The sequence below is a fragment of the Phyllostomus discolor genome, chromosome 6, assembly GCF_004126475.2.
Source record: "Phyllostomus discolor isolate MPI-MPIP mPhyDis1 chromosome 6, mPhyDis1.pri.v3, whole genome shotgun sequence".
Classification (NCBI taxonomy): Eukaryota; Metazoa; Chordata; class Mammalia; order Chiroptera; family Phyllostomidae; genus Phyllostomus; species Phyllostomus discolor.
In genome coordinates, this window is record NC_040908.2 from 135,166,528 (window position 1) to 135,281,379 (window position 114,852).

Genomic DNA, 114,852 nt, shown 5'->3' on the forward strand with positions numbered 1-114,852 from the left:
TGGAGAAGAACTTTCCCATCAGACCTGCGTGTGGTGGCTTGTGACTCTGGGGAGGTGCATGGTGAAGGCCCTCTGCCTCCTCACAACACAACTCTCCTCATAACACAACTCTCAGTGTGAGCCAGCCCTCTCTGTGTCAGTGCACAGCAGGCCTTTGAACCACGTGTGGGCTGCATCGCTGTCCTCACACGTGGAAACCACAGCTCAGAGACGGGCATTCCTCCCCCCAGATGCTTGTTTTTGTTAGTAGCTCAAAGGGACAACTTACCACCAGATTTCACCTTTAAACCAAGAATTTCTAACTCTCAGTGGTGTTTCCAAACATGTTTATTCCTAATTGTGGTCCAAATAGCAAATGAAACAGGTCAAGAGACCCAAGAGAACAGTGTAAACGTGTTGGTTAAAATGGTTCTGTTTTTTTTTTTCTTAAGATTTTATGTATTTATTTGTAGAGACAAAGCAAAGGAGGGAGAAAGAGAGGGAGAGAAACATCAATGTGTGATAGAAACCTCAATCAGTTGCCTCCTGCATGCCCCCAGCTGGGGACCGGGCCTGTAACTCAGGCATGTGCCCTGACAGGAATCCACCCAGTAATCTTTTGGTCCACAGGCTGGCGCTTAATCCACAGAGCCACACTAGCCAAGGCTAAAATGGTTCTAGATAATAAAATTGCCCTCAGTTATTTAGGGGCCTGCCAAGGCAGAATCTGTGCAATAGCTAATGCTTCTCATTAGGAAATGCTTTAGGAAAATTAGAATAATTAATTGATTAAGAGAAAAAGTCTCTTTCTTTATGTAAACTTGGCCAATTGATTCTTGGGACATAGTCTCTCCTGATTGGACTTTAGTCAATGTGAAAACTGAATATAAAGTGGTTTTCTAATGTGTTGACATTTGTGAATGTTCTCATGTTCCTTGCCTTCCTCTAGGTTCTGCTGGCCAGGAGCTGTTGACAGAAGAGGACACTTCACAAAGATAGTTAGTGAAGAAGAGACTCCTAAGGCCTTCATTCACCATCGCCCTGGATTCTCAGGTGGTATGAGTGATGGCCCCAGTCACCCACCCCGTGCTATATCCTTGTCCTTTGCTGTGTGACTTTGCAGTGCCCTCCCGTCATGGGCTGCCCCTGGACACTGGGCTCAACCTGGGGACTTGCTCTGACCAACAGAGGGAGACAAGTGAAAGAGGCCTTGTGTATTCCCATTTGCTTTCTTTTGTGCTTCTGACCTTGGTGAGAGGAGGACACGTCCAGGCTGTCCTGCTGGAGGATGACAGACAACGGAGGCTGGAGGGAGCGGTGCTGGAGGAGGCCAGTCTATAGTGAGTCCTCAACAGCGTGTATAGGTTCTGGAACTTTAAACAAGACGGTGTATAATGAAACTAATTTCACTATATGCTAATGAGAGAAACAACAGTCACGTTTGTACGGCATCTCGTCAACAGTATAATGAGAATGTTGACCAAAACCATGTTATTTGAGGACCATCAGCTGTGGATTGGATGGCAGCCGCCCAGCTTCCAGACGTGTGAGCTGAGACCATCAGTGTCAACAGAGCCAACTCTCGAATGTGCCAGAAATATTTTTTTAAAAGATTTTATTTTTATTTATTTTTAGAGAGGGAAGGGAGGGAGATAGAGAGAAACATCAATGTACGGTTGCTGGGGATCTGGCCTAGCAACCCAGGAATGTACCCTGGCTGGGAATCGAACCTGGGACACTTTGGTTCCCAGCCCACACTCAATCCACTGAGCTACGCCAGCCAGGGCCAGAAATATTTTTTAAAAGCCACCGTGTGTTTAGGCTGGCTTGTTACAACCTAGGTTGGCTTGTTGCATAGCAAAAGCTAATCGAGATAGCTACTCAAGAACCCAAATTTTGAACAAAAAAGTGTGGTTGCCACAGATATGTGCTGCGGAGACCCCCTTTGCTATAAAGACTGTAGCAGCCAACACGTTCCAGCTGTGTCATCTCAGGGACCCGCTGCAGTGTTCTAGCCCCGGCTGTGCTCCAGCCAGCAGCTGGACAAAGCAGGCATCTCGGGAGCTCCCTGCCAGAGTGCCTTAGTGTTTCTCAGGGTTGCACTACAGTCTGAAACTCTTGATACCGAATCCTCCCTCCTTCCTCCCTTCCCGGATGTCAGACCTGCTGCAACATCATCTAAAGGCTTTCCTCACCTACTTCTGAGGCCTGTTTCATGGACACTGCTTCTAGTAACTCTCGTACTTCTAATACATCTTGAAAGCTGCTTCTTAGAAGATGCAACCTAATGTTGGGAACTGCCCTGACTGGTATCAGAAGCTGAAACCCCCGCCTAGGCTAAGGCTAAGGGAATGCCCTTGGAACCGTAAGCCAGCAAGGAGACAAGGGCTTATCTCCCTGGCAGGAATGCTGCTTCTGCTGCTGAACCCCAAAAAGCTTGGTTGGTTAGCCCAAGACGGGTAAGATTCCCCAAGGGGGAACGACCTAAGCCAGGCACGATCACTTTGGGAGGCCCCCCAAAAGAAGGACTTGGGGGGCTGCAGCAAAAGAGGGTGACGGACCCTCTCTCCTCAGCTTTGACATAGCCTGAGTTCTCATCGTGTGGGAGAAAATCTCCTTATTGCCTTAGTTCCCGTGCTAAGCCTGAAACAATGACAGGGTGGTACAGCTCTGTGCTAAAAAGGGCACATTCCCTGGGTGATCAGGCCTAAGAAAGAACATGTAAATTACTGTGAAACCTTCTTTGTTTAGAATGCTCTCAATTGAATGAGAGGGGTCCAAGGAGGAAGTTTGTTCCTCAAAGTCTTACAGCTCTTTGACCCCAACTCAATAGACCAGCAGAGTTCCTTGTTTTCTATAGTTCCTTACTTCCCCCTGATAAGTACTGTACTTTACCTGAATTATTTTGCAAAATGAGCCCAATAAAAGCAGGTATGGATGGTAAATTGGGGTGCCCCCCAATAGGGGGAGTGGCCATTCTGTTCCTACTTCCCCACAGAAACTAGTCTTGTCTCTGTGCATGTTTGTTTCTCACGTGTTTTTCGGCGAGCCATCCACAGCATTCCGTGGTCACTGCTGTCCGGTGACCCACGCGCAACAACCTAACACAAGAAGGGACTGAAGAACTATAAGGAGAGGTGCTTTCATTATGGTGCATTCATGGCAGATACAGGTGGAGAGGCCACCAGAACACTGAGGGTTCTCACACAGTGACCGGCAACAGAAACCACAAACTTTCTTTTTTTTTTTTTTTTTACTATTTATAACTCTTTTTTTAAAAATCATTGTTCAAATACAGTTTTCTCCTTTTTACTCCCAATCCAGTCCCCCCTCCCACCCCTCCCCACTTCCCTCCCATTACCACCCTCCCCTTAGTTTATGACCATGTGTCCTTTAAGTTTGTTCCTGTGAACCCTTCCCACTGTCCCCTGAAATTCCCTCTACTCTCCCCTGTGGTCACTGTCAGCCTGTCCTCTATTTCAGTGTCTTTGGTTACATTTTGTTTGTTTCTTTGTTTTGTTATTTTGGTTCCTGTTAAAGGTGAGATCATATGGTATTTGTCTTTCACTGCCTGGCTTGTTTCGCTTAGCATAATGTTTTCCAGCTCCATCCATGCTGTTGCACAGGGTAGGAGCTCCTTTCTTTCTGCTGCATAGAATTCCATTGTGTAAATGTACCATAGTTTTTTGATCCATTCATTTACTGATGGGCATCTTGGTTGCTTCCAGTATCTAGCTATTGTAAATTGTGCTGCTATGAACATTGGGATGCATAGGTTCTTTTGAATTGGTGTTTTAGTATTCTTAGGATAGAGTCCCAGCAGTGGAATTGCTGGGTCAAAAGGCAGATCCATTTTTAGTTTTCTGAGGAAGTTCCATACTGCTTTCCATAGTGGTTGTACCAGTCTGCAGTCCCACCAGCAGTGCACTAGGGTCCCCTTTTCTCCACAACCTCTCCAACACTTGTTGTTTGTTGCTTTGTTTATGATGGCCATTCTGTCTGGTGTGAAGTGGTATCTCATTGTGGTTTTAATTTGCATCTCTCTGATAGCTAGTGATATTGAACATTGTTTCATGTGTCTTTGGATTTTCTGTATGTCCTCCTTGGAGAAGTGTCTGTTCAAGTCCTTTGCCCACTTTTTAATTGGATTCCCTGTCTTCTTAGAGTGCAGCCTTGTAAGTTCTTTATATATTTTGGAGATTAAACCCTTGTCTGAGGTATCATTGGCAAATATGTTTTCCCATACAGTTGGTTCTCTTTTAATTTTGATACTGTTTTCTTTAGCTGTGCACAAGCTTTTAATTTTGATGAGGTCCCATTTGTTTATTCTTTCCTTTATGTCCCTTGCTCTAGGGGACAAGTAAGTAAAAAAGTTTCTTTGTGAAATATCTGAGATTTTCCTATGTTCTCCTCTAGGACTTTAATGGTGTCACGTTTTATATTTCAGTCTTTTATCCACCTTGAATTTATTTTTGTATATGGTGTAAGTTGGTGCTCAAGTTTCATTTTTTTGCACGTGGCTGTCCAGTTCTCCCAACACCATTTGTTGAAGAGGCTATTTTTACTCCATTTTATGTTGCTGCCTCCTTTGTCAAATATTAATTGAGCATAGACACTTGGGCTTATTTCTGGGCTCTTTGTTCTGTTCCATTGGTCTATGTGCCTGTTTTTATGCCAGTACCAGCCTGTTTGATTACAGTGGCCTTGTAGTATAGTTTAGTGTCAGGTATTGTGATCCCTCCTACTTTACTCTTCTTTCTCAAAATTGCAGCAGCTATTTGGGGTCGTTTATAATTCCATATAAATTTTTGAAGTGTTTTTTCTATGTTTGTGAAATATGCCATTGGTACTTTAATAGGAATTGCATTGAATGTGTAAATTGCTTTGGGTAGTATGGATATTTTGATGATATTAATTCTTCCAATCCATGAACACAGTATATGTTTCCATTTGTTTGTGTCTTCCTTGATTTCTTTCCTGAGTGTTATATAGTTATATGAATATAGGTCTTTTACCTCTTTGGCTAGGTTTATTCCTAGATAATTTTATTTTTCTTTTTGCTATTTCAAATGGATTTTTTTCCTTGATCTCTGCTTCTGCTGTTTCATTGTTGGTGTAGAGAAATGCCTTTGATTTCTGGATATTGACTTTGTATCCCGCTGTTTTGCCAAATTCATTTATTAGGTCAAGCAGTTTTTTGGTAGAGTCTATAGGACTTTCTATGTATACTATCATGTCATCTGCAAACAGTGACAGTTTTGTTTTCTCCTTTCCGATTTGGATGCCTTTTATTTCTTTTTCTTGTCTGATTGCTGTGGCTAAAACTTCCAGTACTATGTTGAATAGAAGTGGTGAAAGTGGACAGCCTTGCCTTGTTCCTGATCTTAGTGGAAAAGATTTTAATTTTTGCCCATTGAGTATGATGTTGGCTGTAGGTCTCTCATATATGGCCTTTATTATGTTGAGGAATGCTCCCTCTATTCCCGCTTTGCTGAGTGTTTTTATCATGAATGGGTGCTATACCTTATCAAATGCTTTTTCTGCATCAATTGATATGATCATGTGGTTTTTGTCTTTGCTTTTGTTTATGTGATGTATTACATTTACTGACTTGCGAATATTGAACCATCCTTGTATCCCTGGAATGAATCCTACTTGGTCATGGTGTATGATCTTTTTAATGTATTGTTGGATGCGGGTTGCCAGTATTTTGTTGAGGATTTTAGCGTCAATGTTTATCGGTGATATTGGCCTGAAGTTTTCTTTCTTTGTTGTGTCTTTATCTGGTTTTGGAATTAGGATGATGTTGGCCTCATAAAAAGAGTTTGGGAGACTCCCATCTTTTTGGATTTTTTGGAATAGTCTGTGAAGGATAGGGGTTAGCTCTTCCTTAAATGCTTTGTAGAATTCTCCTGTGAAACCATCTGGTCCTGGGCTTTTGTGTGTTGGGAGTTTTTTGATTACTGCTCCAATTTCTTTTGTTGTTATTGGTCTGTTGAGGCTTTCTGCTTCTTTTTCATTGAGTTTTGGAAGATTATATTTTTCTAGAAATTTGTCCATTTCACCTAGGTTTTCAAATTTCTTGGCATACAGTTCTTTGTAGTAATTTCTTACAATCCTTTGTATTTCTGTGGTATCTGTTGTAATCTCTCCTCTTTCATTTCTAATTGTGTTTATTTGGGTCTTCTCTCTTTTTTCTTGATGAGTCTGCTTAAAGGCTTGTCGATTTTGTTTATCTTTTCAAAGAACCAGCTCTTGGATTCATTGATCCTTAGAATTGTGCTTTTAGTCTCTATGTCATTTAATTCTGCTCTGATCTTGGTTATTTCCTTCCTTCTGCTTGCTCTGGGCTGCCTTTGTTGTTCCTCGAGTTCTTGTAGACATAGGGTTAGGTTGTTTGTTTGGAACGTTTCTAACCTTTATAGGTGGGCCTGTATCGCTATGAACTTCCCTCTCAGGACTGCCATGGCTGTGTGCCATAAGTTTTGGGTTGTTGTGAGTTCATTTTCATTTGTTTCCAGAAACCTTTTGACTTCTTCCCTAATATCATTCTTGACCTGTTCATTGTTTAATAGCATGCTATTTAATCTCCATGATTTTGAGTGTTTTTGGTTTTTTTCCTTGGGGTTAGTTTCTAGCTTCAGTCCCTTGTGGTCTGAGAAAATGCTTGGTATGATTTCAATTTTCTTGAAATTCTTGAGGCTTGTTTTGTGTCCTATCATGTGGTCTATCTTTGAGAATGTCCCGTGTACATTTGAAAAGAATGTATATTTAGCTTCTTTTGGATGGAGGGCTCTGTATATATCAGTAAAGTCCATTTCCTCAAGGGTAATTTTCAATGCCACAATATCTTTGTTGATATTTTGTTTAGGAGATCTGTCCATTTTTGATAGTGGGGTGTTAAAATCTCCCACTGTAATTGTGTTGCTATCCATATCTTTCTTGAAGTCCTCTAAGATTTTTTTTTATGTATTTTGGTGCTCCTATGTTGGGTGCATATATATTTACAATATTTATGTCTTCTTGATGGATTCTTCCCTTGAGTATTATGAAGTGACCTTCTGGGTCTCTCTTTATGGACCTTTTTTGGAAGTCTATTTTGTCTGATATGAGTATTGATACCCTGGCTTTTTTTCCCTGTCCATTTGCTTGGAAGATTTGTTTCCAGCCCTTCACTTTCAGCCTGTGTAGGTCTTTTGTCCTGAGGTGGATCTCTTGTAGACAGCAGATATGTGGGTCATTTTTTCTTATCCATTCAGCTATTCTGTGTGTTTTGATTGGAGCATTTAATCCATTTACATTTAAGGTTATTATTGATAGGTACTTATTCATTTTCTTTTATGTATGTGTGTTCCTCTCTCTCTCTCTCTCTTTTCCTTCCCTTCCTTAAAGCAGTCCCTTTAGGATTTCTTGCAGAGCTGGTTTGGTCAAGGTGTATTCTTTTAGACTTCTTTTGTCTGGGAAGCTTCTTATTTGGCCTTCTATCTTGATTGAGAGCCTTGCTGGATATAGCAGCCTTGGTTGCAGACCTCTGGTTCTCATTACCTGGAGTATTTCTTGCCATTCTCTTGTGGCTTGAAGTGTTTCCATTGAGAAGTCAGCTGTTATCCTTATTGGGGCTCCCTTGTATGTTACTTCCTTTTTCTCCCTTGCTGCCTTTAAGATTCTCTCTTTGTCTTGAAATTTTGCCATTTTAATTATGATGTGTCTGGAGGTGGGCCTCTTTGGGTTCCTCTTGACTGGGACTCTCCATGTTTTCTGGATTTGTGTGACTTGTTCTCTCATCAAATTAGGGAAGTTCTCCTTCATTACTTGTTCAGCTAGGTTTTCGATCCCTTGCTCTTCTTCTTCTCCTTCTGGTATCCCTATTATACGGATATTATTACATTTCATATTGTCTTGCATTTCTCTTAATCCCTCTTCATTCTTTCTGAGCCCCTTTTCCTTTTCTTGCTCTTTCTGGATGTTGTTTTCTACTTTGTACTCCAGCTCGCTAATCCTATCTTCTGCTTCATCGATCCTGCTTTTCATTCCTTCTACTGTGTTCTTCAGTTCAGAAATTGTATTCTTCATTTCCTCTTGACCTTTGTTGAGAGTTTCTATTTCCTTTTTCATGTTTATATAGTTTGCAGTGAGATTGATGTAGTTTCCCTCTAATTTCTGAAAACTCAATGTGAGTTCATTGAACTTCCAGGTAATCATTGTTTTGAACTCACTATCTGATAGTTGAGTTGCCTCTATTTCATTTAGCATTTTTCCTGAGGCTTCCTCATTTCCCTTCAGTTGGGGGTTGTTTCTTTGTTTTCTCATTGTTCGTGGGTTTCTTCTTTTTTCTTCTTGTTTGTTAAATTGATCTGTTCTGATTCCCTGTAATTATGGTGTGAACTTCTGTGGTAGAATATTTGTGAGATTCAGTGGTGCAATCTCCTTCGTGTATCCTGGTGTTCACAGCTTCCCCCTACTTTTTTTTGTGACCTGGCCAGACCAGTTTTTCTGATCTTGCTGGCTTCAGCTGGCTGAGGGACCTTTGAAATGCTTCTCTCTCTCCCAGCCCAAATCTCAGCAAGTCTGTCAGGTACCCTGGGCGCTCCCCAGCACACTGGATCTCTGGATCTCACTTCCATGTTCTGCCAGACTCTGGGGTCATGCAGGATTCCAGCTCTATGATCTCAGGAGGCACCCACGACGTTTTGGGATTCACTGCGCCCTCCCTGGGTATCGTAAAAGGGTGCGCCCCTCCCCAAAACTTTTGAAATTCAGGGGTCTAGGATCACTCTAAGCGCCTCGTCGTGCCTGTTCCGGGTTCACAGCGAGCGCGAGACCAGAAACCACAAACTTTCTGAGGGAATGTGTGAGGAACCAAAATGAGTTTCCTGATGACACACACAGTTTTCTCAAGAGCAGCCTGTTCAAACGGCCCTCTTGGATACCCTCGGGCCAGTCAGCTTTTTCCAAGATAAGGGAAAAAAGCAACACTTTCCAAAGAAATTATACAGATGGCCAACAGGTACATAAAAAGGTGCTCGACATCATTACTCACCAGGAAAATGCAAACCAGAACGATGAGGCATCACCTCACCCGTGTTGGAGTGGCTACTATCAAAAAATAGACAAGAAATGAAAAATAGTGGCCTGGATTCGGAGAAGAGGGAAGATATACTGGTGCACTGGGGGTGGGAATGAACAGTGGTGCAGCCATTATAGAATGTAGTATGGAAGTTCCTCCAAAAAGTCAAAGACAGAACTAACACATAATCCAGACAATCCACCTCTGGGAATTTGCCTGGAGGAAAGACAGACACTGAAGTTAGTGCACCTCTGTGTTCATTATAGCATTACTTACAATAGCCAATACATGTACACAACCTAAGTGTCTATTGAGGGATGAATGGATAAAGAAACTATGATGTGCACACACACACACACACACACACACACACAGTTATGTACCACTTGACAAAGGGGCTACATTCTGCGAGATGTGTTGTTAGGCAATTTCATCGTGTTAACATCACTGAATGCACTTATACAAACCTAGATGGTGTTACAGCCTTCCATACACATAGGCTGTATGGAAGCAATGGTGCTCCTGGGCAACAGGCCTGTACAGCATGTTGCTATCCTGCGTACTGGAGGCGGTTGTGATGCAATGTTCAGTATTTATGTATCTCAGCATAGAAAAAGTACAGTAAACCTATGGTATAAAAGATCAGAAGTAGTACACCTGTACAGGGCACTGACCATGGATGGAGCTTGCAGAACTGGAAGTTGCTCTGGGTGAGCCAGTGAATGTGGAGGCCAGGACGTGGTACTGGCGTAGACTTCACTGCACACTCAGGCTGCACTAAACTTATAAAACAGTATGAGACTGAATGAAGCACATGAGAAAATGATACAATCAAGAGACGCAGTCAACAGGATTTGAGGCTGCTGCTAGTATAATACCACATACTGTTTACAGCAAACTTATTTGCTTTATTTTTAGGTTGAGGGGACTGGAGGGAGGAAGAGAGGGAGAGGAAAATCAATGTGAAAGAGGAGTATCAACCAGTTGCCTATAGTATCTTTCTGACCAGGGACTGGACCTGCAACCCAGGCATGTGCCCTGACCGGCAATCAAACTGGTGACCCTTTGCTTTGCTGGACAAGGCCCAACCAACTGAGTCACTCTATCAGGATGGAAACTCATTTTTATAGCTAGAAAAAGGATACTCTAATATAGCAATACAACTATAGCATAGTAAATCTATGAGCCCGTAACAGTCAGTATCGTTATGAAGTATTATGTACTGTACATAAATACATATACTTTTATACATATATTTATATGACTGGGCAGTAGGTTTGTTTCCACCAGCATCACCACTAACATGAGCATTACACTGCTACGACACTCGGGTGCCTGTGACTTCACTAGGTGATAGGAATTTTTAGCTCCACTGTAAGCTCATGGGAATACCATTGTCAAAATGGACATAGTGAGCAGAATTGTTGATACTGCATGGAATATTTGAAAGTTGCTAAAAGAAAATGTTAAAAGTTATCACAAGAAAAAATTTTGGAACTGTAGAGACATGAATTTTAATTAGACTTATTGTGGTGATCATTTTGTGATATATACAAACATCAAATCTTATGTCATACACGTGAAACTAATATATGCCAGTTATATCTTAATTTAAAAAAGGGGGGGAGGGGAGAGAAAGCAAAAGTTATTGACGTGTTTCCATTTCAAATACTATTTCTTCGTTCATTGAGAACAATCTGTACATGCCGATATACAAATAAAAGTATTGACTTTTAATTTATACCTGACTTATTGTTTGGTAGAAATAAGTGACTTGACCCCACCCTCACCCCCACCTCTGGTCTCATGAGTAGGAAAGGGTGCAACTTAAATCTTTCATCAGTGTCCCATACCATCCAGGAAGGTCCGGGGTGGGGTTGGGCTGGGAATGATGAGCTTGGTCACTAATTCGGTCTAGAGGAGAGGCTGGCTCAGTGCAGTTCCAGTCAGTTCTTAGGGAAGGACCTGTTCGAGGGTGAGCTTGGCCCTTGCCTCATTTTCTGTAAGCGAACCCAGGTGGCTGATGCCATCCCTAGTTGGATGAAAGTCTGGGCGCCTCTGCCAGGACAGGCTGACAGGGCTGCAGAGGGTCTCAGGCCAGGTGTTGGCCATGGGCAACGTACAGAGTGGTTCTGAATGCAATGATCAGGGGCGTGCAGTTGTGTTTGTGGACCTTTGTGGGCCAGCTACCAGAAGCTGGAGTAATGGCTCAGAAACAGTTCTTAGGTCTTATGTCCCTTGGCTTAGAGTAGCGATTTTCAAGCGCTGTGGGGCACACTGGTGTGCTGCAAGAAGTTTTGAAACTTGCAGTACTTGCTAGCCAGAGGCTCTGACCTTTTTTCCCTTAGGCTGTCAAAGAAAAAGATGACAACAGCCAACACAAAAGCCATCTGATAGGAATATTTCAAAATTATACTTATTTTGTGGTCAGAGTGACAAACAGTTTTTGGTGTATCGCAGAATTTTAGTATTTAGTTGATGTGTGCCTTAAGATGAAAAAGGTTGAAGTTCATTTAAAGGGATGAATACAACACTCCCCACTGTTGAGGTTCCCACCAGAGGGTGTTAAGAGTGGCCTCTAGTGGTGGCATGTGGGGATTGCAGCATCCGTGTGTCTGGATCCTATTTCAAGATAATCAGAGGACCCAATACATTTCCAAGTGGGGAGGGTTCAGTAAATCTCCAAGTGGAAGGAGGCAAATGGCAACAGTGGGACTAAGGAAGAAAGGGAGCAGTCCAAGCTGTTTACTGTGGCTGAAAGGGAATGACACTCTTTGGAAAAAGTAGTAAAGCAGATGTGATTTTATAAATTTAGTAAAAGACATTATAATTTTGTAGAGAATCTGATAGAACAGTAAAGTGATACAAGGGAAAAATACAAGTAAATGGGGAAATCACAGATGAGGTATCATTAGAGGAAAATGAAAATATCAGATGTGAAATGTAGGGAATGGTAAATGGACAGCGCTGACTGGAAGGGAATCCATGCTGTAGAAAAAAGGCATCAAAGAGTCCCTAAACAGAGGAACAAGTATGCTGGTCAGACCAGAGGAGAGGCTCAAAAGAGGCAGGATCATGGGATGATTTTCCTTCTTCCCCTTCCAAGATGGATGGGAAACCAAGGACCCAGGAGTTTAACAAAAGAGTCTTAGTCAGAACTGAGCATTTACTTGTCTCTGGGTTACTCCGGAGTGATTCCAGTTCCCCAATAATAATGGCCTTATGAGAAAATCTGGACTTGATGAAATAAAGAAAATACAGAGGCAGGGCCCCCCAAAGTCTGGCTTGCTCCACTTGGGTGCTGGTGGTCGGTGGAGGGGTAGTTTCGGGTGTATTTGTGCTGTGAGGAATGTCACCCCTTCAGGAAGGGGAGATGTGTGGCTGAAGGAAGCTCCCAGGTACCGCCGACCCGGCCCACACTGGGTACACCCTTGCTTCTGCCAGGGGAGGGCCTACATCTGTGTAGTCGCATAGGCCCTTTGCATTAGTTTCCCACTCATTGGCATCCTGTGCCCAAGCAGGCCAGCCTGAGTGGCCTGTCTTTCACGTCACTGCAGAGGTGGGCCTGCCCAGAGCGGAAATAGAGTAGGTGTAGGTAGCACCTGCTGCCCTTGCCATGAAGATACACCATGCCCCAGGCAGGGGGACCTGGAAGAGAAGGTGCCAATAATTTAGATTCCAGAGCAATAAACCCACTCTCTGGAATGCAGTTCTGATCTGAGTGCCTCTGTTCTGTCTTTCCCCAGCTTCTCTGAAGCTGGAACAAACCACAGATTTGTCGTTCTTCACGCCTGCCCTAGTCTGGAGGCAACATGACTTTGGCATGCAAAATTCACCCCATCCCCAAAGTCTTCTGCATGTCTTGGTACAAGATAAGGTGACTGACACCTGGACCTGGGGGAAACCTCAGAGATGAGCCCAGAGACATGCAGGGAGCCACGACTCCTCTACTCCCAGTGGAAAGCTCCTTAGGAAAGTTCTCCCTAAGAAAAACTGTGAGGTAGAGCTCACCTGCAGGGTGGAGCTGGGAGGGCACCATCTGTGGAGAGTGGGTTCTGTAGAAGCTGGGTGAGACCCCTCTGTGGCATGGCCATATGTGGGCCTCGAGATGACTGGCTGGAGATGCCAAATCCAAAGGTGTTACCACAGCTGAGCCTGTCATCAGCCTCAAATCAGGGACTCAGGGAGGTCAGGGTCTTCCTGAGTTATATTGTCCCTCTTGCTCTTGATCTAGAGGCCACTGTCTGTGGTGGATTTGACACTTTGGAAAGGTGGTACTCTGAGTAAAAGCTGCAGATCATGTCACTGGGACTGTGCAGTAGTGTGAGACAGACTCGGGACCAAATCTTGGGGCTGCCACATCAAAAGCTGTGAGACTTTGGGAACTTAATGTCACTTCTGATCTTGTTTCCTCATCTACAAACTTGGAGAACAGGGTCTGCATCAGCACTGGACCAGAGTGACCTGAGGTGCCGCCCTCCCCTCTCCAGGGGCCTGGGGGACAGCCGAGTCTGCAAGCAGGTTGTGGACTCGCGTGGACTGCTCTGTCTGCTCTTGTGTGATGTCCAATGCTGTGCGGGGGCAGAATATCGGACACCAAACTCTCACAGAAGTTGCTGCTGGGCTCTGTGGAGCTCAGGGGAGCTTCCTTGGGTTAGTCCAGTGCTTTCAAGCAAGGGTGCCCCTGGATGAAAGGGGCACTATCAGTGGGCAAGAACATTCACAAGGGGCAGGAAAGGCTTGGTCCACATTCCCTTCCATGCCTGACACTTTCCAGCTCTTCCCTGAGCTAAACCTTAAGCCTAGGATCAGAGCCCTGATATTCTGGGATCAAGTAGGTCTTCTCTGTGGCCAGCAGGTGGCGCCAAGCCCTCAGTTCTGCCAGTTCACTGTCAGCAGCTTAAGGTTTGAGGGGCTGGAGGAAGGTTACTATGGATGGGATCCCAAGGATGGTGTTGCCAAAGGGTTTCACAGGGAGTCTGGCCCTTCCTCTGGCCTCCAGAACAGCCAGTCTAAGTCCCAGAAAGTCTGGGCTGACTCTGAGTAGCTTTTCATTTTTTCCCTTTCAGTCAGAAATGGGTCAGCTGAGGAAGGAAGGGAACCAATGCTGGGGGACTGTGTGGTGCAGGGAGAGGGCAGCTCAGAGCTTGGAACAGAAGCAGCAGCTTCCTGGCTCTCAGCCCTGCCTCTGGAGTCTCCAGGGACAAACTATCACTTGTCCAGCAAAAAGCCTTCTGGAGGCCTCAAAGTGTAGCAATAATCCTGGATTGTTGTTCTGCACACCATCCACCCATCCCTCCACCCACCCATCCACCCATCATTCATTGATTCAGGAGTAACTTAGTGCCAGGCACATGCTAAATCAGGCATAGTCCCTCTCCTCAAGGAGCCACGGGCTTGAAGATGGGGAGACAAATGCACAAACGTAGGCCAAAGTAGAATGCGCACACACACAGAAAAGGAGGGGGGGCATGTCTTTCCAGAACAATCAGGGAAGGCTTTGAAAAGGTGTCCTTTGGTCTGGACTTTTAAGGATTTCAGCAGGCAGAGATGACACCTGGGCAGTCCAGGGAAAGGGAGTAACCCAGGCAAAGGCTTGGAGGTTGGAGGTCAATGTTATATGCAAAGAGGGCACAGGAAGGCAGCCAGAGGAGGGCGAGGGGGCACTGGAAGGCTGGAAAGCAGGCAAAGCCTGAAATGGCTGGCTACAGGTGTGGCCTTGACCCAGAAGGTGATGGGGAACCACTGCTGGTAGTTGACGTGGGACAGGATGGTCACAAGCCTTTCCAAAAGAGCCCTGGTGGCGGCATTGCAGATGGGCTGAGGGGTGAGATGGAGACAAGAAGACCAGGTAACAGGCCCTGCCACAGCCCCTGGGATTAGCTCAGACAGGACACAGGGAAGAGACAGGACCAGGCCCAGACACTCATCGCCCTCTCTCTCAACGTCTGCTTGGTCGGTCGTCTCATCGTGTGGCTGATACATCCACAGTCATGACAGTTAGCATTTCCTGAGCACTTACTGTGGACCAGGCACTTCAGCATTTTACATGCATTTTTTACTTACTCCCACAAGAGTTCTATGACGTAGGCATGATTAATAGCCCCACATTTTAGATGAGGCAACTGAGGCAAAGAGATGTGAAGTTACTTGACCAAGGTCGTATCATAGAGCGAGGGCCAGGATCTGAACCCAGTCAGCTAGCCTGACAGCTTATGCTCCAGTCAGTTGGCTAATGCATATCATGTCCCCGTCTCTCTCCCTGAGCACCCCAGCTTTCCAGCAGATTCCTCAGTGGAGGCAGGGCTATAAGCCGAGTGGGTGTCCAAAGTTGCAATGGCCAGACAGGCTGATAGGGCTGGGCTGCCTGAGGCGAACAGGGAAATGTCTCCTTGAACTGGGGAAGACCACCATCCTCAGGGGTCTTCGAGGGCCTCTGGACTGAGGTCCATGGCACCTCTGGAATGAGAGGTGGCTGTTCTAGCTCCTGCCCTCCCTGCCCACCAGCATATCTCCTAGCTCCCTAGCAAGAACAGTCCAGAGTTTAGGCCATGAAGGAGGGAGGCTTTATTGACAAGGGAGAAGGCAGAATTATGAGCAGGTACACGCAACACTGCTCAAGAGTCCAGGCTTGGGGTCAGGCCCATGAGGGCCAATGCCTTCTTTGCCTCAGGGACCTTGTTCACCCCCACCCTGACCTTTCCAACATCTCCTTTTCTAGCAACCCATGGACCCTCCACAGTCACCCTCTGGACAAAGTGAGTGGCAGCCACTGGTGGGGAACCAACACCAGAGTTTGGTCTGAGGCCCGTTGAGTGTGGTGGGCCCACAACACCCCTCTCCTCATCTTTCTGTCTGGCATGCCAGTGCCTGCCCCAGCCCACCCCAGCCCACCCCAGCCTCTGAGGGTGAAGGACAGAATGGGAACAGGCAGGCTCAGCAGCCCCAGCCCATGGAGCCCTCATAGCAGGAGGCTTGGTGTTGAGGCAAAGGGCAGGGGCAGAGGGCCCATCTCCCTGTCCCTGTGCCTGAGCAGGACTCAGTAAAGCTGAGCATCCTCATGCCTTTTCCTCCCTGCTGGAGCCCGCCCCGTGGAGGGGGCTCCTGTCCACCTCAGCCTGTCCCTGCCCATGCAGGCCCCACACCCCCAATCTCTCATCTGGAACGTGCTCCCTCACTGACTGCCTCCCCAGCTGGCTGGGCCCACTCTGTAGCTCATGGCATTTTCAGGGACCAAGAGTGGCTGAGGCCTGACCAGAGGCGTGTCTTGGGGCCACAGAAACACAGCAGCAGGCCCCCAACCTAGGGACTGTTCTTCCCCAGTCATCTGCCCAGCTTGTGACCGGTTGACCACAGGACCCCAAAAGTAGCTGGAGTCCCAGCTGTAGGGCCTAACACGTCCCACAAGTTCTCCAGCCTTGGGTCCAGGGAGGAAGACCAACCAGTCCTGAGTTGGGGCTGGGAGGAACGGGAACAAAAATAACCCAGTATGGGCTCCAGCTGAAGCCATAAATAGGTAGTGACAATGCCTTGCAACACCCTGGGTGAGCAGCAGCAGGGAGGCTGAACTGCGGAGGGCCCAGCCTTGCACCAGGTCCTGGCTTGGCCGAGAGGGCCACGCCACGTCCACTCTACATACCATACCACACTGCCCATGTGCACACATGTGGGGTGGGAGCTCAGGGGACCATGGCTCAGGACAGGGAATCCGGAGAGATGCTAAACCTGGGCTTGGCCTTGGCCATGGCCACACTGCGCTTACGCAGTGGTCCACGGGCCGAAGCGAGGGTCAAGGCGTCCAGTAGGCTGCGGTCCTCATCAAGCTGATGGGCTGTGCAGAGCGGTGTGGGCACTTTGATGGTGTTGCCAAACTTGGAGTAGTCCACGGCATAGCGGCCATCCTCTTCGGTCACAATGGGTACAAAGCGCTGACCCCACAGGATCTCGTCGGCCAGGTAGGAGGTGCGGGCTTGGGTGGTGATGCCCGTGGTTTCCACCACACCTTCCAGGATGACAATGATCTCGAGGTCCTGATGGTGGTGCAGGTCACTGGGGGCCAGGTCGTAGAGTGGGCTGTTGGCGTCAATGATGTGGTAGATGACGAGGGGAGCCACCAGGAAGATGCTGTTGCCCCCCACACCGTTCTCCATGGGGATGTCCACCTGGTGGAGGGGCACCACCTCGCCCTCGGGGCTGGTGGTCTTTCGCACCACCTGCATGCGGATGGTGGCGCTGATGATCATGCTCTTGCGGAGGTCGCCCACGCGCAGCATGAAGCACAGGCGGCCATGGCGCAAGGCGATGACTGCATGCTTGCTGAAGATGAGGGTCTCAGCCCGCCGGTGGGCCTGGGCGGTCTTCATGAAGATGCAGCCCAGCATGATGGCGTTGATCATGAGCCCCACGATGTTCTGCACAATGAGGATCAGGATGGCCAGCGGGCACTCCTCGGTCACCATGCGCCCGCCGAAGCCAATGGTCACTTGGACCTCAATGGAGAAAAGGAAGGCAGATGAAAAAGAGTTGATGCTGGTGACACAGGGCACAGTGGCGCCCTCTCCGTTGGCCAGGTCACCATGGGCAAAGGCGATGAGCCACCAGACCATGGCAAAGAGCAGCCAGCTGCACAGGAAGGACATGGTGAAGATCAGCAGTGTGTGCGGCCACTTGAGGTCCACTAGAGTGGTGAACACGTCCTGCAGGAAGCGGCCCTGCTCCCGGATGTTCTTGTGGGCCACGTTGCAGTTGCCCTTCTTGGACACGAAGCGGGCCTTCCGCTCCCGGGCCCGGTACCGGGGCTCTGCAGGGTCCTCCGCTAGCCGTGTCAGCACATACTCCTCAGGGATGATGCCCTTGCGGGACAGCATGGCTCCGGCGACCACCAGGGAGAGGCTTCACTCATGGGAGGGGAGAGTGCCCTCTGAGCAGCCTCTGGCCTCACTGTGGGGTTCCCTCCCTGGGTACCCTTCCACTCTGGGTCCGCCCTCAGTCTATGCTGGTCTCATTTCTGAGGTGCCTCCCCAACCAGTCTCATCCTCACCTCCATCTGGCCCCTGCTTCACTTTTTATACTAGCCTCACACCCTAGCCCACCTGCCCATTGCCTAGAGAGCTCCCACTCTGCCAGTTCCCCACCTGGACCTGGACCTCAGCTCCAGCTCAACACTCCTCTCCTGCTGACTACCCCTGGACGCCCCCCTGTCTAAGATCCCTTTTCTCCACCAGCATTCCTTCTTAACCCACCTCTTCTGTCTTGGAACTTAACACCTCCGGTTATTATCACAACTGACCAGACCTCACACAACTCCCACCGTATCTTCCACCTCACCCATTCCTGCTCCTGAGCCCTCTCCGCGCTAGTTTCATATCCTGACCACTCCCCAGTCTCACCTCCAGGTATGCCCACTCTTCCCTACCCCACCCCCCGTAGCGCTCTCGCCGCTCTTTGGATCCCTCCTCCAGCTTTCGTCCTCTCTGTCTCCTTGGGGTCCTGCGCCCTCGAGAGTCGCCACCCCACCCGGCCCAACTCCAGATCCCCTCGCCCCAGCGTGACCTGACCGGGATCACTCCCAAGTCGGGTCCTCCTGTCCCCGCGCCGGCCGCACGCACGCCGGCGCCGCGCCCCCGCCCCGCGCTCCGTCCCGGCCCCGCCTGCTCGTCTCCGAGGCACCTGCTCCTGCTCCTCAAGCCGCAGCCATCGCCTCCCCGCCTCTTCCTGACGTTGGGCTTGGGGCGGGCTGTCCTCCCGTGTGTCTGTCAGTCCGCGGAGACCGACCCGTGCTAAGTCGGGGTGGAAGATTGAGGGCAAGGGCCGCGGGGAGCCGAGTGGGGGCAGGGGCCGCCAGGGGGAGCCCGACCTACTCCTGAGCCCAGATTCAAGCCCCGCCTCTCGCCGTCCACCTCCTACTGCCTGCTTTCTCCAGACTCAGTCTGGCCTTGAGGGTTTGCCCAATCAGGTGGACCAAAAGAGGTCGCTTCTGCCCACGGTCTATGAAATTAGGGCGGGATGGAAGTGAAGGAAGTCGTGACTTGCCCTCCCACTCGGATCGGCGACCCCTGTCGCCCTGGCTCCCTTCTGCAATTCTCCTATCCTCAGTTTGGGCGCAGAGAAAGGGGGCGCGCGAGGAGGGGCTGCATAACCAACCCTGTGACACGGGGAGATTAGGTAGTCCGATGACTTCTTATCTGCCTGCTTCTTCTTTTTGGAGAATGCTCTTAATCTTTTCTGAGTCATGGATCCTTTGGGAATCTGATGTAATCCACGGCCTCCCTTCCCCAGGGGGGGAGAAAGTACCTTAGAAGGTGTAGGAACACAATTGAATACAGGGGATGCTGAATACAACAGCCCAGAAGCCTGGGTGGTTGCATCTTCTCAACCAACTGCCCCCTCCCCCAACACCACCCCTGCGCTTTAAAGAGGGTTTGAGCTACCGGCACTTGCTTTTCACCTCTTTACACCCATGGCCTGACTTCTTCAGCCTTAGGTCATGAGATGCACTTGGGTCAGTGGGGCTGTATTAGGGCCGGCTTGGGCACTGGGGCACCCAGGCTCTGAGTGCTGTTTCTACTGCAGGCATTAGTCTAGCGTTGACCTGTGGTTTAGGCCCCAGGTGGGAGGTCCCCAGTTCTCATCTGAAAGGGAAAGCCTGCTAGCTCTCCGTTGTGGCAGTAACGGTCCCACTCCCTCTCTGGGGCTCAGGTCCTTATGGAGGGACCCCTGACCCATGTGTGTTCATTTGTTGGAGTGGCGGCTTGAGGCAGGGGCTGGAAATTTAGGGACAGTGGGTTTACGGGCCTCTGGGGGGCCAGGTATGACTTTCATATTGAGTTTTCCTCTTTTTCTCCCTTACCCACCTGAAGGCAGGACACTGCTGCTCAGAGTGAGCATGATCTTGGGCTATATTACCAGAGTGCAGTGCTTTGGGTGGGGAGGGGAAAACAGGGGGAGCAGAGTGGGGAGCTCAAGGAGCTAGGGTTACATGGGAAAATTTTGGGGAAACTACAGCTGTTTAGCCATCAGAAAAAGGAGGCTTGAAGAGCTCCCCAGGGAGTTTGGGCACTGGTACAGAAACTCTTGGGCCCCAAGTGTAGACCCAGTATACACACTGAGTGGAAGAGAGACAGGCTTTGATTTTGCATATGGAAGAGTCCGTTCTAATAACCAGGGATGACCCACGTCTGCAGGGTATCCAAGTCAAGGTGGGCAGACCATCAGGGATGCTCTAGAGGGGTGTGTGCCAGGATTGCATTGGGTATGCCTGCAAGACTTGAGTGTGGGCCCTGCTCCTGGAATTCCTTGCAGAGGGCGGGGCATAGGATCATGCGGGAATCCTCTTGGCTCTGCTCCTGGGAGGCCCCACGCTGGAGAGAGCTGATGGGCCCCCAGAGGCATCTCAGAACCCTGCCTCTCAGCATAGCCCTGAGGCCTCAGCTATTCCCTGCTCTGCCCTTTCCAGGAGCACCAGTCCACTACCCAAAGGGCTCAGTCTCCTCCCCTGATCCATCCTGCACCTCCTCCAACTCATCTCCTTCAAACACTGCTCTTGTCAAGCCCTGTTCTCACTCAGAAAACTTCTCCACGTCCCTTTTGTCCATAGGCTTATCCTAGACTTCTTGTCCTAGCATTCAAGGCTCTCTGATCTTATGACCCCCACCCACCATCTACAGGCCCTTTTCTCTAACTCTGCTCCTCTCATGCCCAACTCAAATCCTGTCTCCCCAAGCAGCCTTACAGGTCTGGCTCCGAGAACATTCAGAAGGGTTTGTGCTGCACCTGTCTCCAATGACTGGTGGGTTTTACTTATGTTGTAGGTTTCTTACCTGCTGCAGACAAGGGGAATGCAGGCCCAAGACTCCTGGGTCTGTACCCCAGAGCCTGGTACAGCCTCTACTATAGGCAACATGTAAATGTAATAAAATGATGTGTAAATGAGCACCTGTCATTTCTTGGCTGAGGGCAGGTGTGCAGATGGAGTCTGGGGACAGCTGTTGTTTGGGTCTCCCGTGTCTGGGCCCCAGCATCTCCCAGCCACCACCTGGCTGACTTGTGGTGTGCACTGTGCTTTCCCTCTGAGGGGCCACCTTCTCCTGCTTCTGAATGCCCCACATGAAGCATGGAGATGGGGACATGTGATCGAGGCCTAGCCAGTCAGCTTGTTCCAGCCCTCTGACCACAGTGATTGGAGGTGAGGATATGACCCAAGTTGGTCAATTGAGATTGGCTCCCAAGATTTTTGCTGGAACTATTAGGAAAGAACATCTCTGTTTCAAAGGATAGGGAGCTAGTTGGAGCTGCTAGTGGCCATCTGTCATTGGAAGAGGGAACCCAGAAATGGAGACACATCCCTGGTGTCAAACGCCTGGACCAGCCGTGCTTGAAGTAGTACACCTCCTGTCCTCAGTCACATATGACAATAAACTCATTTTCATTTAAGCCATGTGGAATTGGGCTCCTGTCACTTGCATGAGAAATGGTGCTAATCCACGGTTCTTGGGGCCCCACAATTGTAAGTCCAGGAATTAAAGTAAGAAGGACAGGGACCAAGCTATAAGGAGATCTGCTACCTTATCTGATGAGATAATCACAAAAGTGTCATATCTCTTGTTATGTATTGCCCCCCAAAATCATATATTGAAGCCCTAAATTCATACACTGGAAAGCTCTACAGTGTGACTGTATTGGAGACAGGTCCTAGGAGGAGGTAATTAAGTTAAGTGAAGTCGTGGGAGGGGAGGCCTAATCCAATATGACTGGTGTCCTAATCAGAAAAGAGAGAGACACCATGGATGTGCATACAGAATCCAGAAAGCCCATGAGGACACAGCTAGACGGTAGCTGTCTGCCATCAAGGAGAGAGGCCTCAGGAGAAACCTAATCTGCAACATCTCGATCTTGGACTTGCAGCCTCCGTAACTGTCAGAAATGCATTTCTGTTGTTTAAGCCACACAGTCCTTGGTGTTTTGTTACAGCAGCCCACGGACACTAATACACCCTCACTTCACAGAAAAGGAAACCCGAGTTTGCCCATGCTTGCACACCTTCTTCAGTCTGCCTGATGCCAAGGTCACGCTGGCTCCTCTGGACCCTCAGTCCACCCTAGCCTCTGCCTACTGGAACCAAGGCCTCTGGTAGGAAAGAACCAATCTCTTTATTTACAAGTGATTTACAGTTAGAAAACCCAGACGGGAGGTGGGGCCAGGATGGGGCATGGGATGGCACTGGGACTCCGACAGGTCACTTGTCTGCACGGACGAAGGAGGCAAAGACGCTGTCCTTCCGGCTGAGCAGCTTCTCTGGCGTGTCGAACTCAAGGATGGCACCCCGCTTCAGGACAATCACCAGGTCTGCACTCAGGATGGTGTGCACGCGGTGCTGGAGGGGTGGGATGGGCTGGTCAGGATGGCAGGGGAAAGGGCAAGGCAACTGAGGGCATCCCCCCTGCAGGGTGAAGGGGAAGGCATTTGGCCAGGATGTCCTGCATCTGTGGTGACTGACCTTTCCCAGGGTGGCTGTGACTCCAAGCCATTCTCCCACTAATGACATCCTCTCTCCTCACCAAGTCTCGCTCTGCCCCAACCGTCAGGCTTCACGTCTCACAGAGCCCCCACCCCCTTTCCTGTGGAGCTGTAACCCTAGCCTAGCTCACAGGGCCTTGGGACAGGGGCAGGTCTTGGAGCTTGGACAATGAGAGGGAAGGTCTGAAGGACAGGTAGGTACAAATCCACCCCACATCAAATCCTGCAACCCAGGGTCCCTGCAAGCCCTCCAGACTCCTTGTCCTGTCCTGCTCCAGGGTCCCTCTTGAGCCCAAAGGTGGCTCTCTCGCTGGGCATACCCCTTGCACCCCATCAGTGAGCCCCTTACCGCAATGGTGACCACCGTACGGTCTGCGAAGGCCGTCATCACCACCTTCTGGAGGATGTTCTCCTGCCAGGTAGGAGCAGCAGCTCTTGGCTCACCTGCCCAGTGCACGTGGTCTGGCCCAGCTTTGGGGGATGTGGGGCCTGACCCCGATCCTAGCCCCACCCCTCCCTCTGTCGGGCCCTTCTCCGCATGGGACCAGCCAGGCTCCCAGCACTCAAGGAGCTCAGCTCTGGGCTTGTCCGTGTGCTGTGAGTGTGTCTGCGGTGTGCTGGGCAGTGTGAGGTCTCTGTGGATCTGTGTGTAGCCTGTGTGTATGCGGGTTATGAACATGCCCCCCAGGACTAGCTGGAGTCAGGGTCCCCAGCCCTTTGCCTTTTCTGCCAGAAATGGTCTTGATGTTCAAGGCAACGGCAATGCCAGGACCACTTTGTGCAAATTTCCCCCTAACGCCCACACCCTCTCCAAACCCCCACCCCATGCGTGTGCCCAGGACCAACCGTGGCCATGTCAATGGAAGCTGTGGCCTCGTCCATGATGAAGATGCTGGTCTTCCTCACAAAGGCCCGTGCCAGGCAGAACAGCTGCCTCTGGCCCTGGCTGAAATTCTCCCCCCCTTCCGTGATGATGGCATCTGAAATCGGCCGCAGGGGGAGGGGCAGGGCTGAGTGAACCCTGCGCTGTGAGTAGAGCAGATAGTGTGGCTTGGGGGTGTTGGGAGATGTCTGCACAGGAGCAAATATGTGGGTGTGTCCTGAGTACAGGCGTGTAGGGTTGCCGTGCCTTACAGGAGAACATGGATGCCACAGATTACAATGAGAAGAGCACCCCCTGGAGTTGTGTGCCGCTGGGGCTCCGGGCAGCTCTGGGAGGGGTGTGTGCACTGAGTGTGTGTGCTGCACGTGTGGGCGTCTTGGTGGGGTGGTTCTCTGGAGGCAAGGCTTGGCCGGCCTCTGCTGTCAAAGGGGCTGCAGCAAGCACACCAAGGCCTGCCGGCCGCTGGGGTGGGGCCAGGGCCTTCCCAGCAGCTTTGAGGAGTGCCCTGTGCTTGGGGTTTCCCAGTCTGTCCTCTCCTTCCTCCTTCTGCCAGAACTGGGCAGGCAGGTGGACAGGGCAGGGCAGGGCAGAATACACCATCGTGGTGCCAGGACCTGCAAGCTCTGTCTCACGGCGACTCCCCCTGTCCCTTCTGTGCTGGACCCTGAACTGGCCAATTGTATGACCTGGGGCCAGTCACTTGACCTCTCGGAGCTCCAGTACAGTGAGAGGGAGGACTGAGTGGTTTCCGGGGTCCTGCCAGACCTTAGACTCCAAGTTCTGGGCACACCCAAGGCATGAGTCCCCCGCCCCCCACCCCCAGCTTTTACAGATGCCCTTTAGCACCGTATCAGCCGCTGAGCCAGCGGCAGTTACCAAGGCCTCCCGGCAGCGCCTTCACCACCAGCTTCAGCTGGGCTATCTCCAGGGCCTCCCACAGAGTGCTGTCGGAGCACTTCTTCTCTGGGTCCAAGTTGAATCTGGAGTGCGACACAGAAAGCCCTGCTAGGAAGGGAGCAGGGTGCTGGCGCCATCCCCAGGGGGCTTGCAGAGGGTGAGGCTGGCGAAGAGAGAATTGACTGACGTAGGGGTCTGGCTGGGAGATGGGCACTAAGGTGGCGGCACCCCAGACCTCAGGGTTGGGGTGCCCCTACCAGTGCCTGCCCAGGCCTAACGGGAAGGAGAAGGGCATGAGGGCAAGACTCCTCTGAAGAACCAGAGCCAGGCCCTTGTGCTCGGGGCCAGAGCAGGGCTGCTTGCCCAGGGAGGTGGGTGTCCAGCCAAGTGCTCCTGGCCCTGCCCACCCCTCCTCTTTACTCTCCAGATTCAATGGGTGAAGCGGAGCCAGGCCTGGGCGGGGAGACGGGGCTCACCGGATGGTGCCACTGAAGAGCACGGGGTCCTGCAGGATGATGGAGAGGCGCGAGCGCAGGGTGTGCAGCGGCAGTTTGGCGATGTCGATGCCGTCGATGATGATGCGCCCTGCGTGGAGACCAGGTGACAGGTGGAGCACCGTGGAGGGGAATGGAGGTGCTGGGGACTGTTTAGCCTGGGATTTGGGGCCCAGGGCGGATGCAGGGGAAGACTGTGATTGCTGGGCCCCTGTGATCATACACCAGGACTGAGGTTTCGTCTAGTGGCTGTGGGTACCTGTGGGGTGCCCACCATACCCCTCACCTTCAAACGTGTCCACCATGCGGAAGAAGGCGAGAGAGAAGGAGGACTTCCCACTGCCTGTGCGACCACAGATCCCAATCTGGAAAGAGAAGCGCGAGTGTGTTGCAGGGGCTCAGGGGCGTGGTATCCAGGTGCTGGCTATGGGGCTGTGCAGGGCAGGGAGGTCACAGCATATCTTCTTGTCCTGGTTTTCTCACCAGCGTTGGTTTAGCCAGGGCTGGGCCCCAGGTTTGGGCTTGTTTCCTGCAGCGGGGGTTCCCATGGGGACCCGCAAGCAAGTGCAGGGGGTACAAGTCCGTTTTGCCTGGACCTGGGTGCAGCCTGGCTGTGCCTGGTACTTGGCTGCAGGGGAGTTGGGGGCACTGGTGTGTCTCTATATGCAAGGGTGTGGCAGGAGGGCAGGGGTGGCTGAGTGTGGTGTGCGGTGGTGTGTCTGTGTGTCCCACCTTAAACTGGAGCCATCTCTGGCCGCATTGCTTCCTGGCCCTTGGATACCAACAGAAATGACAACAAAGAACCAATACAGACACAGAGATAGTGAGAGGTGGAAGGAGGGGGGCAGTGGCAGAGAGCAGAGTGGGAGTGAGGGAGACGGAATCAGTAAGAGAGGCGGGTCAGAGTGCCAGATGGGGACTCCCTCCCCAGGACAAGAGTGGCTTCACACTCTGCCCCTAGGCCCCTGCTGTGAAACTCAGGGGACAGTGCCCTGGCAGAATCTTGACCATTTGCAGTGGGCAGGGAGGTGCTGACAAAGCCCCTTTAACCAGGGGAGCCTGGGGTGTCCTCCTTGGTGGGTGAGTGAGGGCAGCAGGAGGAGGAGGGGAGAGGTGGGCTCAGCCATGTCAGGTGAGGGGCCCAGGGTCAGGAGACTGGGGGCTCCGAATGGGTGTGAGACCCTCGGGGCCTGGAGCGCCACGAGGTGGCTCTGGGAGGCTGCCAGCCCTCTGTGCCCCTACCCCCGCCCTGCCCCTGACCTTCTGTCCCGGGGAGATGAGGGCGTTGACGTGCTTCAGCACGGGCTTCAGGGAGCTGTCGTAGCGCACACTCAGGTTCTGGATCTGGATCTTCCCCTGGTCCGGCCAGTTCTTCGGGATCAGCGACGGTGCTGGGGGCCGGGCTGGGGGTCAGTCGCTAGGCATGGGCCACAGCTGGTGCCCAGCGCTACCACCCTACCCCCGGGCTCCCTCCTCCTGGCCCTCTCCCCAGAGCCCTCCGGCACCCCTCACCCAGCAGCCCCTCGTAGCTCTCTGCCTCCGTTTTCAGGAGCCCGTGGATGCGTTTCACGGCCCCCAGCTGGATCTCCATGTCCGCCAGGTTCCTCACCATCCAGTTGAGGTAGTTAGACACCTATGGGGATTGAGATGGTCACAGTAAGTGACCTGTCCCTGGCCACCAGATGGTCTTCTTAAAGCTGAGGAGGGACCGAGGTCCCCGATATCTTTTGTTGTCCACTGGCTGGTTGTTCAGGGTGGCCCTTCCTAGAGGCATGCAGAGGGTTACGAGGAGTGTGGTTCCTCACCCACCATCCGTCTGGGGCCTGGGCCCTGGGTGCAAGGCAGGGCCATGCAGTCAGCTTTCCTGCCCACATCAGACTCAAAGCAGCCTGGGGTAAGGTCCAGGGGTGTCTCATTAGGAAAAGGTGTCCTGGGATTCCCTGGGTGTGGAGTCTGGCCCCTCCCCGGGCCTGGCCCGCTGTCACTCACCATTAAGGCATAGGTGAGGCCCAGGCCCACCAGGCCGGCCGAGAGCTCCCGGTGCAGGGAGTTGGAGATGGAGGTCACGGCCGCGATGAGGACCACACATGCACCAATGTACTCCTGTGGAGGGACAGGGGCTGGCCTGGGCCCTCGGGGCTGGAAGCCACAGTGTCCTCCCCTCCTGCCCTTCAGGGCAGAGAGTAGCTCAGCTGAGCCGAGACTCAACGCCAGCCCCCACATCACGTAAACATCAGCAGACACACAGCGCACCTGTGAAGGCTGGAGCACCAGGAGACAGTGGGGGCACCCCTACACCCATTCACCTGCACACATGCCTCACTGGCTGGTCCACACAGGTACATAAGTGTCACATGACCCACTCCAGATGCACACTCATCACAGTTAAACACACATCTATTCTCAGTATTCGCACACTCCTCAGGTACACGGTCCACAGGCAGTAATATGGAGCAGAGGGGCCTCAGGGTGGACACCAGGAGGACCGTCAGGGTTGGGAGAGGCAGGGGGGCCTCAGTGCCCACCCTGCGTGCACACACGAGCTGGTATCCCACAGTGCTGCCCCTCTGGTTCGCGTTTGTTTCGCCCTTGCTCTGCAGAGCTCCACACCCCTATCAGACGCCCTGTTCTGGGGTCCGGGGGCAGCAGGTGGGGGGCACTTGCCATGCGGACTTCTAGCCATCTATTGGCGGCCGTGAGGAAGAGGGAGGCAATGTTGTTCGAGTCTGTGTATTCGAGGAGCTTCTGCTGGAACCGGGCCTCATACCTGGAGGGAGGGTGAGGTTGGTCTGAGGAAGTAATCTTGGCCCATGTAGCCTCTGGGAGCCGTCCCTGGCCCTCTAAGGTAGATGAGATCTCTCTGTACCAGGGACTCTGGAAGCTTCTTTCCCGCCCCCATGCCCTCCTCACGTTCTCTTCTGAGCTTAAACACACATGTGGACCTGCCTCCTCCCTCTGACCTGCCCGGGCTCCTGGCATCGCTCTCCTTGGCCGCCCCTCAGACCTGGCCGGCCGGGGCCAAGCCCAGGGGAGGGGCAGGAGCAGTGGTGTGATGATGAAGGACAGGATGAACAAAAGCCATCTCACCACCGGTCCCAGGGACACAACTGAGGGGACTCAGAGGGACTCAAGACAAGCCTTGTTGGGCATTTGCTTTTCATTCCTGGAAGGTGTTTGTTCTGCTTTGATTATTTCTGGGTGGACGGCCTGTGAGTGAACTGTGTGTGAGGACAGTAAAGTGAGTTTCTGAGGTGTGACAGAGCATGCGTTTGCATAGCCACAGGGTGGATGCATGTGTAGGTGCTGTGTGAGAGGCAAGTGTGAAACCATACCGCTGAAGGGCTTCAGGAAGTGTGTGTTGAAGGTGTGTATGTGAGGGTGCACATGTGTGTGACAGGAGAGTTGGAGCACCTGTGACTGCTCTGAGGGGTGAGTGTGCATGAGGGTGTGTGTGAGCTTCTGCAATAGGTGTGCCACGGTGGAAACAGCCCCAGCTTTGGGGCCGTGGGGACCCAGGCTGGAGCCCAGGCCTTTCCTTACTGGCTGTTTGTCGAGACCGAGTCCCAGTTTCCTCACCGGATAGTTATAGTTCCTACGTGGACGGCAACAACCTCTGAGCCCAACACTGAGCCCAGGGCTGGGTGCTCTTGGAAGATTTTGTGGGGGGAAAGTAGGACTCTTAGAAAAGCCAGAAGGTCAGACAGGTCTGGGTTACAAGCCCAGCACCAGCTCTCACTGACTGTGCAGCCTCAGACTGGTTGCTCAGCCTCTCTGGACCCCTTCTCCCCATTTTAGTATGGGGCCACAGCAACTGTGTCCTGGGGCTCTTGTGAGGAGTAGATGCAATAGTGTATGTACAACACTTAGCACAGGGTAGGCTGCTGGGCAGGAGCCAATGAATTAAACACATCCAAGGGATGATAATCAAGTTCTTCATTCACTTAAAAACCATCCACCACATCAGTGTGGGGTGTGGGAGGCCTCGCTGGGCAGCAGTTCCTCTGGGTGACCACAGGCTTGCCCTGGGACTGGTTGCAGGATGCTGGGAACCATGTGTATCCTACTGAGAGGGTCTGACCCCCTCTAGGAAAGTGGCAGGCCCTCTGCCCCAGGTCCAGCCTGAAGACCTCGAGGACACCAGTTATGTATAAGATAGACATCACCAAAACTTAGGGGCGGGGCTAGCCCAGGACGCCCTGGAAGTTGAAGAAACCGGGGAAGTTCAGGCTTGAGAAGGAGGCTGGGAGGAGACCCCAGAGTCTCACGTCGGGCTCCAGGCAGCTTCTATATGGAAGACAGCACAGGCCTGCGGCGGGGCAGGGGCTGTCCTGGGAGCAGAGCCAAGGCCAGGGCAGAACTTGGCTTTCCTTGGTTCTACTAGACAAGACCCTAAGAGGACCACACCAGGGACTGGGTATCTCTCCCAAGGCTGCAGCCAGACTTTGGGGGCTTTGGGGGAAGGATGTAAACTTCCCTGGACCCTCTCAGCTGGTTCTCGGGCCCTAGGGTTACTCTTGGACACAGGCCTTGGTGTCACATGGCTCCTGTCACACCCTGTACAGCTGTGCCATTCTAAAAATAGGCTGGAATCACTCTCTGGTTGAGGCTTAGATACCAGAGCCCAACTACCTGGGTCAGGGGTTTCTGACATGTCTGGCTGGAGGAGAGATGCCCCAATACATCAGACAGAGACTGGGGAGGGGAGTAAGAGCCCCCAAACTCCTCCAGCAGCCTCAGATGCTCCCGTCCAGTCCAGCATCACAAGTCAGAGTAGCAAGAGGATGGCAGGGGCACTGAAGTTTTAGGGGTATTCCTCCAGTCTGGTGAACTTGTATCTACCCTTTGAGTCCTAGCTCCATTGCTACCTCCTCTATGAAGCCTTCCATGACTGCCCTCCCCTTGTGTGCTCCCACAGCTTGTATCCCCCTTTCTTTCAGAGTGCCTGTCACATGGGCTTGTCCTGGTCTGCTCAAAGACTGCAATGTAAATACCTCCAGGACAGGAGCTCATCTGACTCCTATCTTTTCAGTGCCTGGCATGGGGCTTAGCACATGGTGAATGCTCAGTAAAGTTTGTTGAATGAATGAGCAAGTTCAAGTCTGGGCTTGTTCAACTCTGAGCCTCAATTTCCTTATCTGAGCAATAGGAATAATCGTTGACACCAGCTTGGATTGCAGGGCGGGATGAATGAGATTGGCACGGAAAGAGCTCAGCATAGTGTTTGACTCATAGGAGGTTCTCAACAAAAGACCCCTCATGCTTGCCCATATGATTAAGGGCCTTTCTAGCATTGATATATGAAGGCTTGTCCCAGCCTCAGTTCACAGAGGGCCCGGGCCTGGCTGCAGGGCTGAGGCTTCCCGCTCTGGGTCATGCAGTGGAGCCCGCCTGGCCTGACCCCCCTGGGGGACATCATCTGAGCCTGGAGGTTTGAGAAGGGGTCGGGAGACATATGTCCTGGCCCTTCCTAAGTGGAACCCTGAGAATTGAATTTCATGACCCATGACCCCAGCCCCACCCCTGCCCACCCCCATCCTGGGGTGAACCTGGTACCTGAAGGCCCGGATGGTGATGAGGCCTTCCACAGTTTCCGCAAAATGTGAGAGCAGCGGGAGCTGGGTGGTGTCATCCAGCTGCTGCAGGTCCCTGTGGCAGGGGAGCAGAGAGGGATGGTTAGGGGGACAGGCTCAGGGCTCAGCCTGGGTCTGAATCCTACCTCCACCCCTTGGACCACATGGGCAAATGGTTTCACCCCTCTAGATCTCTGCCTTTCACCGGCAGAGCAGGAGGTCAATGGTACCACCCCATCAAGCAGTGTAAGAACTGGACAGCTGGTTTATGTAAGGTGCGTAATCAGCATGCTGGCACAGTTGTGCTATCCTGGGCCTCCCTTTCCTCTCGACTGCAGCTCCGTCCCTGTGCTTGAGCTGCAGGGCCTCGCTCTGCAGCAAGACGGGGCAGGCAGCGTTAGCTCCCTTTCACAGGAGAACAACCTGAACCCTGAGACACTAGTCAAAGGAATAGAAGGGCCAACTGGAAGCTTCCAGTCCCCTCCCCAATGACCACAATAGGTTTCAGCACGTCACAGGTCAGAATCTAAAGAGCACCTTCAGGGGGCAGGCCAGGGGTTTCCATGGAAACAGAATTGCTCCTGCCCTCCACAGCTGTACCTTGCCAAGTGCCTTAGGGCTGGGATGGCCAGGTTGGGATGCAGGAAGCAGCTTTCCCAGACAAACTGCCTCCAAACCCACCAATGTGGGTGCCAGGGGACCAGGGCAGTTTCTCTGGCAGGAGAAGGGAACCTTGTAGAACAGCTTGTACAGTGTTCAAAAGGCCACTGTGGTTCTGTGACTGTCAATGTACTATGTTCCTTGTGCATACCAGGGGATTCCAGGTCATTAAGGCAAAAAACCATTTATAGAAATCTTAGTCCTGTGGTCAAGGTAATTGTGGCCAGGATGTACCTAAATGTAACTATCACAACTGCTGATCAGCAGTTTGACTCCAGTTTTTAGCCAACATTGTGCACTTGGGGAAGGGACTTGGCCTCTCTGACCAGGGCTGTAGTAAGCAAGACACACATTTTGCACCACACATCCGCACACACTCGCCCCTACACCACCCAAACAGAGCTTTCATGGGGCAAAGCTACTGTCACTCTGTGCATATAGTCTGTTATCTGTGCTATTTAATTATTTTATCAATGCTGGTTGTGATCTCTGATACCGATTCCGTGACCCACGGCCAGGTCGTCCTTGGCAGTTTGAGACATGCGGTCCCTGCAACTCTCTGAATCTACGAGCTTAACAGAATCACTCCCAGAAAAAATTTCTAGAGAAGGTTCATAGAAAACTTTGAGTAGGAAAGAGGCATGTGTGGCTCCAAGGCTCAGGAGGGCGAGTGTGATAAGGAGAATCGTGAGAGATTCCCTCGTGACAGGTGGCTGGGAGGTGGGGTTGCCGTAACACCCCTCGCGTCAGGTGTCCTCGGCCTGCATGCCCAGCTCTCAGCTGGCCGGACTCACACAACCCTGCTGAGAAGCAGTTTGGGGAAGAGAGTGCAGGGCATAAACACGCACACTCGCCCTGACCTGGAGTCCCGTTCCTGCACAGCTCCCACAGAAACAGTCCGGATGTTACCCTCAGCGTGGGTGCTGCTGACACTCGATTATTTATGTTAGTGTAGTGGGATGCAAACATTTCATCTCCTTTACGTCTGTTTGCCTTTTCATGGGGAACCCGACTCTACCAGTGAGGGCTCCAACCAGAGTACCAAACTGCCCATGGCAAAGCACCTCCCATCCTCCCCCCTCCAACCCCACCTTGGGACCCTGGCAAGTGACTCCCTCACCTGGACGCCACCCGGAAGTACTTCTGGATGAAGTAGCACACGACGGCCAGGGGCAAGAGGGCCACGAGGAACACAGGTGTGACGTAGGAGATGACAGCCAGGGCGGAGACGCAGAGCAGGGTGGAGCGGCTCAGGCACTCCAGGGTGGAAGGGATGTGCTGAGGGAGGGGAGGGTGGGAGCGGGAGGTGAGTTTTGGCGTTTGATGACGTTTGGTGTGCTGTCCCTGCCAGGCTCTGTTCCCCCACGTTGTTGCTGCCAGCGTATTGTCTCCACAGCTACACCGCAGGCTCCCTGAGGGCAGGGGCTGGGGCTGTCTTTTCTCACTATCTAGCACGGTGGTAGAGAAAAAAACAGGGGCTCAGTGAAAACAAACGTTATCCACAGAATCGGTCACCTTGGTTCAGAATATGCCGGAACCTTACTGGAGTGAGCCAGGGGGCTCTTGGATGGAAGGCAAGGGCATGCGGTTTCTCTCAGCCTTGTTCTGAAGGCCTACCAGGAGGGCCTTATAACCAGATTGGGGCCCTCTGGGTCCCTCCTCCAGGGCCCCGGTCACGGGTTCTGGGGAAGCCAGCAACTGACAGGGGCCGGGCCTCTCTCTGAGCTGGAGAAACGGGTCGAGGCCTGTGTACCTGGTCGATGGTATTACAATCAGAAGAGAATCTGTTCAGGATGCTTCCAAGGGGTGTGGTCTCAAAAAACCTAAGAGGCAACCAGAAGACATGATTCGTTTGTTGACTGAATAATGAACAAACTGTTCATTGAATGAGGTAGTTACTTCTTTCATTTCGGTGTCTCTGGAGTCACCCCTGTGTCTAACTCCCCATGGGAGGTGGCCTTTGAAGGTCTGTAGACCCCTGACCTGAGTCCCCGAAAATTCTCACAGCAGCCCAGTAGGGTGCTGGCCCCTCACTAGCCTCTCTTACTACCAAGCCCATGCGTGACCACTGCCACCTTTCTCGGCTGCTCGCCAGGCCTGACTCACCCGGCAGCTGTTGTCCTTCCTGGGACATAGAGTCCTCTCCAGAGGGACAACCAGTCAGAGGGACAACCAGTCAGGGGACAGGGCCCCGGGTACAGCCTGTCAGCTGACTGACCCTGCAAGGCTACTCTGGCTGTCATCACTGCAGCTGTGACAAAGAGGCAGCCTACCCCCAACCAGAGTATCCAGAACTACAGTTCTGGGACAAATGGAGGGTGAGTAAACTTTGAGGCCATGTCTCTGAGCTGCAGAGAGCTGAGGAGGCTGGAAAGTAAATATTGTAGTCAGGCGGTGAGGTCTGGCACAGATGAGGGTGGGGCCAGGTAACCCGTTCATTCGCCTGCTGTGTTGTTAAGCCAAACTGACCAGCCAGTTGGGCAGTGACTTCTTTCACACCAAGCGGTCTTTGAGGTTTTTAACCAGGCCATTACAGAAGATTAGAACAGCTACACCATGTCCCCAGTGTCAGCACCTGTGGGCTGGCTGAGGAAGGACAGAGAGGAGTGGGGAGCTGAGCCCATGGGTGGAGACAGGCAGACGGTACCTGCCCAGGGAAGAGAAACTAACGTTGTCACAGAGCCTGCAGGTGCTCCCTTTGAAAGACTGCTGTGACAATTGGATGAGTTAGCCCCGTAAAATGCCTAGCACTGTGTCTAGCTGAGTAAATGCCAGTTTCCCTCTGCTTTCTGCATCAAGGAGGGCACTTTTACACACACTTGAGGCTCCTTGAGTCATGCCCAACAGCCTGTGACAGAGGTTCAGATGGGACAACTGAGGCCCCAGTAGTAGTGAGTTGCCCGCAACCCCAGCGTGGCGGGGGAGAGGGATACCTCATGGGAGCCAGGATGATCTGGTTCAGCAGGCTGCGGTGCAACCTCTTGGCCACCTTCAGCCCCGTCCACTCCACTGTGACAGATGTGACCAGGCACAGCACGATGCCCAGGCTGCAGAGCACTGTGAATACCATGGCATAGACGTCCTTGTCGAGGGAGCATTCCTGGGCCAGGCAGAGAATGAGGCAGGGTCCTGGGGGTGTCCATGGCTCAGCCTTCTCTGCCCCACCCCCAACCGCTGCCCCAGGGCTGTGGGCCCCACCTGGCTGAAGGAGCAGTTCCTGGCCATGGGGCTCACAGTCAGGGCACTGTCAGTCCACTTGGCCAGCCAGTAATCAATGGCCACCAGGACCATGTGCTTGAGCAGCTGGGAGAAGACGAGCAGCGACAAGAGCAGGACGCCAGCAGACGACAGATACTTGGCGCAGGCTCGCCACGGGATCTTGGCGCGCTGGTGCAGCAGCGACGACAGGTTGTCCTCCTCCTCGCTCTCGGCGGCCTCCTCTGTGGGCCGAAAGAACCCACCTTGTGGCTTCACATTTCATGACCCCTGAGGGTGAACCAGCACTGACCACTGACAGAAGGGAAGACCGAGGGACTGAGACACACAGAGGGAAGAGTGTAATCAAAGGCATACTATCTTACCACCCTCCGAACCTCAGACCTTATTAGTCTCCCAGGGAATAATCAGACCTCAGGCCGTGACTTCACTCCCAGTCCCATTGTCTGTACCTTCCTCCTCTTCCTCATCCTGTAGGAGGCCATCTCTTGAGGACATGGCCCGGGGCAGGCCCTGGGATGGCTCTGGGACTTTTCTCTCCATGACCGTCTCCTGAAAGCCAAATGGGGCTTGGCTAATGTCTTATTCAGGTGTGCAGAGGGGAAAAGGGAGGAAAGGGGGCAACCACCCCTGGTCACAAACAGTGTCAATTTCCAGATTGCTCCTGCCTCATGGAGGGTCCAGAGGGATATACTTCCCCTTTATCAGCTGACAGCACCCCACTGTCCTTGTGGGGCACCACCTCTCTCTTGTTCTTAGTCTCTGTGATTCAGGAGGGCTGGTCATTCTCCCTGGCTCCAGGAATGGGCATATGACAGGACTGGCCAGTCCTTACCTTCCACATCGCTGGTTACAATGATTTGTTCAGATGTGTGCATGTGACCAAATTGGACCAGTAAGAGCCAGCCCTGGGATTTTTGCTAAGCAATCCTGAAAGAGGTACTCTCTTTCTGGCAGTTGCCAATCTGGGAGAATATAAACCTCAGACTGCCAATGTCCCTCACTGCTACCATAGGAATGAAGCCAATCTGAGGGGAGCAGAGCCAAGGGATGGGGAGAAACAGAGCCCTCATGACAATGTTTAACTGCCTGGATCCAGCTCTACCTGAAGCTATGACACCCCTGGACTTTCTAGTTTCATGATTCAATACACTCTTAACTCCTCCCCTCCTTTTTTCTTTGCTTAGCCAGTCAGAGTTGATTTTCTGCAACTTTGTAAACTAAATGGTGCTTGACTATCTCAGGATAAAAGGAAGGCATCCACCTGACTCTGCCTGGGGCAGTGGGCGCAGGTACTGGCTCTCCCCTGCTAGCAGCAAGTTCGTACTCAGCTCTCACATCTGACATTTTGGGGGGTTTCCTGGGGCTGGTGAGGGCAGGAAGGCCTTTATGAGGTTAGTTCTAGCGGAACCTTCTTCTCAGGGGGTGGTTGCCTGGCCCCTAGGATATACCCACCTTCTCCAGCTCTTGGTCCTGCCGGTTCATGAGGGTCTTCCAGTGCTCAAAGAGCTGGCACTCAGACCTCTGGAAGTCCTTGAGCGTGCCCTCCCTCTGGATGGTGCCGTCTTTCATAGCGATGATCTGGAAAGGCAGAAGCAAACCCTGCAGAGGCCTGGCTGGGGATGGGGAGTGGAGGTCACACCCCGCCTGGATGAGGAGGTAGAAGTGGACAGACACACATCTTTTCCCTACTACAAATGACCTCTGGCTCACCCACTGCAATAAGCCCGCAGTGATAACCAACCCTCATTAACACACTCCCAGGGTTTAGAATTTGGTACATCTGGGGTGTTATTCTCAATGGTTGCCCATGGTGGATAGGAGGGTTTGCAGAGCAACTTAGCGCATCCTGGTCAAGCTGTCTGGTTATCTGCGGGGCGGCTGTGGCAGCTGTTTTTATACATGCAATGGGCTAATTGCACACTCCCCTTCGCTCCTCCTCAAGGCAGGTCTGAGAGGTCCAGCAGTTTTGGCAAAGTACCCATTGGTCAGAGTGTGTGTAGCCATGTCTCTTTGAAATCAATAAAACTTATTTTATTTGAAACACCCAGTGTTTCACACTCACATGGACTCATGATAATTCAGACACCTACCCCTGTCCCTCTCACCCTGACTCCTCACACTGGGGTTTAGGGAGGGGTGCTGGGAGTCCTATCTACCGATACTTCCAGAAACCAGACACCTCCGTATTTGCCTGCTTTGGATTAAGGATTGTCCTGCACTGCCTTGCCAAGGTCGCCATGGAGACTCAGACTTGAACCTGGACTTGTTTTAGCTTTTTTTTAAAATCTGGATTTTTTCCTTTTTTCTTTTTCTTTTTTAAAAAAGATTTTATTTATTTTTATCTTTAGAGAGAGGGGAAGGGAAGGAGAAAGAGAGGGAAAGAAATATCAATGTGTGGTTGCCTCTCACGCACCCCCATCTGGGGACCTGACCTGCAACCCAAGCATGTTCCCTGACTGGGTATTGAACTAGCAACCTTTTGGTTCATAGCCCGTGCTCAGTCCATGGAGCTACACCAGCCAGGGCTTTCTTCCCTTTTTCATAGTGGAGGGAGGGTCTCACTACATGTGGAAGGGAGACTTACGTGGGGGGAGTTAGAAGGGCCACTTAGCACAGGCCTGATGCTCAGGGAGGACCTCAATTCTCAGGGGCAAATTTATATAAGGGTCAGGCGAGGCACAGATTTCAAAAGTCACACGATTTCCATCTTAAGAATTAAGTGCTTTTCAATGAATGGAAAAGTAACTGTTTCTACATGCTGAGGAGTATGGGGATTCAGTCAGTGTGGGGTTTCACAAAACTGCATTCCATTGATAATACAGAAATCTCTGTTCCTACTGCTATCATTTGTGTCCATCTCTTCCATCTTGTCCCAACTTGAATCCAACCCACCATGGCAGGAAGCTGGTTTTCCCGTCCAATGGGCACCCCCCTAGCAAGGGGGATGAGACATCCGCCTGAGCAGGAACAGAGGTAGGAACTGAATATCTGCTCCTTTCCGAGCCTTCTTGGTGCCGGCCCTTGTGAGACCCAGGCTAGGGTGGGGAATGTGGCAGCTGTAGGCGACACCAACCCCTGGGCTGCGCAGGGCTCCCTCATCTGCCCGGTCTGCACGCGGCCAGCCAGTGTGGACCTCTTCTGCGTGGTAGCCCTCAGCCGTTGCTATGGAGCCTCTCATTACCTCCTCTGAAGGTGCCAGACTGCCTCCCCCACCCCAGCCCTCCACAGCTTGACCTCCTGCGGCCCCTCACCCAGTCTGCGTGTGGCAGGTACTGTAGCTTGTGGGTCACTAAGACCACTGTCCTGTTATCGTCTCTGAGGAGCTCGAGGATCCCGGCCTGCATCAAGTGGTCACTCAGATGGACATCCAGAGCTGAGAAGGGGTCGTCCTGGAGAGAGGGGGGAAGGTAGGGGCAAGTGTACAGGGAGGGGTGACAGTCAGTACAACACCCAGCAGAGTTACATCAGCTCTGGTCTAGGACTGACACTATGAGCCGTGTGGCCTTGGGCAATGAGCCTAAGCTCTCTGGGCCTCAGTTGCCTTATCTTAAAATGGGACTGCCTTCAGTTAGCATTCTCAAACGGATCTAATCACAATCACTTCCTGACTCCCAACTTCCACAACTCTGCAAAGCCTATGAAGTCTGCATCCCTGGGTGTGGGAACCCAGGCCCTTTACAACCTGCCGGTCTTCCTTTCCAGCCTCACTGCTCATCTGCACTGCCCAAGGTCTCTGCACATCAGGTTTCCAGGGAACTTGCTGTTCCAGGCCTGGCGTCTAAACTGTTCCCTCTGCCTGGAGCACGGATGCGCCATTTGTCTGCCCGGTGAACTACCGCCTGTCCCTCTGTCAGTGCTCCACCCTGTGTCCTTTCCTGACCCTGCCCTTCGCCTCCTCTCCTCTGCTACAGCAAAAACCTGCACCAAGGCTGATCCGATAGTTATTTACAGGAAGTCCCTAACAAGTGAGACCCTCTCCTTCCCTCCAAAAGAACTGAGACCCCCTTGTGATGGTGCCTGGTACAGAATAGGAGTTAAATAAAAGTTTGCTGAAATAAAACTAAAAAATCTGCTTTATTTCTCTCTAACAGTGTCGTTTAGGGTTCACATGGGGTCGTGGATGAGCTAGTACTTGGTGATGTGCTGTGCGTGAGTCAGATGTCGCACACCACGAACCTCACATAGTGAGTGTGTTTAGTGGGGAGTGCTTATGGGTGCTGTGGGGGAGAGGGAATAAAACTGGGACCAGAGACCTGAGGTTCCTTCTCTCAGTTCTTTCTCTACACAGCCTCTGTTTCCTTCTGTTTAACTGACTCACACTTCAAGGCCCTCCTCCAGGAAGCCCTCCTCCAGCCCTCGAGGCTGTCTCCTTGGATAAGGCTCCTCATGGTCTGTTTCACACCATTTGACTCTCAGCTGGGCCGTGGCTCTTGAGTGTGGGTGAGCTCTGTCTCTCTAATCAGACTCTAAACCTTTGGGGCCAAGGGCTGGGCCTTAGAATCCTTCAGATCAACCAAGGCACCTAACACAGAACTTGGCATGAAGTAAGCCAGGGGTGGCTAATATGTGTCATTTCCTGTTTGATTGCCAGTGGTTACCTGGAGTGCTGTGTTGAGAAGGCTTGTGAGGCCAGATTAAGGTTCTATGAGGGAAATTCTTTGATCAACTAGCAATGTCTGCTGTGGGCATGAGATGGGAAGCGGCAGCACACACTCCACGCCCTGGCTATCCTTACAGTCAGGCTGAATGAGTACTGAGAGGTTGGGCAGGTCCTGCAGAGCAGTAGCCCATAACTACTACTCGCCTTTTCCTCAGAGTTCAGTGTGAAGTCCACAGTGGGTCGTTTGTGCTATCCTTGTCTCAGTTTCCCCATCAATAAGATGAATAAATAATATCTCTGGCAGGAGAAGTTTGTTCCTAAAGAAGAAGGTAGCTGGGTGATGGGGTGCGTGTGTGTGTGTGTAGACAATGAACCAGGGAGACAAATCAGACACGAGGGCCCCTAGGGAGGTGCGAGCTGGTGCACTCACCAAGAAGACGACGTTGGTGTGCTGGTAGAGGGCTCTGGCCACGCTGATCCGCTGGCGCTGACCACCAGACAGGTTGATGCCCTGTCACCAAAGCAGAGGAAAGGTCATGCCCCCAAAGCCCTTCAGGAGAGACTGTCCTGGCCCCTCCTTGACTATGAGCTCTTTGAGATAGAGGCCTGGCTCTGTCCACCTCTTTGTTCCCCTCTCACTTTGCAGAGAGAAGGGACTTGTACATGTTCACTGATCTCACTGGGAAGTGGGGAATATAACCTCCAAGACTATAAACAGTCAGCATATAGGGGCAAGGGACCATCTGACCAGTGAAATCCAAGATAGAAGACATAGGGATTTCATCAAACACAGGAGGGCAGCCACAGGAGAATCCTACTGTCCCACCTGGAGAGCATAACGCTAAGCCTAGCGTAGTACGTGGAGCTCCCAGGATACACTCGGGGCGTGGCTGAAGGAGATGTCCGTCATCTCCAGCCTGGGCAGGCACTAAACTGACTTCTGCACCAAGCAGGGCTGAAAACCGTCCTTGCTCAAGGAGATCGTTTTGACCCTACTGCACCACGGAGCTTTGCAGGCTTCACCCTCTCTCACTCCCCAAGTACCTGCTCTCCCTGAGAAGGATCTCGGGGCCTGGAGCTGGTGATAGGCGGGGAGCAGGGGTGGTTGAGGCCCTGGTTTTGAGAAAACCCCCTGGAGGCTCTACTAACCCGTTCCCCAATCTGGGTCTGGTCTCCATGGGGCAGGATGTCAATGTCCGGCTGTAGGGAGCAGGCTTCAATGACCATCTTGTACCTGCAGCAGGGTGGGGTGGGGACACGGCTGATCGGCCCGGCGGCCGGAGTGGGGCCTGAGCGCTCGCCGAGGGTCATTAGTCTCCAGGCAGCTGTGCCCGGGGTGAGCAATGGCTTTAATGGGCCTCCTGCTTGGGTGCGAACAAACACCACGTGAGTTTAGAAAAAGCCAAGGGCAGCACCTTCCACGGTCTTGGAGCAAGTTAAATATTTGAAGGATGGAATTAGATGGCAGCAAACATGCCACATAAGTGACAAGAGAGGGCGCGTGGTCCCTGGGCAGTGGGGAAAGCAGCAGCCAGAGCCCATGCTTGGGGCGCCGCCAGGGAAAATCACTGCTGGCTGGTTTAGGCGATAATGATAATGGCTGGTCAAATATTTGCCCAGCCTGCTCCTCTCCTACTTCCTTGGCCAGCTCTTTGCCCGGGCAGGTGACAGCCAGGGTGCACAGAGGAGGCATCAGGGTGTCTTAGTGACATGTTCTTGGGTGTCAGGCAGTCTTGGATTTGAGGTCCATTTCTGTCACTTAGGGTCTGAGTGGCCTTGGGCACATTACCTAACCTTTCTGAGCCTTGGTTTCCTCATCTGTAAAATGAGAATGATAATAGTACCTGCCTTCTCAACTAGTTGTGAGCATTAGAGGAAATCATGGGTACAAAGAGCTTGGCCCTGTGCCTGGCACCTGGTGAGAATCAGTCGATGTTAGTGGTTATCATTCACTGCCGGGGGGAAAGAGTGCACAGGCTGAGGCGCTGGCTCGGCCTCCCCACCAGCCACAGGACAGGGCAGTGGTGCTCCCTCGTCTCTCTCTCCTCCCGCCTTCTATCACTCGGGCGTTGGGCTGCCCTGATGCCCAGTCACATCTGGACCGTTTCCAAAGGGACCATATGGAACAGGCTGAAATCCAGATAAGCGGGCTGGAGAGTGGGCGGCTGGGTGTGGGAGATCAGTGGAAGGGCAGAGCTGCTGGCTGGAGCTGGGGGACAGGGACCGGTAGCTGATGCTGCCCATGACCGATGTCTCTCCTCCCCCAGCCCGCCTCCCTCCGATGGGCTTTTACCGTTGTTTGTTGAACGGACTCTCAAAGGTGATATTCTCCTCCACAGTGGCATTTAGCAGCCATGGTTTCTGAGAGGCATAGGCCACGGGGCCTCTCTTCCTGGGAAAAGCAGAGTGGGAGTAAGGAGGCATTCTCAGGGGCTCCTTCTCGGAGGCAGTTGTCAAGATGGTGGTGTAGACCAGGGCAGGGGTGAGGCGGCACTAGGATGGGGAGGTGCAGCTGGCAGAAATCTGCTGTGTGTGGCCCTGCTGGCCTCCCCTTCCCCAGGGCCTGAGCTAGGCGTAGGTGTCCGGTCTTAGCTGACTGGGGGAGCTCAGTCCTTCCCTGCCCTGCACCTCACGTGCCACACCCCTGCAGCCTGTACTCCTTCCCGAGTCTCCACCCAGGGCCCAGGAAGAAACCAAGTGAACACTGGACCCCTGGTTTCCTCCTTTCTTGAACAGCTTCCAAACCGTTCAACTTTGATGTTAGCAGGTAACTTTCCAAATGGAACTTTTAAAAACAAGTGGAGCCAAGGAAACCATATTTTGCATGATGCAATTTTTTAAGAACCAACCCCCCAAATTTAACAAAAACAAAAGGCAAAGATATCCACCAGATAAAAACGACTGCTGTGAGGAGCACGGCCGGGTGTGCAGAAGAGGCACAGCGGCGTCCAAACTGCCCAGTGGAGCACAGAGCCCTCCCTCTGGGCTTCCTCCCTGCAGCTGTGCCAGGGCCAGAGACTGCCTGCGGGAGCTCTGGGGCTCTCCGGCCCGACGAGCCCTCTGAGGAAGCCTGCACTGGAGGGCAGGTGCGCCCAGGACACGGTACCTGAGGTCTGCTTCAGCTGCCGGCTCCCGTTCTGGGCTGCAGCGGGGGAAGAGAGACGCACCTTCAGGATTCACACGAGTTGACTGAGTTCTGCACAGACATTCTGAGCTCCCAGCATGAGTGTCTTTATCTCCCTGGAACTAAGTCTGTAGCCACAAATGCTGCACAGAGGGGTGTGGGAGTAGGGTGTGGTCATCCTGGGGGAGCCACCACTGTCTGAACCCCAGCAGTGTCAAGAATCCACATGGGGTGTGTGAGGAGGGCCCCGGGGGCCAGTTCAGGTAAGAGGGAGGGTGGGGGAAAGGCACTGTTAGTGTAGGCTAACTCAGGGGGCACTTCCTGCGTCAGAGGAAGAAGACCAACATGTGGCTCCTCCAGACTCAGCCTCTGCATCAGGGCTCAAGTGCACTGGCCAAGGTCTCAGGCTGACGCACCCAGACAGGCAGCTGGCACAGGGAGTGCTGTCTGGCCAGAGCCAGGCCTGGCTGGGTCACTGTTGCCTACAGCTTGTGGGTGGGGGCCTACAGCGGATGGAACTTGGGTGGCATGTAGAGAGCTGAGAAGGACTCCAGGTGTGATTAGCAGCCCCGAGTGGCCCTTTCAGAAGACGGCCAAGGAATCTGGAGATCCGCCTGTAGAGACACTCTCCGCTGCAGTGCCCATGTGGCCTGGACTGGCCTGACCTGCTCCGGGACCAGCTATCCTGCCCTGCCGTTGTTACGCACATGTGCATGCTTGTCACAGACCATGAGGCCTGGTTTTTGGCTCAGGAACTATGGTCACTATGGCCAGAGAGGCTGGGCCTGTCATCACACCCTGGAGCTTGGGGACAAGGTGGCAGAAAGGGCAGAGAAAGATGGGGAAAGGAAACCTTGTTGGTGCTGGAGAGCGAAGGCCAGAGGTTAAACTGAACAAGGTTGAGCCAGCCTTCCTACCCTGACTGCCCACCACCTGCAGTGTGTTTGAATGTCTCCGGGAGGGTGAGGTTAGGGAGGGCTTTGAGGGTCTCAGAGTCTCATTCATCTATTTTACTTCGATTTTTTTTTTAGACAACAAGAACACAAATCCCACTGAACATAAAGCAACAAGACCAGTTTTTTTGTCTGACCTGGGGGCCACCCCTCCTCTCTCCTCACAGACCCACTCAGCTGTTTTTTCACAATCAACCCCAGGGCTGTTTTAGACAGTTTTTTTTTTCTAATTGTCCTTTCTTTGACATATTTCTCATCCAATTCACTAGGTTTTTTTTTTTGGTTTTTTTTTTTTAATATTCACAAGGTTGTGCAACCATCACCCTGATCTACTTCCAGAACATTCTTGTCATCCCCGAAGTAACCCTGCCCCTGCCAGGGGTCACTCCCTTCCAGCCTTCCCGCCACCCTGTGGCAACCACCGATTCATTTTCTGACTCTCTCCCACCGTGAAATTTTAGTACCGCAAACGTACTGTACATCTGTTTATGTACTGTGGCCCTTCGGAGGGCCACAAGTCCTTGTAACATCTACATTTTTTCTCTCCCCAGAAGGCGGATCTGGTGCTCTTTGAGCATGCATGCCTCATTACAAGGCCTCCTGCCTCTGAAACTACAGAGGTCGCACAGCCCTGCATCCATATGCTGTGTCCCCACCACCATAGTCCCCCACCCTGCCCGCCCCCACTGTACCCCACACCTAGACCCTTCCCTTTATCGGGGCCCACTTCCAACCCAGTGCCAAGGCTGTACCTGGGGTCCTCTCCTGTCTCGCTGTCCGGAAAGCTGCTGGGGCACAAATGCGGGGGGCGGGGGGGGGCGGGGAGAAGAATACACCAGTCACTTCTCATGCCGTTGTCAATCTCTCCGTGGCACTGGGCCTCTGGGAGAAGCGAGCCCTACAGTCCCCACCCCTACCCATCTCCTGGGTCCCCACGTGGCTTCCTTGGGGCAGAAACTGCTGTTCTCAATCTCTGTCTCCCCCGGAGCACCTGGACGGGCACCCTCCAAGCAGCCAGGGCTCCGTCAGTGCTGCCGGTGTGACTCAGAGTGGCGGCGAGGCTGGTTGGCACCGAGATCGTTTTACAGTTGGGAAACTAAGTGAGGGAAAGGGACCTTCCCAAGGTCACCATCATTTTATGAGTATTTTCACAACTGAGCAAGGGGACCCATTATGTGGATCTGAAATTAGTGAGTTGCAACTGCACTAAAAAAAGGAGAAAAATATCAATGAGCACTGTGTGTGGTCATAATGTACATTTTTTGGTGTGAAATTGTTTCTCTTGTTTATCAAGGAATACTCGAATGTAGAGGACTGTGATGTCAAATGCATTTCATACCGTGGACTATAGTATGAAAAACAGTGAGCTGACCTGAATTTTGGTACCAACTGTGCCAGTGCTCTTTCTTCTGCCTCAGGCCACCTCTCAACCTTTCAGAAGCAGCCTCCTGCCAGTGACATGTATCTTTGTGACATGCACGTTTGGGGGAAAACAGCCTGCTTTGTCTTCGTATAGGCCTTACTGTAATGATTCTAAAACCAGCTAACATTTATCGAACGTTTATAAGCACTGTGATGAGCACTGTAATAGCATCATCTATTTTAAACCTCAGAATAACCACACAAGGGAGGGTTATTTTGCTTGTACAAAGAAAGTAAGGCTCAGAGTGGCTAAGTAATTTGCCCAAAGTCACACAGCCCACAAGTATCAGAGAAAACAGATTTGCTTGACTCCAAAGCTTCTTATTCTTAATGACCGTGCTACATAACTGCACTGTGATTACACATGCCTTAACTCTGATAAATGCCTTCTTGTCAGGAAAACCAGGATGGATGAAAACAGGGCGGACAGAAGCCTGAGGAAGCTCTTTTCTGTCTTCAGCTGAGGGGCAGAACTGAACGGAGACCTGATATGCATGTAATCACTGGTCTCCAATCTTTGCGGTCTCATTCCACTCTCAGCCCAGCCCAGCGTTGGGTTCCCTAAACCATCAGATAGTGGTAATTTATGGACAAGCTGGTAACACGAGACAGATTAAAAAAAAAAAAACAAACCAAACCCCAAGCTTACAAATCCCAACTCTGCAGCCATAGCCCAGATAAGCTTATCTGCAGAGTCTGCTGCCTTGACCGCCTCCAGAGTTGCAGAGGCTGTAACTCATCTGGAGGAAATGCATCAGCGGGCTCCCCGAGGACCCAGGCACACACGGAGCTCTCCGCCCTAATTCAGTTCACATCCCTGTCTGCGCTGCTCAATTAGCCCTTATAATGGACTGTATCTCTCTCTAATCAGTTGCTGTGTCTTTTACCCCCGGTGGGGTTTCAAGGCAGGAAGAGCATCTTTTTCAGCCCCCACAGAGCTGATGACAGACCTATAATAAATGGAGGTTGTTAACTGACATGTTAATCATTTCGGAAGAGGCCAGGGGACCGGCATGCAACGTAGGCATCCTCATGCTAGGCGCCGTATGGAGCTGTTTGTGTTCACCACTTCATCCTCACAACAATCCCTGTAAAGAGGTGTTCATAACCCCACTTTACAGATGGGGAAGCTGAGGCTTAAAATTTGCATAATTTGCCCACTGGTATGGAGCTGGGAAGAGGGGGAAGCTGGTGGGTGACTCGAGGTCCATCTTCTCCTCTTTCTAGTGTCGTCCCAGCCTCCCTAGAATGAGCCTCCCAAGACGAGTGTGTCTACATTTTAACCTGAAAAGTGAAGAATGGTGCACATGGCACACACTTTCTGTCACTGATCGCAGGGCTCTCGAATGAGTGCCGGGGACCCTTGATTCCTCCCATGACTGCACTTGGGATCGAGCACTGAGCTGGAAGGACCATTTCCCTCAGTTTTCCAACCTCTCATCTCTTCCTCGAGCCAGCCGTGAGCTGGGCATGTGGGACTGCGCCAGCCTGAGTCAAGGAACAGGACCTGCCCTCCTGAGGCTCACAGTCTGGTAGAGCGAGTCAGACACACACAGAGGGTTGGTTATAAGGGCCAGAAGAAAAGCAGGAGCGAGAAAGTATTACAGAAAAATTGAGGGGAAAGTACACGCAAACACCTATGGGAATGCATAGAGAAAATTCTGGAAGCTTCTGGGTGAGGGGATATTAGGTGGTTGTTATCTTCTTTACACTTGTGTATCTTTTCTAATTTAGTACACATCCTTCTAGACTTAGAGAAAAGTGTAATTTTTGAAAAGTAGTTTGGAGGAGGAAGAAATCTGAGGATGTGAGGAAGGGCTCTCGGAAGTTACAGGGGGCTGAGCCTTGAAGAGGGAAGCGCAGACAGTGGGGGTGGAGGGGGCGCTAGGACCTGGGAGAGAGGAGAGAGCAGCATGTGAGCACAGGCAGCGGGAGGAGTGGCGGGAATGTGGGCTCTAGGTCTGTACCCAAGGGGCTTCTCTGCTGGCTGGTTAGGCAAGTCCCTTTACTTAGGGGCTCCTCCTCTGTTTCCTGCTCTGTGAACTGGGGCTAATGGCACAGACCTCAAAGTGCCGCTGGGAGGATGTATTACAAATATAGCTCATAGCTGGCTGGAGGGAAAGACCTAAGGTTGGAAAACTGTGGCGGGGTTGGGGAGGGTAGGGAGGAGGGGGCGTGGAATCATCTTTTTAGCTCAGTGCTTGGTCCCGAAGGTGCAGATGGGGGAGGTTTTGAACAGCCTCAACACTCATTTAAGAACCTGGCAACAAATAAAAAGGGAGGAGGTGGAAATCGAGGTTGGAAGAAGCAAAGACTTACAGATCTCTACGTTCTATTCATCCTGCCCCAGGCAGGCTTGTCATTGTCCTGAAACGTTACCTTTTTCACACACAGTGCCCTTTCCAAATGATGTCATTGGATTTTAACGGCCAATCTCTGAGAGAGGAAAGGGTTTTCTTATTGTCCAGATGAGGAAACTACGTTTCAGGGAGGTGAAGTGACCTGCCCGAGGTTACATGGCTCGTGAGTGGTAGAGTTGGGTCTACAACCAGCGGCCATCTGGTTCCCGAGCTTGGCCCCACACAGTGCCCCTTCTCCTGTCTGCCCACCATCCCACCACGCCTGCCTCCTCCAGGAAGCCTGGGGTGCACCTGAGCCCTGGGGCCCAAATCCCCAAAGGCTCTAGGGACTATATGGGCAAATGGGACTACAGTCCTGAGAGGAGCCTACTTCTCACTCCTGGGGAATCAGGGGTCTCAGGAGGCAGGCTTCACACCAGCTGCCCTGAAGCAACAGTGTGCTGAGGCAGGCCCGGGGCAAGCAGGGCCCAGGCCTCCTGAGTGGACACAGATAGAAATAATAATAGTGGGGGCAGGGGCAGCAGTGGGGAGCAGGGGGCTCCACGTGAGGCTGATCTGTAGTTCCTCATAGGGAGGCAGGGCCTTCTTCCCCACCCCATGCTTTCCTCCAGGCCCAGCTTCCTGCTGGCTCCCCGGGGACATTTAACATCATCCTGCTGCAGACATTAATGGCCCTATTCTTTATTTTCAGGGAAAAGATTTCACTTGAGTGTATTTGCTACCTGAGTTTATTTACATTGAGTAGATTGACTTTTTATCAAAATGTTTTCCTTTTAAAGATTAAGGAGAGAGTTTGCACTCTCAAGTTGACAGCGCATTGGAGCTGAGAGCCCGGGCAGGGGCAGGTGACCATTATGGAAGTGAGTGTTTGGGAGCTGGACCCGGGTGGCTGACATGCCAGATCTGCTCAGGGCTGCCGCAGTAACTCTCCATCCTGGAATGCCGGACCTCCCCTGATGGACCCTGTGTGCCCACCGTAGGGCCTGTCTGTATCCTCTGTCCAGGAGGATGTGAGCTCTCGGGACTTGTGAGCTCTCTGAGGGCGGGGGCCAGGTTTGTATCTGCACAGAGGGGTTCATAAAATACACATCTTGTGTCTGGTGCCTGGGGTACAACATGGAATAATCCTCCAGCTCCATTCTCAAGGAGCTCAAAGTCTTGCAGGAGACAGACACATTGGCAGATAATCACAATACAGTGTGAGGCATGTACTACCAGGGCTCATGCATTCCAAATGTTGGTGGAGAAGTCGGGTGGTGAAATTCTGGGTTAGGGGCACAGCGTGGGCAAAGGTGTACAAGGAGAGACATGTAATGGCACATTTATAATGGCGATCTCTTGGAGGTCATAAGTTAGCAAAGCCATTGTGGGTACAGAGACAAATAAGATGTGGTCCCAGTGCCCAGGGAGCTCACTACAGTCTCTCCTGGGACAGAGGCAGGGGCACAATCAAAGAGCCATCAGGGAATGTTATTCCTGGCACAGAGGTTCATTGTCAAAGGATAATATTTAGAATAATGTTTATAGGGCACTTACTACATGCTAGCTCAAGCCTCACATCAACCCTGTGAGTAACAAGGGAAAACCGGTACAGAAACCACAAAATTTCCCAAAGCACAGAGGCCAGATTTGAACCCAGGCAGCCTGACTCCAGAGCTTGCTCAGCCACACTGCTCATTTGCTCATGAAGGAATAAATGCACAGTTGTACAAACAAACCAGTCTCCCCAGAGCATTCTCCGTTCTGCATTATCTAATCCCTCAACTCCCAGCCTCGTGCCTCCTGGAACTCCTTCTGGCTACCAGGTCACCAGCCTTGGCCCTGACTGGTATGGATGAGACACATCAGAGCAGCCTGGCATAGCCCTTGCCTCTGGCTGCGGACAGGAGGTGCTGCCGGGTCAAATGCCATTTTGCTCTTGGCCCACATTGCAAGTACATCATCCCCCTGCTGACCTGGGGTCCAGTGTCTGAGGCATGGAACTCCTGCAAATAATGGGGGGGTCCCTCAACACACAGCCCCACCCTTGACTCACTGGCCAGGGTAGGTGGGCAGGAGAGAGCTGTGTAAGTGTCCAGGGTTTTGAGAGACAAACAGCACAAGAAGCCAACTCAACTATTTCATCCTAGACTCCTCCTTCTTTAGCCATCATGACAAGCTCCTGACTGGTCTCCCTTCCTAGAGTCTCCCTCTCTCCGATCTCTCACCCTTTGTCACCAGCATGATTCCACCAAAGACTTTAGGCTAAATCTTACCTCCGAGGCTTGGCACGCAGGGATGTCTGCCCGGAGGCCTGCCCCCTTCTGCAGTCCTGACTTCCACCACTACCCCCACCCCTCCAGGTACCAGAACCAAGTTCTTTCGCATCAGCAAGCCTTTGTGCAGGCTGATTCTCTGGCCTAGACCACCTTCCTCCCTCACCTTGCCTTTTCCATCTGAGGAAACCACACTTGTGAGCCCTCTTTCCTTGACCACAGAGTTCATTGCTCAGTGATGGTGCCGGTGTGCCTTCCCTCCCTTAAAAGCAGGGGCCATGTCTTATTCATCTTGGCAGTTCTCTCGCTGTGCCCAGGGCCTGGCACATAGCGGATGCTTAGTAAACACGGGGTGAGTGAGTACATCAGTGTAGAGGCACTGGAGCACGAGTTAAGTCATGAACAAATCCTCACAGCTTCCTGGGGTTGGCCGCAAGCTACCCCAATGCGCCTCACTGTGCTTGGGAGGGCAGCTGTACCTCGGGGGAGGGCAAAGTGGGTTCTGGAGAAATAACCTTTTCACCACCTCCCCCTCCCTCCACCTCAAACAGAGCCAGGAGCTGGGCTGCCTGTTGAGAAGACTGAGTGTGGATGAGGGCACAGCTCTTAGCACCCTGTGGTGGCTCTGCTGAGGATGTAGCAGAGGCGGTCACGGCCATTGGGTTGCTGGTCTGTGGGCTGCCAGTCTTGTTATTTCTGTCAGCCCCTGGAGCCCCTTCTGTCAGCACATGGTGGAAAACTCATGCACTTGAACACCGGTGCAAATCCCATTTCTGGCATTTAAGAGCTAGGTGGCCTTGGGCAACTTGTTTCACCTCAGTTTCCTCATCTGTTAAATGGGGACCAGAAGAATACCTGCTGCACAAACCTGGAGGAGACTAACCGAGACGATGAAGTAAATGAAGTGTGTTGCATAGTGTCTGGCACATGTGAAGTGCCCCATGGCCCTGGAGGGGCCCCTTGTGTCCCCCCGGGGTTGGGGACGAGCTTCCCAAAGAGAGAGGAGGCAGCATCAGACCCTGAGGGCTGGCACTGCTTGGGGAAGAGGTAGGGATGGAGGCAAGACAGGGCTGAGTCCCTGCCAAGCCTGTCTGATGCCCCTGCAGAGGGCAGAGAGGTGCTGATGCTGGTGGGAGGGTGCCTGAGGGTGAGGGCGCTGGGGAAGAGATGAAGAAAGTGAGGCCAAGGGACCAAACTCAGAGGGGCATTGACTCACACTGAGGGGAACACAGCCAGGGGCACCCAGGGGCAGCCCCAGCCTCTGTGCTCTGGGGTCCCAGCTAGAAAGGGCCCACCTACCCTCAGAGTGGGCCTGGATCCAGCTTGCCCTCTACATGGAAGGCAGAGAATAATCCCTGGGACTGGACAGAATCCCAGCCCAAGGCAGAGGCTGGGCTCCAGGGAAAAAGCCCGGCTTGGGTCCCTGTTCCACATGCTGACCAGTACGTCACCTGACCTCTCTGTCCTCAGTTTCTACTTCAGTTTGGGGTGAAAAGACTCTGGGAGGCTTAGTGGGAGGCGGCAATGAGATCATGCTCTCAGTGTGATTAGCAAAGGGCCTGGTCTGCAGCAGATGCCCAATCAATACTGGTCCTTTCTTCAGCTCACACTTCACTGGGATCATAGGCATAAGCCATCAGCCAATGGGCAAGGGTGAGGAGTCACCCAAGACCCCAAGGGGAGCTTTGTACAAGGGCTGGCAGAGTGACCTCAGACCCAATGCCTGGAGCCTCCTAATCAGGCTGTGTTGGAAACCCTCCAAAGAAGAGGGGGAACGGAGACAGGGACCCCTCTGCCCCCAAACACACCACAGCCCCCTTTGGCATTAAGGCTCCAGCAGGGGTGTCCAAACTTTGGGCATCTCTGGGCCACACTGGAAGAAGATTTGACTTGGGCCACACATTAAACACACAAACACTAATGAAATGTGATGAGAAAAGAAAGGTTTTAAGTAAATTTACGATTTTGTGTTGGGCCGCCTTCATAGCCATCCTGGGCTACATGCAGCCTGCAGGCTGTGGGCTGGACACCCCTGCTCCAGAGACTGGGGTCACAGGAGGCCCAAGGGGGGCACATCTGCCAGCTCATAGCCCCACTGGGGAGGGGAGTTTTCCACCTGTTGTGCACACTGTTCTGGGGCATTTTGGAAAAGCAGCGAATGGGGGTGCATGCAGGCGTCCAGACACTGGGCCCGAGGTCTTCCTCTCTGCCCAGTGCCACACTCACAGTTATGAAAAACCTAACGCAGGGAATGACAGTTTCCCCCTAGAAATGACTGCCGGGGAAAGCTTGCCCTCTGCGTAAATGGCTACAGTTGCTATCCCTGAACAAGCACTGAAACCCTCGGTCTGGTCCCTCTTTCCTTCGGCTACTGGGGAGCTCCGAGCCAGATTTGTGTGGACCACTGAAGCCGACTCCTGCCCAGGTTCCTGGACACCTTTTCCAACCTCTTCATTTCTTGGCTTCTCTTTTCTTACTTTTTAAAAAGCTCCTATTTTACATGTATCTTTTATCAATTAGGTTCCAGCGCTTTGTGGAAGTAAGTGGGTGTAAATAATAGATTCATGATTGACTCAGCCTAGGTTCTAGCTCTTTAATTAAGATAGTGATCTTTTCCCAGAAACCCATGTTTGGGTTATTTTTGGGACCTCGAAACACCCACTGAATGGTCTGCTCCAGCTTTGCTGAGGATCAGGCCAGAAACCAATGTTTGCATCGCCCTTCCCCACGGTGGGTGGCAGTGCCACCGAGTGAGTGTGAGCTTTGGAGTCAAACAGAACTGAGTTCAAAGTTCAGCTCAGCCACTTATTAGGGGGCTGAATTAGGGCAAATAGTTTAACCCTCGTCTATACAATGAGAACAGTTAACCTTGCTGTTATCAGTGCTCACTTTGCTGGTTGTCATAAGGTTTGAATGGAATGATGCACAGAGGATTTGGCAAAGCACCTAGCACCTAGTAAGGGTTTACTAAGCACTAATGATGATGAGAATGACAATTAACAGCATCTATTGAGTACTCAGGGAACACACAGTAGGCACTCAACAAACACACAGCGCATCTTCCACTGAACCGGGTGGGTAGAAGGAGGGCTGCCCACCCGCCCACCCGCCCACTGTTAGTCTCTCCGCACTAACTGACCCCTGAGGATGTGTTCACTACCTGTTCCAGAAGACGGCCCCTGAGATCTTCTGCATCTCCCCCAGGGTGGCTAGAAGAAGTGAGGACTTGCCGCAGCCCACCTGCCCCACAATCATGGTCAGCTGGCCTGCAGGGAGGGAGGGCCACAATGGGGCTGAGGCCAAGAGGGAGTCTTACAGCCACTACCCAGAAAGACAGCCAGAGAGACACTCCCAACCCTGGGGCCCCCATTTGCTGTCCTCCTACCTTGAACCCCCAGGGAGTCCTTTCCCTCTTTGGGAACCTTTCCTTCTGGGTACTTACATTTCCCTCCTGGCTCCCCAAGCCCTCCCTCACTGATGACTCCCCCACCCGGCCCAGAGCTCCCGTTTCTCCCTTCCAGTGCTGCCCAGTGTGAGCCCAGCTCCTCGTGGGCCCACGAGCGCCACCCTGGGCCCCACCGCCATCCCACTTCCATGCTTTGTTCAAGCTGCTGCCATTGCCAGAATGCCCACCCTGTTTCATGGCCTGAGGGACCCTGTTCATTCTCAGAAGCCCTACTTCTTCCACAATGCCCCCCTGGCTACTCGGGTCTCATCTTTTTGTGAAGCACCCACGCTGTCCGTAACCGATGGGTTGACATCAAGGCCCCCGTCTCGCCCTGTTATTGCTGCTGCACTCCCACCTGGCATGTGGACTCCTCGAGCATGAAGCCCACCCCCTCTCTGGCGTTCATGCCCCAGGGTAGCCACTAAGAGTGTGCATGGAACAGACACTCAATACATGCTGGTGTTTCTTTCTTCTCCATGTTCTTCAGTGGGACACAGGGAGAGGCACCTCAGACGTGACTCTAGGGGGACACCCCCAGAGCCTGATGGAGGGATGAGCGGGCTCATACCTCGGGGGATGCGGATGGTGATGTTGGACAGTGTGGGAATCCCATCGGGTGTCCACGTGAAGAAGCCTCCAATGACCTTCATTAGCAACAGCCCACGGCCCAGAAGAGAACAGGAAGATAGTCGGGCTCCCAGCGTCAAAGTTTCTTACCTCTCCTCCCCCAGAAAGGCCAGAAACCATTATTCCAGTCCTTGGATCACTTCCAGGACAGGGGAGTGGGGGACTGGTCTTCTCATGCCCACCCCTGCCCACGGCACCCTCCTCGAGAGGGCAGCCACATGTCCCCCCACACTGGGTAGAGATGGAAGACTTGTCCCTGGTCTTGGGACTCCCATGGGTCCTACAGGCAGGTAGGGTGACCTTGGGGCAGAGGACTCAGCAAACAGGTCTGGCCCATCAGTGCTGAGCTCCCTGTTGGTGATGGTGTTGGGGGCCGGGCTTGGGGTGCAGGGTCTCAGACTCACCTGGACACAGCAGTTGTCAGCATCCCCATCTGAGTTGGGGGCTAGCCTCTGCAGTGGGCCCGTGAGGCCCTGACAGTCTTCCCGGACTGGGCGCTTGCGATTCACGACCTTGAGTGGCTGGGGATGGTTAGGAGGAGGTGAGGGCCCGCAGGGCTGGGAGCTATACCGGGAAGGGAGCCCCTCTTCCTGTGAGGAAAGGCTGAGGCAGGATGCAGCAGGCCTGAGTGGCGAGGGGGGTCAGGCACTCACCACTGCCTGGTACTTGCTGGCTTGGCCCTGGGGTGCAGGCTCCCGGGGAGCACACTGCTCTTCTCGGATCTCTGCGCTGGACAGGAACTCGCTCAACTTTTGCACGCTACAGAGGAAGCACAGAGATACCCCTCACCCCTGCCAGGGGCAGGGGAGAGGGGAGAGGGTGAACCTGAGACGGCAGCTCTGAGAAGGTTTTGAGTCCTGAGGTATAGTCCCCACAAAGCCCCCACTGAAAGGGGATAAAGCAGTGGGCACCCGTGGTGGGAGCCACAGGTGTTACCAGCACCTGTTAGGGTTGACTAATCCTCAGGAGTAGGTTAGGGTCCAGGTTAGGGTGGATTTGGATAGTTTTAGGAATAGTCCAGTGTTAAGGTTGGTGAGACTAAAAGATGGCTGCTGGTGGACAATATTAGTTACTGTTAGAATTAAGATTGGTCAGTGTTAAGGTTAGTTAGGATTAGAATTAGTTATTAACAGTAGCTAATATTTATTAAGCACACACTATATGCCCAACAACATATGTTTTATGAGAATATACTTTAACCCTGCTAGGGGAGGTGTATTATTCTCACCTCAAAAAGGAGAAATCTTCCTCCCCCACCCCAGGAATTTCCCTATGGACTCAGAGGAGGCTCCAAAAGTTTTGGTTCATTCTCTCTCACCTCTAGGCATGTGGATGCTATTGGAGGAAGCCTGAGCATTGTTTGCATACCTCTTCCCTCCCTTTGCTAAATGTCCGATAGGCCAGGGTCTGGCAAGCCGTCCAACTCTCCAGGTGAGAACAGCCTGAGGCTCTAAATGGGCTGTGGCCCCTGGTTCCCGTTCTGTGCACAACGCTCTGCCCCTGACCACCCCACCCCTGACCAGGAGCAGACTGCCAGCCTCTGCCTGCTCTTCCTGCTGCTCCGGGATCAGACCCTCTCTCAACAGCCGGTGACTGGGATGGGCGGAGCTGGCCTTGTGTCCTGTTCCCACCTTCAGCCCAGGGTCTCATTGCCCTCTTTAAAAAGGTCTCAGCTACCTGAGGACAATGAGATTAGGAGTGTCTGCATATGGAAATGCTTCTGAGTCAGCACAAAGGATTTCCAACAGGTGCAGCACCCTTGATCCTGTGGTTTCTACCAGGAATCACAGGGCTGGGATGGGTGTGGCAGAGGAGGGGTGGTTACTAGAAGTCGCAATGCCGTGGTCATGGTGAAAGACAAATACCATATGATCTCACCTATATGTCAAACCTAATCAACCAAACAAACAAGCGAGCAAAATAGAACCAGAGACATTGAAATAAAGAAGAAACTGACAGTGACCAGAGGGGAGGGGGATAATGGGGGAAAGAAGGGGAAGGGTCAAGTCGAGGAACGTGTACAAAGGACCCATGGACAAGGGCAATGAGGGGAGGACTGAATGTGGGGGGAGGGTGGGCAGGGAAGGAGAGAGTGATGGGGGAAAATGGGGACAACTGTAACTGAACAACAACTAAACAATTTAAAAAGAACAACAACAAAAATGCCATGGCTAGAAAAGCTGAGTCTGCACAGCCAGCCCCAGAAATGGGAGCTGATCTTTTTCCCACCTGCTATTCCTGGGTCGGATACTCCTTTGATCACAGTTCTGCTGAGTTCTGCCCCTTCTATCCTTGAACCTCTGCCAGAGCTTCCTCATGCAAGTTGCTTCTTCCACCAGCTACCTCAGTCTAATAGCTATTCCTCCCTGCCAGCTGCCTAGGACCTGCCAGTGTCCCCTGAGACAGGGGTGTCACTTTTCTCGAGGCTGAAGGGGCTCGGGTACAGTGAGAAAGGCCGCAGCCAGCTTTCCCCAGAAATGACAGCCCATTGTTTTCAAGGACCCCTTTCAGAGGCCCAAGGAGGTCTTCCCAAAGCTTCAACAGGGGCTTGCTTTCCCAAGGGGGGGTGATGTCTGTGGGAGATTGGAAGTGGGGGCCTCCCTGAGCTGTGGGTCAGTCGGGGAACGGGATGTACAGGCACGTGGGGAAGTGGCTCACTGACCAGGGCTGTGAAGGCTCTGGGGCCCGTGGGAAGAGCAGGGGATGCTCAGCCCGGGGAAGGCAGAGATTCAGTGGGTACCTTCTGAAATCTGAGGGACTGTGCTGTGGGGAAGGCATGGTGCTTCTTTGTGGGTGGTTCTGAGGATAGGACTAGGACCGATGGATGGAATTTATGAAGATATACCAATTTGCTCAATATTGAACTGTTTTTTACAGAGTTATCTCGGAGGTGACATTGAATTCCTCTCCCTGGAGGTATGCAAGCAAGGTGGCTAGTCCTTTCTCAGGGACAGCGTGGAGGGGAGCCACGCAGGGCCTCTGACGCTCTGACCAGCCACGACCAGCTCAGCGAGGCCCAGACCAATGGGGAGGCGTATCCTGGGACCAAACAGCTATGGTTGCCAACATCAGTCACCGGAGCAAGTGCTGGGGCAGCCACACGAGCTGTCTGTCCAGTGGCCTTGCTGGCCGCTTCTCTCACCTGACTAGAGCTTTGACCGTAGACCGGACCACACTGGACAGCAGGAACAGTGGCGTGACCAGGATGTGGAAGAGGGAGAGGGAGGCGAAGGCCACTGAGGGCGAGAAGTCAGCCTCTTTGAAGAAGCCGGCGTGGCCCACAAAGGTCTGTGGACAGAGGCACGTGTGAGACTGCGGGACTCAGAGCGTGGGCCCCTCCCACAGCAGAAGCACCGAGCCCGGGGGGAGGAAAGAAAGAGGTCTGTATCAGGGGACTCAAAGGGACTTATTAGTTAAAGACACCTTCATATGCACAGTCATCTCACAGCAATGTCCCCAGCAAGTTCAGGACTTCAAGCTGGAGGGCCGGGACGGCTCCCTCCCTGTCCTATCCCCTCTTTGCCATGGATGACTGGGGAGGAGCCCTCGGGTTAGGTCAGCTCTGCACCCCATCGGTTGGGAAAATGGAAACAGGAGAATTATAACCACCTGGTCACAGTGCTTGCCCCTGGTTACCCAGCTGGCTCAGTCGCCTCTGTTACCCAGAATTCCCTGAAAAGCCAGGCCAGAACCAACCCAATAAATCATGTCCAAAGTGAATTGCTAAGCATTCCTAATAGGTTGTGAACCCGCCACAGCTCTGGGACACTGGTCCCGGGGGAAATAAAGGCATCTTTTTAAGGAACTGCAGCCATCACAGAAGCCGGGGATGGGGGTCCTGGGTGAAGGGGCTGTGGGCTTGCGAGGGCCCAGGCCTTTCGGGAGGGGCACGCTGCCGGCTCCCACTGCTGAGTTCACACACGGCTTCCGTCAGAATTGCTTTAGGAAAACCTCCTCCACTATAATATTTCATGACGCGGAGGACTGTTCGTGCCATATTCTTACATTCCGAAAGGCAGGTTACAAAATTGCATGGGCAGCACAGTCCTATTTTTGTAAAAAGGTCATATTACGTGCCTTCAAAAAAGGCTGGAAAGAAACACATTAAAGATGCTGCCAGTGGGGTTATGGGTGATTTAAATTCTCCCTGCCCTTTCCATTCCGAATTTCCCAACGTTTCTACAACAAACATGTTTGGTAGCTATTTTTAAAAGAAAGTTTAATTTCTTTAGAGACTAAGCCTCAGGTCCTCCAGGCCTGGAGACCGGGGCCCCTGTCTTCTGAGTGGGGGTGGGGAGCTGCCCGTATGTAGACTTTCAGTCCATTGCCTGGCGTCCAGCCCCACTGACGAGGCACCTTCTGAAGTCCCTGTGCAGAAAGGCCAAACCCAGGGGGGTGGCCCTCGCTCCCGTCTTCCTGCCCCACCCCCACCGGGAGAGGGAGGAAGGAGCCACTCACGATGAGGACAGCTGCAATGGGGATGGCCGTGTTCATGAAAACTGCGGAGGAAGCACAAGTTTAGTGGGAGTGGTGAGGCAGCTAAAAACGAAGCCCCTCAGGGGTGGAGGTTATGCAGCCTTGGGGTCCCTTCCCCAGCCAGTGGGGTGGCGCTGGGGCGGGGTAGGGGCCGAAGTCCAGCTGGTTGGCACCTGCAGCTCCTTACCTGTTTCCCTCAGGGTGCTGGTCCCCTGGGACCCTGAGATTTAAACCATTAAATAAAGGCTTGGATGCTCCTACTCTGCTCCTGTGGACAGTGTGAAGGAAGCCCCGTGAAAATGTGACAGGAGATGGGATCGGAGGGTCGGCTGCCTGTGGTCAGTGGGGAGGTCAGCGGCATGGCTCTCTGGAGTCACCAAGTTGGTACTCCTTCCTTTGCCTTTGGTCCCTGTGTCCACCTCCCCCCTGCCCCGCCCCTTGCCCAGGCCAGGTTCTCCCTGGGGCTTGGAGCCTTCCTAATCTTCCATGGCTCTGGGGGGAGACTTCAAACTCACACTCAAGTATCAGTGATGAAGGACATCTTAAAACAGGGCATCCCTTAGCTCTAAGACTGAGAGTCCATGCCCGGGGAGGAGGGCAGTGGTTTGTTTAACATGTGGCCCTCAAACCCTTCCTAGGGACCGGAGAGCAAAGAGAGCTGGACTTCAAGTCAAAGAGCCTGTTACGTAGAAGCTGTGTAACCTTGGGCAGATCATTTCCCCACTCTGTGCCTCAGTTTCTGTACCTGATCCTTGTAAGCTTGTACTTCCTTGTTCGTACACTCTGGCTTTCTCCCAAGGTGAGAGGAGATAATGCAGTGAACAGGTTCTGCGAGCCCTAGGTGCTAATGATCACACCTCACTGGCTACTAGCTCAGCCCTGCTCCCTGGGTCCCTGCTCCTCCGGCCCAACAGGTAAGACCTCGAGGCCTACGCATGGCGTCCTGAACTTGCAGAGAGCAGCCCTCCTAGAGCAAGAGATGACCTTCTAGCTGCCACCCTCCTATCTCACCTGTCATCCTGCCAGGAGCCTCTTCCAGGCCAGCCCAGAAAGGAGTCTGGTTCTGTAATTAAGCCAAATGAAAGCAGAACGAGCCAGGAGCCAGAGGCCAACCAAGGGCTCGGCCTGTGCACGTGGCCCCTGTCCAATGAACAGTGAAGTCTCTGACACTCTCAGGTTCAGAGGGTCAACACCAACCCAAGAAGCTGCTTGTTCGAAGAATCCTGTGTCAGCCCGTGCATACTCAGTGTATACTGGAGGTCTGGACGCCCCAGTGGGAGGAAGAACACAGCTCCTGCCCTCAGAAGGCTCCTAGTTTGAGGAAGGAGACAGAACTAGGCTCCCAGGAAGGCCCTGATTTGCTGGGGAGAGAGGACACGTGCCCCTAGGGAGCTCCCAGCAGAGAGGAAAGACATTGTGCCCATTTTAGGGGATCCCTTATCTGACGAGGGAGACACAGCCCCTGCAGAGCTCCCAGTCTCAACGAGGAGATGCGCCCGAGCTCTGTTTTTTTATCAGCATCACTATCATACATGACCGAGCTTAACTGCCCTTCGTGAAGAGGACTCCAGGTCTCCACGTGCCCACAGCAATGCCGCAGCCCTCCCTCCTAGCTCTGGCAGGGGCAGTATAAGCATTATTGGCTCTCCAGTAGAAGGGACCCAGGTCTGGGACCTAAGGCGCAGCACAGTTGTCACTGGCTGGAGAGAGGAAGGACAAGGACTCCCATGAGGCCTGGGCCCTTGGCCATCACAACCATATAGCTCTAAACACAAGGTAGCTTTGTCCTTCCTGTCCAGGGCCAGTTATTCCAGGGAGCTCCCTCAGGACGGGGGCCTCATTCTGTTCCCCTGTTGCCCACCCTAGCAATCACCACAGAGGAGGGGCTCACGCTACAAGGCACCTGTGCACCGCCCCATGGCCCCCAGCCCCAGGTTGAGACCCAGCCCACACATTCTGGGGTTCAACTCCCAGCTAAAGAATAGGTACAGAGTTAGGTTGTAAACTGGTACAGCTCTGCTTGGAAAGCAATCTGGTGCTCTGTAGCTACAGCCACACAGAAGTTTAGACCTTCTGATCCTGTAATCCCTCCCCTGGGAGTTTATCTGGAATACCCCGAGAGAAGCACAAAGCTCTCAACAAGCTGCTGTTAGTTATAGCACTGTCATAGCAAAACAAAACCACAGCCACAGCGCAAACCACTGGAAACGAAACCACCGGCAACACATCCTACACAAGGGGCTGGCTGTTTTAGTAAGCGTGGTCGGTCAGCTCCCAGAGAGTCCCGCAGTCATGCAACGTGCCATAATTGACATTTCGTTCCACGGCCTGTTTTCCTTGGTCGTGATTTTTCTTAATTTGTATTTTTTCCCTATTTTGTTGTCTTTATTCTTGTAGCTGCTTGAACTCCTTTGAGGAATGAGACAAGCTATAAATAAAATTTAAAAATGAGTACTCTAAGCCCTGGCTGGCATAGCTCAGTGGATTGAGCGCGGGCTGGGAACCAAAGTGTCCCAGGTTCGATTCCCAGCCAGGGTACATGCCTGGGTTGCAGGCCATAAACCCCAGCAACCACACATTGATGTCTCTCTCTGCCTCTCTCTATCTCCCTCCCTTCCCTCTCTAAAAATAAATACATAAAATCTTAAAAAAAATGAGTACTCTAAAGTTGGTTCTCTCAAAAGAGAATCCATATGATACCATTAATTTCTACCCTGTCCTGGCTCTTGTTTAGAGACACTAAAGAATGAATATATCATTTTCCACTTCCCTCACCCTCTCTTGCAAGGATGGCCTTTGTGCAGGGAACTCTGGGTCCTCTTTGGGGTGGGGGTTGGGGGTAGGGATGGAATTACCAGCTGCTTACATTTTAAAGACCTCTCTGAGAAGCAGCCCACTGGGCCCTGGAGTGGACAAGGCTGGTGCTAGGGATGTCAGCGCCAGAGGCTGGGAGGCCCGGGAGCCTCTGGCACCACTCTGAGCTCAGCACACACCCTGGAACCCTAGTGAGACTGGGGAGAGCAGGGGGCTGGGCACCCCAGCTGTCATGGGTTGAAGGCCTGTGGCCTTGCCTCTATGTTCCTGAGCCACATAAAGCCCTGTAAGATATTCAAGGTGATGGATGGGCACAAAAATATGACCCAGAACAGACTTCTCCCCAACTGTGGCATGGGGTGGGCTGACTCACTTTGAGTTGAGGTGGGAAAGACAAAGAGAAAGAGAACATAGAGAACATGATAGTGCTTAAATGCTGCACGTTAGGAAGCAAGAAATCCTGGTAGATGACGCCGAGAGCAGAGGATGACAAAGCAACGTGAAAGTGCGACGCTGCCGTGGAAAAGTTCAGACTTGCGCGGGCAGACCTGAAAGGCCTCTTTCGAAAGCAAAAGTCTTTCCGTTGTGGTACAAAGATATGAGTAGGTGTTGTTTCAATCCTCCGTTTCAATCCTCCCCCAAAATGCCCTTTAAGAAGTATTTCTTCAAAAATTACTGTTTTGAGGGTTTCCTCTGTTCCAGGCACGACGCTGGGTCCTGGCGGCACAGCCGTGCACAATGTGTCAGCGTTTTCTACCCCCCCACAAAGGGAACAAACCCACAAATCAGCGGAAACAAGGGCAGTGCTCAGATAGCGCTCCCCTGGCTTTGCCTGAGGGAGGCCGTCCGGCCCTGTGGATGCCACCTGCACCACTTACCAGCAGCTTTTCATTTCCAAAGATACACAGTTCAGAAGTCATGTGTCAGGGAGGCAGAGCCACTGGTGAACGGCAGGTTCATCCCGGGGTGGGAGGTGAGGGGTGAGGGGGTGGCCGGTAGGGAGCCACAGGCTCACAGTCTGGGCAAATGAAGGTGGCAGCTGTAGGAGGGGCCCTGCGGTTTTAAGTGCACGGGGCTATTTCCCATTCATTCTGAAGTCAATGGCAGGGAAAGAAAGCAGATTAATGGTGTGTTTGTCCTTGGCCTGGTGGGAGCACAGCAGGAGACCCCTCAGGTCCCGCTGATTCCTGCCTTCCTAACTGATGACCCTCCCCGGTTCCCCCTCAGCCACCTCCCTGCCCAAGCAGGCCAGGATATGCATCAGCAGGCCAGGGGTGTGGCTGCCCCAGCTGGTGGCAGGAAGGCCAGATACTGAAGAATTTCAGAGAAGCTGCAGAAGGAAGAGGGGCCAGATCTGGCGGTCACCTTGTGCCCCCACACTGGCGGTTTGAGTCCAGGCCTCCAACGAGGAGGAGAGAAGGAACTGAAGTCTTGGGCTGTGAATGGGGGCAGGGGCCGGGTGCCCCATCCTGCCCATCCCACTCCCATCCACGGCATAGTTGGGGTGCTCGGGGACTTCTTTTTTGTCTTCCAGGACTCGGTAGGAGGTCAGTCACACTCATCCAGGGAGGGCCCACCCGACTGTGTGCGGTTCAGACCAGGCTGGGAAGACGGAACACCCCTGGCCCCAGAACACCAGAAGAGAGGGCAAAGCCGTCTCACTTGCACTTCAACTGCTTCAATGGCTCCCCCACCTCAGGAGAAAACCCAGCGGCCTGAACGCAGGGCACAAGGTCCTGTATAATTTGGTTTTGTTTCCCTCTCCTCACCAGATTACGTTTGAGTCTGGAACACACTATCATCCTTCCCACCTTTAAAGGCTTTGGGCCTGGAACATTCTTCCCCTCGTCCCGTTAACTTATAGTCACTCTTGGGCAACGAGCTTCACCTCTGACAAAGCTTCCTTGACACTCGCCACCCCTGAGTACGACTCTCAAGGGTGCTGACAACACCCATTTCTATTCCTGTCACTCACCACACAGCTCTGTGGCTGGCTTCCCTACATGCATAGCACAGGGCCTGGCACATAGTAGGTGCCTGGTAGAGATTTGTTAGATGAAAGATAACAGATTTGGTAAAGATAACTAAATGAAAGAAATAAAAGAAGCCGGGGCTGGGTGAGTAGCACAAAAGGGAAAGTGGGGCACTCGGAGCTGACGCCAGGGCTCTGAGCACATGCCCCGCCACTGGTCATGGCATGGTCTCCTGGGAGACTGTGACTCGAGGACCATGCCTGCCTCCTCTTTACCCCCCAGGGTCTTGTCCAGTCTGGCTCGGAGAGAAGGTTCTGGAATGGGTGCTGCACACAGGACAGAAGGAACTGGCAGCATGTTGGTTGGTGGACTGGTAGGGCCTAGGTCCCTTTCGTCACGCTTGCACAGCTTGTCCCCAAACACGTGGCAGCGCTGGACACCTGGAGTCACCATGCTTCTGCAAGGAAATAGAGACTGGCCCAGCTGCTATGGGGGGTGGCCGCTGCGCTTGCCTCCAGCTTTTTCCCACCTGATCTTCTACTCACTGAAATCCCGCCCTCCTTGCAAGGTGCCGCCCAAGCCTCATCTTGCACGAAGTTCTGTGTGAACTTTCAGTCCACATGGGCTTCCTTCTCCTCTGTTCTCTGCCATTTACTGGCTGAGGACCTTAGTGAGCCATTTCACTTCTCTGAGCCTCAGTCTTCCCTGCTGTAAAATGGGACAGTAGAGCTACGCCCCTCGCAAAGCCAATCTGCGGATTAAGGGCCGTCAGCGTGCTAGGCAGCCAGCACAGAGCGGGTCCACACAGTGCAGTTCTCCCTGCCACACTCTTCCAAGTGTGTCAGCGCTGACTTCTCAGCAGACTGTAAACTCCTTGAGAATGGGGCACACGTCTTACTGTCTCTTGCATCCCTCCCAGTGCTCAGCATAGAGTCGAGCACACAGAGCTGGGCTCCCTCAACACCCACTGGGTGACGTGTGTTTGCTTTCCTTTGATCCTGGATCTCAATGGCAGAGAAACTGCACACATTTCCTTTTCACTTCCCCCACCAACCCATGTGCTGCCTTGCCCCCCACTCCCCTTGCCCTGCACCAAAGCTCCACCCACAGGAGCTCTCAGTGGAGCCGAAGGTGAGGCCATCAGAGTGTCAGAGGCAACCTGACTGGTGTAGGATGGCAGACTGAAAGCACAGCCCGGCAGCACCAGATGGGCCCCGCCAGGAAACGTGACTCCAGGGCTTTTCTGTGGCACCGGGACCCCATGGCCGGCGCCAGGGGTGAGGGTGAAAGATGCCCCATTATCTTAAGCCTAATAACCTGTGTCCTGATCCCTGGTGATAGAGAGCAGAAGGCAGGAAGTCTGGGAGCTGATAAGTGAAAACACGCTTAAAGCATATACCTGCAGCCAGGAAGTGCCCTTCCTTACCACCTGTCTCTCCCCCTCGCACAGACCAGCACAAAGAAACCCATCCCAGGAAGGGCAAACACCGAGCACCCAGGGCTTGGCTTTCAGAACCCCTGAGGGCTCTTCCCTTTCCCTCCCCAGTGCCTCTTCCAGGGACCAGCCGGGCTTGCTCTGTTTATCCTTCTAAGTCGCTGAGGCCTGGACAGGTGAGGGGCCCTGGGCAGACCCCTTCTTGGCTCCAGAGTCCCTTAACTCCTTCCAGAGTCAGCTCAGCTCTTGACAGCATAGAGTCTCCCTCCCCCAAGGTCCTCCGGGCTCCAGGCCCTTCACAAAGCCCTGGCTTGTCTTTCCAGGGACCCCTGGGACAAAGAACACCTATTAGATAGGCTTCGGCGGGCTAGCCCGGGAACGTAGGCACCTTATGAGGTTGTTTACATAGGAAGATACATCCCCGGTTGCAGTTTGGAGCGCAGGAAACGAGCATGCATCTCCTAGAAGCAGAGTAGCTGCCCCCTGCCCCCACCCTTATGACCCAAGGCTGCTCCTACTGTGCTGTCAGGAATCTTGGGGACCAGTGTCCCGGCTTCCTTGCTGCTCCCCTCCCACTGCAGCAACGATGAACCCACCCTACCCGGCCCTGCCAAGTTGTTGCTGGGAGACAAAGTCACCTGGCTGTTGGGGGAGGCCCTTGCCCACCTCAGCACTTGTTCGCTGTGATGGAGCCTGGAAGCTGGCGTCTGCAACTGTGCACGGGGCGGGGTCGCCGTTGGCACAGCCAGACCCAGGGGCAGGCAGAGCCGTCACAGAGAAGGATAAAGAGGGCCTGGATTTTCGAACAGTAATTTCTGAGCTTCCTAAATGGTCCTTCCCAATTTCTTCTGTCCCATGGAGTGCTCAGCCCAAGGGTCAGAGACCACAAGGTCAAGGATGAGGGTCAAGGGGCGGGACCAGCAACCTGTAGAGCCTTGGTGAGGAATCCAGGGAGCCATGGCTGCCTGCCACACTCACAGCTCCAGTCTGAGGAAACAAGATCCCAGCAGCACTTTCTGCAGAAAGATGCCATGGCTAGTGCTGTGTAAGGAATGGCCTGGAGAATACTACTGGACAAGGGTCCCTGCCTAAGGCACAGGACCCCAGGGTCTGGCTGGACACAGGGAGGTAGGGCACCTGAGCCCTTGGGCTGGATGGTGGCCACCTGTCCCCACCAGAGCTTCTCTGGGCAGTGTAAACACCAGGAATACAGAGATGACCGAAGGGGCGTCTTGGTTGCCATGAGCTTATCTGGGAGACATGAGCAGGGCACCCTCCACTACGACCCCACCATTGGCCACGCTCCCCTCTCTGAGCCTCGCACACTAAAAAACCAGTTCCAGCTGGTGGAGGTGATCAGCTTTGTTCATCTCTTCTAATTTCCTCCCCTATTTCTCCCCTCCATCAGAGCCACTAGGCTCTCTTCTAGTGAGAGGAAACAGCCTAAATATGGTGCCCCATCGTGTCCTAAGTCTCCTTCCCCGGCTCTGTATGGAAATAGGTCAAGGCTGGGAGTTAGAGACTCCGGAGGATCTAGTCTGAGCCATGCCATGAACCTCAGGAAGACGCCCCTCCGGGCCTCAACTTCTCTCCTGTAAAATGGTTCTGCCGACCTGCAGAAAATAATTTCTATTTCCCTCCCCTGCCACATCCTGTGTAATTTCCACAGGTTTACCTTTGAATTCACTAATTCTCTCTTTAGCTATGTTACTTCACGTAACCTGCACAGTGAGTTGTTTTTTTTTTTTGTTTGTTTTCCCGTTTTGTTTGCTCTCTCCGAGGACTTCCTCTCGGCCCTTCCTACCATAATGACTCTTAAACTGGGAAGGCCAGGGGGCTATAGTGTGAGGTCTGCCAGCTGCCTGCTTTCAGCATCCCAGTCATGCCCTTGGGCACTAACCACCCGCCGGGCGGGTCCCTGGAGCCACCAGAGCAACCGAGAGCAATCCCGGCCAGTAATCACCTGAGCTCCACACACCCTGCCCCTGCCCTAGGAACTGTTATCCACCAAATTAATTTCAATAACTAAATTTTTAATTTCTAGACTTTTTATGGCTTTCTTTTCCCCCAATACTTTTCTATTTTGCCTTGTAGGTTTTACCCCTTCTTTAGTTCTTTAATTATTTTATGCATACTTATTATATTATCTCTTTCAGACTATTCTAACCTCTCCAGGTACTGAGGGAGTAATTCTCCTATATTTTGCTTTTGCTGACTCATTCCGGTGGTGGGTTTTTATTTCTTTATTATTAGCTCAATATTCAAGAGGAATGCTTGCTACAGGAATCCCATGTTCGCTAGAAACTGGTTTTATTATGTGTGTCTGATGGGGCCCTGGGTGTTTCACCAGTTTTGGTCTTTTTCTTTCCCTCTCTTATTTCTGGGCTTGGTGTTCCCACACCAACCGACTGCTGTAAATTCAGTTAGTGTAGATATGTCTGTGAGGGCCTCTCACTTGAGCTCCTGTTGTTTAAAGTAAAAGTCTCTCCTTCTCAGGGCCCCGGATCAATGGGAGTTTCCTTGGAGCCTCCCCAGGGTGGCGGCAGCTGTCTGACTCGCTGAAAAGGAGTCCTCCCAGGAGAATCCAGACTGCTCCTTATCCCTTTCCTGCTGCTGCCCGATAACCTGTCAGCTCAGCAGCACATCAAAGACCTCATCTCTCTTTCTCATCACTGTATCCCGAGGGTGGGCACAGCGCCCCCCACGCAGCAGGCTGTCAGTACCTGTGTGCTGGATAAATGACGGGAACACTGTGATTTCTGGGGGCTCTGCTACTTGAGAGGGTTGGAGGCTCACCTGGACTGGGTGACCCAAAGCCTGCCTCTTCTGCCCCTCTTCCTCCCCCAAGCCCTGACGCCCTATCTTAGCAGCAGGCTGGCCTGCCGGCTGGCTGGCTGGCTGGGTGGGGCGGACTCACTGGAGATGGAGGTGTAGATGGCAAAGGCCCTGAGGCTGGTCATCTCTTTCCTGCGGGTCATCTCCACCCGCGTGCGGAAGATGTTTTCCCAGGCGTACAGCTTCAGCAGCTTGATGCCGCGGAGCATCTCGTTGGTCTGCTTCAGTCTCTCGTTAGAATACTCCTGCCAGGGGTCACCGAATCAGAGAACGGTGTCTTCTGCCCCCTCCCTCCCAGAGGAAGGAGCTGAGTCCATGTTCTCACCATTTCGCAGACAATGCCCAGCTCCTGTCCCCATAGGGATGCCCCTGCCTTATCCATTAACCCCGTTTCACAGACACAGAAAGGGGTGAAGCAGACGGGTGACGTGACCTGCTTACAGTCATGATAGTGTACATGTGTGTGTGGGTGCAATATTTGGTGGCATCTCCCCACTGATGAGATGGGGAAGGGAGCAGGAAGGCATATGGGGGAGGGATGGGGGAAGGGGCAGGTGCACACCTGAGAACACTCACCAGGGTGCTCCGCTGGGCCTGGGAGAGCTTGGTGGCCACGAAGTACTGGACGGGGGCCAGTAGAATGATGACAGCTGCTCCAATTAAGGCACTGACTCCGAGGATGTAGTAAAGGAGAATCACGCCCACCACGATCTGAGGGGAGGTCATGGGGGTGAGTTCCCTTTGACTGGTGGCTGCTCTGTCGGGGTGGGGGACAGTAAAATCCCCCCCACCTCCAGTCTCCTAAAGTGGGACAGGCCTCGACACCAGTTTCCAAAGTGTCTAGGTTGGGGGTGGGGCGGAGGAAGAGATGCGACAAAGCAATGTCAGAGGAGGAGTTAACGTGATGGGCTTGCACGGGAGCAGAGTGTTTCTGGGCTGGGAGCTAACTGGAAAGCTGGCTGATGCCTTCTCTCTCCCCAAGTTTGTTTTCCAGATGGAGGTCTCAGGGCTGGGCTTGCACCACGGTGAGTGTGACAGCACCTTTCGTCCAAGCCGGTATCAAGGCTGACGTTTCACTCTCACTGGGAAGCAGTAATATATGGGCAAAGGGCCACAGCCACCGCAGCCATGCCGGACAGAACCAGGCCAGGGCCAGGGAGTCTGCTTTTCATCCTTATGCTCCTGGTGTCTTTAGTGTTTTAGTGACTCTCCCAGATATTCTCTGAAAAGAGAATCCATCCTGTTCCTAGCTTTATGTAAGTGACTGCCTGCTTCTGAATATTTATGAGAAGTGTACGTTATCCTTGTCCACCTCCAAAGCATGGAGATGACAGTTCCTCAGGTTGCCTCCAACAGCAGGACCTCTAAATTCTGGGCTTAATCTAGAGGAACAGATGTGCTGCCTTCCTTAACTGGAAAATAAAAAGCCTGCCTGGGCTGACCCTGCACTCCTGGAGCCCTGCATCAGCTTGGCACGGAGCTCCTCGCACCAGCTCAAGGACAGAGGAGTGGGCGCGCAGCTCTGGGACTTCTGTTAATTACAGAATGCCTCTTGCATTAGCGGGTTCTCAGGCGCCGGTAAGTGGCCCTTCACCACCTGCCGCCCAGTGTTTAGCTGATGCTCAGCGCTGGCACGGACAGGCAGAGGGACACATTAGGAGATGAAGAGCCTTCCTGCTCCTGCTGGGCCCCGCTACCATCACCCTCCAGAAGATCATCCCTGGCATCCAGGCCTTTCACGAGCTGTCCTCATGTGGAAGCAATGAGGGTGTCATTCGGCAGCTTGGGGAGAGAAAACCCAAGTTCCCAGTGCACTCCCAAAATGACCACCAGCGCAGGGGTTGGGGGTCGGTGCCTGCACCACCCTACCACTGTCACCTCCAGGTGCCGGCAGCTGCTGGGGCGGGAGCTGGGGAGGCAACATCTGCTGCCAAGGCTCCTTCCTCCTCACACTCCGCCTACCCCTCCTCCTGCTCCTCAGGCTCCTCTGTCCACTGCACTCCCCTCTCTGCAGGGGCCTGGATGGGCCCACAGGAGAATGCACCAGAAACTGGGGGTTCTGAGAGTGCAAAGCAGGTGTGGGGGACGGGCTGTTTCAGCTCCTATTCACAAGTTAGACAAGCAGTCTAGGGTGGTGTGGGGGGGCACGGTCCCTGGAGTCTACACCCAGGAGTTTGAATGTAGTCCCAGCACTTACTGGCTCTGCAATCTTGGACAAGTTACTTAACTTCTCTGAGTCTCAGCTTCTTCACTTTTAAAATGGTGAGTTTAATGTCCAATTAGCAGGACTGTTGTGAAGATTAAATGAACATTACGATAAGCACCTAGAACAGTGCCTGGCCTATTGTTGGAAATCAATACAAGGTGACTGAATGCCCTTCTTAAAAACAAGCAAACAAACAAATAAACAAATAAGCCGTGTGGGAACCCTGTCACTAGGGCACCACAGAAAGGACATACTTGGTGTGGCCCAGGGTGAGCTCTGTGGGCCTCTGATACCCAGAGATGGGGTGAGCAGACACAGAAGTTCCCACTATGGTCGAGTTTCTGAACATGGTGACCATAAGCCTCAGGGGTCCATAAAGCCCCTGAAATTGTAGGCAAAATGTGTGAACACACATTCGTTTTTCTGACGACAAGTTTTCAGTAGATTTTCAAAGATACATGGAGATCAGTGGTTGCCCAGGGCTGGGGTGGGGGTGCGGAGTGACTGCCCACGGGTGACAGGTACCGGCTGACGAAACTGTTCTGAAGGTGTGATGTGACTGCACAGCCCTCCCTGTGACCGTGTTAAAGCCCATTAGGTTGTGCACTTTAAATGGGTGGACTATATTTCAGTAGAGCTGTTGTTAAAGACAAGTATGTGTGAACAAGAAAGGTTGACAATGCAGGGAGAACCCTTGGTGATAAAGGAATGGGGTTCCTGGGTTGATTTTAATACTATGGAGACTGTCCTGTGCCCAGTGGCCAGCAGGCCGCACACAGAAGGCCGATCTGGTCGAAGGGACTGCAGCAACGCCGGGTGGGAGCCCTGGTCTCGAGGGCTGGGCAAAGCTATCAGTGGCAAAGGTAGAGTTTATGAGGAATTAAAAATGAAAAACCGAATAATACTTCATGATGGGTAAACATGGAAATAAAAATTCCTACCCCGGAGCTGTTGTGAGGGTTAATTAGGTAAGTGAGAGAGGCCGGAGCAGGTCCCGGCACAGGGAGGGGGTTAATAGCATCCGTTAGTGTTATTAGCGATGGGGCATGTGCAATGCACGTTATAAATAACAGTAATGATAGCAATGTAGCAGGGGTGGTAGAGAGACAGACAGGCTTTCTCACAGGTTGTTTGGGGGGGGCACAAGAGAAAGGACAGGAGGCCGGGGGCTGCTTCAGATGAGCTCTCCAGGCCCTTCCGTAGCCTTTGTCCTCACTGAGCCATCTCGGCAGAGCAGACGGGCACGCCGGGGTCTGGCATGGGTCAGTGAGTGGCAGTGGGGGATGGCTCCCAGGGCTGTTCCCAGAAGAAGAACCACCAGATTCTCAACCCTACTTATCTTTTGTCTAGCTGCCTCCCCGTGCGAGCCTCTCCTGCTATGTTCCTTTAAAGTCTTTTAAAATGTGAGCTTGCAGTAAGGAGGGCCAATACAAATCACTTGAGATTAAGATTTATGGAACGTGCATCCCAAGAAGGAGTGAATTCTGGATGGTAAAGTCCTCGCTCATACCAAGGTGTGCAAGGCAGAGGCACCTGATGTTTACTCAGTGACTACTCTGACCAGGGCATTCAGCTCCGTGCTTTACTTACAGCATCTACTTGCATCGTCACAGCAACCCCAGAGGGTGGGCATCACCCCTACTGCATAGGTGAGGAAACTGAGGCTCAGAGAGGTTATTTGAATCAGCCTGTCTCATCCAAGTCCAGACACTTTCCTCTACACCAGGCAGCCCCCAGGAGCTCGCAGCCCTCTGGGAATGGGTCTGCGATTTCCACTTCTGGCTTGAGCGCCCGAGCGAGGATTCATTCTCAGCTGCAGGACAGGGTCATGGACTCCCCGGTGGAAGTCCATGGGAGTCAGGGCAGATGAGGCCGGGAGTCAGGGAAGCCATGTCCAAGATTCTCCTACTACAGTCGGGAGGGGTGCACCTCCTTCAGAGCCCTCCACAAAGGTTGTTTGGCTTTAGAAAAATCATGGTTTTTATTTTCAAAACTAATTCATGCTTATTGGAGAATTTAGAAATGCGTAACAAAAATAAAAAATCACTTGCCATCACACTGTGCAACCTTCCAGTTCTTTTTTCTGTGTGAATCTGTGTAAATGGGTGCATACGTATATTCCAATTTAGCAGGGAGTGGACTGCATATATACCTCGGTATTCGTCAGCTTCAGAACTCATCAAACTCATCACATTTTGATAAGAAAAAAGTTCCAGTGCTCAGCGCTTGCTCAGGACTCGTTGAATTTGCTAGAATCTGTGTGAGTCATGCTGCCCCGTAAGAGAACCTGTTTCAGGACTCAGTGCTCGCCCCGTGCTCAGTGGCCGCGGCACTCATCATGAGTTCCAGGACGAATTGACGATGTGCACAAGGTACCACTGTACTATTTAGCAATTTACTCTTTTTGCTTACAATACATCAGAACTCTTTCCAGTGTAACTGAGCACTTTGCTACAACATAACTTTTAATGTTTGCAAGTGTTTCTCATGTGATTATTCAATAGTTTTTTAAAAGGGCTTAAGCTACATTTTAAAAGTCTTTAATGTCACTGCCCTCTCTGATCATCAAGGGAGATGGCCAGATGCCCGCAGAGTATGAGACAGTACAGGGACCCAGGGGTATACCTCATGGAGACCCCACGGGGGTGGAAGGGACAGGCAAACATGGAAAGGGAGATGGGGAACTCCTAGTCACTGAATACATACCAGCAGATTCTGGTTTGGGGGCCCCTTCTTCTACTCCCCACCAAAACACAGGTCCCTTACCTGTACTGGCATAGCCCAGAGGTTTGGGCACAAGAAGAAAAACCACATGAGCTGGTTGGTGTCGATGGCAACCAGGTTACAGATCTGCCCAGCAGTCATCTCCCCCATGGATAGGTTGGAGGTGGACAGGTGCATAATTTTATTGTAAATCTTGGTCTAGAAATGAGAGCAGAGTATTGCACATTTGTCATCATTATCATCCCAGTCACCACCCCAGATGCCACATGTCTGGAATGTGCCAGGGGCTTCCCAGACATTCCCCCTACGGAGCCCAGAGCGGCTCCATAATGGGCCCTGCATTATGGTTCCGACTTTACAAAAGATGTGGCAAAGGCTCAGAGAGGGAAAGGGCTTTGAGGACTGATCAAGCAAGCCAGCAAGGCAGCATTCAAGCGAGGAAGCCACGTCAGCAAGGCAAGCTACTCCCCCCGCAAGCAAACAACACCTCTCCCTTGGGGACAGGACTTAATTAGCTCTTAAATCTCCAAAGCAGGTCCTCATGTCCAATTGTATTATTGATTTACCAGAGGCCAGTGGAGAACATACTTCGGAGCCATAAAAATGACAAAGGGAGGCAGCCATCTGTTTTACTGTGGCCATTTCCAGACAGGGGATGGGGCATGCTCTGGGGCCAAGTCTTGTGCTAACTGAGCCTTGAAACAAAACAAGGGTTCGGCCTGCAATGGTTGTATGTGAGACACGATGTATGAGTGTCGATGGATCCCAGCACCGACCTGGAGTCCGGCCATTCTGGGGACCTGGCTCTGACCCCTCCAGGCAGATGGCAATGGCCATGGTAATGGCTCCCGGAGGGCTCTGAACCTAAAGCTCTATGGGCAGAGGGATTGTGCCTCCCAGAAAGATGGCAATTTTCAGGCTGTGTGCTCTTGAAAAAAGAAAAATGCATTCTTGTCTTAAATAACCTAGGGACGCCTGCTCTCAAATGAAATTCTATCGTGCATTCTGTTGTAAGGCAGATTCCCAGCCTTTAATTCATCTTTTGTGTAAACCTAGGCCTTTTTTCATGGGCCAAGTGTGCTTAAGCCATAGACCTATTTTATGGGTTTTTTTTGTGAGCTTCTATACATCACAGGAAAGGTTTACAAAAATGGCAATGACATTTTTGGACAAAACTATGTACGTCCTAGGTTATATGAAATTAGCCTTTAAAGAATAATAATGAAACTAGTTTCAGTGAGGTAGGAACATAGACTAATCTATCAAAAAAAGCATTGTTAAGTAAAACCAAGATACACAGAAAGATACAACCGACTGACAGTATGTCAAAAATTATGTATAATACAGGAATTTTGCATAATAACTTTTCATGCAAGAAATGTGATTAGTCTCACAATCATGAAGACATAGACTCTTATCTATAATTTTCTGTAAATTATAGATAATAATTTACAGAAAAATCTCTGAGAAGTTTTTTCTAATTTGTTTCCATAATTAATGCTAGCATTTTCTTTTTGCGACATATGAATCAATCTCGCTTATGAATGCAAAAGATTCAGACAGTTTGATAAAACAATTATATGCTAATACATTAAAGAAACACTTTGCCTCTTTTAGCGTAATTGGAAAATACGGGGCCAGAGTGTGAGCGATGACACACAAACAGGATATAGATTTAATCACAAAACTGCGAGGCTACAACATTGGCTGTTGTTTGTGGAGATGCAAGTGTACCTGTCCCGGAGGGGTCCGAGCAGAGGCTGGGATTTTTCAGAGAGGTTTTTTGAACTGAGCAAAAGCTTGGTTCCTCTTTGCCCTGAGCCCCTCCGAGTCTTAGAGTCCTTTCCTGGGCTCTTTCCAGGCAACTGGGGAAGGGCAGCACTCTCACGGGCAGCTGCTTAGGCTGTGCATGACATAATTCTGGGGGACCCCGTGCACACAGACTATACCGAGATAACCCGAGTTCAGACCCTGACACCTAACCCCCACCACCCCAGGCTAATGCTTTTTCCTCCCAGGACCCTTTCTACAAAGCCGCTGAGCCTAGCTCCCAGAGGACCAGTCAGCGTTCATGGTTCTGAGGCACATTTCTGAAGAATGAGGTGGCTTCGGGGTTTAATCGCAGCTTCCTAGTGTTTTACTGACTTCATGGGAATCGCTGGACATGGCTGAATCTGGAGCCGTCCCCCCATATCCAGTCTCTCCTTTTTGCCAGGAGAGTTTCTAGCAGGGCGCGTGTGGCAGTCAAGATGAAAGACCCTGCTTTTTAGCCTCTCTGGGCACGGCCAGGCAGCCAGTTTCTCACAGAGGGAATGGAAGGGAGTATGTGCAACTTCTGCGCTATACTTTTGAAAGAAGGCAGCAAACATTCTCTCCTGTTGTTTTGTCTTTTTTCCCCGCTGGTTTCAATATAGACGTGGTAGTGGTGATTTCAATAGCTATCTCAAACCCTAAGATTAAAGTGATTGAGAGAAGGCCGGCAGAGCAACATTGCAGAAAGAACCAAGGTCTCCGGTGACTGTGGAGCTATTATACCAGCCCTGACTAACTATGAAAAACAAACTTCTATCCTATGTAAAGCACTTTCATCCTGGGTCTCTTCATTCCAACCTCTGAACCAAAATTCTAATAAAAACACTGGAGCATAGCCAACTCTGGCCCCCAGCTTGCCTAAAGGGACCCTGAGTCCTCCCGGACTTTGATCCTCCTTCCCACGGACTCTGAGAAGGGATCCACAGAAGGCGGCAGCAAGAAGCTAGACCCAAGGGACCTATCAGACCAGATAAGTCTCTCTTGTTATGACCCAAGATTTCAGATCGCCGGCAGACCTTAGAGGCTCTCTAATCCTGGTATGTCGAACACGTTTCCTGTTCTGCACCCAAAAAAGACTGGTCTAGGAACTCTGGAACAGCACTAAAGGAGGACCCTGGGGCTGCATCTGCATTCAGCAGGAAAGAGTGTTGTGATGGCTTAGTGATCTCCTCCCATTCAAAGCTGGAAAGCAGGGAGGTAGGTCCAAGAGCTGAGCAGCTGATATTCAGGGTCTAGTCCAAGGCAGAACCAGGGCTAGAACTGCTACATTTCCTAAGTCCAGCCCGAGGCACTTGCCACTGTCCCACCCTGTGTTGTCAATGCTGGTTGTCTCCAAACACTGTGAAAGGGCCATAAAGAATGATCCCTGTGTGTCCGTGAGGGCGAGTGATGTGGTTCTTGCTATGAAGTGACAAAATAATCATCCAAGTACCTGTATTGCTCCTCTCAAGTTAATTCCGGTTTCAATGGCGACGTAGTAGGATGCTTGCAGAAATGTCCTTTGCAGGAGGAGGGCAAGGAAGAGCAGCACGGCCAAGACGTAGGCATTAGCGAGGAACTCTTGGGATGAGACGAAGTAAACCCCGAGGAACTGTGTCTGGGGGAGAGAGAAGTTCGGAGGTGACGGTCATGGTCAGCAGGAAGACTGCCATGAGTGCCTGCTACTGTGCACAAGGGTCATCACTGCAGGACCCACCCATGCTTGGAAAGCCTCCTGAAACTGTTTATGAGTGAAAGATCAGACTGGTAAATTAAACAATTTCTTAATTATAGGGAGGGCTCCCTATACCCACTTCAACATCCCGTTTGGAGGAACAGAATGCGGCCCAGTTTTAACCTCAGGCCCCTAAATATGACTCACACACAGCATTGTGGCTGGCCCAGGGGAGCTCCCTCTGGCTGGAAGAAGAATAAATAGAGCGAATCACAGAGCAGCCCAAACCAGAACTGCTAGGACAAATCCCACGATGTGTGTTCTCGGCCACAGAAATGGAATCAGGGGAGGCCTTGTCCCACGCTCACCAACAGCCTGCTGTGCAGCAATTTCTGGACAGAAGGACCAGGGGAAAATATGGCACGGCTGTCCTCCCAGGCGGGAGATGGGAACACATTGCCTCTAACAGACTGAAAAGATTTTGGACCCACGCCCCTCAGCCTTGCGGGCTCCCAGGACCTCCTTTGAAATTTAAGGTTCGCTTGCTGCACCTCCAGCAAGATCTCAGATGATAAGCAGTGGGGAAAAAAAACAGTTTGACTTTGTTGCTAAAGATAACAGGGAACAGCAACTGGCAGCTAGAGCCTGCCTCCAAATTCAGTATCGAGAGCTCCCGGGAAAACTTTGATCTCGGTTAAGTTCATTGCTCCCCAGCAGAGCCACATCAATATTTCCCTGAAGACAGACCTCTCCCCTCCTGAGGCTCTGCCCTGAACTCTGTAAGCTGTTTGGAAGGGTGTGGGAGCTGCTGCGGGGAAAACGCCCTGGGAACAAAGTGATGGGAAGGAGCCGAGGGCAGGTCCCTGACGGAGATCAGGATGAAAGGGGCAGGACTCTGAGTGGACTCCTCTCCCTAGAGTCAGACATTCCTGGATCCTGGATACAGGGCTTCCTGATGGGGGAAAAGGTACTGCCTTTGGTTCAACAGGGCTCTCTAAATTGGCCCTTGCTGCTCTGCGGAGCTGGTCCTGCTTACGATGGTCTCTCCCTTGCTCTGTGGGACAGGGATCTCTCCCTTTTGGGGACAGAAGGAAGCAGACACGGTGAGACCATTGAGGGATACCTGCAGGACTCTTAGAGGAAGGCCAACTGAGGCCTGAAGGCTCCGACTCTCTTTCTCAAAGTACCAGAGGGAGAAAGGAGAAGGGAGTGGGTGGGGGTGGGTAGGAAGCAGCAAAATGGACCTTGAAATTAGGCTGCAGAGTAGGGGGGTGGGGGTAAACCTGACCTTGCAGGGAAGCAAGGGGCAGGGCACACTATCAGGTGCTGAACTCTATACTCATAAAACCGGAATGAGAAGAGTGGCATTATTAGCCCAATTTTATACTCAGGGAAATGGAGTTTCAGCACAGGTAAGTGGCCTGCCCCAGGTCACATGCTGTAAAAGGAGAATGTGTGAACACGAACCTGTATGATGCCAAAAACATGACCCCGGACCTCATGCTTAGGGTATCTAGTCTTTTGACCTTGAGTCTTTTACTGTCAGCTCTAAGCTTCTGACTTGTGGGGGAGAGAAGCACGCCCACTTGGCTGGTTCTGAGTCAAACATGAAGTCATGCAGGGAATTCTTCTGTGCTACTGTTTTCTGCAGAGACCCAGATCTGGAGAACAGAGCCTGCTCTTTTAAAGCAACAAAGCACATCATGGGAATTCATTCCAAAGGACATAATTTAATGTAAGGAAATGGCCGTATGTGCAAAAACGGCTATCTCCGGATAAGAGTGGGGGAGAATGCAACAATCCCTGTAAACGTCTAACCACAGGGAGTTGCTGGGTGTATGTGACACGCAAGGGAATGCTCTGCACCCAAGAGCACTCATCGTCGCAAGAACTCTTGAGCAGCTCAGAAGGCCACACGGGTGCTGCTGCGTCTCCGTGGTCAGAAAACGCACAGGGTGGGGAATCCAGGCTGGAAAAAGAAATGGATCCTGAGCGTCAGTCAGGTGTGGGTGGTACTTGTTAAATGCACTCATCCACTCATCTGCATTTGTACATTTTTAAAACAAGGCAACACGTTCTCTTGTTGCAGTTGTGACCACAGAGCCTTTATGCCTTCCCCTGCAACACAGACACCCAAGGGTCAGAAACTGCCTTTCTTTGGATCAGGAATTTGTGGCCTGTTAAAATAAAAATCTCCTTGCAGGTATAAGTCATGAGGTCATTATTTCACCTCTCTTCAAAAGAGACAACTTCAAAAGGATGGCGCTAGAACAGCAAAGTTTTCGTTAAGAAGCGGGTGCTAGATTAGCCAAAGAGGCTGGGGTGCTGCCCAAGGAAGGCAGGCCCTGGTGAAGTCTGGTGAGAAGAGGGTCCTGGGAGGCCATGCGCCCCTAAGGCATCATGGCAAGAGAGGAAAGGCCAAGGACCTACAGCATTACATTTGGTGGAAGTTCGGGTGCCCTAATCTCACATTGCACAAGCTCTCTGGGAAGAAATTGTGTTTGTTTCCAGAGATTTCCCCAACAGTACTCAATAAATATTTGTAAGATTAAGCAATGCATAAGATCTTCATATCCCATCTAATCACTGTAGAAGTTATTACACATTTCCCCATTTTGCAGTGGAGCCAACGGAGACTGCAAAATGTAAGTGACTGATGAAGAGCAGAAAGCGAGTTCGTGGAAGAGGTAAGACTAGAACCCTGGACTCATGGCTCTACAGTATGACCCCCATTGCCCCTGCCTGGTCAAAGGTATGACTAGAAGGCCCCTGTCCCTTGTTCTCTGTAGCCAAAGGAGAGGGGTCGCTTGAGCTCTTGCTTCTGATTTTGGAAGGACCCAAAATGTGAGTTGCCTATAGGCCCCAGCCCTGGGAGGCCGTGGGTAAAACAATGAGAACTATCTTTGGCCATGCATGGACCAACATGCCCACCCTTCTGTCCCCAGCCATTTGATGTGGTGGTTTTGAGCCTGGCCTTTGAGGCAGCCGTGTCTGAGTTAGAGTGCCGACTCACTGTGTACCCATCCTTAGGTAAGTTCCTAACTTCTCTGAGCCTCAGTTTCCTCGCTTGCGAAACAGGGCCATGAAGGGTTTCTACTTTAGAACATTGTTGTGAGGATCTGATGTGGCAATGCAGGTTAAAAAAATTTAGTAAGTGTGAGCACTCAATGTATGGTAACTTCTGCATTATTTGTTTTATTTTATTTTATTTTTATTGTATTTTTTCCATTACTGTTTAGTCCCCTTGTGCCCCCTCGCTTCCAGCAATGACCACACTGTTGTCCATGTCCTGCATTGTTTGTTGAAATCATTCCTCCTGCACCTCCTGGCTGCCAGGCCTACAGCCGGGAGCTCAGCACACGGAGGGCAGATGATGCAGTTCCTGTCTTAAGGGACTCAGAGTCATGTCAAGGAAGAAGGCAAGGGGTGCTTTGCTGGTGCAAGCATAGGATGTTATGGGAGCACAGAGGAGAGTCATCTGATTCAACCAGAGGAAGGCTTCCTGGAGGAGGTGACATTTGAGCTGGGTCTTGGCAGCTGAGAAGGAGTCAGTGAGGTGAATGAGGGAAGGCGCACCAGGCCAGAGCAGAGGCATGGGCACTGTCATGAAGGGACCCACCCACACACGGATTTTGCAGAGTCACAGAAATGCATGTAAATTCACAAAGTCACCCATAGCGACAGCCATAATTACGGGCATTCAAATGGGGTCGCAGACACACATGGAAAAAGACATACCAGCAGACACAGGGATCCAAGAAAGGACACACAAACGGCACCCTAAGCAGTTCCCAGGAGAACTCATTCAGAAACAAGCACATACACATTCACAAATCTCCACGTTCTCCCACCAAGATTTAGAGACCCGTCAGAGCTTTGGCCCTTGGACAGCACCCAGGCTGCTCCTCCCTTCACTGTTCAGCTGACAGCCTAGGGCAGCGCTGGCAGCTTCAGATGCCAGTAGTTCTTTTGAATCCAATTTCCTCACCCTCCAGCCAGATCAGTGGCATCCAGGGCAGGTGACAGATTGTGGGTGGGGGTTGGGCAGGAGAGGGGCTGGAAAGAGATATATAATGAACTGTGCCCAGTCTGGGTCCCCACTCTTCCTGGGAAGTGGCAGTGGGCACAGAAGCGTCAAAGATTTGGCAGGCCATTAAGGCACTTCCAGTAATTAAAGAAGAAATAAGAAATGTGTGTCCTTGTAGATGCCAAGGGCAGTGGGATTCTTGCCAATGGTGAGTGTCCTGGAAAAGGAAGAGAGGACAGGGTGGCCACTGATGATGAAGTAAACAATGGTGCCCGGCTGGGCAGACAGCAGCGGGGTGGATACCGGCTAAGCCTTTCAAAGAAAGGCTTTCTCACAAGGGGGCTGTTAAACACTGCCACATGTAGTGGGAGAACTTCCCTCTCTGTGGGTTCCTAAAGACCAGAATAGCACCTGTCTCTCTGGGGTAGAGCTGCTGGGAGGCAGGCGGATGCACCGAGTGACCTCAGTCAATGACCCCTTTCCCCCACTTTCTGGGCCCAGAAGCCCAAATGAAAATGATATATTAAGCCATATCTCAGGCAACTGCACAATTGAGGATTCTTTGTTGCTGACATTAGAGACTATTTATGTTCCACTCTCATTTCTGTGTCTGTAACTTGCTGATTGTATTTGGGCCACAGGGAACGAATATTAAACCTGATAAGGCCTGCTGCCGCAGAGGCAGGGCCATCGGTCTCAGGGATTTATGGGCCGACAAGGAGCTGGGGCGAGAGCATTCCAAAGAGAGAGCAGGCAAGGCCGGAGTCTGCAAAGAGAAAAGGGAAGGTAAAGCCAGTGTTCTGATGAACATTCTAAGTGCTGGTCTTGCCATCTCTGTGGCACATCCTGTCTCCCAGAGCTCTCCTTGGGAGAATTCCACACGGTTTTGGGAAAACACAGGAAGAAGAAGACAAGTAGATAAGGGCTCTGGCCCGAGTCACTTTCTCCTCATGTTAAAAGCTGGCTCCCCGTGGCTGCGGGTTACCAGTTCTGCGCTTGCCTATGGTCAGCCTAAAGCTAAAAGGTGATATTCCTGTGGACAAGAGAAGCAATCTCTTCCCCTCTCTTTTCGGACTAAGTTCGTCCAGAGGCGCAAATGTCAGAGAAGGCCTCGAAATCCCTCGCAGTCTAAATGAGCAAAAAGAGTCCTCACTTTCCTGATTGAACAAGAAACCTGCCCCTCTTGGCCCAGCCAAGGCCCCACTGAAACACCCCTTCCTCCATGAAGCTGTGACCACCACTGGCTGAGTTAGTCACTCCTTACAGTTCCCTGTGTCTACTTCCCATGGGCAGTCTCTAACACACAGTATAAAAACATCTCACTTAGCTTTCTCTCTCCTGCATTGAATCTTAGAATCCTTGAGTCCAGAGGTGCCGGCTTGGTAATAACAATTACAACAGTCAATTTGACATCATAGTTGTAAGTGCCCAGACTATGGAGTACAGGAGACTGGGTCAAACCCTGACTCTGTCACGAACTAGTTGAAAGGCCCTAAGGAAAGTTACTTAAAACTCTCTGAGCTGCAAGTTACTGATCTGTAACATGGGGATAAAAATACCAACCTTATAAGTCGTATGGTATGTGAATTATATCTCAATGAAGCTGTCACAAAAAAAAAATACTTACCCTCAGGGTCGCTTTGGGGGTTGAGGTAACACATGGGTAACTCCCACACACAGCCGGGCATGTGGGGAGCAGTCAGCGAGTGGCTGTTATTGCTGTTCATGGTCCTTATCAAAACCACTGCCTCTGGATTCCCACAGCCTCACCCAGGTCTGGCACATAGTAGGGCTCAATAAACATTTGCTGAATAAATCAGACAAATGGACTTGGAGTGTCTCATATTCCTGGCCAAAAGTGCTCAGCTGATTAATTTTAGCTCAAGAAAAAATTAATATGGGCCTCCTGAGAATGAAATGCTATCTGCAATTTGGGAGCCCACAAGATGAACAGCAGAGCGTGAGGGAGTGTCATACATTATTAAGGTCCCTAATTAGTAATTCTCTGCGTCATTTTTGGATGGTCTGCTTGTGGTTAAAGGGTTATACTGATGTTCTTTCTGGGAAAATAAAACACTGAGTCTTATGAGAGGTGAAAAGTTTGCTGCTTTGTGACCATCTAAACCTATGTGGCAAGAAGGAAACAGATGAAAGAATTAAGCACCCACCCCCACCACCTCATAGTGGATGCTATTTATTGCAAGCAGAGAAAATAACTCCCCAGAAAAACTTTCTGGCTCTTTTGTCCAACAAATTTCAGCTTGTAGCATCTTTAACGCTGGCAGGGCCAGTGGATGTCATCTAATGCATCGATTTTCATCAATGTGGCGCAGCGGGCACACCCGTGGGCTGCAGGAATGTGTAAAACGTGCAGCACCTGACTATTTAGCCAGCGGCACTGACCTCTTTTCCTTGAGACTGTCAAATAAAAAATGGCAGCAGCCAACACAACAATAGCTGTCCGGTGTGAATGAATCAAAATTATACCTATCTTTTTTTGGTCAAATCAGCAAAAAACATATTTTTGGGTGTGCCACAGAATTTTAGTAATTAGTTTATGTGTCTCATGAGGTGAAAAGGTTGAAAATTGCTGATCTAGTCCAATGAGTTTCACATATTTTTGAGACATGGAACTCTTTTTTAAAAGGAAATTCAATGGGAAAGTCCAACCTGTTAATAAGACTGGTGCAGCTTTGCATGGACCGTGAAGTGGGGGAAGAAAAAGCCCCGTGCATGGGGCTTCCCAGGCCCCCTTCCCTCGGAGCAGCCCCCAGACGCCCCTGAGGAACCTGAGGGCTATGGATACACAGAACTGAGGAGGACAGGCCCTGAGCAGGATGGAGAGTCCATGAAGACGACATGAACTAAAAGCCAACAAATCATAAAAGCTCTTCTCCCAAGCAAACAAATGCACTTCCGGCAGCTTTCTCAATGACTAATCAATCAGGAGAGGCACTATGGCAGTGACAGTGTGGTGGGGAGAGCAGGGTGCCCTCTTGGAGCACGAGCTCACCTCCTGGCATTTCTGTTGACCGATGCGGAGCATATTCTAGATCTGGATGGGGATATTGCGAAGTGAGGAGCGATATTGTGCATGCGTGAGGTGTCTGACCTGCTATGGCCACAGCTCACACACATCGGCCTCTGGAACATTCTCATTCCCCAGTGGAAACCTTCGAAAGGGTGCCCCACTCTACCCCTGGGTGGCCTACCTTGGGCTGGAAGACACGGTTCTCCTTCCCAAGATGGTCCACGATTCCAAAGATGCACAGGGGCCCAGCGAAGCCCAGCAGGTCGGCCAAGATGCGGAACGTGCTGCTGAGGACCAGGCGTCTCCCGAAGGCATGGCAGAGTGCTCGCCAGATGGCCCGGGCACCCTGTGGGCTCTGCGTGTCCTTCTGCTGCCCAGAGAGACCCATGGCCAGGTCAGAGTGGCTGAGGGCCTGTTCACTGCAGGGCCCGGCATCCCAGGAAGCCCCTGGCTCCTGCTGCCTGGGGAAACCCAGTGGACACGTCTGCTGCAAACAGGTGAACTCCAGGGAGAAATCACGGAACCACCAAGTGCACAGTTGGGTGGGCCCTATCAATGCCAACATGGTCCAGATGGGGAAACTGATGCCAGAATATTGATCAAGGTCACACAGCTGGTCAGGGGCCACGTGACAAGCACAGCACTGTAATGAGGGAGTGGCATATGCCATACTCACTAGTTACCACCTGCCACCACGTCTGCCTTGGTGTTTCCCCACCATGCTAAGGCTGAGGCAGCAAAGGAGAGCTGAACCGGAAGTCGGGAGACTGGCTCTGTTACCTACCAGCTGTGGGCTGGCTCTGGGGAGGTCATGACTTTCTCGGGGCCTCAGTTTCCTCCTCAGTGACATGGGGAGGTCCTTATCTGGCCCATCTCATAGAGTTATTGTAAGAATCAGGTCACAAATACCCCTGCTCTCCAAAATGAGTGAAAATTTCCACCTTCAACCACTGAGCTCCAGAAGGCAGAGCACAGGGCATACGGAATCCAGTAAAATCACTTCCCGTCTCAGGGCTTCAGTTTCCCCACCTGGACAATGAGGGTGTTAGACCAGACGACCTAAACCTTAAGGGCCATCTCAGCTGTGACTGTCCTATGAATCTTTGGTCCTGGACTTGTCCCTGGCTCACTGTGTGACTTAGGGGAAGCCTCCTTCCCTCTCGGGGCCTCAATTTCACCTCCTTTCCCACCAGAGGTTTGACCTGATGCTTTCTGAGGCTCCCATCTGTGACTGTAACCCAGAGGGCAGGGAATGGATGCTGTGGCCATGCCCCCACTGACCGCCTGGGCGTCGAAGGCCTCACACAGCCGCCGGTAGTTGGTCAGAGCCCTCATGGCGATGGGCAGCTTCCCGATAACTCGGAGATCAATGGGCTTCTTGTGGGCAGTCTTGATGAAGGCGTTCATCCACCAGTAGGTGCCTTTGGACAGCAGGTTCACGAAGGGCTGCAGGAAGCGCACCCCCAGGTCCTGCAGGTCCTCAGGGGGCTTTACCTCCTTTGGTGTCTTGAAGAAGATGTATCTCTATGGGGCACAGGTCACTGGAGATGGGCAAGTGTGCCTTCTCACCATTCGTCAGTTTGTCCCAGCAGCAAAGGTCTGGGGTTTTGACATCCCACCTTTGATCTCTAACAGATGGGGCCATCTTTTGTCTATTTCCAGGAAAAGGATTGCCCAACCCTCTTGGTGACCAACACCAGGGCCTCCTGACTCTTCACGGAGGCCTGCTCTGAATCCCCTGGGCTGGGTTGGGTTGGGCTCAAGTTAGATTGGGGAGGAGCAGAGATCTCCCACATATTGTCTTCTCCACAAATCTTAGGATACCACCAGGGACCTAAGAATGTGGAGCCATGCAGACCTGGGTTCGAATCCTGACTCCTCCACTTACTAGATTTTTGGACAAATCTTATCTAAAATGTTCCCTCATCTAAAAAGGGGGTGGTACTTTCATCACAGGGCTGCTGTGGGGGTCATTGAGGCGGGGAATGTAGAAACGTTTTCTACTCTGCAAATTAACTAAAATCAGAGGAGTCAGAGAAATGCAAATCAAAGTGGCATTTCCTACTTATCAGATTGGTCCAAATAGATATGGCTCTAACCCCCACTGCTGACTGGAGGAAGGGAAAGGGTTTTCTTATTCATTGCTGGTAGATTGCAGCTTGTCTGGAAGGTGATCTGCAACATCAGTTAAAATTGAAAACACACAGGGAGTTTGAACCAGCAACTCCATTCCTTGGACCAATCTGATTTCTTTGGACTCTCTCCCAAAGAAATAAAAGCAGCAATACATAAAGATATAGTAAGTGTGTTTAATACATCATCATTTGCCGAGGCAAAATCTTGGCAACCAAATGAATGCCCATTGGTAGGTTAATGGCTAATAAATTATGGCTTAGCCACATGATGAAATATTATGCAGCTATTTAAAAACTAAATTAGCCATGCAACACTTGGGGGGAGTCCTAGGAGCTATCTGTTGGATGAGAAAAGCAAGATGCAGAAAACTGTGTAATATGATTCCATTATAAAATAAATATTGAGAGAAAAAAACTGTATGCATATATGTTGAGAAAAAACCCTGAATAGATAGAAATTTATGGTATTGTAGTAATGGAAACAAAGAATGGGAGGACACATGCTAGGCTGTTAATCTGGGTCACCTGGGGAAGGAAAGGCAGGGGGGAGGGGATAAGTCTGAGAGGAAAAGGGGGCAAGCAAAAGGCGTGTATGAAGCCACATTTACTCATTCATGTACATGTGTGACAATAAGAACACATTAAAATAAGAACAAGTATTCTCCCCTCCCCCCAAAAAATCAAACTTGGAGAAGCCAGTACCTGAAGCTTTGATTTCCTCTCTGGGATGGAGCCCAGGATCCTATGGCCTTGCTAACACAGCCTATCACCTTGTCTCCCTCTGGGCAGCTGGGCCAGCTGGAATGTTGCTTCCCAAACTTCTCCCACTGGCCTCAACTCCCCTTTCTGAGGAAGGTATAACAAGCTGACTTCTTCTAGGACTTGGCTAAGGATCGGTGGGGTGGGACACTGTCAGAAGCCCCGCTCTAGCCCAGGTGTGTCCTCAGCTGGGTGAAAGGTGGGTGTAGCCCAGGAGAGGCCCACTTACCCTCACCCTGATGACGTTGACCTCCACAAGCAACAGCATCCCGTAGAGGACCACCAGCAGCCCCGTGAGGCAGAACCGCAGTTGTGAGAAGCCGATGTTGTGGTCGTAGAACTTGACAAACTTGATGGTCTTGGTGATGAAGGCCAAGGTCCAGTAGACAAGCAGGGCTGTGGAGGAGAGACAGAGAGCACAGGGGGTGTGCGTGCACAATGTGTGTGTGCGCATCCTCATGTGTGTGCAAGTGTGTCAGAGGTGGTGCATGTGAACAAGCACGTGTTACAGTGGAGAGTGTGCACACTCCTGAGTAAAGGGATGTGCATGTGTGAATATATGAGTGTGTGATTTTGAGGTGATATACAAACATTAAAACATTCATAATAGGCATGTTCAAAAAAACAATCTTAGAAGTCTAGCTGGTCTTTTTATTTTTTATTTATTTTTAAAAATATTTTATTTATTTATTTTAGAGAGAGGAAGGGAGAGAGGAAGAGAAAAATTGTGATGTGTGGTTGCCTTTCACGCACCCCACACTGGGGACCTGGTCTGCAACCCAGGCATGTGCTCTAGACCGGGAATTGAACCAGTGACTCCCTGATTTTACAGGCTGGCACTCAATCCACCGAGCCATGCCAGCCAGGGCAAGCTGGTCTTTTTAAATAGTAAGAAGAAAAATAGGAAAATTATTTTTTTAACTAAGTTGTAGGGGCTGTGCCAAGTAAGCACTTTAAACATATGGTCTCATTTATTCCTTACAATAACCTAGTGACAGAAACAGTGTGTCAGGCCCCCCATTTTTAACAAAGGAACCGAGGCTCAGAAGGATCAGATAATTGGTCCAAGGTCATGGAGTCATTAAGTGGCAGGGCTACCCATACGCTCCACCCTTTACTGGCTTCTTTGTAGAATTTCCAAGCTGAGAGAATCTTAACGGTCCTTCATTCCAGCCCTTTAATTTTTCATATGAGGACACTGAGGCCCGGAGAGAGAAGATGACCTCTCCAAGCTCACTGCAAGCTAGTAACAGAGAGAGGGCAAGGGTGTCAGCCCCTGGCTCTCCAGTCCAGAGCCCACTACGGCGTGATGCCTCTCATTAGGGAGTCTGGGAGGGGGGGAGATACAAAAAGTGAGTCACAGACCTGGGAGACAGTGTGTACAGGCATTGGAGCTGGGTGTTCTAATTAGAATGGGTGCTCTTTGGACATCAGCTGTTAACATTGTGATTATCTCTAGATTACAGCCCTGGGGCCATAAACATCAGGAGCTATCAGTGGATTCTATTCTCTTAATTCCCACCACCTCTGCCCACCAATAAACCACTGTTAGCAACCACAACAACAACAAAAAAGCACAGGAAGCTCCTTCTGCCTCGCTTCCTAGAGCCATCTGCAGATAAAGCCAATCTAAATCCCCTCGAGCTCCTCTCTAAAGGGACCACAGGGAGGGAAGGAGACCTTCACCCTGCCCTCCATCCCTAGGTGGGCCTGGACATGAATGCCAGGGCATCTTTTGAAAACAAAAGCTGAGGTTTGCCCCAGCCTATTTCTGGGCTGGGTGTTAGGTTGAGACATTGAACTTGTCTGCGGAGGGGCAAATGCCCTGTCTCAGGTCCCAAGGCAAGAGCATTAGGACAGCATTAGAAGGCAGAAGCATCCTAGGGACATTTCAGTTCGGTCTGGTCTCCAGGTCACACGAAATCTCATAGCTGGAGGCCATCTCCCCACTTCCACACCTACTGTCCCCCAGACAGCCTTTGTCCCAGGCACAGAACCTTCTTCACCCTTAACGATGGTCATCTACTAGAGCCAAGACTCAACCATGTGCCTCACACCGGTTTTGCCTCTAACACTTAACAGACATGGTCTGATTTGATCTTCATAACAGCCCTATAACTGAGTCAGAGACTTACTATTCCTGTCCAGGTGGGAAAATGAGGCTCAGAGAGCCTAAGTGTCATGTCCAAAGTCACACAGGGAGTTAGTGGTAGACCCAGAACTAAGCCTAGGAGTTATTTCCACAGTCCCAACCTACAGCGCTGAGCCTCTGCCTGTTGCCAGATGCAGCAGCATCCTGCAAAAGCTCAGTGCTTGACTGAGAAAAGGGGAGAGGAAAAGGGCGGTGTGACACAGAGGTTGCTGGGAGGTTTAAGCTCAGAATGCCTGTTCCTCCTGCTTCTTTCCTCCCTTTCCTCTCCCTCTGCCCCACATTCCACCAAGCTCTGTCGATTTTACCCCCCAAACATCTCGAATCCATTTATTTCTTTCCAGCAAGGTGCCCGCCTGAGTCTGGGCCACCCTCATGTCTACCCTGGACCTCCTGAGGGCCTTCTCGTGCTTCCCCACTCCCCCTCCTCCAATCTAGCCTCCATAAAGCAATACACACCAAATATGGTCTCAATGCACCCATGTTAGCGGCGGCACTATTCACAATAGGCAAAGGTGGGGGCAACCCAAGTGTCCATCAGGTGAACGGACAAGCAGAATGTGGCATATACATACAATGGAGTATCATTCAAGATTAAGAAGGAAGAACATTCTGTCACATGCCACAGCAGGAGTGAACTTGGAGGATGTTATGCTAAGTGAAATGAGCCAGCCACAAAAGAACACAATAGTGTATGATTTCAGGCATATGAGGTGCCTAGCGTAGTCAGGGTCACAGAGACAGAAGAACAGTGTTTGTGAGGGGTTGGTAGGTAGAGGGGAATGGAGCTGTTGTTTAATGGCTACGGAGTTTCAGTTTGGGAAGATGAAAACATTTGGAGATGGATGGTGATAACTGTTACACAACAATCTAAATACACTTAATTCCACTGAGCTATACACTTTAAAGTGGCTAAACCAGGAAAATTTCATGTCACGTATAGGTTATAGCCCCACCCCCAATCCTCCATGGTTTCCCACTGCCTTTGGGGTGGAGGACACTCCCATCTTCCTCATTCAGCTGCCTTTTGCTCTGCACTCCAGCCACTGTTCTTCTTCCAGGTTTCCTAATGCGTCAGCCTCAGGACCTTTGCATGTACTATTTCTTCTCCCAAAGCACTCCCTTCTACTTCTCTTAGTTAATTCCTACCTGTCCTTCAGTCCTCAGCTTGAACATGACTTTCTCATAGAATATTTCCTGGATCTCACCTGGGGCCCCAGCATCAGGGTTATTATGTGGGACAATGTAAGCTGTGTCATGGTTCACCTTTCTGTGGGACTTGAGATCTGTGAGCAGAAAATTGCCTCCTCAGAGTGCCGGCTATTCCCCCAATTCCCATTACCCTCTCTCATCTCCACTATTCCCTGTTCTAGAATTTCTGACTCTGTGGAGAGCAAAACTAACAAAGGGGAATGGAGGGAGTTAGTCCTCGTTCCTTGGAGGAGGACAGGGCCATTGATGGGTGGTAACGGTACTTTAAGGAGAGAACGTCATGTGCTTCCTGGAGGTTGAGAAAATGCACTCACCAGTTGCCCAGACGTGGCGTTTCCAGGGGCACCAGTCAGCCAGGCCCTGGTGGTTAATGAAGGATTCTCTATGCGTGGGAAACTGCTTCAGAACCTGGAGCGGGGAGCTCTCTGAAGCCTGTATTTAACATCTCTCCACCTGCTTCCCCCTAGTCCTCCAACCATACTCACTTGGGGCCCCAGGGGTGGGGGATCGCCTGGATGATTGACGGATCTCAGCTTACACGGGAATGCACACCCGTGCTTAGCCTGGGAAACACTATCTACCCACTCATGACTGTGCTGTCTCTGCCTTAATACAGAGAGTTCCACACTGCAGATGTCAGTGGGGTACTATGGCACCTAAAAATCACAGTCTGACTTAATGACATACAGTCTGACCACCAGCCTAACAGCCAGATGGACAGCCCGGTGTCAGACACAGAGACTGAGCCCAAACCTGGAAGCAGACCTGCGGACTGAGCCCAAACCTGGAAGCAGACTTCCACCTCTGGCCCATGCATAGCCTGAGGACCCTTGGATGTATAGTCTCAGAAGCAGTTATGAGCCTGCTGGGGTGCCAGACTCCCAGCACCCTGCTGGGCAGGCTAGGGCGAGTCACAAAACCTGAGCCTCTCTTTCCTGACCTGTAAAGGGGAAGCAATACTTGTGCCACAACAATACTGCACAGCATTGTTGTAAGGATGAAATGAGTTAGTGTGTGTAAAAGGCTTCCAATAGTGTCTGACATAGACAGCGCTAAGTGAGTGCCCACTCTTGGTGTTTTTAAGCTCTAAATTTCAGTGTCCACATCTGTAAAATGGGGGTAGCAATAGTGGCAATCGGGAGAGTGTGGGGATTGAGTGAGATACTGTGTGTAAGAAGCTTAGCACTGAGCCTGGCACGTAGTACATGCTCGATAAGTGTCAACAGTTACCAGTTTTGTTTTGGCCTGGGACCCCGACCACACGGTGCCAGAGCCCTAAGGTGGCACTCCTTCCTGAGGCTCTTTAAATGTTGCAGCGAACCACAGGTTCAGGTCCTGAAGCCTTTCTCTTCTCTCTCCAGGTGACCTCATCCGGGCTCAAGTTTTAGATGCTACCTACAAGCCTGCGACTGCTGAATGTATACCTCCAGCTCTGACCTCCCCATCTCTCTAACCATAACTCATATATCTAACTGCCTGTTTGACACTTGAGATGCCTGTTTGGCATCTCGGCGACATCTTAAGCTCAACATGCAGAGAGAAAAACTGATCCCTCTCCACCCCGATGCCTGCTCCTTTTCCATGTTTGCCTAGGCACTCGGACTCAAAGCCCAGGAGTCGTCCTTGCTCCGCCCCTTGCCCCTGACCTCATCTCCTGCCATTCTACCCCTTTTTCATTTGATTCACCCACACTGGTCCTTTGCCAAGTTTCTTCCTACCAAGGTCCTTTGCACTTGCTGTTCCATCTGCACGGAACATCCTTCCCCCAAACATCTGCAAGTCCGCTCTGGTTTGCAGCATTGCCATCACTCTCTATCACTTACCCAGCTTTATTGCCTTCATAGCATTGCCACTACTTGTTTGTTGGTTTATTTACTGTCTTTGCCTGTCTATAGCTCCATGATAGCAGGGTTTTGTTTTTTTCTTCTCCACGTCCAAACCCCTAGCACTTAGAAGAGAGCCTGGCACATAGGAAGTCCTCAGTAAACACTGTCTGAAGGAACATTACCTATCCCTCCCCAGCCCCTTTAGCTCCCCTACCGATCAGCAGCTTAGGGAAGTTGGAGGTCTCGATGTTGTGATAGTAGACCACGGAGGTGACAGCAGCCATGAACGCCATCCCAGCCGGCATGTACAGGTGAAGATGGTGGGATTCAGTCACCCTGAGATGGGGGCAAGAGACAGACAGACAGACAGAGAGGATGTGGATCTGCTGAATACACCAATGGAGCAGCCCAGGCCTTGCTTAGGGCCCAGCACACAGTGGGGCCTCCAGGACATGAGTACAGCTCCACCTGTATGCTGATAGCTCTGCCCAGCCCACACCCCATCTGTGCCTGTTAACTAACGGGCCCAGGAGGCCACATGGAGCTGCTACGGAGGCTTGGTGTTCAGGCTGCGGAATTCACGGCCTTCTTTCCCTGGGTCCGTGCCCACAGAACCTGGCATAGGGAAGCCAGCAGTCGCAGCTGCAAAGCCTCTGGCCCAGAACCACTGTTCTGGGAGTGAGCACAGCTGGGTCTCTGTCCTCAGCGTCCTCTGGGCCATGCAGGGGCCAGTGCAGCCCCGCCCTCTCAGTGACAGCCCCATTTAACGTGAACAGTGAAGTCAGCACTGGCTCTCCTCCCCAGGTGGTGTAATAACAACACTGAGGGTCAATATTTATTGAGCATTTACCATGTACCTGCCACTGTCCTAAGCACTTTTCGTATGTTAACTCACTTTATCTTCATAAAATTCCAGGAAGTCAGTACTCTGAGTCTCCTCATTTTGCGGTTGAGGAAACTGAGGCATAGAAAGGTTACATAACAAGCTGAAGGTCATTGTTTTCGTTTCCTCCCTTGGGCTGTGGGTGGAGGCAGCCAATAACAGCTCACGCCCTCCCCACTTTAACTCACACAGGCCTCAGTGGGTGGGTTCTGGTCTGGGGATAAGACCCGTGGGGACCCTGACTCTCCTGGATCTCAGGCTTCCCCATGACTGGTAAGGAGGCTCACTTGCTTGGTCCTCATCACGCCCTTCCAAGGCTCCTTCCTACAGATGGCAAAACCCACAGCCAGCACCGAAGGTTCAGTGATGTGGCCTCAAACCATTTTTCTGGCATTGCCCAGACTGCTTTTTCTCCTGAAGCCATGTTAGGATCCCCTCCATTGCCAGAGGCCTCCTCTGGGTGCTGTTCTCGCCTGTACTGCTCTTTCTACACAGCATGCCAAGGGTCCCCACCCTCAACAAGCTGACAGTGGGGGCCTGGACCGCCAAGCTCAGAGCTGACTGACCAGACAGTCTAGGGAAATGATACTGCAGGTGAACAGAAGACTGAGAGCATAAAGGGGCTGGTAAACAACCAAGGAAAGCTTCACAGAGGAGGTAGCACTGGGCTGGACTTTGAAGGGTGAATAGGAGTTCAATAGAGATGAAGCAGGGAACATGAGGAGAGCCATGTTGGACCCCCAAGTGGTCTGGTGGGACTAAGGAATAGGTATAGAGGCAGGGTGAGCTGTTCATCATAAAACATGCTCCTCTCCTTCCACGACAAAAGAAACACACATTGCTCCAACAGCCATGCACCCAGCCCCAGGGAACGGATGGTGATTGGTTCAAGCCACCAAGCAACTCCATACCCCTCTGACAATGATTGGTCTAAGGGTGGTCATATCATCCAATTCCAGCCAATGAGATGTAAAGGAAAGTCTGCAGAAGACATCTGTGTAGGGAAGAGGCACATGGGGAAGCATGACCCCTTTGCCCTTGCCCAAGTGATGCCCGCAGCTGGGCAGCCATTTTGTGACTGTGAAAAAAGATACAGCAGACACACAGAGGATGGTGTAGAAACATGGGTCCCTGATGCCATCACTAAGCCACCACACCAACTAAAAAAGATGACCTCCAGATTCCATATTGAGACTATAAATGTCAATATTATTTAATCTTTAATTAACGGATATTTTCAGCAAAATACTGATATAGGAGGCCCAAGGCAACCAGTCACTAATGGGGATATTGGGAGCAAGCTACACTCTTCCTGGGGGTCTTCAGAACTCTTGCCCCTGTACTCCTTGAACTAATTTCGAAAAACCCTGTACTCGCTCACACACTTTGAAAATGACATCTAAAGTGTTACAACATTAAGTTAAAATAAGTTATTTTTTGGCAATAGAAGGCAGAAATGATAAACATTTTATAAGATGAAATAACATGAGGAATAGTCATAACTGAAATGAATATTTCAACCTCAATGAGATATCATCTCACACTGGTCAGAATGGCTACCATCCATAAATCAACACACAACACGTGCTGGAGTGGATGTGGAGAAAAAGAAACCCTAGTGTGATATTGGTGGGAATGCAGTCTGGTCCAGCCATTGTGGAAAACAGTATGGAGTTTCCTCAAAAAAACAAAAATGAAACTGTCTTACAACCCAAGTGATTCCACTTTTGGATATTTAACCAAAGAAAACCAATACACCATTTCAAAAGAATCTTGAATTCATTTGAATATGTTTATAATAGTGCTCTTTACAATAGCCAAGTGCTGGACACCGCCTAAATGTCCATCAGCAGATGAGTAGATGAAAAAGCTGTGGTACGTTTACACAATGGAATATTATGCAGCAGTAAAAAAGAAGAAACTTTCATTTTGCAGCAGCGTGGATGGACCTGGAGAAAATGATGCTAAGTGAAATAAGCCAGTCAGTGAAAGACAAATACCACATGATCTCACTTGTATGTGGAATCTAATGAACACAATAAACTAATGAACAAAACAGTAACAGAAGCTTAGATACGCAAAACAGACTGACGGCTGCCAGAAAAGAAGCAGCAGAGGGGGTTGGGGAAAGACTGGATGAAAGATGGTGAAGGGATTAACCAAAGAACATTTATGTACAACCCAGGGACACAGCCAACAATGTGGGGATTAGCTTGGGAGGGAAGAAGGCGGGGCTGTGTGGAGGTGGGGAAAGGGAGAAAAAGCAGGAACAACTGTAACAGCATAAACAATAAAAATATAATTTAAAAAGAAATGAATATTTCATGGCATGACCTCATAAAATCGGTTTCTGCTCCTTTACTATGCTGAATTAGGAATAAATTAGGTAACATTTTTTATAAGTGGGTTTTATGCAGTGAATGGTGGTCTGGGAAAGCATTCTACTTATGTTTTTAAAAAGTGTTTCCTCAAATGAAAACGAACTCACAACAACCCAAAACTTATGGGACACAGCCAAGGCAATCCTGAGAGGGAAGTTCATAGCGATACAGGCCCACCTAAAAAGGTTAGAAACATTCCAAACAAACAACCTAACCCTACATCTACAAGAACTCAAGGAACAATGACAAAGGCAGCCCAGAGCAAGCAGAAGGAAGGAAATAACCAAGATCAGAGCAGAATTAAATGACATAGAGACTAAAAGCACAATTCTAAGGATCAATGAATCCAAGAGCTGGTTCTTTGAAAAGATAAACAAAATCGACAAGCCTTTAAGCAGACTCATCAAGAAAAAAAGAGAGAAGACCCAAATAAACACAATCGGAAATGAAAGAGGAGAGATTACAACAGATACCACAGAAATACAAAGGATTGTAAGAAATTACTACAAAGAACTGTATGCCAAGAAATTTGAAAACCTAGGTGAAATGGACAAATTTCTAGAAAAATATAATCTTCCGAAACTCAATGAAAAAGAAGCAGAAAGCCTCAACAGACCAATAACAACAAAAGAAATTGAAGCAGTAATCAAAAAACTCCCAACACACAAAAGCCCAGGACCAGATGGTTTCACAGGAGAATTCTACAAAGCATTTAAGGAAGAGCTAACCCCTATCCTTCACAGACTATTCCAAAAAATCCAAAAAGATGGGAGTCTCCCAAACTCTTTTTATGAGGCCAACATCATCCTAATTCCAAAACCAGATAAAGACACAACAAAGAAAGAAAACTTCAGGCCAATATCACTGATGAATATTGACGCTAAAATCCTCAACAAAATACTGGCAAACCGCATCCAACAATACATTAAAAAGATCATACACCATGACCAAGTGGGATTCATTCCAGGGATGCAAGGATGGTTCAATATTCGCAAGTCAGTAAATGTAATACATCACATAAACAAAAGCAAAGACAAAAACCACATGATCATATCAATTGATGCAGAAAAAGCATTTGATAAGGTATAGCACCCATTCATGATAAAAACACTCGGCAAAGCGGGAATAGAGGGAGCATTCCTCAACATAATAAAGGCCATATATGAGAGACCTACAGCCAACATCATACTCAATGGGCAAAAATTAAAATCTTTTCCACTAAGATCAGGAACAAGGCAAGGCTGTCCACTTTCACCACTTCTATTCAACATAGTACTGGAAGTTTTAGCCACAGCAATCAGACAAGAAAAAGAAATAAAAGGCATCCAAATCGGAAAGGAGAAAACAAAACTGTCACTGTTTGTAGATGACATGATAGTATACATAGAAAGTCCTATAGACTCTACCAAAAAACTGCTTGACCTAATAAATGAATTTGGCAAAACAGCAGGATACAAAGTCAATATCCAGAAATCAAAGGCATTTCTCTACACCAACAATGAAACAGCAGAAGCAGAGATCAAGGGAAAAAAATCCATTTGAAATAGCAAAAAGAAAAATAAAATATCTAGGAATAAACCTAGCCAAAGAGGTAAAAGACCTGTATTCAGATAACTATATAACACTCAGGAAAGAAATCAAGGAAGACACAAACAAATGGAAACATATACTGTGTTCATGGATTGGAAGAATTAATATCATCAAAATATCCATACTACCCAAAGCAATTTACATATTCAATGCAATTCCTATTAAAGTACCAATGGCATATTTCACAGACATAGAACAAACACTTCAAAAATTTATATGGAATTATAAATGACCCCAAATAGCTGCTGCAATTTTGAGAAAGAAGAGTAAAGTAGGAGGGATCACAATACCTGACACTAAACTATACTACAAGGCCACTGTAATCAAAACAGCCTGGTACTGGCATAAAAACAGGCACATAGACCAATGGAACAGAACAGAGAGCACAGAAATAAACCCAAGTCTCTATGGTCAATTAATATTTGACAAAGGAGGCAGCAACATAAAATGGAGTAAAAATAGCCTCTTCAACAAATGGTGTTGGGAGAACTGGACAGCCACGTGCAAAAAAAATGAAACTTGAGCACCAACTTACACCATATACAAAAATAAATTCAAGGTGGATAAAAGACTGAAATATAAAACGTGACACCATTAAAGTCCTAGAGGAGAACGTAGGTAGGAAAATCTCAGATATTTCACAAAGAAACTTTTTTACTGACCTGTCCCCTAGAGCATGGGACATAAAGGAAAGAATAAACAAATGGGACCTCATCAAAATTAAAAGCTTGTGCACAGCTAAAGAAAACAGTATCAAAATTAAAAGAGAACCAACTGTATGGGAAAACATATTTGCCAATGATACCTCAGACAAGGGTTTAATCTCCAAAATATATAAAGAACTTACAAGACTGCACTCTAAGAAGACAAGGAATCCAATTAAAAAGTGGGCTAAGGACTTGAATAGACACTTCTCCAAGGAGGACATACAGAAAATCCAAAGACACATGAAACGATGTTCAATATCACTAGCTATCAGAGAGATGCAAATTAAAACCACAATGAGATACCACTTCACACCAGACAGAATGGCCATCATAAACAAAGCAACAAACAAGTGTTGGAGAGGTTGTGGAGAAAAGGGGACCCTAGTGCACTGCTGGTGGGACTGCAGACTGGTACAACCACTATGGAAAGCAGCATGGAACTTCCTCAGAAAACTAAAAATGGATCTGCCTTTTGACCCTGCAATTCCACTGCTGGGACTCTATCCTAAGAATACTAAAACACCAATTCAAAAGAACCTATGCATCCCAATGTTCATAGCAGCACAATTTACAATAGCTAGATGCTGGAAGCAACCAAGATGCCGATCAGTAAATGAGTGGATGAAAAAATTATGGTACATTTACACAATGGAATTCTATGCAGCAGAAAGAAAGAAGGAGCTCCTACCCTTTGCAACAGCGTGGATGGAGCTGGAAAGCATTATGCTAAGCGAAACAAGCCAGGCAGTGAAAGACAAATACCATATAATCTCACCTTTAACAGGAACCTAAATAACAAAACAAAGAAACAAAGCAAAATATAACCAAAGACACTGAAATAGAGGCCAGGCTGACAGTGCCCACAGAAGAGAGTAGAGGGAATTTAAGGGGACAGTGGGAAGGGTTCACAGGAACAAACTTAAAGGACACATGGTCATAAAGTAAGGGGAGGGGGGTAATGGGAGGGAAGTGGGGAGGGGTGGGAGGGGGGACTGGATTGGGAGTAAAAAGGAGAAAACTGTATTTGAACAATGATTAAAATTTAAAAAATGTAAAAAAAAAAGAAGCAACCTATTTTCACCTGAATAAAACTACACACATAAAAATGCAAAAAAAAATAAAATAAAATAAAAAATAAAAATAAAAAGTGTTTCCTCATTAACCCATACTGCTGTGGTTGTTCTGAACTCAGAGTATCACACACAGAAATAATGCCCAAAGGAAGACAGGAAGGCCTGAAGGTAAAGGATGGTTTGATTCACTAAATGAGGCTTACCCTAAATTAAAGACAAGTTTGAAGATGACCGCTTTAGCCAGCCCCACTCCCACCTGCCCCCTACACTTCCAGGCAGGTCTGCAAACCCGGGCCAGGATCTGTGATTTCCTCCTCTCTGCTGCTTTCAGATGTCCCTCCCTCACGCTTGCTTGTTCGGGGATGGAAACCAGCAAAGACCAGCAAGTGCCCAGTTCAGGAGCTGACCTGTCTGCCAGGAAGAAGCTGGCTGTTTGCACTGAGCTGGAGAAGTTTGGGATACAGGTGCAGCCCACACAGGAGGGGCTGCTGGAGAGCCAGAGGAAGAAGCCCTCGACCTGATTCATTTCTGTCTCCCACATGCTGGGGCTGTGCTACCTGCCCAGGACTCTGCCACTCCTTGCTTGGTACCCTGTTTGTGCTCTACTTTCATCCTCCACGGCCCTGTGAAGCAGGCCAGGCAGCTATTATGATGCTTATTTCACAGGGAGAGAGAGGCTGGGTGGCTTGCCCAAAGTCCCACAGCTGGCATGTACATAGCAGAAGCGCTAGCAGAAGACCCAGGCCTGCCTTCCCCTTGGGCAGAGTATCTTCCTCTCTGTCACCTGCTAATTATAACCCAGTGAGTATTTCTGGCCTAAAGGCTCACAAGGCATCCCTCCCCTATCTAGCGTTTGTGTGCTTTGAAAGGGGTGTTGGAGACTTGTCACCTGCTAGTTGCATGGCAGTATGCCTTCTGGTCTTCTTGCTGGTCTGAGGCCTTTGATAATCTGCAGGAGCCCCAAGACAAGCAGTTATCAGAGAGATTACCACTGAAGCCAGGATTCGGGGACACTGCAGGTGGGAGAATAAGGAAGTGTGTGGGGAGGTGGGGGATCCCATCCCCACGCCACCCAGCTGCAGGAGCCAGGGCTGGCAGCAGTGGGTCTGGGCACAGATTCCAGCTCAGAGGGGCCGGACCTCAGATGTTTAAGCCAAATGCCCCCGCTCTTCACCACCACCTCCCCCGGACAGTGGCCATGCCTTTCCGCTTCTCCCCCTCTTTCTTAGTGACAAGGCTGCTTCACCTCCTCCTCCTCTGCACCCCAAACTGCTGACACACCATTTCCAGCTGCTGTTATTTCTCACCGTGACTACTGCAGTCACCTCTTAAGTGCTGTTTCTCCCTCCAGGCTCTGCTCGACTCCAGACCTGCCCTGGACACCCCCTAGGGTTCTCACCTAAAAGTGCTGTGCTGATTATACTCATCCTCCAGGGCTCCCCTCACTCACATGCTGTGTTTCATGCTTCAGCCCCATGCACTACTCACACCCTGCCTGCCAGCCTCCACCCCCCCCCCCCTGCTTTTCTCATTGCTGCCTTTGTTCCTACAGGCAGGGGGAGCTGACTGTGAGGGCGCTGGATGCCAGCCGGCCTGAGGACTTGGGAGCTTATATACAATTGGAAACTAAGGAAAGATCTTAAGCAAGAGTAATTTTCTTCCCCCAAGAAGGTAGCTCCAGTAGCTTGTAGAAGAGGTTGAGCATCTTCCATAGGAGTTGGGATGCTCTAATGGGCTCTACGGTTATGCACTGGGCTGTGGCATGCAGATCTGGGTTCCCCGCACCCTGCTGCACTGAGAGCAGGGCCTGGGTCTCCCTTGTGCCTGGCACAGAGTCTGGCACACAGGAGATGCTGGGTAACCAGATGCTGGATTTGTCAGCAAATAATACTGGCTCATGGGAAGCTGGTGAGCTGGGGGCTCCCTGAGCCTCTCGGCGAGCAGACCCATTCTCCTGAGCTCTCAGACAGTCACTCACCCGTCAGACAGGATGCCCTCCGCGATCTCACACACCAAGACGAAGAGCAGCATGAAGGTCAGGATCCAGCGCAGGTCGTGCCCAGGGAAGTGGAGCCATGTGCTGTGGTGGATGTGCACCTTGGAGCTCTGGCTGCCCCATCCTGCAAGGAGGGACAGGAAGAGGCGAGAAGCCTGGTGAACAGGGGGGAGGGTGCATGAACCCCGGGATGGTGCTTAGGCTTTGGGTCCACAGTGGGGGGAGAGCATGCCCTTTCGTACACATCTGCATGAGAATGCCAGAGTCTGGTACATGCAAACTAAACTTCCAGGCATGAAGCCAGGACCTGCCCGGGACCACCTATGCAGGAACCCATTTTCTATGTTGATCTCTTGTGTGACAAGACATTATGTAAATAAACCATTTGGTTGAGAACAGAAGTGTAAATGCTGGTATAATTTTGATATACATATGAGCATGTGTTTTTGTCAACAACTAGCAAGTCTTTGCTTCTGCAGTATCCTGCTCTTTTTAACTTCGTGACAATATTTTCTTTCTTCCCTCGGAGTGAATTAACACCTTTTGGGGAGACAGGAGGCATCCCGTGAGTTGACAAACCCAGCCAGCTTGGGAAATTCAAGGTCGTGAAGAGAGATGATGGGGACCCTGTGAAGAGGCACGCATGCTTGTCCGGGCAGTGGCACCCAACTTTGCAGAGAGCTTTCAAGCAGGGGCGCTGGGGGCCTCTGGTGTCCAAAGTCAGGGGCTGCTCGACACCGAGCCTGAGAAGTTGCCTTCTGAAGACGCGCCCAGGTGGGGTGGCAGGGAAGAGGATCCAAGCCCCTAGTTCCCGCCCCTCCTCGCCCAGGCCGACCCTGGGACTGACAGAGACTGCACAGGGGTTTGCAGGGCCTCCATCCCCGCCTCTGAGGCGCAGGCTGCGCTCCTGGGCCCGGCTGCGACTGACAGGGAGGGAGCCTGGGGGGAGGGGTGACCTGGCTCCCCCCGGGCACCGCCGAGGTTGCAGCCCGAGCTCCTCCGGACCTTTTCAGTGGGTACAGAAACCTGCTTTCTTCTTTCTCCTTCCTAGCTCCAGCCCTGAGGTGGGAGAACTTGGGGATCCCCTGGGTCAGAAGTGTCCTCCGTGTTTAATGCATGTTCGGGGTCAACCCGGGAGTGAGGGGATCGAGTGCAGGGACCCTGGGCTAGTACGCAGAGCAGGGGACCCCGGGAGGGGGGCGAACGGCGGTCGTGAGCCGTAAGGGGACACTGAACCGTACGGCGGGCGGGCGGCGTTTCCTCCTCCTCCCTCCCCTCCTCCGCTGCCCACCAGCGCGCTCACCGATGAAGAGGATGGGGAAGGTGATGAAGAGCAGGAAGACGTGCGGCACCACGTTGAGCGCGTCCACGAAGCAGCCGTTGTTGAGGACGCCCTGGTCCACCCGGTAGGCGGCCGAGTGGTTCTCGCTGCCGCAGAAGGCCAGGGGCATGGCGGCGCGGGGAGGGCGCGGGCTCGGCTGCGGCTGGCTCCACGCGCCTCCGCGCCTCTGCCCCGGCTGCTCAGCTGCCCAGCCCTGCCGTCAGGCTCCCGCCCCCCACCCCCGCGGGCCCCGCCCCGCAGGCTCTCTAACTCCCCGCAATCTCGACCTGCTCCACTACCTGCGGGGCCCGGGGTAGTGGCGGCCAGGAGCCCCACCGGCAGGGCCACGCGTGGCCCGCGTTCCAGCTGTGGCGGCACGCGCGCCCAGGTGTGCTGGGGACGCCGTGTGAGCGCCCCGCTGCGCGCGTGCTGTTGGAAAGGGGGGAAGGCAGGCCAGGTTGGGTGGGCAGGCTCAGGTCTGGGTGGAAGAGGGGCGGGGTGCAGAAGAGAGGAGGAGGGTCCTGTGTGGGTCTGGAGTGGGAGTGGTCGTGGTCTCAAGTCTGAGCTCACTGCTCAGGGTCTGAGATGTGGGCTCACCTGGGTAGGGCACTGATAGATGTAGTTGGGGGGGGGGGGGTCATAGTCGGGGCAGAGTGAAGCAAGTCTCCACCCTGTACAGTTACCTTGTAATTTCTCCTTTTTTTTTTCCATGAGAAAACTGAGGCTCAGGGAGGTTACATGACTGACCCAAGGTTTCACTGCCAACAAGTAGGGAAGGATAACTTGAACCCGCCCCTTCTGGTCCCTATTTTCCTAAGGCATGCAGGCATCAGATACATTGAGACCTCCCAGTGACTGGCAGGTGAAGGAGCAGAATGAGTCCTGGACCAAGGCTGAAAAAGAGGCCGCTTGTGGAGTTGGATCCAGCAAAAGCGATTGGAGGCAGTCGGGAAGGATGGAACCAGAAAGTATCACCCTAGGCTGTACTCTTAATCTGACACAGACAGGTTTATGGAGTTCAAGGACCTGGTGAAATGGTAGACAATGTTACACATTCCCACACCTTTTGGAGAGTCTCGCAGGTCCTTGGCCAATCAAATTGACATCTTGTGAAGAAAGAAGGGAAAATGGGATACGAGGTTAGCTTTTAGAATGGTGTTGCTGATTTCAGCCCTTTTCCCTCTGAGCTTCTCTGAACCTGTTCTGAGGCTGCTTTGAGGCTCCAAGCCTTTTCAGGACATCATGGGATGTTCTCGGCTCTGCCTCAGGCCCTGGAAGCTGCCAGGGAAGAACCAGGCACCAAGGCAAAAGGCAGGTGGGGTTGGGGAAACAGCCTGGGGAGGGTCCTCAGGCGCCCAGGGTCCTGAGGCCTCACTCAGACAGTCTGACTTTCGAGAAACTCTGTGAAGCTGAGAGATGTTTCCTGCAGCACCAGCCAACTCGGTGCAAACTTGGTGGCTGTGAATGTTTAGCACTAGCCGCAGAAGTTAATGAATCTGGGTGAATGTGGGCTCTGAAAAGGTGATTGCTGGGTCCATGTAGCCAAATGAGAAAAGCTTATGAGATAATGTCAGCGGAAAAGGAGGAAACAAAAGTGTGTGTTTCCTATAATTATGGCCACATTAAATGTGGATATTTGAATGCTAGCCTGCAGAGAGGCTCAGACTTGCAAATGGCTGTTGCGTTAGGGTGGTGCGTGGTTGTATCACCCACCACCGCTGTGCTCGTGATTGTTATTGCCGTTTTCCCTCTGCGCCAACGAGACAGCTGAGGTTCAGAGTGATAAGATGGTGTGCCCATAGTCACCTAACAAGCATATTTTTTGGTTCTGAGTTTTTTTCAAACTTTCTGCAATGTTGCTGTTTTGTTTTTGTAGTTGCAATTTCAGTTGTTCACACTTTCGGCAGTGCTGTTTTTCCTTGAAGGGCTGACAGCATACACGGTCCAGCAGAAGTAACGCCATTGAGTGTGGTTGGTGGAGTGTGTGAATGTCCTGCACAGGATGGACAGCAATTTGAACATTTCACCTAAAATGTCATATGGTGTGCTTGAGTGTGATACTGTTATGCTACAGAATTGCATGCTTATGATTTTTGTAATAAAGGATTTTTATGTAATAAAAAGGGGTGTTATTTGTGCCAGACCCTGTGTGTACTTTCAAGTAACAAGTCCCCAGCATCCACCAGTGCTTGTGTGATGCTGGGCAAGTCACCGTTCTGTGCTTCAGTTTCCTCCTTTCTAAACAGGGAAGATGGTATTACTGACCCCACAGGACTGAAAATGAGATCATGGGTTTAAATACACTTTGTAAGCCAGGGAGGTGGTTCAGGCCACTCCATCCCCCGGCAGCCCCTAATTGTTGAAGTTTATCCAGTGATTCTTCCCTTCCTCGGCACTCAGCACACAGCGCCCGTCACAACCCACACATTGGCCTCTTCCAAGCCATTTGAAATGAACAAAAACCTGGTCTAACCCAAGCTAGACTCAAGTGTCAAGGACTATTAAGGGGTCCTCTACTGGGGCTCAGAGAGTGTCAGGTCTGCAGGCTGGAGTGGGGTGCTGTGCTGGCTGTCTCTAGCACACACCCACTGTGGGACTGTGGGCAAATCCCACCCTTCCCTACACCTGGCTTTACAGTAAAGACGCCCATCACACTGCCCACCATGTGGTTGCAAATTTATTTGAAAAGCGTGGAGTCAGGTGGCATGAAAGGACTTCTGTAGCATGGACTGTGATCTTGGAAACAACTCAAATGCTCATCAATAGGGGGCTGGCTAAAACCAAACCAACCAAACAAACAACCAAACAAACAAAAAACCGTGGTATTATTCATACTGGGAAATACTGCAAGGCAAGTACAGAGACTAGAGTTATAAAGACAGACATGGAAAGATGTCCATGGCATAGTTGTGGAGCAAACTGCTGCAGGAAACCATTTATTTCTACACCAGAAATATACACGGAGCTACTGCAAATGTCTCTGTGGGGAGGTGCTGGGTCTCTCATGTTCCCACCTCCAGCTATGCCTTCTAGGTTCTGATGTGGGGTGCTGGAAGAAGGGCAGGTTCAAGGAGCTTGCTCAGAGCAGTGTATTTATTCCCATGTGAGAATTCTCAGCCTTCCTCCCTGCAGGATGGAAAACCTGGCGTGGACTTTTGAAAAATAGATTCGACCCACTGGTCCACTGTGTGGGTGTGGCCTAAGGCAGGGACCCTCCTCTCCTCTGTCAGGCAGGGCTGGGTGCAGAGCTTCACAAAAGTCTTCGGTCTCTGATGTTCAGGCTGTAGTGCCCTGTCTCAATCTGGCTCATCAGGTGCATCCGTGATCCATAGCACAGAGGGTCATCAGGATGATAATGGGGACACAATAGAGTGGGGTGAGAGTTCAAGAAACTAATCCTTTCAATGACCCCAATCAAGAGTGGGCTGGTGAAAAACAAACAAAAACAAAAATCGTGGTAATATCCATGCTGTGGGATACTGCGCAACAACCAGAGGATGCAGCAGGGCCATCTGTACTGACTTGGAAAGATGTCTCCTCCCCCCGCACCCCCCTTTCAGGCAGATGAGTGAAGCTGGGGCCAGGCAGAAAGCAGACAACAAAGGCTGTGTCAGTAGGGGGACTTAGAAGACTGTAAGATCAGTAAAAAAGAGGATTAAGTTATAGACAAAATGTCACGGCTGGAATCAGGAGGGGAAAGTCATTTCCCTTTCATCTCCACCCCGCCCTACAGCCCTGTGTTGGGAGGAAAGGAGAGGAGAGAGAAGGCCTGGAGAGCAGGAACCTGTGTGCAGCCTCCCTGCCTGCCTGCTCCGTGTGGGGGTGGGTGGGTGGGTGGCTGCAGGTGGCGGTGGGGTGGGGGGAGGTAGTCACCTAGCAAGTGAAAAGCTATACACTGTGCCAGAAAATCCATACATGGGCCCTTTTGAAGAAAGGTTTCCTTACCCCAAAGCAGGACCACCAGACTGACGGAGGCACGGGACCCTCAGCCACGCTTGCGTGGGTGGATGATGCAGGAACAAGGCACATTCTTTCCAAGATGTTGGCATCGCATCATAGGGGAGGTGGGGAAAGAGCTCCAAGAAAGCCCAGTGTGAATGTCGTCTGCCAGCTTGGTGGAATGGGGGCTTGAAATAGAAATTAAATAAAGTTCTTGTTCCTGCCCCTTTAAGTGTTGGTCCAAGATCACCGTCATCATGGTAACATAGTTCAGAAGGGCAATTCTATGCATGACCTGGGTGCTCTGCTCACTCAAGGCCACTTGAGGTCAAACTCAGCCTCCCATTGTATTCTGGAAAGATCCAGCTCCCCTGCCCATCAGTTAAAATTGGAGGCTTTGCTGAACTCTTCAAGGCGAGGTGGAAAGTTGTAATTGTCATACCTCACAGCAGAAACTTTGTACAATCCCCCCATGTCTCCACAGAGGAATGGAGAGGTCTTTTCCCTCCTGTTATCTCGCATCTCCTCTTCCTTTCTTCCGTACAGCCTCTTAGCCTCTGTTTCAAGACATGAAATTTGTTCCCCAGAGCAATTCAGCCTTTGCATCCAGTTTGCATACCCACCTAGGGTTTCTCCAGCGAGCCTGTTTCCCTGCCCAGGCTGCGGCCACCCTCAAACCTGCTCTCTTCCAGGACAGGTAAGTGGGGGAGAGGGGAGAGTAAGATTTTCGCTCTTTTGTTTCACTGACATTTGTTGAATGCTTAGTATGTGCCATACATTTTCCCTGTTTTAAACCTCCCAGTAACTCGGTTTAGTAGTTACTATTATCAGAGAAAGTGGAGGCTCAGGGGAGTTAAGTCTTTTCCCAAGGTCGCACAGCTGGGGAGTGGCAGAGAAAGGATACAAAGCCTGTTGGGCCTGGCGGCAAAGCCTGTGTCGTTAACCACTTCCCAGAGGGATGCAGGGCACGCTGAGGACTTTTCTGCTTCTGAGACTGTCCCTGAGGAGGCAGTGCAGGCCCCGGAGAACAGACCTTTGGGGAAGATTGCGTATCTCTGTGCATTCTGCCTTTTCTCTGTGTTAGAAACCGAAGGAAAGCCCCGGTCAGAGCACCGGTCGCTGGCATCAGTCAGGAGGCCAGATGGGAAGACTTGCGTGAGAGGGCTCTTTTGATGGGGGCCTCACCCCTGTGGGTAAAGCCGGCAAACGAACGTGGTGATTTGCTTTGGAGACAACTGCTGGTGGTGACAGAGGGAAATGGCTGCATGTCAGATGTACAGGGACAGGTCATGGTCATGCCCAGTGCTGTGGGACCCCCCCTTAGGTGTACTGACCCACCCCTCTCCCCACCTGGGGCCTCCCTTGCTACAACAGAACCTCCACCTGGACTCAGCCAAAGAGGATGCCTCTCTCTGGCACTGCCTGGCCTCTGACAGCTGCCTCTGTTGTCTGGGCCTGGAGGGCCCTGCCAGAGCTGGGGCTGGGGCTGAGGCTGGGGATGGTACGGTGCTGCTGAACAATTAGGCTTTCCCCTCCCCCTCCCTCAGTTTCAGTTCCCTTCCCGCCCCCAAGTGGAAGCTGCCTGGACCCAAAGTCTATGCTGGGGAACTTTAGGTCCCCACACTACCCTGCCAGCTGTGATCTTGGGCAAGTCAATCTCCCTGACCCTCTGCTATGAATGACAGTGGAGGGGGCGGGACCCCCCATCGTGGATCCTGTGTGTGAGAAAGCCTGGCACACAGTAGACCTCAGGTCAGGCTTTTCCATCTTCAGATCAGCTGAGGGCTTCCTGCCTGGAATCCTGAGACATTTATTGGTTTTGTCCAGTTTTATTGATATATAATTCTCACGTAGCATGGTATAAGTTTAAGATACACAACATAACATTTTAATAGGTATATATATTGGGAAATGATTCCCGTAATACGGTTAGTTAACATCCATCATCTCACCTATTTATAATTTCTTATTGTGATGAGAACCTTCAAGACCCTCTCTCTTAGCAACTTTCAAATGCACAATAAAGTACTGTTAATTATAGTCACCATGCCGTATATAACATCCCCAGAACTTATTTTTCTTATAACTGAAAGTTTATACATTTTGACTCCCTCCACCCATTCCCCCCTCCGCCGGGCCCCTGGCAATCAGCCAGTCTGTCCTCTGTCTCTGTGAGTTCAGCTCTGTTAGATCCCATGCATGAGACTATTCAGTGTCTTTCTCTGTCTGACATGTCACTTAGCACCGTGCCCTCGAGGTTCTTCCACCGTGTCACAATGGCAGGATTTCCTTCCTTCCCTGGCCGAACAGTGTTCTGTTCCACACCACATCTTCCTTATGTCTTCATGCCTCAGTGGACACCTAGGCTGCTTCTGCTGTAGAACGCTGTAAATAATGCTGCAACTCTTATGGATTTTTAATAATTAATTGAGTTCCTACCTAAAAGTTAAGTGGACAAGAACAAAGTGCCAAACCCTTCGTTGCATTACCTGGCCTATTGTCATCTCTCTTTATGGCAGGAGGGGTGAGGCACAGAGGAAAATCCCTGGCCCAAGGTCCCCCAGCAACAGAAGTCACAGCGCCTGGGAGCCTCCTGCTGAGGAAGAGGGGTTGGCTGGGGTAGGGGTGGGGTAAATGAGGGAGGCAAAAGGGAGAGTGGCAGCTATCCAGTGGGAAACAGAGCGAGGTGGGTGGACTTGTCTGAGAGTGGTGTCTGCAGAGCAAGCCCACGTCCTTATTTAGACTTGCTGCTTGAGTATGCGCCTATACGTAATGTATATAGCTGACTTTCTCATGCACTGGCGAGAAGTCGGTGCATAAATGGAGATAAGTGTGGGCAGCCTGCGACTGTAATTGTGCGGGGGAGGAGGAGGGGGAGACCCTTCCCTTTGGTGTTTGGGCGAAGAAAGGCCTCTCTGCTCAGGCGAGCTGAGCCCTGGGAGGGGGGAGGGAGACCTGGGGGTGAGAGAGGTGGAGGCATCGGGAGAGACTCACGGCCGCCACCTAACATTTACCCGCTCGAAGGAAAAATTGCTCAAGTATTCCCTCATGCCCCATGTAGAGTCAAAACTCATCTTTGGCTAAAATACAACAAAAATTCACATTGTTGTGATTACATTCAATTTTAAACTTTTGAATAGCCAGTGTGCTCTTGAGGAAGATAACCGTGGACTGATGTGGGTGCTCTGAGGCTTGGGCAAAGGACAGAGCTTGGAGAAGTTTTATCAAGAAGAGTGAGCCCGGTGGTTCGGAGAGAAGCTTCGCCTTTTACATTGGGGTTGGAGAAACCAAATCAAATTCCTCTGCTGGTCCTTGTGGGAGAAGGTGGGGAAAGGGGTTGTTGAGGTGTTGCTTGCTCCCTTAATTGGGAGAAATAACCTGGCTCAGCCAATGGGTGCCCGGATCTGTAACTGAGGCAATTAGCCAATCCATGAGCTGGTATTTACTGGGTATCTGCTGTGTGCCTGCTGGGTTCCTCTGTAACCCTACAACGTGAGTATTATTGTGCCCTTATGAAACGGAAGCCCAGAGAGGTTGAGGGACTTGCCCTAGCTCACACAGCCAGTGAGAGGCACAGCCCAGGGTGAAACCCAGCTTCAGCTGGGACTGGAACCTGTGTGCTTCCCAGTGCAGCGCTTCTCAAAATGTGGTTTGGGACCAACAGCGTCACCTGAGAAGTTATACAAATGCAAATTCTCTGGCCACCCCGGACCGACTAAACCTGAAACTCTGGAGGTAGGGTTCAGAAATCTGTTCTACCAAGTCTGCCAGGTGACTCTGGTGCACGCCAGGTTTGGGAACCACCACCCTCCACCACACTGTCTCCTGGTAAAGAATGATAGCAGATTGCCCCGCCCTCTGGGGCATACAGTCTGGTTGGAAAAACACAACAAAATACATTTTTTGAAAAGGTGACTGGATGTGGAGATGTAGCTTTAGGAGACAAGGTGGCCTTGAAGGGTGGCCCTGAAAGGTGGCGCAGACTGTCCAGGTGAAGGAGGGGCAAGGCTGCACAGCTGGGGAGGGACGTCAGTGAGCGTAAAGGTGGGGAAGCTGGAAGAAGGCTTTCTGGATGCCGTGAGGGAACCGTGAGCTTCGCTGGACAGCGCACACTGCGGAGGCATGGTCACCGATGGGCCCTGGGGGCTGGGGTTTCCGCCTAAGGCCCTGCCCAGACAGAGGGTCGCCTGTCATCTGACAGTCCACATTTAGGAAGCACCTGTTGTGTGTGTGCCCACCACTGGGCCGTGGAAGCTAAAAACAGGCTCCCTCACCCACTGACTACCTGCTTCTCCACTTTCAGCTCTGGGCTCAAATGTCACCTCTTCAGTGAAGCCTTCCTTGATGCTCCCACAAGGCAGTTCCTGGCTTGCTCTCCCAGCACTTGGTACAGTGGTTGTCACTGTCACTGTCCTACCACCCAGGATCACGATGAGTCATTTGTGGGCCTGTCCGTCCCACTGGACTGGGAGCTGCTTGAGGGCCGACGCTGTCTTACATATCTTTGGTTCTGGCACAGATTAGCTGCTCAATTCCCTTGTTAAATGAATATTGATCAGACAAACGAACAAATGAATTGATTAGTGAATGGTCATAACAGGTGTGTGCTTGCTCAGCCAAGTGAAGAATTGATGTCTATAAATCAGATTCAACTTTCTCGTTGGCTTATATGATCTCATCAAGGTGCATTTTTTGGTCTGCTTTTCACAGTTTCTCCTTCATTCATTTGTTGGCATACCTTTACTGAGCACATACTACGTGCTAGGTACCTTGCTAAGTGCTGGAGATGCAGTGTGATCACAAGGCCTACACCGAAGAAGCTCACTGTTTAATTTTTGGGGAGCTCCCAATACCTTTTGTTTTTATTTTAATTGTCACCTTTTTATGAGAATGGATTTAACCTCTTTTGGGTTAAAAATACTTTTGAAAATTCAGTAAAAGCTTTGGATTACTTCTCCAAAAGGAGATTCAAACACTGGGGTTTGTAATCCCCCCTAAATCCATAAGGTGGACCTGGTATTAGAAACTGCGGGCCTGAGGTGGCTGACAGGTGTCTGTTAACCACACTGAGGGTTTGCAGCCCATGGGACAGAGTTTTGCTCCACAGTACCTACCTAAGTGAGTGATGAGGCCTTAACTGCAGAGTTCAGATTTGCCTTGGATGGATAAAGAGTCTGTGGCCACAGTGGCCAGTTGTGCGGCAGATAGAGAGGCAGAAGCTGTTCTTCCTCTGAGGTGGCTGCCTTCATTGTTTGCCTGTGGTGTTCACTGAGAACCTCCACTGTCTGCCCATCTGTAAGCAGCACGTGGGCTGTGGGGAAATAAAACTTCCTTGGATTTCTCAGTGCTTCTGTTAAAAGCACTAGCTTCCTGAGATTTGGGAAATATATAAGAAATTAAAGATAAGGAATTTTTGCTTTCACTTTCCCTAGAAGCATTTTCCTCTTCATGTACTATGAGAATTAGATCTGTAGCTATTTGTCTAGGTAATTGCTCTGATCCAAAAGAATAATAAAGCATATCCACTTGTGGGTACATGTGCAAAATAATTGAAAGCAGAATCTCAAAGACATATTGTACACCCATGCTCACAGCAACACCATTCACAACAGCCAGAGGTGGAAGCCATCCAGGTGTCCACAGACAGATGAATGGATAAACAAAATGTAGTATATACATACACTGGAATATCGTTCAGTCTTAAAAAGGAAGGAAATTCTAAAATGCGCTACACCATGGATAAACCTTGAGGACATTACGCTAAGGGAAAGAACAGCCACAAAAAGAGAAATATGATATGACTACACTTACATGAGGTGCATGGAGTAGTCAAATTCATAAAGACAGGAAGTGGAATGCGGTTGCCAGGAGCTGGGGAACTGGTGTTCGGTGGGCACAGCCCGAGTTCTGCGTGAGGAAGAGTTCTGGAGATGCAGGTGGTGGTGGCCGCACAGTAACGTGACCGTACTGAACCGTGCGCTTAGAAAGAGTAAGGTGGTACACTTTATGTTATGTGTATTTTACCACAACTTCTCAAAAGGATAATGAAACTTCTCTCATCTCCCCAAGAAGGCCAAAGGGTTAAAGCCAGGATCAGGTTCCTGGACGAAGTCCCTGAGGTGCCCTAAAGCCCAGAGCGCCGTCTCCCTAGGCGTGCACATTCCAAACGTGCAGGGTGAGGATCCGCAGTCCTTCCCATCCCTTCTCAAAGAAGCCAAGGGTTTTTGTTTGTTTGTTTGTTTTTCTCCCCTTTCTGGGGAAGAGAGGGACAACCGTCTCTCCCTGGTATTCAAATGGAAAAAAATCCAATGTTTTCCATCTCTTCCCTATGGAGAATCTCACCACTCACAGGAGATTTTTCCATCTGGTTTTCATTGCGTCACCCCAGTAAGGTAGAATACCTTGCATGCGCTTCACGATAAAGTTAACACAGACGAATGTTAACACAGGCACTCAGCTGGTGGCCTGCTGGGGGAACAACCACTCCTCAGAAAGGGAAGGTGGATGGAGGGCTGTCTGCACTCAGCATGTGGAAGGAGACACAGCTCCCCCAGCTGCTGGAGTTGTAAGTTTGGGGGGTGCAGAGGCTGGGTAGGGAACAATTCTTTGCCTTAGAGCCCCTCTTTGGGAAGCTCCATCCTGAGAAGTAAAATGGGCTTCAATCAATCTGCTCTTTCCACAGCACTTATCCCAGAAGTTTAAAAAAATGTTAACATTCACTTGAGACCCAAAAACTGTTTCTAAGTACTTATATACCTTTAGACACTCATCATTCTGTGAAATAGGTACTATTCATATACCCTTATATAGTTGGGGAAACGGAGATGGAGACTAAGTAGCATGGCCCAGTGCAGAGTTCAGTTCTCACTGCGCGGGATATTTGGGGAGCAAGGTTGGGACTCCTGGTCTCAGCCCTGGGAGTCCTGTGGCCATAGCAGACCCCTCGTTTCCCCATTTTGTGTCCCCCTAGTGGTGGCCAAGCAGCTGGCCGTAGCCAGAGTTGGTGAGGGTTCCACACACCAAGGGCATTGACCCCTGGCCTCGTGAGCCCCAGGCTCCTCCCAGAGTAGGTTACAGGGAGAGGAAGCAGGAAGAACAGAAGGAAACTAGGGAGGAACAGAACTTTTGGGGACTGAGGTCCTTAGTGGACCCTGCTTCATGTTTGCCAAGATCTATTTCCCCTTCCTCGGTAACAGCACCCCAATTTTCCTTTTGGAACCCACTCTTTTCCCTTCTCTCAGTCCATGGCATGCTGGTGGGGCTACATGGGTGAATGTGTGACTCAGGTTTGGCCAATTGGAGAAGGCCTTATCCTTAAGTCAAGCTAATCAGAGTAAATTCTCAGGATTCAGCTGGAACCCTTAGGATACAGATGTGATTCCCCCCCTGGGGATGTACTACCTGGTGGAATGTGTTTGGAATGCTGGAGGGCCATCTTAGCATCACATAGGAAAAGCCTATATGAGAGTGAGGCCAACCAGAGCGGAGCAGAGCAAAGAGAGGGTGTGATGGGTAATTTTATGTATCAGCTTGGGTAGGCCATGCTACTCAGACGAACATGTCTGGGTGTTGCTGCAAAGGTATTTTGTCTATGAAATTAACATTTAAACTACTAGACTGGGAGTAAAGGTTATCCTCTATAATGTGGGTGGGTTTCATCCCATCAGTTGAAGAACTTAATAGGAAAAAACTGATGTCCTGAGGAAGAGGGACTTCTGCCTCCAGGTTGCCTCCAGACTTGAGCCGCAATATTAGCTCTTCCTTGGGTCCCCTACCTGCTCGCCTGCCCTGCAGAGCTGGGACATGCCAAGCCCCGCAACTGTGTGAGCCTGGATCTAGGCAGACTTGCCATCAGATACCCCTGGAGTTTTTACTTCAGTGGTCATCTTGAATTGGGTTTCTGTCACTATCAACCCAAAGGGTTCATCTCAGGAGGGAGCAGGAGCTCATATGGCTGAGCTTTCATTCCATGCCAGGTTCCCTTCTACAATGGACCTTGGCCTTGAAGGATGCATAGAAGCTCACGTGGACATGTGAAGGACAGGATAGAGTGAACACAAACATGTGCAAAGTAGCAGAACATGGCAAGTCCAGGGACTCGGAGCTCAGTGTGGCTGAGGTGAAAGACGTGATTGGCAAGGGTCCAGCTGGAGCACTTGTGAGCAGCCAGGCAACGGAGGACTTTACACGCCAGGCTGAGGAGTTTGGGCTCTGTCCTGAGGTCAGCAGGGGAGGCCTTGAAGCGTTAAGGAGAGCCAGGTTTTGGCTGCTTCGTTCTTCAGTGTGAAGATCACAATAAAGCAGAGAAAAGGGAGGTGCAGAGAGGAGTTATTTTACAGCTGGGGCTTTCCCTGCTGCTCCTGAAATCATATTCCACACATCATTTCTTTCCCTTCTACTGGAAGCAGCAAAGCATGGTGGTTAATGACATGGACGCTTGGAGCCACTGGCCTGGGTCCATATCCTGGCTCTTCTACTTACTGTTTATTGCAGTCATGTTGCTTAAGTCTCAGTGCCTCCATTTGCTCGGTGAAAGTAACATCATTCTCTACCTCTTAGTAATGTCTTGTAATGATTCAACGTCACTGCGTGTTTAGGGCTCAGCACAGTGCTTGACACACAGTAAATACCTAGTGGTCAGTAGCAATCTCCTCCCCATCAGGGTCAAAGGGTGGGCCCTGGGCTGCCACCTCCAGGCCCCAGGAGGACAGCAGTGGCAGGGCCTCTGGCCCTCTGCCCTCTCCCTGCATCAGCCCCCACCTGCCTTTCCCAGGGGGCTGAGCCTGCATCCTCCAGTTCTCACACAGCATGGTCGGCCTGGGCCCCAGGGACCTGGGAAGGGGCACTACAGGGACAGGGAGAGAAAAGAGCTTTCAGCTTTGAAAACAGATTTTTATCCAAATCGTGGGCTTGGGAATTTGGTTGGAATCGGGTGAAACCCAGCCTCCTAACCTTGCACAGGCCCAAAGGGGGTGTCTCTGAAGTGCAGAGGCTGCACACCCAGCCCTTGCACTCCTCCTTCCAGGTACAGAGGTGAGAGGTAAGAGGCTATCTCAGCAAACCCAGGACTAGAGGTGGGAAGCAAGTTCAATGAGGTAACTAAAATGCTGAAAGTTCAAAGTCAAAGGGCACCTTGAATTAACCAGCCTTTTTTGGTTTGGTTTCCACAGTGCCAAAGAAGTGGTAGCTCTGCCATCAAGTTAGGGGGACACTAGACAAGTCACCCCCACTTGGCCTCAATTTTCCTGAATGCCCAAGGATGGGAGTCCAATTCAAAGGTGGCAAGTCAGGCTTGCCAGTTGGGCTCATCTCGTGGGCCCAATCTGACCACTTGTTCGTGGCACCCTGTGTGGCAGGTTAGAGAGAGCGCTGGGATTAAAGTGGTGATGCCAGCCATGCTCGTAGGAGCCGACGGGTGGCGCGCAGGCGGTGCTTTGCCTGGATGGGTTTTTGTCCTGAATGCTCAGTCTTGGCACTCAGTGGCTTCCTGGGTCTGGCCCAGTGCCCCTCATGGCTCCCCAGAAGGTCAGGAGCTGCTTCAGGCCCCGCCTCTATACACATTCACTTCTTACCTGGTTTTTGCAAAGGTCCTCCAGGGAGAGCTGTGTCCTTCGGGTTCAACATGTGATCACTTTCAAATACATGAGAACTGATTTCCTTGATGATAGTGAAGAGGGAGTCAGGCCTCATAAAAAGGAAGCTGAAGCCCATTGCAGCCCGCAGACCCTGCTGGCCCTAGGTGACCTCATGGCTCAGGGCTTCTGTCACCACGTCCCCAGCCTCCCCACTCCCTCTTCCCCTATTTCTTCTGCCCACCGTGCCCAGTGCACACTGGCCCTGGCCCCCTCCTCTAAGCAGGGACTCAAGCCCACTTTATTGTCTCACTCAGCAAGTGCTGATAAGCCCCAATAAACTCATTTCCTCTGAGGTGCCAAGAACTAAGAATAGCTGGAGATAAACTTCAAATGCTGAGATTCCAGGCGTCAACAAGCAGGAGGCAGGAGACCTCAGTGGCAAGAGGAGGTAACCAGCCCTGAACAGCAGAAGTGAACATCAGCTGTTCTTCAGTTGTGGGGAGAATCGTTCTGCCGAAGGTCTGGAACCTGAGGCATTCTGACGAGGGCGGCCTGGCCCTCTCTCTCCAGCACATAGTGGGGAAAAGTGTGGTCTCTGGAGCCGGGGTGGCTGGGCTTCAAATGCCAGCTCTGCTACCTTCTCACATGTGACCTAGTGAAAGTCACTTAAACTCTTTGTACCTCAATCTTCTCTTGATAAAATGGGGTTGGTGATGATAGTAGTGCCTGCCTTGTAGAGTTGTTGAGGGGGCAGATGCGCTTAGTGCTTAGAACAGTACCTGGCATGTAGTCAGCACTATCTAAGCATTGGCTGTTATCACGAGGCTCCTTGGGGGCCATGCACCAATCCCAGTCCCTGCAGTTTGAGACGGTGGACACCGGGTCTGGCCCATGACTAGCACACCGTAGGTGGTAGCCAATATGAGCTCCCTCCTTGTACCTTCATTTAGGAATTGTCTCCAGAGCCAAGTTAGGAGCTAGATAAGAAAACACAGAGAATTTCTCAGCTTGGTGCTGTCTGGGAGCCAGTTATCAGGAGGTCATTGTGGCTTTGTGGCCAATGAGATCAGAAAGTCCAGCAGATCTACCTCTCTTTCTGTCTCTGCTCCCCCTCCCATTGATCATGACTTGCTGACCACAGTCCCTACTGCCTCGGCAGCCATGTTGGGAGAGACGTGACCCTACCTCTTAGCTGCAGCTGATTGGACCTGGGAATGGTCTGACCCCAAGGCTGCCCACTTGGGTG

The 114,852-nt window shown here is 51.2% G+C and overlaps 2 protein-coding genes and 1 long non-coding RNA gene across 4 annotated transcripts; all 3 read right to left on the reverse strand.

Annotated features, from left to right (window-relative positions):
• Window positions 1-1,948: 1,948 nt before the first annotated feature.
• On the reverse strand, window positions 1,949-3,165 carry LOC118501308. Its single transcript, XR_004903935.1, has 3 exons — window positions 3,081-3,165; window positions 2,175-2,263; window positions 1,949-2,125 (listed from the first exon to the last, which is right to left on the reverse strand). It is a non-coding gene; the product is annotated as an uncharacterized LOC118501308 (long non-coding RNA).
• A 12,428-nt stretch (window positions 3,166-15,593) lies between these two features.
• On the reverse strand, window positions 15,594-18,891 carry KCNJ11 (potassium inwardly rectifying channel subfamily J member 11). Its single transcript, XM_028516667.2, has one exon. It carries the CDS (start codon window positions 17,911-17,913, stop codon window positions 16,741-16,743), a length of 1,173 nt encoding a protein of 390 aa, XP_028372468.1. The 5' UTR covers window positions 17,914-18,891; the 3' UTR covers window positions 15,594-16,740.
• Window positions 18,892-22,175: 3,284 nt separating this feature from the next.
• On the reverse strand, window positions 22,176-100,291 carry ABCC8 (ATP binding cassette subfamily C member 8). Of its 2 annotated transcripts, none has more exons than XM_028515614.2 (39): window positions 100,075-100,291; window positions 98,754-98,895; window positions 90,356-90,477; window positions 85,184-85,350; window positions 83,342-83,584; window positions 82,242-82,427; window positions 74,781-74,945; window positions 71,579-71,734; window positions 67,183-67,317; window positions 66,689-66,851; window positions 57,532-57,572; window positions 56,216-56,361; window positions 53,727-53,832; window positions 53,478-53,594; window positions 53,015-53,090; window positions 52,159-52,264; window positions 43,714-43,749; window positions 41,991-42,026; window positions 41,178-41,276; window positions 40,034-40,118; window positions 39,315-39,395; window positions 37,536-37,673; window positions 35,737-35,862; window positions 34,734-34,833; window positions 34,264-34,505; window positions 33,999-34,165; window positions 32,819-32,888; window positions 32,186-32,343; window positions 30,389-30,481; window positions 27,500-27,602; window positions 26,825-26,938; window positions 26,348-26,468; window positions 26,096-26,226; window positions 25,122-25,200; window positions 24,818-24,926; window positions 24,321-24,424; window positions 23,408-23,541; window positions 22,911-22,973; window positions 22,176-22,418 (listed from the first exon to the last, which is right to left on the reverse strand). In XM_028515614.2, the coding sequence occupies exons 1-39, from the start codon at window positions 100,220-100,222 to the stop codon at window positions 22,281-22,283; spliced, it is 4,746 nt and encodes a 1,581-aa protein (XP_028371415.1). In that variant the 5' UTR covers window positions 100,223-100,291; the 3' UTR covers window positions 22,176-22,280. The 2 variants fall into 2 exon arrangements, with proteins under 2 accessions (XP_028371415.1, XP_028371413.1); XM_028515612.2 differs by having other exon boundaries at window positions 82,242-82,430.
• Window positions 100,292-114,852: the final 14,561 nt, after the last annotated feature.

Coding starts and splice junctions, on each gene's coding strand:
- KCNJ11 (XM_028516667.2), bottom strand. CDS start 17,913: ATGCTGTCCCGCAAGGGCATCATCCCTGAGGAGTATGTGCTGACACGG.
- ABCC8 (XM_028515612.2), bottom strand. CDS start 100,222: ATGCCCCTGGCCTTCTGCGGCAGCGAGAACCACTCGGCCGCCTACCGG. Junction 41,277..41,990: donor GCAGCTGAAGCAGACCTCAG/GTACCGTGTCCT, acceptor TGCTTTTCCCAG/GAAGAGAGGCCCCGTGGCCT. Junction 26,227..26,347: donor GAGCTACGAGGGGCTGCTGG/GTGAGGGGTGCC, acceptor CCCGGCCCCCAG/CACCGTCGCTGATCCCGAAG.